Here is a 127755-nt window from a genome sequence, read left to right on the forward strand (position 1 = left end):
ATCTTAAAATCTCCATCATCACAATTTAGCCGTTAATAACTCGCATGTGATAATCTAAGAGTGTTATTTTAAACCTTTTATTCATTTTTTTAATATTTAATATAATCTTTTTTAATAAATGATTTTAAATAATGCATATTAAAATATAAATTATTAATTCTCCTACCCCCTTCCCTTGTCAAATAATAAATTAATGGTAGTTAAATTGAACATTTGTTACCGATCCCATAACATAGAAGGTTTAAAAATCACCTGAGAACATAATGAAAATGATAATTTTTAACTAAGAAATCGTTTGCTGTCGATATGATAAATTTGATTGGAATTCTTTCATTATATTTAATTAGAGATTAACGTATATATGAATAATATTACATTTTAGCGTACAAATTTTTTAGAATTAAAGATATAATGGCTTAATCTAAAATCGAATTAATAAAAATAATTTGTAAATTATACAGAATAAATTGATCAATTATTAATTATAGATTTCTTGTTGATATTAGTAGGCCTAAATTGATCTGTAATTATGATAGCACGTTATTTGTTTTTATTTTTTTAAAAGAAAGAGTCATGTTCAATTTATATGCTATATTTGAGCAATTTAATATTTAATATTTAGTTTATTTTGTAATGTAATTGTAATTTGTAATGCTTCCAGCAAGTAATGTTACATGGTTAATGGAAGGATGGCATACAATTTTATTTGCAGTGCTTTGGCCCTCGAGCATGAGGAGGGAGGGTGATTCATGTAACTGTCGGCCGGCGGTGAGACTCTTTGAATTGCGCTTAACACTTTCTTCAACACGAGTGAGGGCATCCGTGAATATGTAGAGGAGACAAATCATTAACTAAAAATCCAGCAGACACAACATCAGAGTCCATCCTTTAACTAAAAAAGGGGTGACAAATCACAGTTATGTGTTTATCAGTAATGAAAAGAACAGGATTCTTCACCATGCGCACTGGTTCTTCAGTTCTTATGCGTGCATTAGGAGAAGCAAGCGTGGGTTCAAAAGGGATTTCCAGGCCTTGCTTCTCTGAACTCCTCCCGTTCTTTGTGAGCAGGCATCCTAAATGTGTCTTGACCAGCTAGAGAATTGTTAATTTTGCAATCCATTGAGTTCAATTGCCAAAAACAAAATCAAGCCATTTAATTCAGCAATCAATATTAAAATCCAAAATCAATCAAGATCGGAATGTCACGACATACCATCACGAGTAACTTTGCAAAGAGTGCAGTTCCAACAAGATTGAGAAATATCATGGGCATAGTTGCAGTGTCAAGAAATGACATGGATTCTGGAATCTGGACAAAAATGTCGTTTTTTTTTTCAAGTTCTTCTTTGACCTCCTTATTTTCTCCAATTCCGTGATTCTTCGCTTCAATTTTTCTTTGGGACCATCACGGAACACTATTGTATGCAAGGTGTCTCCCAAATGACATAATTGCTTTCCTCAACCCTAAACCAATACCACCATACATTATTTTTCAAGACCAATCACGCACATGATTCAGCCCCAATTGAAAAGGAGAGAGAGAGAGAGAGGTGTGCCTTGCGTCATGTACAGACCTCCGTTGCCGTGAGCTCGAGGTTTTCTTTAGGGTTTTAATGATCTGAGAACGAGATGCAAGGGAAGGAGAAAGCTCTGATTTTTGTACTATTTAGCGGGCTGTATGCATATTTAATTGATCTAAATTTAACAAAACCTTATTTCATAAAATTTCAACTGATTCTAGTAATAGTGCTAGAAATGAAGACTCAATCGACTCATGCATCATGCATCAGAGCTGTCAACCAAAGACTTCAACTATCTCAGCCACCACCAGACCTTCCTACAACTTGTAATGAGGTTGGGGCTATGAAAGAAATTGGCCAGAAATTGGGTATTGAAATAGGAACAACTGGAGAGAGTATTGAAGTCATGATAAAAGAGGCCATTGACGCAGAGCAGGACCACTGGGACAGGTATGTCCAGTAGGCTATTATGCATCTGTGCATGGTTTTATATGCCTTTTATGATTCTTAGCTGGAATGTGTGCGGGTTGGGATCTAGTTCTAAAAGAAAGGCTATTAACAAATACATTAAAGATTTTAATGTTATTATATGTTTTATTATTGAAACTAAACTTTCATGCTCGAACTCTTTGGTCTATAGTTTGTGGCATGGCCAAAATATTAAATGGTTCAGCATAGAGGCTCAGGGTAGATCAGGTGGGTTGTTAGTCATGTGGGATGAGGATCTTTTCAGGGTGGATTCAATCGAATATGTTGAGAGCTGGATTAGCTTATATGGCTCCTTTGTTGATGATGCTTTTGATTGTGTGATTACTGGGTATTATGGAGCTGGCTTTAGAGCTGAAAGAGCAGCATCCTGGTTAGAACTTACTGAACTTAAACATGCATTTTCGGACTACCCTTGGTTTTTAATAGGTGACTTTAATGAGACCTTATCCAAAACAGATAGAAGTAGTGGTCTGCTAGAAAAGAGAGGGGCTGCAGAATTCCAAACTTTTATTGATGGCTATGAATTGGTAGAATACCCGATGGTGAATCATCGTTTTACCTGGTTTAGAGGTGGTTCTATGAGTAGGCTAGATAGAGCCTTTGCTCACACACAATGCATATCTCACTTTAGTTCAGTGAAGCTGATTAGACTAGATCATGGTCTTTCGGATCATTGTCCCCTGATTGTTGGTAAGGAACAAGTTAACTGGGGATGGAAGTCATTCAAATGTTTAGACTGTTGGTTCATGGCACCATCTTTCCAAAACACTCTGAAGGCCTTCTGACAGGAAATTGTGCATGATATCCCTGGTGACTTTCAGGTGATCAAACGAATTAGTGCTCTGCGTCTGAAGCTAGGCCAGTGGAATAAAACTGAGTTTGGGAATCAAGACTGGGCTCTGCAAAATATCCAGTCTTCTATTCGGGTCCTTGAGGATCAGGCTAAAAGTGGCAGGATTTCTGACTTAGAACAACAAAGGCTATATGAGCTAAAGGGAATGCAATGGAAACTCCGTAGATATGTTGAATCCATATGACGACAAAAGGCAAGACAGTCTTGGCTCAAGCTGGGGGACAGAAACACTCGGTTCTTTCACATTTCAGCAAAAGTTAGGGGATGCAAAAACTATATTCGTCAGCTCACATATAACGGGAAGATTCTCTCCAGTCCATATGAAATTAAAGAAGGAGCCAAAGCATATTTCTCAAACATCTACTCTGAATCTTTGACTACAAGACCCACGATGGGCAGTGCAGACTTTATGAAGCTCAGTGAAAACCAAGCAGCCTGGCTTGAAAGAGAGGTTACTATAGAAGAGGTTCATCTGGCCATATTCAGCAGTGAAGGCTCCAAAGCCCTAGGACCGGATGGGTTCAACTTCAATTTTTATAAGAAATTCTGAGAGCTAATGCAACATGACCTGTTCACAATGGTTCTTGAATTCTTCAGGAGAGGCTACCTTCCTAAAGGTATTAACACCAGTTATATTGCTTTAATTCCAAAAGTTACCGGCAGCTCCTTTTTTAATGACTACAGACCTATTAGTTTATTAAATGGGCTATATAAAATTATTGCTAAGATTCTTGCCACTAGACTAAAAGCAGTTATGCAGAGTGTGGTTAGTCCCTCCCAGTCAGCTTTCATTGCTGGCAAAAACATTCTGAACTTAGTCCTTATTGCCAATGAAATGCTGGATTCCATGAAATCTCGAAGCTGTCAAGGTTTCCTTCTTAAACTTGATTTCAGAAAAGCTTTTGATACTGTGTCCTGGTCCTATCTTAATGATGTTATGGGTTACATGAATTTTGGTGCTCGTTGGAGGAAATGGATTATGGCATGTGTCTCGTCTACAAGACTATCTGTTTTAATCAATGGTTCACCTACTTCTGAGTTTACAGCATCTTGTGGTCTGCGGCAGGGGGATCCCCTCTCCCCTTTTCTCTTTTGTTTGGCAGCTGAAGGCATATCAGTTCTCATCAGCAGGAGCCTGAAAATGGGTGCTTTGTATGGTGTGGAATCTGCAGGAACAACATATATTCATCATCTGCAATTTGCAAATGACACTCTTCTCTTCCTTCCGAATGATCTTCAATGTCTGCTAAATACCAAGAGAATGTTACGTTGGTTCAGTTTATGCTCAGGGCTTAATGTTAACTTCCATAAGAGTAATTTGGTGGGTGTAGGGGTGGATGGGATATATGCTGAAGGGATTGCTGGTGTTCTCAGGTGTAGATGTGATACTCTTCCTCTAGGTGCTAATCCCAAAAGGATTTCCACATGGAAACCTGTTCTCTCTCAAATTAGAGGACGGCTCAACTCTTGGAAGGGGAGGTTATTATCACTGGCTGGGAGAACAATTTTGATTAAAAGTGTAATCTCTGCCATTCCTCTCTATTACATGTCTATCTTCTGCATTCCAAAGATAGTGGCACGCAAGATCACAACCATGCAGGCTCGGTTTTTATGGGGTGGGAGTGTTGATAATAGGAAAATTCATCGGCTTGCTTGGGATATAGTGGCAAAAGAAAAGGAAAGGGGCGGTCTAGGCGTTGGGAATATATCAGCAAAGAACAAAGCTCTCCTCTTCAAGTGGATTTGGAAATTGGGAAGCAATGATAAAGCTAGTTGGACAGATTTTATTAAAGCAAAATACAGACCTCAGTTTATAAATGGGATGCCCACTTTCAAGAAAAAACTTTCAGGGATTTGGCGAGGAATCAGCTCTACTATTACCAGCTTGGATCTTGATATCTCTCTTATTTGAGCTGCTTGTAAACTTAAAATGGGTAATGGTAATCATGTTAAATTTTGGTTAGATACTTGGTTGACTGGCTTTTGCTTAGCTAATTCTTATACGGCCCTCTTCCACCTGTCCTCCTTAAAATCAGGGTTTGTTAGTCAGATGGGATACTGGTTAGAGGATACTTGGTATTGGAATCTGAAATGGAGAAGGCCCCTCAAAGCTAGTGAGACCCTGATGGTTCAAAGATTAATGTCTGATCTTAATCTTGCAGTTATTCATCGATTGAAAGAAGACAGGTTGATTTGGGAGTGGGGGAAAGACGGAGACTATACTGTCAACTCTTGTATGCTTGCCCTTGAAAGAATCAGGTATGCTGGTTCTACAACTTATGTCACAAATGTATGGAAATCCATTTGCCCTCCAAAAACATAAATGACTTTATGGCTGGCCTTAAATGAAGGCCTTTGCACAAGAGTCTTCCTGGTGAAGAGGCACGTTCTAAGCCCTCAGGAGGACATGTGTCCTTTTTGTGAGCAGCATTCAGAAACTGTATCCCACATCCTCTTGCATTGCCAAGTGGTTTGGAAACTATGGAACAAAATTGTAGCTTGGAGAGGTTTGAGCTGGGTAATGTCGTATGGCCTTGACGACCTTCAATGTCATTGGCTGGGTCTTTTGCAGGGCAACCACTGTAAGTTTGAAAGATCTGTTTGGGGGGGCTTTATGTTTAGCACTATCTGGACTATATGGAAAGCTAGGAACAACTTGATATTCGAGGATCAAAAGCCAATATGGGAAGATATCCTATGGCTTTTGTTTTACTTTGCTGCAGGATGGATCAGGAATCTCAACTCTTCTTTTTGGTATACTGGTGCTGATCTATACAGGAATCATGAATGTATTTCGGCATGGTCTGCTTAATTTCTGATTTAGTGTGGGTTTGTTTTTGCTTGGCTAAATAGTAGGGTTCTAGGTTTTCTTGTATTTATTTGTTGTAACTAGGCTGATGCCCTGGCTACAATCTATGTAGCTAAAGCTAAAGCTCTGCTCACACTGTTCATGCTTTCTCTTTTTTATATTTATCTATTCTCGACTTCAAAAAAAAAACTTTAAAATAATCAATAAAACCCTAATGCATCAAATCCATATCTAATTGAAGTAGTTATTTTCAATTCAATTGATATAATTTATATCTAATTAACATAATTTTACCTAATTGACTAAATCCTAGTATAATCACCTGAATTCTAATTCATCAAATCTCTGTTTAATTGAAGTAATATATCAACTTAATTGATGTAATTACTTTCACATTCAAGGGCATGGTACATGTTAATTTTTTTCTTAAAATATTTAATCTTTGCAAATGTTTTAAAGAAATAACTAAATTTAATAACTTGAGTTATAATTCTAAGTGGTTAATTAGCCCTGAAAAAGTTTAATCAAAACTCGTGATTTTTTTCTTAAAAAAAATGTTATTTTTAAATATTTATTAAAAACAAACTTGACCTAAATTAATTTATATCAACTCATTTAACTCGTGACCTAGGACTCGAATCAAGTTTGAAAAATATATGATAGATAACTTTTAAAACCAGTGATACAGGTCATTAGAACATAAGCATTATACAAAAAAAAAATCAAATTCTTAACAAATCAAATGTCAAATGATAAAACATAAAATATTACACAAAAGGATCTAGAAAAAACAATTAAAAGAATGAAGGTGAAAATCAAAATAAAAAAATAAATTAGAGGGAAAGAATAATTTTTTAATCAAATGGTTAAATTGAAAACAAAAATTAATATAATAAAAGGATTAAAAAAAAGAACAAGGACCAATTTATAGTCTCGACCAGGTTGAATAAGCCGGTTTTATTTTAATGAGACGATAAAAAATTAGAATGATGGTAAACATACATTTTCTTTTTAAAAAATGGGCGAGTCAACTCGAGTTAAACAACAAACCTATAGCCCAGGTAATAAATTTGGATAACCCAACAAATCACTTATTTAAAAACCGACCTGACAATTTGACACGTGACCCAGGTGATCCAAGGTCGAGGCCTAGCCTGGGCTGGTATCCAACAAAAATAGGGGGATGATTGATCTGGTATAATCCAGTAAAAAAAGGGTTGACCCGCGACCCAATTAGCTCTTGAGAAACCTATTTAAAATCATTTAACCTTTTTTATTTTATTTTTTTCAAAATGTTGTCATTTTTATATGTTTATAAAATAAAAAATGGGTTGACTTGGGTTATTCAACTTGACACAAGTCAACCCATTTGACCCGTGACTTACCTTGGGTCGTAGCTTGGGTCGGGTTTGAAAGTTATGTTATATATAACTTTTAAAACTTGTGACACGGGTCATTATACCGGAAGTACCATACATGAGAAAACCTAGACGTCCAATTCTCAACAAATCAAATGTCGAATGATAAAATTAAAAAAGAAAAACTCACACGAAAAAATTTAAAATAAAAAAATAGCAATTAAAATAATACGATTGAAAATCAAAACAAAAAACAAATTAGAGAGCAAGAACAATTCTTTGATTAAAGGGTTAAATTAAAAACAAAAAAAAACAAAAAATGACAAAAAAAAAATCAAAAGTATTAGAACCAAATAAAAAAAAATAAAACACAACAAACTAGGATTGAATGAAGAAATTAAAAACCATAAAAACCTTAACAAAAAAGCAAAGGAAAAAACTGAAATTAAAAGAAGAATGACAAAATTGAAAAGACAAATTAGAATTGAGGATTAAATTGAAAATAAACAAAAACTTCACAAAAGGATCAAGAAAAAAAAAGAGAAATCAAAACAATAAAGACTGAATCGAAAACGATAATATATGTCAAAGTGGAATTGAAAAACTAAATTCAAAACAAATAAAACTTTTATAAAAAGATCAAAAATAAAAGTTAAAAAAATAAGGACTGAAATTAAAATAGTAAACAAAAAGAGGACAAGCCTGTATCTTTTGGAGAGGGGAGAGAGAGAAAAAGAGAAGGCCAACAAGCAACAACACACGTTGCACCTAGTAGAAAGGACGTAACAATTCATCCAACAACAAGATAGAAGGGCTTGTTCGAACAACCTTGTATAATTATTAAATGATGAATAAGTCATGTAAAAAGATCAAAATACCCCTAAAACAAAGGCTTATGAATTTTTTTGAAAATATCAAAAGCATCATTACACTATATCGATGGATAGAAAAATGTGTCTGTGGCTACAAAAAGTTTATCTTTGTAATGTGTCGACTACAAAAAAAATTGCCTTTGTTTTAGAAATTTTTTATTTTCAATGAAAGATCGAAAAACAAAATTCATTTGTTGAAAACAAAATTGAAATTTTTCAACAAAAAAAGAAGAATAAATACATCAAGAATAAATTATTTTTCATAATAATCAAAACCATAATTTGTAATAGTCATCTTAATATTCTTATATTTGTGATAATCTAATTATAATATATTAACTTTATTTTATTAAAATTAAAAGTTATCATAAATAATTTATATTGCTAATTTAAAAAAATATTTATATTAGATTTATTATAAAAATTAAATTTATGAAACTAACTACATATGAAAATATAAAAAATATTCTTTATTAAATTCATGACACTAACTAAATATATTAAAAAAAACATTTTTTCTACATTTATAACAGTAAATAAATATAAAAATAAAAATAAAATATTTTTAGACGCTCAAAAGTGTTTCTCTATAAAAAAAAAATATTACTCCTGTTTTTTTTCATTTGAAAAGAAAACTGTGAAAAATTTTTATTGAAAAACTATATTAAAAAAAACCTTTAAATTGTGTTTTTCAAACTCAATATTTCTAATCTTTTAAATAGGAAACTATTGAAATTGAATATAAAATTATAGTTTTTCTTTTCTAACTTTAGTTTTTTTTTAACATACAGTATTAGTTTAGACAGTTTTTTAAAATTATAGTTTTTCTTTTTTTTTAAAGCAGAATTCGATAAATTAAAGAGAAACCGACTAAAAAAACAAAGAAAAACAGCATCCACTTTTGAGTGCTCATATTATATTATATTAAAGTCAACGCACGTTCTTGTAGAAAGGTATCTAGTTCTCTCTTTTTTCCGTCAGTTAACCCACTACAAATTTTATCGTTTCAAGATATAAGATTCCTAAAAACCTTTTAAATAATAATAAGAATGGCATTCCCTCAATGCATAAAAATCAAATACCAAATGCAATAATAAAATACCTTTTTTATCAAGAAAGAAATTTGTGAATTGTTGTCATTAAAAAATAAAATCAAATAAAAAACAAAATGGGAAGCCATTATACTATAATTACTATTTTGCCCTTTAAATAAAATTTGATAAATTCATTTTATCCCTAGACATAAATCACTATTCATCATAATAGTATAATTACTATTTTACCCTTTCAATAAAAAATTAATGAACTTGCTAGGGGTAATAAGATTTTTTCTACATGACACATTTGTCATTATGAGATTAATTGGAAATTATTTGATCTTTTGATATTTTAAAAATACAGTGAATAAAACTATATCATCCTTAAAAGCTAATTTATTAAAAGGTTGATTGGGGGCAAATTGATCTCTTATATTGTGAAAGCATAGTGTAAAAACTATTATACTCTTAAAAGCAAAAATCTTCAACTTGTAACTAGGAGCATTTTTATATTTTCAAAATGGTTTTTTAGTAATTAACAATTTGACTTAGGAGCAATTTAGTCTTTTCATAAATATAATTATTAATTTAAAAAGAATAGTGGTTGGTACATGTGATGCACACGTCATCAAATGGGCGACGCGTAAGGTGTTATCCCACATCTAATCATCATTGGAAGCCTCTTGTTTTAATCTTCTTAGTGATGTGGTGCGTGTACACAACATCATATTAATTGGGCTTTGGTGGACTATAACAACTCCAATTTTAGGAATAATATGGCATTTCAACAAAACATTTATTAATCACATAGGTGAAAAATAATAAATTATTATTATTATTATTATTCATATCTCAAGTTATCGACTAAACTTTTATAATTCCAAAAAACTTATTTTTCAAACATAATCCGATCACCCCGGATCAAAATCACCACATCTATAACACAAGTCATATATTTTCTCCAACTCTATTTTCCTTCTCTTATATTTACAAATTAAAAGTAAACAACAACCTGACCATATAAAAATTTATTCATAAGGTAAGAAGAACTTTATAGTAAAATAAAACAATCATTCAAGATTAAAACTTAAATAATTTCCTAAGAAATATTCCAAACATAGAAAACAAATACATTAACTAATATTGATTAATTGTACAAGAAGAGTAAAATTCATAATAAGTAAGAACAAAAGAATTAATATATCTAACCATAAGATATATAATATTTACCAAATTCAGTTAAAGAAGTCTAATTCATTACATAGTTTTTCAAAAGTTAAACATAGAAGCTTTAGTCAATAGTTACATCAAAAATTTACATAAACATGCATCTAGTTATCTATAACAAAATAGATATTTTCAGCTAAAATTACTATTCTTGTCGCAAGTGAGATATACCTATAAATCAAACATATAAATCTAAATTACTTCTCAAATGAAAATTATGAATCTTAAAAATTAAAATACAATGTTTTACTTTTTCATCACATTATTTTATATCCTTAAGATGATAGTTCTAATATCAACATAATCTAAGTTCATATTACTAGCATCTAAGTTTTCAGTAAGCAAATCAAGATCTTAATGATACCGATATCAACATAAACTTGTTGATATTTTTAGCTTCTATGATCCAAAATAAAAACACAAACACCAAGTAATGTTAATATCAACATAATTCATGCTGATATCATTAACCTCTAAGTTTCCAATAGGTTAATCAAGTTTTTATTAATACCGATATTAAAATAACCTTGTCGACATCATTAACTTTCATGATCTGGTAGAAATACACAAATACCAAGTAATGATAATATCAACATAATCCATGTTGAAATCATAAACCCCCAAGTTTCTAGTAGGCTAATTAAGTTCTTGTTTATAAGTTTTCTTTATATTCCTTTCTTTTACAACATAATCAAAATAATAATAATTCAAATATGTATCTACAACTTTCATAAAACATATACAAAGTATCTTTTTTTCTCAATTCTTATTATTGAGAATGAATTGAGGAGAAATTATACATGTTTGATGTGCTGATCATGAATCTCTCGCATCATGAGATCTAACCAGAGCAATAACTCTTGTCATCAACCAAAATGTTTTATTATCACCATTTTATATCGACTCTTGAACTTATATAACATGCTACTCAATTATTTTCACATAATTATTATTATATTTTTATGTTAAATATACCAATAAAATTTATTACATCATTCCCACGTTACAAATAGATTTCAACTAACCTTTACATAGAATCTTGAAAAAAAAAATCATTCAAAACATCCTTTAAAATATAATTATTTACTACGCATATATTTTGTGTGATAATACCTAATCAATTTTAAAATTACTCATTTATTCAATGACCTTTAGGCCGAGGTTTAAATGCCAAAAAAATAGTAGATTTCTAGTTATTTTTTCTTCGAGTTTTTGCATGAATTCATAATTGTAGGATGAAAACAAACTTACATGTCCTATAAATAATCAATTTGAAGAAGACATCCCTCCCCTTCCTTGGTGCCTCTAGGTCGGCACCAACACTAAAAAAAATCGGCAATTTGTTTTTTTTTAATTGCTTCAATTCTAACTTGTCCCATCAATTAAATATGCATGTTAACATGATTCCATAGTAAATTAAACAATCCAAGTAAGAATTTATCAAATCCCTAATTTCTTCCATACACAAAAATATTCATAAATTTAAAAATAAAATATATACATTAATTGAACCAAGACAAGAGTTTCTTACCTTTTAATATCAAGACTTAACGTGAAAAGAATGGAAGAATTGCTTGATTTTCTCCCCTCCTTTCTTTTTTCCTTGATTTCCCCAAATTCTTCTCCTTCTCGTAAGTTTAATTCCTCTCAATTTGTATAAATACCCTTCCTAAAACTTTCAATTCTCCTTTTTACTTCTTAATCTACTTATTATTATATCAAATTTAGTCCTTATTTTTTTTATTATAATTTCTTTTGTTTCATGGCTTTTTTATTATATCTTTTTTTTTTTCAATTTCATCCCTCAGCTTTTTGTTGATGTAAAATTTTACTTTTGTTATTTTTTAGGAATTTCTTTCTATAGGGTTAAACTTGGACTCATAACCAGAGTCACATGTTTCAAAAGTTAACATAAATTGACTTTAAATTTTTTTTTAGATTTATTTTTAAAAAAAAAATCAATTTCATCTTTGATTTATTGGGAATCAATTTTCATGTTTTTTTTTCAATTTTTTTTCAATGAAGTTATTTCAAGTGCACTCGAAATAATGTTAGCAGGTTAATCCAAGTTGACTCGGATTTTATCTTCATTTATTTTTTTAGTTAATTTTTTTTAATTTCATCTCTAAATATTAGATTATTTAATAATTAAACTTCATAATTTTATTTAGTTTTCTTTTAATAAGATTATTCCAGTATCACGATCAGGTCGCAGTCGCAGATATAATATGCTAACCCAAATAAACTCAGGTCAAGTTTTTTTAACATTTTCTATGCTGTTAATTTTTTATTTGTTTATTTATTATCATTGTATTTTTTTTATTTAAATTAATCAAACTTATTTTTTTATGTTCTTAGAAACACAATCATTGTCTTGGCATTATTTTTTTACATTAGAAAAAGAAAGTTAAATCAACCCACGACACTGCGCAAGCCCCCTAGGATATACACACTGCTTAAAGCCTTAAACTACAGCGATTCCCGCAAGACCAGCGCAGAGGGCTTTATATAGAAAACTGAAACACTCCATCAGAAATATAAAAGGTCAACAGACACCCACTAATAGGACTCCTTTTCTCCTCTGATCATTTCCAGAAACTCATTCCTCTTATACAAAAACAGATTTCTGATCACCTGTTTCCCGCTTCCCGCCCCAAATAAAGAGGGAAGGAATGATAAATACAGATAATCGTGTAATATCACTAGTCCACATCTACATTTATGAGAATTTCTACCAGCATACAAAAGTATTGCACCAGTGCTCCATACAGATTTCTTTGAACTAGTGCTTCATCTCAAGGACTATCCTGTTAACAGCATTTGTTGGTCGTGTATTTCACCCTCACGCCACCGCAGATTAAATCGGAGTACTGCAGTTCAGATTGGCACTAAATGTAATTCTGGGGCCAGCATCAGTGACCAGTTCAATGTTACATCTATTAGTATGTACACATAGATATTAAATAAGTATGGAAACAACATGGTTACAAGATTTTATCACTGTCGCAGAGGTACATGCCCATCCCTGGAAGCCATCTTAAATCACTGGCGTATGACAGGAACAAGGCTCTCAAAATCAATAGAGCAATGCACTTGAACATGTATTCTCAACTTCGCTTTCAATTGCTGATCCACCTTCGTTTTCGAGGAGGCCGCTCTGGTTTAATCTCTGAATCTGCAGGAGTCTCAGGTTTGACAGAAGGCACTGCCTCGCTCTCCATCTTTTTTACTGAGAAGGCATCTTTCTCACTTGGCATTGGAAGCTTGAACCTCTCACTCCGCTTCTTCAACTTCTCAACCGTGTCCAAGTGCCGGTCCTCCGATGGCTTTGTATCAGTATCCTTATTCTCTGCATCAGCAACATCTTTCTCTTCACCTGTGCAATGCTTCTCAACAGTCTCGATTTTTGCCTGCTTCTCAACAGTCTCAACTTTCTTAGGGGGTTCATCAGAAAGTTTACTGCCTTGTAAAGATCCACCATTGTTATTCCTATCAGTCTCTTTAAACTTCAAGGAAGCTGATGCCTTGCTGATATTGTAATCCCTCTCTTTATGGCTTGTCCAACGCTCCAATTTTGAGCGTCCTCTCCTGGAATCTTGTTGTTCATCATCCGAGGAAGCATTTTTCTTGAGTCTTTTGGAAGAGTTCAATTGCATCAAGATCTCAGCCTCTCTGCTTCCTGGCTCACGAGAGCGTTTTAAAACCTAGAAAAAGTAAAAGATGAACAGCACCAGCTCAGTTCAAGGCACTTTCTAAATTAATCAGCAAGTGGTCAACTAGTTGACAACCAAATGAGTTGCCAAGGGAAAGAGTACATGAATGAAAACTTGATTTTCAAATTAATGACCACACCCCATCTATGCTCTCGATGTAACTTCAAGAAATCTTAACAGTAAAAAAGTTTCCATAAAGAAAATCAAATCTGAATGTAGCCCACCATTGTGAACTAATTTCAAGAAATCTTAACAATCAAAATGGCTAGGCATTCCTAAGCATAACCCTAGGAATTTGCAGCACTGCCTGCCCAAGTACCTAGATCTCCACCGTACCTGTCATTGGTAGTATTAGATACTGAAGGTGAGAGACTATATAACACATATCTTAAAGTGAGCTCTGCATCATGTTGAATATCAGTTCAGATTTTATCAGACTTGCTTAAAGTGAGAAGACCTCACAAGGCTTTTATCTCCTTGAGCGGGTATGATGTACTTCAGTAACAGGAAGACTATACCTTTTTTTTTTGCATGGTTCTGTGGCATGGAGGGTGGAGTCATTCGGATCCACCTGAAGGGTTTAGGAAATGAAAGGATGAGAAAATGTTGTGGATGTGCGGTATCTATGGGGTAGTTTGGCAGTTGGAGATAAAGCAGATTAGAGAATTGGTAGCTATTCAGCAGCTGTTGTGCATTTTTAATTTCAGGGCTTTTCTGTTTGGATATCTCCCAGTTGCTTTCTGCTAGCTTAGTTTTGTCATTAGGAGGATGCATCCTTGTATTTATGTTCTGTTTTACCTTCCACTAATACAGTTTTCTTCTATCAAAGACAGTTTTATATGTTACTTCATTTATCAATTATCTGCCTTGAGGAGGGTATTCCTTAAGTTCTATTTTCTAGAGCTAAGCATGGAACTTACCGTTTCATCACTGTGACCATTCAGGTTGTCTTGGTTTCTTTTGGAAGGGCCCCAAGTGCCATGATCTCCACCATCAGATTCTTTATTCTTCCTTGGGTTTTCTTTATGCTTCTTCTCATGCACCCTTTGGCTAACAGAAGTATCTCCAGTGCGATCAACACGAGAGCTTGACCTTTCCTGCCTGGATCTTCTCTCTTCATTACTAAACTGATTTCCTCGTGCATAAACATCATCACGTCCCCTATGATGTGAAAGACTTTCATCCTCCATTCGGTCCCTTCTCTTCTGGTGTTCACTGATTCGAACTGTATCTTTAAGTTGGTACTCTTTATCAGAAACTTTATATTCATCTTTCCCCCAAGCATGGCCAGCCCATGCTTTGTCATCCACAACACGCCCACTCCTTGCAGATGCTCGTCCTTCTTCTCTCTCTCGTTTTGGTAAATTTTCTTCACTGGATTGTTTTACCCTATATAACTCCTCCCTCTCCCTCTCCCTCTCCCTCTCCCTCTGCCTCTCACCCCTCTCTCTTTGGAGCCAGACCTCGTCTTTATGCTTAACAGAGTGATAACCATCAAGATTGTCTCTAATCCTTTGCTGATCATCTCTTTCGTGCCTTCGTCGACTGGTATTTTCTCTGTGGCCATGCAGTATCTCCTCCTTATCAGCATATTCTCTTTTCACATATTCTTCATCTTTCCTCCTTTTGCTATGGTAGTCATCTACCATTTCAAACCTACTCTTCAAATTGTCATCTCTTTCCCTGTGCCGTGAACTGCCATCCTTATCATGATGGATCCTGTAGCTGCCATTCTCTAACTGTTTCCTTGAATGAAGATGTTCACCTTTGTCACTCCTCTCAGTCTCCTGAATCTTACCCCGGTGCCTTGATCCCATTTCATCTCCGTGTTCCCTCTTCCTGTCTTCAGTTCTATGTTTTCTGCTATGTGGATCTTCATCTCTTTGTTGCCAAGAGATATCTGGATTTTCATGCTCCTTTCGCTTATCATAGCTCTCATGCTTCGTATGCAAATGATGGGGCAAGCTAGGATCCAGGTCTCTATGAGGATAAGAATCCTCCCTCCCTCTTATCACACCACGATTTCTTTCCATCTCTCTTCTCACATCACGATCCTTTCTTTGAAAATTCTGTTCATTTTCATCAAGGTGCCGTCTGATGCTCCCTGAGCGTGTAGAACGTCTATCTTGAACAACTTCCTCCTCAACACCATCTTGCCATTTCTGATAATCTTTGCTACTGCCTGATCTTGCTTTGCTATTTTCACTGCTTCTTGCAGCCTTTGAGTCTTCCTCATCATCAAGCTGTTGCAATGCAGGCTGTTCGACATGAGAACTTACCTTTTGTTTCCTTGTAGAATGGTGCACATTTCCATCCTTATCATTAGTGGTTTCTTCATTCTCAGTCATTTCATCCCTTCCCAATCTAGAGCTTCCCTCAGCTTGCAAAGGCTCAACATCATCTTTTTCCTCAGAACTCAACTCTCTTGCATCTCGAACTGTGATAGGAGATGATATCCGTGGACTGAGTTTAGCGTCCATACTTTCAGTTGATTCTTCCTCCACATCATCAAGAAATTTCTTGTCTCGTGAGTTTTGACTAGGAGTTAAATGAGGAGAACTATCACATGATCTTCCCTGCATCCGCCTGTGAAGAAGAGGAAAGAGTTAGAATTTTTTCAGTAGTTCAGGTGCAGTTTTAACAAGTGAAGACTAAATCAATATCAAAACTAAAAGAAAACTACGACTAATGAATTCTTGATCCATCAAGCATTCACTATGGCAACAGCCTATGGCCTGCTAAACACAAGATTTACAGCTTAAAATAAATTCTCTAATAAACAAAAAAAACTATCTCATCACAATTTATAACTGAATAGGTTAAAGATGAAAATATCCATGGGTCCATTAAGTACTCCAAATTCAGGGGCGGACAAATGTGAGTTTTCAGATTGACAAGTAAAACACTATAGCCAGCAGTATCACACAAGAGTGTAATTATAACTGAACATAGAAATGTGCATACCTCTAGTTTCTCTCCTAAGAAATCATTAACTCAGTTTACAGTTATCCACAACTCAGTCTACATTTAATCTATAATTCACTATTTTGATGATCTTTTAGAATCCTCTGACCATGCTTCAGTGAAGCATATGAAAGGTGGCCAAATTTCACTCTTGTGAAAATTGATATACACATAAGAACCTCCGGAGGTTGTGCATCCCTACCCACTATTTATGGCATCCTAAGTATATTCTCTAGAATCTCCTCCTGTAAGGTGCTCATCAAGATTATCATCTCTTTCAGATGCTTTCAAATGTCAAATGCCTATCAATTGATATCTGAAATACAAAAAGATTCATAAAAAGAGAGAAAATAAGCAGATGCTGGCATATTAGCTCTATCCAAATTGAATAAAGCGGCACAGGAAGTATCAAGAGTATTTGGTTTAGTTAAAGGCATTTCTATAAGAATTCTCTCATTTTGTTTTGAACACTTATTCTTCTTCTCTAAATGTTGCATAATTATTCTACAGCCCCCAAAGTATCCTCCAGTAGCCACTATCAACCATTATGCCAGCACAGCCCTAATTTTCACTTTTTTACCCCAACTCTTTCTCAACTCAATACCCATTAAACCACTCAAAAGAAAACCTAAATCTTCAACATTTAACCACCATACTTATTCTTCTCCATTTTTTTTTTCAATTTGTCAACATTTTGTCACCAAACTTCATTGTTGTCCAACCACTTGCAAAACCTTAAAACAATTTATACATTCTGCATCAATCCGAAACCCTAAATTTCCCAATTTAACAACCCTAGCCCATCACAGAACAAACAAATGCATGTTCCTCGAACCTGTCCTGCATTGCCATAATAGCGTAATTGACTATGGTAAGCCTTATTTCATACCTTTCCTCATGAGCGGTGCCAGAGTCCCTACCACGGTAGGAAGGAGGGTGACCCCTAGAACCAGTCTGGTGGTATGGAGCTGGTGCTTTGGGATGGAAGGGCAAAACATCTCCCTCAGACATGTTGTGGGCAGAATTCATGTAAGGTGTTCTCCTCCCACCCTTTCGACCATTGTAGGCCTGTGGAAAACCAACAGCATATTCATTCTCTGTCTGTTCCATGTCATCTTCAGATGCATCGCTCACTTTAAAGTCATCTTTTTGAGTATCATTGTGTGCTCCATCCTGGACACCATCTCTTGGGGGGGAATCATCTAGAGAGCCCTGGCAGACAATCTATTCATCAAAGAAACTTTTAGTTAATCTACACTGCATATGTACTGCGCAGATATCAATCAAATGAATATGGCTATATCAGTGCAATTAAAGAAAAATGTTTATTTACCTCTATGATGGCATCAGAATCACGAAGTCGAGGAGCTCGACCTTCAATGGAGGGGATGCGTTCACCATAACCAGTTTCAACTTGTATTGCTCTTCCAGTTGGCTAAAAAGCAAATAAAGTAAACCATTGAGTCCTCAAAGCAACACGGAACCAATGATAAATGTAGAGAATCTGACATCTTTAAAACATTTTTATAGAAAACCGTGTTTTTTTGGTTCATTGGGAGGCCAATGGGCCTTGGACTACACAATAAGAGTAGCCCTCCTCCGATCCCTAAATCCACACTCCATGCCATCACTCCCAAGGTTTGAATCTGAGACCTCCTAGTGAAAATCCTAAGTCTTAACAGACAGAGTGTCCCACTAGGAAAAATAGAAAACCATGTTTGAATGATTTGGACAATAAGGAAGGGCCATTCCTGGCTATGCAACAAGAACGGATATGTTTAAGTTGCAGGCAGTAGATGAATTATACAAGAGAGCCTTCTCAAAAAGACATGGATTTTTGTCTCTGATTATGAAAAAATAATGGTCAAATTTTATGCTAAACATGTAGAAGAGAATGGAAGTCAAAGCATACTATTGGTGGCCGCATACGAGCAGATCCTTTAGCCAAATCACTCTGTCCAATGTCTGACTTTCCAGCATTTGAATTGTCAGCTGGAGCATGGAAACCTGTTGCCGCTGCTAGTTCTGGTGGCAAATCAGGATCGTATTCCTAAAGTGAATTCAATAGAAAATCAGAAACTTTCCTCTTCACCAAGTAAAAACTGAAATATTCGATTTATTTTACTGTATGAATATCCATAAACCATAGCATGCATGATGCCTAAGCATACAATTACCTGCTCTGCCCGCCCACTTTCATAAACACGAATTTTGCTTTGCATTGTAGTCTCCAGTCGATATTGTTCCTGCACAATTGAAATGATCCTCTTACATATTCATATATCTAATAGATAATACAATTTAAAATACAATATTCACCAGCTGTTTGCAATAATCTTTCCAGCTCTCCTCATTCAAACCAAAGTTGAAGTAGTCCGATATGTCCACGCCAGGATATTTCCATGGCTTTTCCTCAAAGCCATCAATGTCAAAATCAAATATGGTCCTGAAAATAATATTGAGGATTGATAATCATTCATCAGGAGTCAGGTCAAACCACATAGCTCAATTGGACAATGCATGGTAGTCCCATACTAAAATGGACAGCTCACAAATTAAAGACCAAACAAAAGGATTTATGTGACATGCAAACACAAAAGTTTGGGTATCACCTAACAACTATAGTTAATTTCAACTCACTAGATAAAGACATCAGCATGACAAGGCCTGGGATTAAACAGTGTATAAGGTGAAGATTGAAGAGCAGGATGATTGTGTAGTGATTATTCCATATAGGAGTTTATGCGATTATAAACCAAACAAACAGCTTGCTGAGGTAGAAGGTCAGATGGTACAGTACATGCACAGATGGCAATCAGAAGATGTCAAGTCTCAGAGGGGTGGGGTACATATTTCCCATTTCCAAGAAGCATCTGCTTTATAAATCTATCTAATTATTGAATATGGATTGACCAAAGTACAGATTTAAAATTAATATGTTACACAGATAATGGTATTCCACACAACACATAAATGTAGGAAAAGGGCTCATATATGCAACCTTAATGGAGCCGTACTAAAAAAAAAATTGCTTTTATTCATATAATTTTTAGGAAGGGCAACGTCAACAGCCTTTTAGGCTATGGAAACAGCACCTGCATTTTGTACCATCTCAACAGGCTCTGTGTCTCCTGCAAGGTGGTGGATCTCAAGTTCAATTTCCACCATATTTGAGAAATATCATCAGGATCATAGTTGATCCAGAAGAGAGCATGCAGGAAAAACTACAGGCTGTTTTGAAATGGAGAAGCTCCCCTTGATGGCTGATCCCATCCGCCACCCATGACAGGTCTCATATGAGAACCCTAAATCTATCTCATACTTTCATTTAATTCAGGAATGCCTTAGAGCTTGCTGCATCTCACCTTATTTAATGAACTTAAGGAAATGGAAAAGATTCTAAAATCAAATCATCTAAAGTACTCTTTTACAAAGGCTTTAAGAACACATACATCTAATCCAAACCCAAGGTAGAATCTATAGCATGAGGATGATTCAAGAAAATCAATGATGGTGTAACCCTAAATATTACCAAACATGGAATCATGTAAAGATGGAAGGTTTTGATCTATTGTTGATGAACTTGTCATTTATTACTCTTGTAACATGAGATTTTGAGCCTCTCTAGCAAATAGCAAGTCAGCCAGAACACCCAATGAAACATGGTAACAGACAATGAAGCAACAGCACATATATATGCTTCTCCTACTATAATGATTAGAGAGAAAAGAGAATTTCTACACACACACACACAGAGAGGGAGAGGGAGGGAGGGAGAGAAGATGAAAGAATTGATACCCCCAAAAAGATTAAGAGCAAGAAAGTTTCTTGGCTTAGCGCTTTTCTTTTGGCCATGGGTCCATAGCATTGCATGTGTTATCCACATATGCAGGTAAGAGAGAGAAAGATGCAGACAACAAAGATGAAAGAAAAGCATGAAACCCTAAGAATATACAGCTAAGATCTTGAACACCCAGCATAGTTTAGAAATTAAATTTCAACTCAACGGAGAGACAGTGAGCATCATATTCAAATATATTTGATTAAGTCAAATTCAGATGCTTGGAGCCTCAAACACACACACACACACACATAGTGTCAACAACTTTTATAGAATGTCACAGGACCATTGACCAAAAAAACTAGCTGTGACATTGTAAAAATCCAGCTAATGATGTAAATAATTTACAAACAACTTAAATGCAAGATAATTGATAAAAACAAAATAATGTAATGAAACTCAGTGAGAGAAAAAACCAGTTGATGAATTTAAGTGAAAATTACTTGTGGGAAGGAAGCGTGAATTCCATTCCACTGCCAAAACCCCTCCCTGCACCCCAAGCAGACCCCCCAAATCCTGGATGAAAGTTCTTTTGAGGGGCACCTTTTATTCCTACTGGTCGCCAGTCACCTCTACCTCGACCAGCTATAGCACCCATGTTCATAGGAGGACGGACTTGACCTGGAGTTCCTCCGGGACCAACACTAGTAGCTGCAGGCATCGGTGCTGCACCAGGTCTTACATACTGCATTCCAACAAAAAATAAGCCATAATGTTGACAGGGAGATGAAATGAAAATAAGAGGCTAGCCCATCAAATTAAAAAGTAAAAATAAATGAAAAGCCATTGGCACCAAATTAAAAACAAAAGTAAGCCAGTGGCACCGAACAATTGCAGGTGAAGAGAACTCTACATACACAATTAACTTGCAACAATGATTCTTATTTGCACGGAGAAACTACAAGCTGGCATAAGTTAAGCATGGCTCATCAAAATTAAGCTTCCAATTTAGGAACATGCATATCAAAATTAAGGCTACTTTTCATCATGCTAGCAACAAACAACAGAATTGGCCCAAATCAAAACATGGGAAAAGGTCAACCTATTCAGCTTTAGAATATATGAAGTTCAAGCCCAAGATAGAATCTGCAACAACAAAGAAGTTATAATTTTCCCTATGACGTGTTCCCTTGGCAAGAAAATGAAAAAAAAAAATTGCACAAAGAGACAGGCAAGATGGTGAGACTCAAGGTATGGAAAGGAACTTTACAGCTGGGTGCCAAGGAGGAAGTGAGCAATAAGAGCAAAGACAGTAAGGATAGTTTCAAAAAGACCAGGCCAGAAACCACATATCAATTTGACCACTGGGGCTATTACAAGTTTTCAACCAAAAGAAAAATTATTATGAAGGTTCAATGGAAAGGCATCTCAAACATATGGATTCCAATTCCAAAAAGTAACATGTCAATGGAATTAACTAGTTGTAGATTTTGAGTTGGACAATTCAATGAATGAAGAGGAATAAATGAGTTTAGCTCAGTATAGTTCATGGCTATCTGAAGCAAATAATACCAGGAGAAAGATAAGCATATCCTATGTCATTGTAGGGTGCATCAAATAATACTACTTACTACCTCTAATATACCAGGGAAGATGTTCACTTAAATAATTTTTTTGGGGACTATCAAGACATAAATAATGGGCTGCAGGCCATTTGTTTGCAAAATTACATGCACATCTTCTTGGCCATAAGAAAATGGAGCAAATTTTACCAAGCATCTCAAGCAATTATTTACCTTCTCGGCTGTTCCTACCACAGCATTACCCCTATTATACAAATGCAATAGGTCAACCCAGATAAAGATTACAACAACCATGAACTTAATTGACACATTTGAGCATGGAGAGACATGCCTAGCTATAACAGCTCCCCATGCATCAACAACAAAGATATCTTGATCGTCATTTTCATCCTCACAATATCCACCTATTTAAACTGATGATTGCAAAGGCCAAAGATTGTTATTGTGACCCACAGAGAAAAAATGCTGACTGCAGGGCATTCTGACATGGTGGAGCAAAGGAGCCCTTCATAATCAAAGGCTAAACTTGAGCAGGGGAGGTAAAATGACAATCACGAAATCTAAGAGGAACCAATGCCAAAGTTTGTTGGCATGCCAAAAAATTCCACAGGATGTAATCTTGGTGCTAGCATCGTTGTCCATTGCATCTGTTCCCGAGCAATAATGTCATTGCAGGAGAATCCAAGGAAAAGTACTTACAATTAGAAAAGCTTTTCAAATTTTCATATTTGCATAACAACTAGGAATCTACCCAAGTGCTTACTTTATGAAAATCCCACGGCTGTTTCACCCAAGAGAAACATGTTTAACAATTGACTAAAAAATTCTCCACAAATACATGCTTCCCAGACACCAAAGCTCGTTCGAGAAATATCAACAATTGAGGTGAATGAAATTTTGCAAACCAATTAATCCTCGGTGGCTTACAGTATTTAGGAAATTTTGAACCTTGAAGCCAGATAATGTATCTAGAAGAAGCAATACGATGAAAAAAGCACATAAAATTCATGAGCATAATCAAGGAAATTTAAGAATTTTCATTCAACTTTTTCAAGTAATCATACATTTATAAGAAAAGGAACTATAAAACCCACTCATATCATATGTACAATAGTTACAAAAGCCCTGACTTGCTTTTCTTTCTTTCTTTCTTTCTTTCTTTTAAAGCTCAACATAGAACATCAACAACTACAACACTGACCTTAAACTGAGAATGAAACGGATGATGATGATACACATGATTGCTATACCCAATCTTCGGTCCGACCACTGCATTTCCTTTCCCCACCGCTTCTCCTACTTCTTTCCTCTCGCCTTCTGCCCCACCTCCTGCAGCCGCAACCCCATCCTCACCGCCACCCCAATCCTGCTCCTCTATCGCTTGATTCGGTCCATCTCCATCAGCGACAATCACAAGCGGGTCCCCATCCTCGTCATCATCACCGATCTCTCTATCAATTCCCATGGTCCCGCCAGGATGAGTGTTATCATTCAACACTATTTGCAAATCATCCTCGCTATCACTCTCCTCCTCGTCTTGCCAATCGCCACCACCGCCACTGATCTCAGCAGAAGCTTCCCTCTTTCTAGAATCATCTTCCATCAATCCAGGGATAATCGGGCCCGAATCTTCAAGAATCCCAGTATTGACCTCCTCGATATCAAAACTGACCTCTGTGTCCTCGCCAATGGATCCTTTAATAGGCGATTCTGCATCTCCCAAAACCCTAATTCGAGGAGCTGAATAAGAGGTAATTTGAATAGAGTTTCGATTGGATGGATCAGGAGGATTGCCGTGGAGGATCTCGTCATCGTCGTCTTTGACGGCGTCGTTGATATCGATCGGACGGTGGAGAGAAGAGGGTGCAGAGAGAGGTTGTGTTGGTTGCGGAGTAGAGGATGAGGATGAAGAGAATGGACGTAAGACGTCAGTGTAGAGATCTCCAAATTCGTCGTCGTCTTCCATCGTAGAGAGAGAGAGTGATAGAGAGAGTTCTTGGTTTTTCAGAGAGAAGTAAAGAGAAGAAAGCTAGCGAGACAAAGGGTTTTGAGGTTCGGGGGACGTGTTTGTTTCGTGTTTTATTTGTGAAGTAATGAGAATGGCGAGAGGCGGTTGGTTTGGGTCGTAGTTACGAGCCCCGGCAGCTTCCTTTGGTTTGGGTCAGGCACTTAATGGATCAATTAGAGTTTTGATCAAGCCGAGTTATTGGAAAAATCTTTTTTTGTATTCAACATGGTAATCTTTGTTTAAAAGTTAAAGTCGGGTTGAGTTGATAGAAGTCAACTCCTAACCCAGATTCTAAGTTAACTCCTAACCTACAACTCAAGTTTTAAATGATCAGCTGTTAATAACTATAGTTTAGATTTGGGTTTGTTTTTTGTTTTAATTTTAGACATTTACCTAACAATCAATGGTTAACTTCTTGAATTAAATTGATTTGTTTTGATAATTAAAAATCTTTATTTGGAATAATTTTAAAAATATTAAATTTATTTGGTTTTAGCTATTAAAAAGATACAATTTACTTAGTCTGCTATTGTTAAGAAAAAAATCAAGCTTATGTGAGAAAGGAAGGAATAAGAGAATTGATGAATCAGTATTTTTTATTCGATATTTTGTAGCTTGGAAGAGTCCAGTGCAATGTAGATTTGGCAATAAACCAGATTTAATGTTCAACCAATATTTATTGGGTAGGATAAATTGCTAGAACCAATACACTTGAGTTCAATTTAATTGAATCTAATATAATATTAAATCTAAAGTAATATCGGTCTGACAAATCACTTTTTTTTATCTAAGTTTGGCTACATGACGGTCTAATTGATCTTAAAAATCTAGGACTATAAAGCTCATATTAATTACATAAATTGTTTATATCAAAGGTAATAATCTCCCTACATCTATAGATGAAAAATAAGTTTCTTAAGGGTTTACCATACTTAACAATTCATTAATGATATATGATAGATATTTATCTCTCATTAATAATATATAAGGGGTATTTTACCCTCATTAATGCTATTAAAATAATAAGACTTCCCCGTTCTTCTTTTTTCTCGAAGACGACTTTAGATAAAAGTGATCATTTTCGGTTCGGTTCGGTTTTTATCAAAAAAAGTAATTAAACCTGTTTTTTTTTAAAAAACCAAAATTAGTTCAAACCGACCGGTTTTGGTTTGGTTCGATTATTTTAGAACAAAAATCGGTTCGAACTGATCTGTTTCGGTTCGGTTTGGCTTGGTTTTTTCATGTTTGGCTCATTTTTTTCTTGTTTGGCTTGTTTTTTTCTATTTGGATTCGGATCGTTTTTTTTTAGGCTTATAAAACCAAAATCAAATCGAACTGGTCAATTTTTTAAAAATTCTAATCGATTGAATCGGGTTTTTTTCACGGTTTGTTTTTTTTATTATTTTTTTCTGGTTTTTTTTAATTTAATCAGTTTTTTTATTTTTTTGCTCACCCCTAACTTCAGGGATTATATATACCCTATGAACCATCCAGGTAAGAGAGTCAAAACTTTTTCAACTTTAAATAGCTTCCATATATTTCAGATTATTGATCATACTAAAATATAAAAACAAACACACTTATTTTTAGAATTTAAGGATTTTTTAAATCATTTATTATCTGTTCCATAAAGTTATTGACTTTATCATAAGATGATTTTTAAGTACTCTTGATTAAGACTATTTTTCCATGTAGTTAGGTTTTTATCATTAATTTGGTACTTCCCGAGCTAAGGAGAGGAAAATAATGTTATTGAACACATTGATTAACCACTATTATCGAAGACTTTATAATTAGAAGGTCTTTAAATACTCTTAAATGTGATTGTTTTTGCAAGTAATTAGATTTTTACCATTATTTTGGTACTTTCCGAAATAAGGAGAAGAAAATTGTGTTCTTAAACATATTGATTAATCACTATCCAAATATTAAATACCATATTACTTGAATATTTTGGATTTTAGAAAAATATTAGTGTTTGTGGAATGTTTTTTTCAAAAAGTCATAAATACAATTAGTTAATTCTTTTTTCTATTTATAATAATTAATAACAAATAATAAAGACACTTTTAAATGAGTTAGTAATCTCCCTACCATCACATATATTCTTGTGTGGCCAACCCTCCAACAACTTATTGACCAAATAATAACAAAAAATATTTGTGAAAAAATGGCCACTTAAGGCTAATTTCTTTTTTGCTTTTAATTGTATTTTAGTCATCTTGTTGTGCATTTTAATTTTTAATTTTTAATTTTTAATTTTTATACCTAGTCAAACACCAAATTTCTCCTCACTTGACATTATAATTATGTAAATATCATTGTGAAAATACCAAAGTATCATTTGACTATAGTTTTAATTGTTTTGATTATTTAGACGTTTTACTATGCGGTTAGAATATTTTTTTTTTTTAATTTGATAATGACCAATATATTTTTTTTTAAAAATTCAATACCCCAAATTGTAGTGTTAAATTTTTGATGTGAGGGGTAGAACTGTAAAAACACTGTTCAATGAACAATGTTTACACTTTAAAGGTGAATGGCAGTGGATAGATAGAAATAAATTTGATGGTGGTCCATGCAAATACCTCAACAGGCCCAGGCCCATAAAAGACCCGAGGTCCGCTGGCTCAATACAACCGAAACGGCAGCAACACAGAACAGAGCACAACCAATTACCACCCCTCCATGTTCCTGTAATTTCTCACCTTCCAAAAAATATTTCCCGTAGAAAGAAAGAAAATCAAACCCTAAAAAAACATGATCGGAGTAGGCAAGATCAAGCAATACTCTAACGTCCTCGAAAAACCTCTCAGCAAAGGCAAACAAGAGGTAACCTTCTTGTTCGAGTTTTCGATCTCTAACCTACTCAAGCCATTGGTGTGGTTTTCATTTGTTTCGAAGTCTTGAGCATTCAATTGATTGTTAGGGATTTTTTTTTTTTGCAGGTGAGTTTGAGTGCGTTTGCATTTTTGTTTTCGGAACTTGTCCAGTATAATCAAACACAGGTTGATAACATTGCTGAATTAGAGCGAAGGTGAACATCTTGTTTTTGCAATATTTTCTTACTTCAATTCCATTATGCTCGCAAATTGCTCGATTTTATATAGTTAAGAATGTGTAATTGATTATTTTGATGAAAAAAAACAGTTATTTTAATCTCATATTAGTATATAAATTAATAAATTTTAGTGTGGTTTTTGAAGTGAAAAAAAAGAAGGAATGGTTGAAACTAGTGTAATTAGAAGTGTTTACTCTAGACACCTGTAATTTAATTTCGTAACTGTTGTACGTGGCCTTCTATTTATATATTTTTTTTATATCAAGTATTCGGGGTGTTGTCACTTGTTATAATAATCTTTGTGAGAAACGGAGCAGGCTAGAGGATGCAGGATATGCTGTGGGGGCTCGAGTTCTGGAACTTCTTTGTCATAGGGACAAGGTATTCACATTGCTAAGGGTTCTCCTTGGAACTCCTGTCACAGTTAAAAATTTGTTGGTCATGCCTATATTAATGCAATTTCTTAGCCACGTTCTCTGAAACAATCACACACATGAGAAGTAGACAAGTTCGGTTAGAAACCTTTTAGTTATTTCTTTGGCAGTAAGCAGCAGGGGCATTATATATATTAATATCATCACCCCACCCCCAATATAGTGATTATGTTATCTGGATTTTTTTAATTTTTCTTTCAGAGGCAGCAGGAATATAGGCATTATACATCTGTATCTCTGATCAGAGTTTGTGGGCATGATTGTATATGACTGGGGTTTTGAATTGGGCGTGAGTAGCATGTGATATGAATTGCAGTTTGTGGGTTAGTTGTGAATAATGAATTACTTAATCAATGTTCCTGTGCTAGAATTACTGGGAGAGGAGTCACAGTCCATTTCAGTGCATGAAAGCATGCTTAGATTGCTGAAATTAGAGTAGCTATCTGTTATTTGATCTTCCACTCCACATTTGATGTCTTTAATGGCTCTACATTTTGCTGACTGGATACTTAGAATTTCATGCTGTCCACAGAATTGATACCTTATTTTATGCTGAATGGATTTACTTACGAAATAACTTTTAACATGTTATAGCTAGATCATGACATCAATCCAGAAAATTGCTTTGTTAGCTATCTTAACATCATCAACCTTTAGTTTTTGTCTGTGAAATCTGTGACTTGCTAAACTTTGAGCTTTGCATAGATGTTTATATTCAGTCAAATGCTATAAAGGCACTGTCCATACAGTGAGTCAATGGTGTGGTGTGGTCATTCACTGTAGTTTATTTGCATTTCTCCAAGGATCTCATTTTGCATTTCCCTCCTATCTTTCTCACCCTTGTGGCAACTAGTTTGTGGTTATACAAGGGGTGTGATTTAAGTTGTCTAGAGCTCTGGCTAGCTTGCCTCAGGAGGATTCTATTGAGTAAACTTGCGTGATGTATGATTTGACAAATATGATTTGGCTTCCCTCTGGAAATAGACCAATAGGTTTGCTTCATTGAACTTTAATTTGCATTGCATTTGGTTTCTACAAGTGCTATATCAATGCTTCTTTTGATGCTACAGGGCAACAGAAGGGAAACACGATTGTTGGGTATTTTGTCTTTTGTGCACAGCACTGTGTGGAAAGTGTTATTTGGAAAGGTAAGTTTATTTGCAGTATTTGAAAGTTCAATGACTCCGTAAGTTATATTTTATGTGAAAATGGAAAGTCATACCAGGGTGTTTTCTTTATTATTTTATTTCCATTTCTAACCTGCAATTCAGCATGTTTCACCCATTTTTGTCTTCTCAAAGCATTTATTTGTGTACCCTTTTCATTTTCTTTTCTATACATATGGTTGAAATATAGGTTCATGAAAAATTCGAAGTTGGACCTTACCTTCCTGCTATCATGTTAGGTAGCTGACTCCCTTGAGAAAGGCACTGAACATGAAGATGAATACATGATCAGCGAAAAGGAGCTCCTTGTCAACAGGTAGTAATTATATCCTTGCCCTTTTTTGTTCAATAATATGACAATTGCTGTCACAAGTAGCTGGATTTGAGGCTATAAGTTATGATCTAGGTGCTGAACTGTCTTTGTGCTGTAGATTCATTTCAATTCCAAAGGACATGGGGACATTTAACTGTGGGGCATTTGTTGCTGGAATAGTAAGGGTAAGTACTAAATTTAATTCATACGACCTTTTGGTTGGCGGAATCTCTTATGAGCTTTTTTCTCCCTTTTCCCTTTGTAGGGTGTTTTGGATAGTGCAGGTTTTCCAGCTATAGTTACAGCTCATTTTGTACCTATGGAGGGCCAGCAACGACCTAGGACGACCATTTTGATAAAATTTGCTGAAGAGGTAAGGATTACTTTGTTTCCTTTCCCATTCACTTTGGCAAATGGATCAACAAAGATTGATTTTGCTTTAAATTCTGCCTATTCTATTCCAGTTCTTGCAATATTCTTTCTCATCCCCTGTCTTGAATCCTTGTCATGTTATGTGAAGTTTTGGTTTGCTGCTTTTGAATTGGACTGAAGATTGCAGATAACCTGTTACGAAACTGGATTAACATTTGCATATTACTACTCCAAGGGTATGCATTAGGTGTTCAGTAGAACTGTCCATTTTGGTCAATCAATGAAATTTAAAATAAGTACTTACATAGGGACATTGCCTTTACTGGTTGCTCCACCCTTGCATTTTTTGGTTGCCGACATCTTTGTGCCCATCTGTTTTGTCCTTGTGAAGACCACTATGGTTTATCTGAGAGCTGCATGAGCCTTGCAGGCTGAGTTGGATGATTAGATCATATCTGATTAGAGATCACCTAGCAATGCCACTCATTTTATTACATATTCTTGTCCGGATTATGTTTTCCTTGTCTTCTGAAAAGGACCCTGAAGCTTCAACTTGTTTCAGTTTTACTTTTCTGCGTTATCTTGCCAAGTCTATATTTTTTTGTGACTGCTTGTAAGATTGGCGTGTAGTTTAGCTTGTTGTTCGTGGTCTCAAAAAAATTGCTCTGTTGAGTGGAGGGTGGACCCATGCTTGCGATATTTCTCACCTCACTCTGGTCACGGCTTTTTTCTCATTTCTTTATTTCAGGTACTAAGAAGAGAAGCAAGACTAGGTTGATGTCTGTACGAATATTTCATCATGTAACCTTCAGTCTTCTGCAACAACATGGTGACGAATAGTGAACTTTTCAGCTGGTTTGTCAACAAACGAGGATTTTCACCTGGCAATCCTGTCAGCTATACTTGTGACTCTATTCAATTTCTGTCTGATTTTTGTGTATGCTCTTCAAAGCACGGAAATTTTAATGATCTTGTAAATGCAATTATTGCCACTTCAGTTGATGTGAAGTAAACGATATCCTTTTTTCACTGCACATAAGATCTTAGTCATGACTGAATAGACATTTTGTTTTTTTATTTTATAAGTGTTTTTTTTTTATAAATATATATTTTTTTATAAATTAAATTTTTTTTTGGGTGTTTTTGTATGTTAATGTTAAAAATAATTTTAAAAATAAAAAAATATTATTTTTATATATTTTTAAACAAAATGTATTTTAAAAAAATAATAATTATTATATTTTCAAACACCTTTGACTTTACTTTGGAGTACAAATTGCGTTGAACTTTGTAACAAATTTAGTTTAGGTCAACCCAAGTTAAGATGATAGATATATAACTTCGTAATAAAGGGCAAGTTAACCTAGGTTAATGGTTATATTAGGTAATAAGATCATAATAGCACGATAAAAAAAAAGATTGAGAAAACTATAAATCTAATATTTTTTTAAAAAATAATGTTAGATGATAAAATAAAAAAAAACATACCAACTTCTCAAATTTGTAACTCGAGTCATTAGACTGGAAGTACTATACATGAAAAAACTATAAAATTTAATTCCTAACAAATTAAACAAAAAATAACAATTAAAAGAAAAAAAAATAAAAGGTAAACTACAAATTTTAAATTGAAAAGTGAAATAAAAAAATAAAAATAACTCTAAGAAAACAAAAGGAATAAATATCAAATTGAAAACAATAATATACTAATTTTTAAATAATACTTATTATATATTAAAATACAAATCTGTCCTTTAGCCCACCTATAAAAAAAAACCATAGAAAAATGACAAAAAAATAACTCTGATCAAAAGGTAAAGCTTCTATGATATTTTCTTGTTTAAAAAACTATAAAAGACCCTATTACCCCCGTTAGGCCAATTTTTTTTGGTTACGAGGGGGAAAATCGTAACTTAACTATTACAATCTACAATGCCACCAGGTATACAGCCAGAATAATTGGCGCTGTGGATTTTACCGTTCCGTTTTAGTTTATTTTGTTAGCCTCATTGCCTGTTACCTCTTCTTCTTTAGATCAAGAACTACCACCGTCCTCACCTCCATGGCAGAAAAAAAAGTACCCAATTCTTGCAAGACCATTACAGAAACACAAAAGGAAAGTCAGCGAAATACCAAATAGACATGACCAATCAACAATTCAAAACAATTTGACCAGGTCTGTCGCTACCTAATACTCCCTCCTACTTAGCACATCATATATCATATGTCTAGCGTCACCATAAATTTTCCAGGAATTCAATCAGCATATGAAGTGGGGGCAAAAGATGGTAAGCCACAATTGATGCAAGAATGTCTTCAATAAATAGCAAGATAATTAAGATTGATAAAGGTTCAAGAATAACAGGACGCAACATCAGAACTTACTTGGAGCAGAATCAAGCAACTAGAATGTGTCCAGAATTGAAAGGTCTGACTGCTTCATTTGTTATCAGAGTTAAAATGCCACATTATACTGAAAAACTCCCAGGAGATATGGAAATGCGGTTGGGAGAGTCTCCATGCAAGAATCCCAGTCCCAGAGAGTGGGACACTTAGAATATCAATATATCCTCTTCCAAACATGAGCCCCTCAAAGTTACAGAACCTATCATCTCATCACTACAAAGACTGATATGGAATGGTAATACCATCACTGAACGATAAATAAGCAGAAAAGGAAACATGCAAAACAAAGAAAATCAAGAACATATGTGCAGATTAACAAAAATGATTTTATTTCATATTTTTCTTTTGGTAACAAGTATTAAGCCTGTCAATTCTCAACACCAAGACCATACAAAACACCAGCATATCTCTCAGGGGAGCCACTAAAGAAAATCTCCTTCAATTTCATAAAAGTGCTACTGGTAAGCAAACTATCAGAACCTGCTTGGTGAGAAATACCAATCCTCTCCACACCCAACTGCTCAGCCAGCTTGTTCAACCCACCGTGAAGACCATTACAAAACTTCATCAAATGCTTAATATCATAAAGCACAGGGAAATATATCTTGATCAGCTCAAAAAAATCTGCTTGTGTATCAGGCAGTTTCTTGCCAGTAAGCATCTTAAGCAAGTACCCAAAATCATACCCACTATGAAATGTAACCCAATGAACATCATCATTCAAAACAATCCCAGACGTCATTAACAACTCAGTAAACCTCGTAGCATCAGCACCAACTTCTGCATTCTTCACAAAATCAATGCCACTTTGGGATAAAAGCTCGATAGAATCATTAGCATAGACATCTTCATTGGGGTTAAAATCACAAAAATTGAATTGCCAAACACAATACTTATCAGTTCCACAGGTTGGCAAGTTCCCTTTTTCATCGGATAATGTAAGGCCCAGTTGAATTAACTTCAAAAGATCAACATTTGCCTTAAGGGTTTGATAGTTGTAATCAGAGCCAGTCTTGACACTCCCCACCGGGCGTAAAACAATGCCAGGAAACTCAGTGTCCATTGCAATGTATGGGAAATCATCAACAATATTGAGGATCAATTTGAATTCTTTTTCAAGATTATAATTCCATACGTCCCTGATAACAACCAAATCTTTGTTATGCACAACCGACATTTTAGAGTTCAAGGCCAAACAAACCCTGAAAAGAAAAAGGAAACAAGAACCCGATTCAATATATGAAACAAGAAAAGAAACCCATTATTTACAAAAAAGAAATTAAATACAACAAAACCCAATTCAATAAATAATGAAACAAAGAAACGAAACCCACAAGTTAAGAACCCTAAACTTGAAGAAAGAGATGTTACCTTGAGAGATGAAAGACGATGTTCTTGGAGAGGGAAAACAGAGGGTTTTGTCAATGAGTTATAGGGTTCTATTTTTTTTATTTTTTATTTTAATGCTGAAGGCTCTTCCTTTTGCTTGGCTGCTTACATGCTGGGTGGCAGCATGCTCCAAGCGCTGCGATATGGATCAGAGAGACATGGAAAGAGACTTGAGACTGCGAGAGTTGTTACTCGTCTGTGTATATATATAGGCAGGATTTTTCTTTCTTTTCTTTTTCTATTTTTTTTAAGAAAAAACAAATATTCGGATTAAGCTATTTCTACATTTTTTTCTTAACTATGGGCTAAATGTTATTTTTTCATATAAGAGATATTTTAAATAAAAATAAAAATATATATTTTGTAATATTCATTACAAGTAGTATGACTTTATTATTTCTAAATTGAAAAGTTATATAACTTTATCATAAATAAGAAAAAAATTAAAAGGAGATATGTAGCAATAATTAAATTTGAAAGAGAGAAAATGTGTCACAAATCATTTCATAATCATTATAATAATGATTGAGATACCGATGCCTCGTAAATATCATAATGAGATAGTTTGATTTTTAAATATTCAAATCATTTAATTATTAAGAAAATATGAGTGACATGATGTTTATTCTTTTCTTTTCTTTTTATAATTTTGTATATTTTTTTTATTATTAGTGTTTATTTTTATATTTTAAAAGTATTTTTGAAAAAAATTAAATTTTTTATTTTACTTTTTTATATATTTTAAATTATTTTTTTTATTTTTAGATCGTTTTGATGTATTAATGTTAAAAATAAATTTAAAATAAATAAATATTATTTTGATATATTTTTAAATAAAAAAACACCTTAAAAATTAATTTCTATTATAATATGAGCTCTATATTAATCATATGTTTAGTAAGGATTATATTTATATTTTTAAATTTATTTTTAAAGAAACTTTCTGTATAATATATAAAAAATTAAAAAAATTAAAGTATTTCCATATACCCCTGTCTGTTATTGTGCTCCAAACGGGATTAGCTAAATTTTAAATTATATTTTTATTTTAAATTAATTTTTTTATATATTTAAATTATTTTTATATACTGATATAAAAAATAATTTTAAAAGAATAAAAAAATTATTTTGATATATTTCTAAGCAAAATAACACTTTAAAAAACAACCACTACTACATTCTCAAGTATTCTATGGATAAACAACCATATTTTGAACAAGTTTTTTTATTAATAAAGCTTTTTTTCTTTCCATTGTATCCATCCTGTAAATTTTATGGGAGTGTATTCTAATTGTACTTTTAAAAAATATATATTTTTTAATTTAATTTTTTTATGTTTTTAAATCGTTTAGAAATATTGATATCAAAAATAATTTTATAAAAATAAAAAAATAAAATTTTAAGTAAAAACACTTTAAAAACTCAATTATCCTTGCAAAAACCATCATATTAGGTCTTCGGCCACTTGACCCAACATGCTAAAGGGTATTTGAAAGTAAAATAAAAAAAAATATTATTTTAATATATTTCTAAAATTTTAAAAAATAAAACATTATTTTTGAATAATTAAATCACCGTAGAAATAACAATTTGGTAATTTACAACAACTCTTTGTTTTTGTTTTTATTTTTGTGTGTGCTTTTTCCCGGCCATTTATCTAATTTTTTGGGTTTTATACATGACCGCCATGTCTATCTTTCTTCTCTTCTCAAAACAACTAGAGTTTTCTTTTATTAATTAAAAAACACCTAGTAGCCCTTTTACAGTTTCAATTCAATTTCCTTTCTCTCTGGTTGATAGAGATGAAAAAACCAAAACCCCTTTTTTCTTATTCCAACATCTCTCTCTACTCATCTCTTTTTGAGAACAAGAAGACGATTGCAATTTGAGTTTTGTTGGCAGATAGATCAGACGATGGTAAGCTTGCGACCTTGAGGAGGAGGTGGCGGTGGCGGTCCCTGCCGCACCTGATTCTTCACCGCTTAATTTGACCATGCCTGTGCTTCTCTTTCTCAATATTTCTCTGTCTTTCAATATGCCAAAGAATGAGGTCTTTAATTCAATTGCCTTGAAGAGTAGTGGCAGGCTTGATGCACCATTTCTTAACAATCTCTCCCTTTTGACGCCCCCAGAACTACACATACAATACCAAACATGGGTTTTTGTCTTCAATATCTATCTCTATCTCCTTCAATCTTTCGAATTTACAAGTGATTTAAAGTTTTGATCCTTCTTCTGGCTTAAAAAAGATGTGAAATTAAGAGAGTCACAATTTGATTTTTGTTTTTGTTACAGGTTCACAATATTTTATTGGGGTCAAGGATGGTTGATTGAGTGGACGATAGCTTACCCCCACCACCAGTCTTCCTAATTTTCTTGGGAGCTTTGTCAAGCTCCTCGCCAGGTTTGCGCCTTTTTTTGGTTTATATTTAAAAAATGGAAGAAAGATGCACAACACATTAAACTCCTTGTATTGTTCTATTAGTGTTTTTATTTTATTTTATTCTTTATTCTTTTAATTATTTTTAATACTATAATTTTAATTCTCATAAATTGGCATCCAATTCAATACTGAGATTTCACTGAACTCCTTGTATTGTCAATAATATGAAAGAAGAAGAGAATATCAACACATTAAACTCCATAAACATCACTTGAAAGGATGGAATTGACAAAAAAGCAAAGTTCAAGGATTAAAATAAAAATTAAAAAAGGCAATGCTCAATGATTAGTGTTGACCACAGTGAAAGCAAAAAGCTTTGAGTTTTATATCCGTTTAGCAAGGGGGAGCTCTCGAGTTCGACTCCCAATAATACAAGAAAGGTCCTTTTCTTAGGGGAAAGTTAATTTTCTTTTTTATGAACAATATGAATTATCAAATAAAACTAAAGGCAGTTAAAACAAATATTCCTAAAAATTCTAATGATTTGAATTAAAAAGAAAAAAAATTAATCAAAAACTTCATTTTCTTATTCACATTTTGTTTTTGAAAAGATGTTTTTTTTATTTATTAGAAGCATTGTTTTTTAAATAAAAAATTATTATAATCGTTAAATGAAGTTAAAAAAAAAACATGAACCGATCATTTCTATATAAATAAATCTAATAATAACATATTTAGAAAAAAATCATATAAAAAAATAAAATAAATATTCTATTCTTAGTGAATATAATGATCAAAACTTTCAAAAAATTATATATATTAGAGTAATATATAATTGATCATAAAGTCATTATACCATAAAAAGTTCTAATGCTATAGAAAACTATTGCATGATTGAATAATTATTTAAAATAGATTTTTAACCGGCACTATGTTGTGGGCTAACCAAAAAACTTTTCAATGTATAAAAAGAATGCTAAGACAAAAAATTAAGACCTGAGTTATTGGTTCAATTGATAATTTAAATTATATAAATAAAAAATTCAACAAAAAAAAATAAATTGATAAAAAAAAAACTTGACCTAAATCCATCTAGATTATTAAATAACCAAACGTTGAAAGGTAAAATTAAAAAAAAAATTAAAAACAAAACAAATGCCTGAGTTAAACAAGGTTAACTAAAAAATTTCACAACTATGGGTATAAGATTGAGAGAATCTCATACAAAGAAAAGCAGGAAAAAATTCGATGACCAATTCCTAGTAAATCAAATGAGAACATGATAACTTCATATAAAAAAAAACTGAAGTTCAATCTCTGGCATATAAAATGTTAAAAAAAGAAAATTAAAAAAAAAACATAATTAAAAAAAGGTTGAAAAAACTCGATCCGAGCTTCACTGAGTCAAGATTCAAAATCTCTAACCCAGTTATGATACCAAGTTAACTCCATTCAAAAGCAAATTGAATAAAATTATGAAACTTAATTATCGAATAATCTAATGTAGAAGGAAGAAAATGAAAAAAAGAACTTTAATTAAAAAAGCAACAGAAAAAAATATGAATCAACCTGAGTTAACTCGTTAACCCTATGATCATGAACACACGATCTGGATAACCTAATAGAAATGAAAGAGAAAACATTACGAAGATCAATTAACAATAAATCAAATGTTGAAAGACAGAATTGAAATATATTAATTTTAAAAAAGAACAAAAAAAAAAACAAAAGTCAACATGTGTTAACCTTTGAAATCGGTGACCCTAATCATGGACCCGAGACTAACTCCATTGAGGGCAAACCATAAAAAAATAACAAAGCAAAACTCTAAACAAATAAGAAAACATGAGCTTAAAAAAACAAAATAATAATAATAATTAAGCAAACTAGGGTAATCCTTTTAAACCTGATCTAATTTCTAAAACTCGTTATCCATAAAATATTAGATTTGAATTCAATCAAGAAGTTTCATTTCCAACCAATTTAATTTTAAAGAATAAAATTGTGAAAAACATTATCAATATAAAAAACTTGCCAATGCTAAAAAGTTAGCAATAAAAAGATTGAAGATCAAATTCGATTTAAAAAAAACCCAAGGAGGATGAAATTGTAAAAAAATCTAAAAAATGATCCCAAACAAAACAAATAGCAATCAAAGGAATAAGTATCAAATTTGAAAGATTAAAAAAAATGATAGGGGGTGCAATTGAAAAACATTTGTGATTTGATAGATTATTTATAGATTAAAGATGGTAGGGGTGCAATTGAAAAATATTTATAATTTTATAAATTATTGAAAATTAAAAAATAATAATTAAAAGAACAATGACCAAATAAAAAGAAAAAATAAATTGTAGGGGCCGGTTTGGATTCTTCAAGGGACTAGCGCTAGATTTGATGAAGAGAGAGAGAGAGAAAGAAAAAAAAAATGATTGCAATGCCAAACTAGAGGTGCGCTCATTGACGCGTCGTCCCATCACATAGGAGGTGTCGAAACTTTTCAAACCCCATTGTATAGGAGGCGTCCCATTTGTGAGAGAGTTATACTAAAATGTGCCCGATCGACCTCTTTTTCTCTTTTTTATTTTTTTGATGACTTTCTTTGTTCTCTTTCAATGTTCATAAACATCAAGGACCAACTATAGTATAAACTAAGAATTCAGGGAATAAAATGTAGTTTTATGTACCTTTTCAACATTCAGCTCTGTTTTATTTTTTTTTGTTTATTTTGATTTTTATTATTTTTATTTATTTTTTTAATTACAATTGAAAATTATATTTTATAAAATTAATCTTTAATATAATATCAAAAATTCCTTGATCCTTTGCACATGTGAGAGTATACAAGAAAAAAAAAAAAACTTTGACACATAAAACTACGCAAATATAACTTTGTAGAACGAAGAAAGTCATCCCTAATGTTATGTTATTTAAGGGAGTAAACAGTGCAGCACTGTTCTGTTTTTATAGTTGCTGTAATTTCAAAGGACATGCTCAAAGGAATTTTACATCCATGACTCATGTAAACATGCCTGTTGAGTAGGAAACATGATAATCAACAAGATTACAATTCTGGAGTAATTATATCTCAGACTTATTCGTCTAACTTATCGGACAACTTCCAATGACTGTCTTAGCTTCTTCCAATTCTGCTGGATGTGGACTATTACTGCTAGCACAACCATTATTATTACAACTGCAGACTTTCTAAACTCAGAAGTACTCTCCGGGCTCACAAATTCTGAATCTTGGAATTTGGAGTCTAGAAAAGGATTGCTGATATAGTCGTAAAGATGCAGAACAAGCCTAATCAAGGTAAGCCCAATGTAGTGTGCTTTGTGCAGTGATTTAACATTTGTGTGCAACAAGAAGTTGCTGATAATCTGAGGAAGTAGAAAGAAATCTTGAACAACTCCTGCAAAATCTTTTAGGATGCTCATCCAAATTTGTTGCACATGAATAGCTCCTGTTTTATAACCATTTTCAGGATGAAACAGCATGTCTCGATGCCCATTTACAGATAACCATATAAGAACACCTGTGTGTACAGCCGAAGTACTTAGAAGGACCAGTTTATTGTGAGGAACCCAAAGATGTTTCATCTTGGAAGTACAAAGTGGTTTGTTCTGATATTTGTACACCATCAGGAAAATCCTTGAAGTGAGAAGCAAAGAAACCAAAACAAGAAATCTTCCAGCATAGTCGAGGACTTTTGGCAACAGCCCATACCAATCAAGATCATAAGACGAAGATATGAAGAGAATTTCAGCACTACTGAGCAATGGAAGGCTATAACCAAGAACCTGAAGAGCAAGCATGACAAGAGATACATAAGGAATAACATTTGTTTGTTTCTTCACATAGTGGAGTTGGATCCATGTCATTGCAATTACCCCACTAAGCAACAGAATTCGAAGAATCCCTTCAAATGTTCTTCGAAAGGCCACAGTCAATGTATGGTTTTGATAATGAGGCAAGCTTACAGGGCCAAAATATAAGGGGTGATCTTCACCCATTCGATAGAGTGAGTGGTCTTGACAAGGAGTCTTGTTAGTCAGCAAGCTAACAGGGCCAAAATATAGGGGATCATCTCGACCCCTTTGGCTGGTGATGGTGATTTTGGTATGTTCCATGTTTTCAGAGGGATACTGAATTTCAACTTCAATCAAACAATCTAGGCCCCGTTCTACACCAGTGCCTCCGACTGCAACCTTTCTGCAGCCAATAAGATGCATCTCACCAATAACTGGATCATATATACCTTCCAAGAACACCTGTGAGATATTCCTGTAAGATATCATGGTAAATTCCCGAGTTTCTTCTTTCAATTCTCTGAAAATAAGATGTGTTGAGACATTCAGAAGCTGTCTGTTGGTGAAGGTGACATTAGCTGTTGTATTGACTGCAACCTCCCTTGAACCATCTTCGTGGAAGTGTTCAATTAGTGGACCTAGCGAAAGTACCTCCATACGAATGGAGATACGTGTACCAAGACCATCAGGTAGCTGATCAGGGGCAATACAGCCATCAACGAGGAGCTCATAGGAGAAAGAATCAAGCTGAGCTCGTGATTCTGCTCCTTTTAGAGCGGGATACCTCGACAGAGAATGGCTGAGGGTAGTGAAACGCTGAGCTCGCTTTTTAAAGGAACTAGCCAGACTAAGCTTTGAGTAATTGTATGACAAGTAACGGGTATTATACGAATAGAATGGGTTCCTCAAATATGAAGGTTGCATCACTAAATCAAAAAGAAGATGATAGTTTGAGCTTACTCCATCTCTTATGTTAGATATGCTTCCGAACACTAAACTCCTCTGCTTGATCGACAATGCTCGAGGAAAATAGAGTGATATCCGTAAAGTGCATCGTTTGAGTTCTGAATCATCTCCAGTACGACAACCAAGCATGCAAAGTTTCCCGCTTGAAGGATTCCACCTCCCCTCAGCATTGAAAACCAAGCCTGAAAGACCGGTCAATGTTCGTGCTAAATTTGGATCCATTTCTGCAGGAATTACTCTCAGCACCGCTGAAACTTCTGCACCATGACTGTCATTTGAAGTTGCTTGACTGCATTGGACATGTTGCAATATGAGCTTAATATGTTTGTAACTCAAATTCATGTGCCCAATGTCCTTCCCAAATAAGACGGCTGTCAATTTTCTGTCCTCTACATAACTTCCACCAAGTTTATAATCTGGAAAAACACTGAGAGCTTCCCACGAAACCTGATCGAGAATAGTACAGAACTCTGACCTAGTAAACTTTTGGACTCCATCTTCCATCACCTCATCATGAAAATATGGATATGGCTCACAAGTTGGTGACGCCTGCACCGTTGAGCTAAATTGATACATCGATTGATGGCCCAACTGAGAGGATATGTATACTGTATCAAAGTACTTAGGACTCGCCTTTTCATTTAAGCTATGCATTTCTCCATGGATTTCTCTATTTCGCAGACTGAAGGTCATAGGATAGCGAAGGACAAGTGAGATTTGATCAGTTTCTAGACCAAAGCGATTCGCGAAATCTGAAGGAACATAAATCCCGATGCCGCTAGTGACTGTTGACTTTCCCAGCAAACACAAGTTGCGTTCCCCTCCATTCTGTTCATTCTCGGTATAAAGCCCCTCAAAGGCAAATGTAAGGGCAGATGTACCAGGTCTAATGAAATTTGGCGCTGGGTTAAAACCATGAACAAACGAGCTCTCTCTGGATATGCCGATTACCAAATATCCTCCAACACTAACCGTGTTTTGAAAATGCTGGACCTCGCGAACATCTTTGACTTCAAATGACACCAAATTCAAGGCAGTGGGGAGAGAAGTAGAGCTGGTTGGCAAGCCACTGTCAAAAAATGGCATCAATGGCACCCCACCAGTTTTCTGCTCCCAATCTCCGTTGCTGAAAGAGAGCCCTCCCATAAGTCTAAACTTTGTGTCTTCATCAGTTTTCAGTTCAGAAGCTGACGACAGGAGAGAGCGGCACTGCTTTTCAACTTCAGATAATCTGCTGTAAGTGAAAGTAACCGAAGGATCACTCAATGTACGGTACACGTCTTCATCAGGAAGTGCGAAGCTAGCGATCATGAAAAACTCTAACAGGGCCGAAAGAAACAAAAGCAAATTCTGGATCTTCATCTACAAAGAAAAGAAAACACAGCAGAAATCCGGTTGCAGATAAATTAAATAGCAACCATGACCGATCTAGAAATCATTCGAAAGTAAATAACAAAATCCCAAGAAAAAAGAAACGAAAATCACAAATAACCTCAGTTTCACTTGATCTTAAACTGCAGAATATGGTAATGGGACAATCGCAGTATGAAGGATATGTTTATTGAGGAAGTCAAAAGATAAAGCAACCGGTTGTAGCCAGTAGCAATGGTTGACTTTGCAAAATGGCTTGCAAATACTTTTATCTTCTTCCAGATAAACAGCCTTAAAGAAAGCATTGGGATGCAGAGCCAAATCTTTTGTTACTAGGGACTCAGGATCCTTTGCAGTCAATGATCAAGCATAATTATTAGCATTGCAGATACCACTCCGGGATTTTGCCTCCAAGGAAAAATCAAACTTGATAATATGTTTCATGCTCTGGCTGCACTGAGTAAAAATAATATTTTTTATTTATTTTTAATATCAGTATATTAAAACTATTTAAAAATATCAAAAATACTTTGAAAACAAACATGTTTTCAAACGGTTTCTAAATTTGTAGTGGAAGTTATTAATATAAATCAGTATCCAAAATTAACGATCAATTAGATTTAATAATAATAATAATAATATGATCCATTAATTATGGATAACTAAAATTACATTGCAATATGTTTTTGAGAACAGACTCCCAACTCCAAAATCATCTTTGATAACAGGGAACAGTGAGTGAAATTATTACCCATGATGTCCTTTGCTTTTTATTGCTAACCGAGAAATGGATGCAAGCAAGCTTTCATAGCTCAGTTGGTTAGAGCACCCGTTTAGTAAGCGGGAGGTCTTGAGTTCGACTCTCAATGAAAGCAGAAAGCACTGCCTTTATTTTTTCTATTTTAATGTGAAACATGTTTCACTTTGCAATTCTACTAATGGGTAATGATGAAGCTACCTCTCGAATGGACAATTTGGGAGAGAACACAAGCAGCTGAAATTCTCGTCAGATGCCTACAAAATGAGTGAACAAGAGGGTATGCAAATGGTTTTTTTTTCTACAACTTCAAGCGACTAAATTAGTAAAACTTCTTATTTATTATTCGAATGTCATCCATCAAATAAATATGACACAAATCAAATATGACCAAAGTTAGCAGATTTCAAAAACTGCAGCAAATCCCATTTGTGGCACAGCCTTCTCTCCCCCTAATTACAATAAGTTGCTGGGTTATGACCTCGAATGAAGAGGTTCAAGTGTGCTTGGGGCATACTCTCCTTCCTCGCTAAAAGGCATCAAGTGTTCACACAAGGTCACTCTCAACATAAAACGAAATTCAATGCAAGACAAAAACACACGAAGAGAGTGAACTCACAACCATAATTTCTTCATGTGGCAGATGAATCCTAAGAAGGTTTCGACTAGAAATATGTTAAAACTTAAAACTACATAATATTAGCATAGTTGGAGGGAAAAGGAACTAGTGAGTCCAAGGAATTAACTACTTGAGGTTAAAAAATCTAGAACTATCTGGTTACCATACTGTACTAATAATAGGTTTGTTATCCACCCACACAGATAGCTGTGCTTTCACTTCATGTTTCTCTTCTTTTTAACTTTGCCTTGAGGCATTTCATTTAAACTGCAGTTTACCAGATATATTTCAAATCATACAGTTTTTATAATGTCGGAATGTTAATATCAAGTCCTCCCAGACTAGTCCGCACCAGTCTAAAAAGCTTTGCCATACCCATCCTTGGCAGACTTCAGCCTATCAAAGTTATCACTACCAAACTTATCCCAGATACTCAATACGTTACAAACCATAACTTACTCTCACAAAGGCATCATCTCCCCCATAAGAAACTGATCCTTGACCTTTAATTTTATGGGGAGGGCGATGGTAAAAGACGAAATTTTATTGAGGAAGGAAGGGTGCAAAGCTACAGAGCTTTTCAATCGCTTAGCGCATCTGCTCAAGAGACATCTCTAAAAACAGCTGTGGCAAAACACCATAAGAAGCCAGAATAAAATGCCAGCTGCTTGTCCTGAAATATTCTAGAGTTCCTCTCACACCACACATGCCAAATCATCGGCAAAAAAATTATACATCTCCACAAAGCTTTTACCTCAGAATTTACAAAACCCTCAAACCTGATCAGAATAAACTCCAAGTTTTGTGCAAAACTAAACCCTAAAAGAGACAGAAATGAAAGCTTGCAAAATATTTGAACTACAGGAAAGGAATGCACAACCAGTAGCTCAGAGGTGTCGGCCTAAGCAACCATGATTTGGATGAATTTCCAACAAAAGCAGGCTATTTTATGGGGGAAGTTTAGGATGCCAGCGTAAGAGCACACACAAAGACAACCAGGCACAAACAATATTCTCACATTTAAGTAAAGCCCAAGCATAAAAGCAATCCATGAACCCCACATGAATGTCAGAATAAAGAAGGTGTCTGTGGGAAACATTGAATAACTCTTCCCAAATAACTACATGTTGAAAAAATGAAGCTACAATTTATCATCCAGTTTTAAGAAACTGGCACTTTAAATTAATATATTTTTGCCAAAGTTAATTTAATAAAATTATTTTATAATCCTGGCTGATCAAGAAGAAAAGGTAGCACGTTGCAAGAATGAAGAACGAACAAAGACACCGAGGAGCGACTGATAAGGAGCAGTTCCACTTGTTTCGTACATAGGCATATAGGCAGCTAACCTTCCAATGGCAGTATATCAGTCAAGGGTGATCTCAGTCATGGGATGAAGGCCAAGAAAGATGGAGGTTCAATGGGATCCATTCTCTTTGATTGCCCTTATTTGTCTATTGACTTGATGCTCTTCATCTCAAACAAAAGAGTTCACTATTATTAAACATAATTATAAAGGCAAAGTAAGATAAAAATTACAGAAATCTTGCTCAATGTTTTAATGTTGACTTGGTAAATGTTTTATTAATCCAACTTTCTATCGTCGCTCCCATCTGAATCTATGTAACTGATTTTGGCTCTCTGAACTCAGAAATAAAAAGAACTAATTTAAGAAATGATGAAATCAAAATAGCCTGGGATCTACCAACAGCACTTGTAAGAATAGGTAGTGAAACACTTAATGATAAAAAAATAGAACATGCATAGAAATGTTGATTTGGGGGCTTGCAATCAAGTGAATACAAGGGTATATTAGTCCCAACATATCAATAGTCTATTAACCAACCTTTTGTCTAGGTTGCACCAATGACCTTAGTAAATTTCAGCCCAGTAACGGTATAACTATTAATACATCCGGATCATCAATAAACTACAAACCATGAACAGAAATCTGCCAACAACACTTGTGTTATGTAGCACATTATAATGAAAAACACAATGTACAGAGCAAGTTTGATTTAACATCAAACAATCAAGGTAAATACAAGAAAATACCAGTCAACATATCAATACTTTATGTTCACAACAATGAACTGTAAGCAAATTAATTAGGAAGAACAAAGAATCACCTCATAAAGGAGGTCCTATGCCCTCATAAGCATTCAACAATTAGTTCCTACCAAGCGGAAGGGATCTGCAACTATATGTCTCCTTGAATTTTTTCTTCTGTGATGAAGTAAATATGGATGCATATACCTCCTTAGTGGCATTAGCTGGTACCATATCTGCCGCCTTAAACCGCTTCGAACCACCATGACTAACCCCTTTCACATTATCAACCTTTCCATTTCCTTTCACTTTCCCAGCCACCTTATCCACTCCCTTAACATCAACAATCCCATGCTTTTGACCACTCAACTGGGAAGACACCACGCCATGACCTGCAAACTCCTCCCCATTATCCTCCACTTCCCCATTCTTCACCTTCCTTTTCTTCTCCTTCACCTTCACCTTCATTCTATCCCCCTCCATTCTCTCCCTTAAAACCTCCACCTCTTCCTCACTCCCATTTATCACAATCTTATCACACTCCTCAAACTCCTTATAACAAACCAAACATGCTGACGACTTCACCTCCTTCAATGCCTTAGCACTCAAAACATGCCCACAATTCTTTAAACAAAAAAACTTATACTTCCCATTAAACTCTAACCCCGTTACTGGACATTGAAATCGGGCATTACCCAACCCCTCACCTGGAACCACCTCTAACTGTATGTTAATCATATCTTTCAAACCTTTTATATAACCAAACTCTTTAGGCAATTTTTTCCCAATCAAAGCCTCAACTAAAGCTTCCTTATTAAACATATTACCGAGGCGATCAATTACGCAAGGTTGCGTCAAGGGCTCATTTGAAAGTGAGCAATTAAGCCATTTCGATAGGCGTTGCTCATGTGGATCTACTTTATCAGGCTTTTTTTCAGCATACATGTTGAGATAGCAGTCCCTGGACTCTGCCCCCGTGGCACCGCCATCGCCACCGCCGCCAGAGAGCCGGGTTTGTAAAATTAGCGTGGAGAGGGGGGTGATTTGGGGATTTGGTAAAACGGAGGAGTCTTTCAAAGGTTTTCCATTAAGGGTGAAGTAGAAAGAAGAGGGGTTTCGGTTGTTGGGTAAAAGAGAGAGCTTGAGATTGTGGAGGGTTAGGGTTTGAGTTGGGTCCAGAGTCAGGGTTTGGGTTTTGCATTGGGGATTTTGGGATTGGATGAAAATTTGATGGCTTTTTGTGTGCATTTTGGGAGATGAGGTGACTAAGGATTTTGGGATTTCTAGGGTTTTTATTTTGATGATTTTGGGAAGAGAGCGAGGGAGAATTGATCGAGAGAAAGGTCAAACGGGGATTTTATTCGACAATCGGAGTCACCGACAAGATTGTCGTCGAGCAACTTAATGACATGTCGTTTAAAAAACTGCTGTCTTCCGGTTAGATTTGATGGGCTGCCATTCATTGGGCCTACGGTTTTCTTTTCTGGGTAGTTACTGGACTTATTTGGTTTGTTCACAATGGGCTTTCTAGCTTCTTTTTATCCTGCTCCAAAGTACTCCATGATCTTAAATTGGGCCAATCCCATGCTATGGACTGCTTGATTCCCTTGACTTTTGAAACATCTGATAAATAAATAAAAACTTAAAAAAATTTATTCGAAGAAATTGAAATATTTTCTTGTTTATATGGTTATATTGCATTTTACCTATAAAACTATTTATGTTGGAAGATTTTGTTTAATTATGAATTTATAACTAATTGACTCATGAAAAATTATTTTTTTCGGACATGTTTTGTCTAATCCAGCTCATTAATATTAGAACCTTAACAGCCTTTTTCAGAGATATTTTATGCAAGTCTAAACAATTTTTTTAGCTAAAAAAAATAAATTTATAGCCCAAACATTCCAGTTTAATTAATGATTTATATTGACTAATTTTATTTTTATTTTTAATATTTTTATTTTTATTTTAAATTTGATTTCCTTCTAAAATTTATTCAATGATTCCTCTCATTAGAGCTAGAAAATAGTTTTCATACGTATATATAGAGATTCACAAGGTTTCCTAATTTCGTGAGATAAATGCTTGGAATTATAAAGGGTAGATGCCTAGATTTCACATTCTGCAGTACAAAAAAACCGAATGATATTTTCCCCGTGTTGATATTATACCAAATTTACATGGCTGCAGCAATTTGTTATAAAGCATGCTTCCATGTCCAAAAAGACAGAAAAAATGAGCATAATTGCTGTAAAAATTTCATAAGGATAAAAGAATTAAAAAAAAATTAGCACCATAAATTAAAAATATTAATAGATTAGCATAATATAAAAAAATTTGATGAAATAATATTTTTTGTTCATGTCACGGTTGAGAAACATGACACTTATAATTTGTCACTATTCAAAATAACAACTTCTACAATAATATTAAGAAAAATCACCAACGATGACCAAATAAACATCACTTGTCATCAAAGTCAAGTGAGCCACCCACAATCTTCGGGTGACAAGTATGATCTATTCAGATCATCGTTGTTGACCTTTTTTTTATATTGTAGATCTCTCTTATGATACTAATGGTGTTATAATTAGAATTTTGATGTGGCTCTGAGATTTTTTTTCTCTCCTTTTTCTTGCCCATTTTATATTTCTTTATTTATAAAAAAACTACTATTTTAAATAACAATAAGCTATAAATATCATATTTTTTAATTATAACGCCTATAAACTATGTTATTTTTTTAAAAAAAAATTATTCTATATTATTTCATTAATGTTTTTTTAAAATGCTGATGATCCAAAATAACAATAAAATAATGGATGAAAAGTGTGGTCTGAGGAAGACATGGAACCTCACAAATAATTCCATCTTTATGGTAGCTGGGGCGGGGACAGGCAGCCTCTCAACTGTCCGTCCTCGGCGTTTAAGGAATGGGACCAAGATATGACATTGCTTTTGTTTCCCGAGGCAGGCCTGGTGGAGGAATACAAATTTCTATGTTTCAAAATTGGGGAGGCAGGCCTGGTCCTCCGATTAATTTTCAAATTTCTTATGTTTCAAAATATATTGACCATCTACCACCCTTCCAGGAAGAGATGACGGCCATCTACCACCCTCCCAAGTCCCAACCATCCTTTTAATAAGAGATGACGGCCATCTGCCACCCTTCCAACAAGTGAAGACAACGTCTTCCTCTATCAACTTCATGTTAGATAATAATATAAATCATATCTTAAAACTTTATCTAATAACTTAAGCTAGTGGGTTGAGATGGTTCTTTGACATGGTATCAGAGCCTTAATGACCAAGCGGTCACGAGTTCGAATCTCACCATCCTCATTTATTTGATAAAAATTAAGCACAAGGTAAAATGAGCTTGTGCAAGTTTTAAGTCCAAATGGCTTTTACTTGAGGGGGTGTGTTAGAGAATAATATAAATCATATCTTGAAACCTTACTTAATAACTTAAGCTAGTGGGTTGAGATGGTTCTTTGACACCCCATACCATGCAGGCTTCAACTAACCTTCCTTAATTTTCTGGTCTGGACTCAAGCTACTGTCTTTGTTTTCACTCCTTTTTTCTTTCCAATTTCAAAAATATCTTGGATCAAGGAAACTATGCAGCAGCTATTTGCTAAACTGAAGCTTTTTTTTTTTTTTTTTCTAGAAGCATAGTAAGATCAGTTTTCTTATTAAAAAAAAGAAATTGATGTTTTGTTTTCGAACGGAGTGCTTAAGTTACGGATATAGTTATAAAAACCGACTTGGCTTAAAAATGGATGTAATTTCATAGCTTATTAAAAATAAAAAAAATAATAATTAAAAGGTTAAGAACGAGGAAATAATAACATGTTCTTTTTTTATTTATATTTAATAAATTTAATTTACAACAATGCTCCTAGTACCATTGAAACTTATAACCAATGTAAAATAATAAAAAAATCATTGAGTGATAGTTTTATTAGTTTTGTCTTCAAAAACGTCAAAATAATTACACTATTTCAAAAACAAAATTAAAAACACAAAAATATCCCTAAGTAGTAGTAATTAGATTATTTTATTCTATGGTTAAATTAATTTTTTTTTACTATACAAAAAAGATGAAATTGCCAATATAATTTGTAAAAAATAATTGTGTCATGGTAAAAAAACTATTTTATTCAATATCTAATTCTTTTTTATTTTTTCACTGATAATTTTATAATTACATTATTATAATAAATAGTAATATGAGTGAACAATAACTTTTTTAGGAGAATTTTTTTTTTTAATTTAATGATACAAAGTCATCTCCAGCACCATGCATCCTGTCTTAAAGGAACACATTAATATATAAAAGTAAAGAAGTTAACAATTTGTGAAGATCTGTGATGATATGGAGATGGAAATTCCGCACGATTTGTTTATTTACAGCAAAATTTACCATTGATCAATATCTCATCAATGGTAGGCTAATTTAGGCTAATTTGCTAGGGAAAGATGATAATGAAAGGAGGGAACCAAAATGAAAAGGATGGGAATAGGCGCCTTTTTATTTTTTTGTGAAATATCTATTTTGCCATTAAAAAACCAATTTATTGGGAGTAATTTAGGACTTTTATAATGGTTTATTTGTCATTCTAAAATTTAAAAGGGGGCAATTATTTTCTTTTGTTTAATAATATACAATGAAAAAACTCTTGTACAGTAGACTCATTTCTTTTAAAGATAATGTTAAGAGATATTTTTATTTTTTTTTGTTTTTAATGAACAATTAAATGACTCACACGCCCTTGAGAGATGATTTTAAATGCCTTACATTCAAGAGTTTTTTTGTATTTATACTCATGTACTTTTTAAATTATAGGATTGGCTTAAGGGCAATTGTATAATTTAGTATATACAAAAATTATTAAAAAAAATTGTTGTCGTGTGGATAGCCCTCATGCCTTTAGGGCAACGCGTGCGGGGCTCTTCAGTTGTCAAACGTCGCCTTCTGCAGCAGTGTTTGAATTATCTTAACGTCGCCTCCTTAGATAAGTGACGTGTGTGGTCAAAGGCCATCGAGTTTGGCTCTAACGGCCATTTCTTTCTTCTTCTTTCCTCTCCCCTCCCTCGAAATTCATGTTTGTTATTTAAAATTCAAGGTAGTCTTTTTAGATGGGGATATTTGAGTATCAATCTTCATTTTTTTGATTTATAATTTTTATCCTTGGCTCTTTTGTGAGTTTTTGATTTATTTTCAATTTTATCCTTCAATATTTTTTTTTCAAATTTGGTCCCGATTTTTTTCTTCATTTTTCTTCTTGTCTCTTTTGTAAACTTCTCATTTGTTTTTAATTTTATCCTTTATTAAAAAAAATTTATTTGTTATTTTTTAACATTTGAGCTCTTTTGTTAAATTGATGCGCGAAGGCGTGCTATCGAGAACATTGTTGGGATCTCGACAACATGCATAGGTAGTAGCAACATGTGTAGGTAGAGGTAGATTCAGCAGCAATACATAACAGGTGTGTGCGAACATTGGGTGCATATTCAACACAACTTCAAACTTGGATAGAGGGTTGTCCAAGATGTGCAGAAATACAACTAAGCTGGCAGAAAGGGTTTAGCTGACTGGCTTGATGGTCCATGAGGTGACAAACCAAGAGAAGTTACAACATGGGTGGTGGGTAGTTGAAGATAATTTTTTGCAGTTATTGTTTTTAGCCAAACTGTCCAATTTGGATAGACTTGTCTAAGGGGCAGTTTTCTATGTAACTTCTGTATTTTTTTGTAATAAAAGAAGGCCAAAATTACATAGCATATAGGAGAATTGTGCATGGCACACACAAATAGTTTTGTGTGTCCTTTGTTTTGGTATTAATAAAGGTTGAGAGCCTTTTCCTATAAATTGTGTTTATGATTTTGATTTATGATACTTGTGTTGTTGCTATTTGTCTATTACTTGAAAGATTTTGGGGAAAATGTTTTAAGTGTGTGAAACACCTTAGTATATAGGCTAAACACGAGTTGAAATTGTGAGGTGGGTTGAGTCTAGTGTGAGACTAGATTGCTACGTTTAGAGTAAGATTGTGTCGAGAAATTTATCCTTGTGTCTAGTGGTATTAGAGCACGGTCCGTTCTTTTTGAGAAAATTATTGGCTTGAGGATTAATGCCATTAGGTATGGAGACAATTCAAGAGAGCCTCACTCATCTAAAAAATGTTCTGGGTCTCATGGCTGAAAACAAAGACCAATCTATAAATGAAAGGCTTGTGTACGTAATAAAAATGATAGAAAGGGCTGCTAGGCAGTATGTGGATCTTGCAGCTAATGTAAGTTGTAAAATGCAAGTTCTTGAAGATGAGATTGTTGTTCTAAAAAAGGCAATAGTAAACATCCCTGGGGTGGTGGCTCGTCCAAATCAAAATTGCCAGAGCCAAAGTCATTTGGTGGTACAAGAAGTTCGAAGGAATTGGAAAATTTCCTTGAGGACATGGAACAATACTTTGATGTGGTGAAAATTGGGGCTGATGAACAAGTGAACATCACAACAATGTACTTGTCAGGTGATGTGAAGTTGTGGTGAAGAACTTGGATAAAAAAAGATCTAAACATAAGGATTGAGATTTTGGATCATTTGAAACAAGAATTGAAGGAACAATTCTTACCGAAGAACTTATCTTGGCTAATGAGAAAGGATTTGAATAAGCTAAAGCAAGACCGATCGTTGAGGGATTACATCAAAGAATTTAGTTCTTTGATCTTGGACATAAAGAACATATTTGAAGAAGATAGGTTATTCAAATTTATGTTAGGTTTGTAATCTTGGGCTCAAGCTGAATTGCAAAGGTAGAAAGTTAAAGACTTGTCTTCTGATATTGTTGTCGCAGATAGTTTGGTTGATTTTAAGACAATGACAAGAGATGAGACTATTCTTGTCCCTTTGAGATTTAAAACCAAGGATAAGAGGGTTGGAAAAAGTAAGAAAAATAAGCTTGGTAGGGGTAGATTCAAGCTTTTGATTGACAAGAGGGCATCAAAGTATTTCTGGCAATAGCAATAGGTGAGGATTTTGGACATAGTATACAAGTGTCGAATGTCATTTCTAGAGTATTGAAGGAGTATGAAGATGTTATACCACCTGATTTGCCAAAGAAGCCTCCATCAAGAAGGGTTGTTGATCACTGAATTGACCTTGTGCTTGGGGCGACACCACCGTCGCAACCCCCATATCGTATGTCTCTTAGAGATTTTGATGAATTGAGAAGACAACTAGAGGAATTAATAGACATCGGGTTTGTTCAGTTGTTTAAAGCTCCGTATGGTGCTCCTGTCTTATTTCAAAAGAAGGTTGATGGCAGTCTTCGAATGTGTGTAGATTATCGTGCACTAAACAAGGTGATGATAACGAACAAGTATCTGGTGCCGCTGGTACAGGACTTGATGGAAAACTGAGTAAGGCTTCTATATTCATGAAACTGGATTTGATGTCTGATTATTGGCAAGTTAGAATTGCCGAGGAGGATGAGCATAAGATGACTTGTGTGATAATGTATGAATCATATGCATTTTTTTTATGCCATTTGGCTTAACCAATGCTCTAGCTACGTTTTGTAACTTGATGAACGATGTGCTAGATGAGTTTCTGGATGACTTTGTTGTCGTGTATTTAGATGACATTGTAGTGTTTAGTAGAAGCATAGATGATTATGTGGTGCATCTATCTAAGGTTCTATCTCGACTAAGGGAGCATGAGTTGTTCATTAATAAGGAAAAATATGAGTTCGCAAGTGCTGAAATTATGTTCCTAGGACATATGGTAAGTATGGACTAAGTTAGGATGAATCCGAAAAAGATACAAGCTATATTGGAATGGGCAACTCCTATGACGGTGTTTGATTTACAATCCTTTTTAGGATTGGCACTATCGTCGATTTATAGCAAAGTGACCGCCTCTTTTTCTGACTTGTTGAAGAAGAATTGGAAGTGAGATTGGTCTAATGGATGCCAACATGCATTCAAAAAGCTGAAGAGGGATGTTACATCAATGCTGATGTTAAAGTTGCCTAATTTTAAGAGGCTATTTTTTATTGTTTTATATTTCTGAATTTTTTTCTTTCACTTTCATCTTTCAATATTTTATTAGTTGAATATTGACTTTTAAGATTTTTAAAATTTATTACTTCTACGCAAATAAATTGGGTCACGAGCTTAATAAATTAACATGAATTATCATTGTTTTCTTAGTTTTTTTTCATCATTTTTTTTTCATTCAAATTTAGATTTTTTTTCTTTAAAACATGATTATATCACATGAACATTATTTGTTTTAACTCAATTTTTTTTATTCAACCCGCGGTGACATAGCTTGTTTTGGATTATGCCATGTTGCATGACTACTAACCAACTCAATCTATTGCAAAAACGACTCTGAATTTTTCTTTTTGATATGTTCGTGTTATGGTTTTCGTGATAAAGACATTTTCCTTACAAATAATAATAAATAAATTTTATTTTATTAATATTTAGGGCATCCATATGCCAAGTAAGAAATTTTTTATTAATTTTCTTCGCAGATAAAAAATTTCAACACTGAAAACAGAAATTGTCATAGTAATGGCAAAGTTGTAAATTAAATGCCCACATGGCACTCTTTGAACCATCTAATCAACCTCTTTTGTATCGAGTAGCTACCATGCCAAAACGTGGCTGCCCTTCTTATATGTACACCGTCAAAACCAAGCCACACATTCATCACTCTCTTACCTTCATCGCTCTTTCTGCAGAGGAAGAGACTGGAGCTGGATTAGTTACCAGCTACTATACTTTCATTTTTTTGTTGTTGTTGTGGTTGTGGTTGTTGGAGTAAAAAATAATGGCCGGGACTGGAATGTTTTCTGAAATATTGGATGGTGATGTGTACAAGTACTACTCTGATGGAGAATGGAAGAAGTCTTCTTCTGGCAAAACTGTAGCTATTGTCAACCCAACTACAAGAAAGACTCAGTACAAGGTTCAAGGTATAGTTGATTAGATTTAGATCACTCCCATTTCGCTGTTCTTTGGACAATATGCATGATCAGTTCTTTTTTTGAGAAATGTTCCCAGGAGTAATTCCTTAGTGCTTGAAAGAATGTGCATGAATGACACTACTCCACCGTAGTCATGCCTAATAATTATTTGGGGATAGAGAGATTCCTTAATGATGAAGCATGTTTTATATTCATGCAATTACCTCTATTTATGAACTGAGAGTATGAAAAAAAAAAATCAATTTTATATATGTAAGAAACTTGTTCAAGCAAGAGATGTATAGTTAAGAATTAGGAAATTTGATCTTGGGAGTGTTGATTTTTCTTTTGGCATAGTTTGAAATGATGGGGAGAGGGGAGAACTGCATAATTTTTTTTTTCCTGATCCACCTGAAAAATTTAGTTTACGTATAAAATTTGTTATGGTTCTGAAACAGCTTGTACACAGGAAGAGGTTAACAAAGTGATGGAATCAGCCAAAAGCGCACAAAAAGCATGGGCTAAAACTCCACTATGGAAGAGAGCAGAGCTTCTTCACAAGGCAGCTGCTATCCTGAAAGAGCACAAAGCCCCAATTGCTGAGTGCTTGATAAAAGAAATTGCAAAACCAGCTAAAGATTCAGTAACTGAGGTATATAATTAGTTTTCTCCATTTTCACATTTGAACTTGACCATGCAAATTAATGATAGAAGGGAATGATTTATCTGATTTTCTTATTTGATTCGTTGAAGGTTGTGAGGTCAGGAGATCTTATTTCCTACACTGCTGAAGAAGGGGTTAGAATTCTAGGAGAGGGAAAATTCTTGGTCTCTGACAGTTTTCCTGGGAATGACAGAACCAAGTACTGCCTGACTTCTAAGGTATAATTCTCAGCTCACATATCTTCTTTTCTTACTACCTGTATAATTTATGATTATTACTTGTGAGGATGAGTATATAAGGACCAAGAAAAGGTAAAAGAAAGTTGACTCCCATATCTTTTAATAGTATTTATATCATTGGTGAACAGAAAATGCAGGGGAAAAGTTTGTTTGATGATGTCAACATAACTAACATTTTGATTAAAATCTTATAAGGTGAAGAAGAGTTCAAGTGTAATTAGGAACAGAAATTGTCATAAATGATTATGATGTAAGAATATCTGCATGAACACAACATTACTCACCGGAATTAGAACCTGATGGATCAATCCATATGTATTTGGGAGTAGCCACAGTTAGGGAGTTCGTTTAGATAGATATTGGTGTCATTTGTCTGCTACTGTTACATTAAAGAGATAATGGGTGGGAGAAATTAACTAAAAGCCAATAGTTTGGAACTGTATTCTAAAAGTTGTAACAGATATGGTTCTCATTGTTTTTTTCTTCACTAAAATATTGTTTGTCTTTGTTCTCTTGCTGCTAATGCTAGTTTTCTGTGTCTTTTTTCATTTTATTACTCTGTCATCATTGATTTATCTGTCACCACTAGCATTATCGACTCTTAAGGTTCTATCGATTATCCTATTCTATATACCTAATAAACTTCTTCAGATTCTACTTCGATATAGATTAACCAATGGCATCATGATAGGCTGAAGGTGAAGGGGGCAGCTGTTGACTGTTGTAGTTCACTCTCCATCCATTCAATCATTTTTCATGGAAATGAATGAAAATAGTAGATAATAATTAGAATTCTTAAAATAACTTTCCACGGCATAGTTAAATGAGATACACGAAGGACAGGGAACCAGATGGTATCAATATTTTTAAATTCATTGCTGTTGGATGTGTTATAACCAATGTATGATGCCCCATTCCGGATCCATATATAGCAATCCAACTTTCTTTTCATGACCAGTAAGAAACTTTTTTCCTGAAGAGTATATGCGTGAAAGAAGTCTTTTCATAACTTTCACTAGTATATTTGTCTTCAAACTTATTCATATTGGTTAGCTAATTCGATAACACTAAAATCACAGATTCCCCTCGGAGTGGTTCTAGCCATTCCACCCTTTAACTATCCTGTCAACTTAGCTGTCTCAAAGATTGGTCCTGCATTGATTGCTGGAAACTCCCTCGTGCTCAAGCCTCCAACTCAGGTACATGAATGTCTCCTTTATCTTACTCATTATAATGTTTTCCATCAATGGGCAATGTATCGAAAATTTAAGGATCCTTATGTTGGTTGACTTGAGGTTGTGCCTAAAAATAATGATTCAATTGTACGCATTTGGAGGACCTGCTTTTTTAGAGGGTTTTACATAAGGACATAAAACATAAACTCTTTTCAAACACCGGAAAAGTAAAGCAAATATGCATCTAATATTTCCTCTTATTTTAATCATAGAGGAAGGGTTGATCCTCTTAGTCTCACCTTTGAGTTTTCTTTCAGGGTGCTGTCTCTTGCCTGCATATGGTACACTGTTTTCACTTGGCTGGTTTTCCCAAAGGCCTAATCAGCTGTGTCACCGGGAAAGGGTCTGAGATTGGTGACTTTCTTACTATGCATCCTGGTGTGAACTGTATAAGGTAATCTTTCATTTATCTTCTTCTGAAACTTCATTAGCTCCTTCCTTGTACTTGTTTGATGCATAACGTGGTGTGTAAATCCCAAGTTGCATTATTTTTCCTCAGCTTCACTGGTGGAGACACGGGCATCGCAATTTCAAAGAAGGCAGGCATGATTCCTCTTCAGATGGAATTGGGAGGAAAAGATGCCTGCATAGTGCTTGAAGATGCTGACCTAGATTTGGTAGCAGCAAACATAATAAAAGGAGGCTTTTCTTACAGGCATGAGAATTTTCTATAAATCTCATTAAGGTTGCATTTAGCATGGGGATGATGAAAATGTAGATATTGTCATTTTGTTTCGTAAAGCCAAAAATGGATGTGTGTGTCGATGTGTTACACTTCTCTAAGATAGTGAAAATATCTTCTATCTACATTTGATGAGGAAATTTCTGTGTCAATAGGCTGGCTAGAGATAGATAGATACATATAAATCATGCTAATTATTTTCTTTAACGAGGATAAACTGGAAGCATATCAAAGATGTTGGTGAGAATTCGTTGAGATAACTTCACTGCCAATTTTTTGAAGGAACACAATGCAATAACGGTGGCTAGAATTTCACTATATTTGAAGCCAGTTTCTGGACTCTGGCCAATGAAATCATTTCCTTCATTTTGCTATGAACACATTACATAGACATCTTATTATATGACATGTTGATTTACATGTGATCTAGATATAATTAACACAACTCAAACCACACTTTAGTAGGCCATCTTAAGTAATCTATCTGTTTCTGTCTCCATCCTTGTTTTGTTATTAAATATAATGTGTATATCTTTTCTGCCACATATATAACAGTGGTCAAAGATGCACTGCAATTAAGGTTGTCTTGGTGATGGAATCCGTTGCTGATGCTCTGGTTGAAAAGGTGAAAGCAAGAGTTGCAAAATTAAGAGTTGGGCCACCAGAGAATGACTGTGATATCACCCCTGTAGTCACAGAGTCATCGGCCAATTTCATCGAAGGACTGGTAATGGACGCCAAAGAAAAGGGAGCAACTTTCTGCCAGCAGTACAAGAGAGAGGGTAACCTCATCTGGCCCTTGTTGTTAGATAATGTGAGGCCTGATATGAGGATTGCATGGGAAGAACCATTTGGACCAATTTTGCCAGTAGTAAGGATCAATTCTGTGGAAGAAGGAATTCACCATTGCAATGCTAGCAATTTCGGACTCCAGGTATAGCTCATCTTCGTTCACAACATTTCTGTTTGAGTTAAAGCTGAAGCCTCTCAATTGGATTAACTTCCACCACCCTCTCCATATTTGATATCAATGCTTGTTTCCGATTCACAGGGTTGCGTATTTACAAAGGACATCAACAGAGCCATGTTGATCAGCGATGCAATGGAAACTGGGACAGTTCAGATCAACTCGGCACCAGCTCGTGGACCAGATCATTTCCCTTTCCAGGTGAACCAAAATTTTCTGAAAATGCTACAGATTATGTTACTTAATTACTTAGATTTTGCTTCGTGGCATTACCCTGAGGACTAACAACTGCATTGTTGACAGGGTTTGAAGGATAGCGGTATTGGATCACAAGGCATCACCAATAGCATTAACATGATGACCAAAGTCAAGACCACAGTTATCAACTTACCAAGCCCTTCTTACACCATGGGTTAGTGTTATCTACAAGGGAACCAATAATCACTACTACATCCTTAGCTGATTAGTAATATTCGAGGAAGAGTTATCTTTTTCTACTACATCCTTATTAATTCACATCTAAGAGCATGACGCGGAATAAAGATGCATAAATCAACTGCACAATTGTGTGCTGCCAGATTGCTAGTCGTTGTGCGGCTGTTGTAAAACGTGGGCTCTATCACTGTGCTCCTACTTTCCGATTTCGCTGAAAATGTTTCAACGAGACTTGATAAATAGACGAATGAGAGTTGTATTTGTTGCTATCATATTTATTTGAAGCATGGTAGTGTTTAACAATTGCATATGAACTGGTTTGCACTAGCTTGTTAATTTCTGAACTCATTGTGAAGCGATTGAGAGGAACAGTGTTCTGTTGTGAACATGAACACAAGCTGCTAATTAAGCTGAAACAAGCGCATAAGGTTGGCCTTGTAAGCTGCCTGGAATTGAGAAGAATGTTTGTTGTTCGGGAGCCCGTTAGCCTACTCGTCTCCCGAATGAAGATGCTTGTGTTGATCATTTTGTTCTCCACCTGGTCTTCCTCATGTTTGGCCGGATCCTTTAGACATTTTTTGTTTCTTCAAGCTCTTCAGGATCCTCCATTAGAAGTAGAATCTGAAGAGTAAAAGCAAAGAGAGGCAAGGGAACTGCGGCTGCAAGGAATTTTTAATAAATCACATGATGCAGATGAAAGCATCCGAATTACGATTCCCTGCTTGTTCCTCATTGTTTAATGCCACATTACAACCTTGAGGATTAGTCTAAGCCTTCGATCGAACCAGAAAGATGGAGTCGATATAAACTGGTTCGAGAATATTACTTGATCGTTAAAATCACAAGAAAAAATCACGCCATGCATACATGCATGGGATGCCAATCTAACAACAGCAAGCACAAACCTTTATTTCTTGAATGGTTCTCTTCCGGTAAAGATTTCTGCAACCCTTTAAAAGAAAATATAAATTCTCAATGCGTATTCCATTTAAATTCTGAATTGTTCTCAACTTTTGAAATTAATAAGATAAATTATATCATTATTTGTTGCATAAATTGATGAATCTAAACATGCCAATGCAAATCTATTCATAAACATTTTCACACATCTATCCACCATTGAATAAAAATATATTCATAAACATTTTCATACATCTATCCACCTAAACACATCTATTCAACATAATTAAATATTTATACAAGAGCTTATTGAATAATCTTCAAAAACAATATTCTAAAATAAATATGAAAATTCTAGATGCACTTCCAATTTAAATTTTTAAATTATGATTAATTTTTGGAAGCAATAATATAAAATATATTACTTGATTTCGTTACTTTTTTTAAATAATAACTCAATTAAAACTAATGAAGATATAACTGATACATAATTCAAACCATAAATCAATCAGGTTGTATAACTAGATGAACACAAAAAAAAAGGCATTCCCAATATAGATATGGAATATGTAGTCAAATAGGGCATAATAATAAAAAAAACATATGAATATAGACAACATATGCATCTAATTATTACAAAGTTAACATGCTACGTTTTTATTTATTATTGTTTCAAATGTGATGTGATGTATCAAATCTTATTTTGTATTTTATTATGGTGATGTTAAAAAATATTTGTTTTATAGGTACACTTGGTTAGAATATAACATACACGAGTTGCTTTCTCATATGCATGTAGATGTAAAATTTCTCAGAACATGAATCTCGATTCGGTTGACCCTTCTAGATTGTAGAAGTTGCATAAATAAAAAATCATATAGAATAAGAATGTTAGTTTGTTTTTATATCATAAAAAATAAAAATATTATGTTAATTATAATAAAATATTCACCATATATCCTATAAATCATGTTAATACATTTAATATTTTTTTTTGGTTTTTTGGTTTTAGGTAAGATGTATTTTTAATTCCATAAGTTGATATCGTTTCTAGATTTTGTGATCCCACTCATTATGCAAATGAGTTTTTATTGCATTTCCTGTTTAAAATGTATCAACATGGATTATGACTTGCTCAATGCACTTATTAAAAGATGGAGATGAGAGACTCATACATTCCATCTTCGAGTAGGTAAGAGGACACTTATATTGTAGGGTGTTGTTTTTCTACCTGGTTTGCTTATAGATGGTCAAGAACTTATTGTTATGGATATTTAAAATAAGGTTGTTTTATATGAGCGTGCATTCAGATGAGCACCCCCTCCTAAGATGTTCTAGGGAAATACTTTATATATGAGATGACTTTAGGATAATTTCTCTAAATTACTTGTTCATGTTGATGACAAGATCCTATGATGGTATGTTAATACAGACTAATAGTGCAATTAATATATTAATTGATCTAATATGGATTTTAAGTTTTTTTTTGTTGTGTAGGTATGTTAGAGTATACATACTTCATATATTTAACAACAAACTTTTCATGGACTTCAGCGGAATGTGTGTGCCATTGTTATACCTACCATTGTTGAATGACTTCGACTTCATTCCACCGTATGGTTGGGGCTTAGACATCCTTTTATATTTGTATATGCAACTACATCAAGTAAGCTTGGAAAAAACAAAGCAAGTTGGATGATGTTTGCTATTTTTACAAGTTAAACGATGTACAAGGTTTTTGTATTAGTATTTTTCAAGCAATATTTGAGTTGATTACTAATCATTGTTTCCCCTTATATAACTATGGTCATGCCAACATCTCCACTTGGAGTGTCCCCCGAATTAAGTCGAAACCTGATATGTTTGTTCAGGTTTTGGAGGTAGAGCTACGACTTCCATTAGCATACAAGTAATATGTTGTTAATAATGCAATCTTTAAACTAAGAATAATTTTTATTTTAACATTATTTAATAAGTTGATTGGTTCTTTATTAACAAATGGTGTGATAGTAGGTACTTTGAAAATAATCCAACACATGTTTTGTTATTTTATCATAATGAGTTAGATAAACATTAGTCTAACCAAGTATGTTATATTAAATTGCAATGTTGATGTTAAAATTAGTTGATGTTGGAAATTATTTGGGATAAATTGCATTATTGAAGTTGGAAAATTTTGAGAACTGCATTGTTTATATTTAAAAATGTTAGGATAAATTGCATTATTGATGTTGAAAAATATGACAATAAATTGCATTGTTGATGTTGAAATGGGTTGTGTGGAATTCTTATCCAGTAGATGATCTATTAGTTGCATTGTTGATGTTGAGAAATTTCAGGAAATAATTGCATTTTTTTTATGATGGATAATGTTTGGATAAATTGCATTGTTGATGTTGAAATAGGTTGTGTGGAATCCTTATTTAGAAGATGATCTGTTAGTTGCTCATGTTATATGTATAATGACCAATGACTTATGAATAATAATGGTTCTCCTTATATTTTTTGAGCTTGTTGAGATTTATTGCTTGAATTGTGTGATAAGACAATTTAACTTCTAGCAATACATTCCATATGACATAGATATCAGTGATAAATTGCATATCATTAGTCGTTCGGGTATGTACATTGATTATAATTGGATGATCCATCATATACAGTACATATCAATGTAGAAAGGATAAAGAGATGTGATTTTTAGAGAGGTGTATTTTGTAATTTTCAAGGAGAAATACATAAACTAGTACTTGGGTATAACACGTTGAGTCATTGCATCAAACTTAGCTCATATTTCTCCACACGAGAAGATGGAGTATGAGCCACATGTATGTTGGATTCAAAATATTATAGGCATATGTTACTTTTTATATGTAATATGTTATAACCAAAATGTTTTACTTATGAATTAATAAATGTATTTGCTTAGTATTAGGTTGGTTTTTTGTTATATGATGATTGACATATCATGGTAAATCTTCATGATTTTGAAGATAATGATGAACTTGCTTATTATTATGTATTTTTTTGGCTCAAGACATGTCACATTATACTTTAGTTGTTAAGAGAGATATTAAATCTTAATGATGTTGTCTCAAAGGATAAGACCACATAGACAAGTGTAAGCCATGCTATTGATAAAACTGACCCAACTACTCGTCATCGTAAATATAGATAGACTCATATATTTGTTGAGAGAACATTTATATTGTGTTATTTTCTTTAGTTATGAAGTTTTTTTTATTACTTTTGTAAAGTTATTTTGGCCAGTTATTAAATTGATTTTAATATTGTCTTATATTTTATGAATTTTCATAATTATTTTGGATAAATAGAATTTAAAATTTTTAATTTACAATTGAACATGTGAAAATCACAAACATGTTTTTTATAATTTCAAATAAGATATTTACATGTTAAAAAAGACACATTGTTTTATTACAAAAAAAAAATATCATACAAATTACCATTATAATTACAAAAAATTCAATGTTAAAATATCACAATTATAATTAACAAATAAAAACAACATTAATAATTAGATTTTTTATTGGACTTTCTCCTACTTCCTTTGCTTTTTTCACCACCATGTTGAAATATTGATTTTGAGTTTTGGATTACACTCATGGATTTAAGTTCAGAGTTTATGAAATTGAAGTTTGAATGTAAAAAATTAGGGTTTTAAAATTTAGGATTGTTAGAGATTATGGAATTGGTTTCGGGGTTATTGATTTTCCAACAACACAACGTGCTTCTTCGCGAACAATTTTTTTTTTTATAAATAATCCGCTTAACAAGCCACCGTACAACGCTTCTTTAAACTATAAAGAAGCTTTATTATTACAGGCACTGTTTCTTTATCTTTCTTCTCTTGTTTTCTTTCAGTAACCCTTTTCTAGGCAATCAGAAAAGGCGATAGGAGAAATGGAAAGAGAGGAAAAAGAGCTGGAAGATGAAATCAAGTTGGCTGGATATGCACTTCTTTCATCTCCATCTTCCGTTTCACAACTCGTTCTTTTGCTTGAGGTAATTATTTTTTCTTTTATCATCTCTCCACTTTACTCTTTCTCTACTGTAATTTTTTTTTTTTGGAATAATAAAGGGTGTGTTTTAGGGTTTCTGTTTTCTAAGTAATTGAGCTTTTTTATTAAATTAAATTTTCTGTTTCTGCCAACATTTTTTTATGTGGGTGGGAAATAAATTACAACTTCTTGAATCGGCTAGAGTCTGCTCTTTTTTAGGAGGTGTTTTTTTTTTTTTTTTAAGTTTGTTTAATGAAACTTGGGTGTGACTATATCAGATTAATTTGGTTCGACTTCAATGTGCGGGTGCATCTTCTTGTAAGCTTTGGTTTGGTTGATATTATAAAATTTTCTTTTCCAATTTTGCACTGCATTTCTTTTAAAGTTACAAGGGTGTTCCGAGGTTGATGTTGCATGTACACTTTAATTTTGGGTTTTGAGTCCAACTTGAAGTAAAATAAAGTTCTTGAAATGGAATTGGTTGAAGTTTGTCCTGCTGTGGTTATGCCAATAATCAGTTTGAATGCAATCTAGAATGCGTTTTGGACTTCTTTTGGTTATTTGACTGTCAATAATTTTGATCAACCTGAGGTTCCTAGTAATCTTGTTGATTATCCGACTTGTACTGGGAAATGTCACACAATACTTAAAAGTTAAATGTCTCAACCTCCGAGGTGAAGATGTCGGTTGGAGTGTTTTATCTATTACCCTCTATTTACTATCTGTTAAGCTCAGTTCTTCTTGTCTCTCTCTGTTTAAATGCAGATGCAAATGCATTGTCTCATTCATTTTCCTTTTGTTTTCTTTTCCTTTTTCTTAGAAACTTGAGGCTTGTTTAAAGAGAGTGAATCAGTCTCCTTCCAAGTCAATGCAAAGGGCAGTAGAGCTTGCAATGAAGGCACTTATGGCCAAAGAACTTTTGAATCATTCGGATGTGGATGTGAAAGTTTCTGTTGCATCATGCTTCAATCATATTTTAATAATAACAGCACAAACTTTTTCATATGATGATGAACAAATGAAGGTACCTACCCCTTTATGTGTCTCATGTTTCTATTTCCAAAGGGACTAAGAATTTATTTGGTGCATGATTGTAATTGCATAGTCATGTGTGTACGCCAAGATACTTTAGACTGACTGTGTTTTCAATTTTCATAGTCTTGTGTATGTGTATCTTGCTTTTACGTGTTTTATCTAACATTGGATTGTTTTACAGGAAATTTTACAGCTGATTGTAGCTTCATTTGAAAATATATCTGACACCTCAAGCCCTTCATACCATAAAAGGGTTTTGATTCTAGAAAAGTTTGCAAATGTCAGATCATGCGTTTTGATGGTGGATCTTCAATGTTATTCCTTGATCATGGAGATGTTTAAACATTTTTTGACAAATATAAGGTGAGATTGACCGAGTGCAAATTTTTTCTTTTTCAGTCAACTTGTCTCAGCTAATTCTCGAGTAAATTAGTTTTGTTACTTTTTCAGCTTTTGTTCAGGTGGTCTTCGATCTTTAATATTTTGCCACATATAGTTGGTTTTAAATAATTAGGACTCGAATGCTATTTTTTTTTCCATCTGTTTTTGGAACACACTAAGTAATCCACTCATGAAGCATAGCTTGTTGGCAATGATTCATATTGCAATGCTTTTTTTTGGTCACTCTTCATGCTTCTGTTACTTAAGAATTGTATCCTTTATTATAAACCTTCTGGTCCGTCTTTCAGTTGTACTATGCTTGCTGAACCAAAAAAGGCAGATATGCAGATTTCCAAAAGTATCAATGAGTTCTTCCCCCTTCTATGGGAAATAATGTATCAGTTGCATGTGCTTGATTTTATTTAAGTATGATAGTATGCCAATAAATCTGAGTGTTTCATGGAAAAGATTGTAACTCACAAGTGTATAATGCATTTCTTTTTCATAGCATGGATTATAATTGTTAAACTGAATGTGCACATTTTTTAGGGAACACCATCCTGACATTGTATATTCATCTATGGGGCTAATTATGATTATAATCTTGGACGAAATTAAAGAGATCCCATTGGAGATTGTCAACCTCCTTTTGGACTGTATAAGAAACAGAAACCAGGTGAATATATAATCAACTTTTCTTTTTCTTCTTTTTTTTTTCTTTTTTCCTGTCAAACTCGTATAGATGCTTTATTATTAAATGATCAGGTATTTTTTTCTTCTTTTTTCACCAGGATGTTTTGCCTATTGCACAAAAGCTTGGAGAGAGAATATTTGAAAATTGTGGATCAAAGCTTGCTCCCTACATGCCTCAGGCAAATTATTGTGGCCAGACACATATTAGGGGCAAGCTGCAGGATTCAGGAAGTCATACTGAGGTTGTTGTATTTATCTCATTTCACATGAAAATAGGATCACTTTAATCAGTAGGATTCACAATACATTCTCCTTGCAGCTAGTTGTCAAGGATAACAGTGATAGAGGAGAAGGCTGTGGATACCAGGTTTTTGAGAAGGAGGGGAATAGAGAGGAAAGCAGAAAGATCAAAGAAAAGGATTTCAAAGAGAAGACACTTAAAGAGGAAGGTGAGATTTTCCTAAGGGAGTTTATGAAACAGAAGAGAAGTAGAAAAGGGGTCAAAACGAAGCAGAAGGTTAGCGTTCCACAATTTTTTCCTTGCTTCTTTGTAAATCTAAATTTTGTAACGTGACCATTGTCATAGTTGCTGGGAAGAGTTTTTCTGGCTGCGTGATTTTTCTGTTAAATTACTTTATAAGTGTGAAGCAAGGCATTTGAGTTTTACAGTCCAGTTGGATTTACAATACATTTGCTTCACAGCCAGTTGTGAAGGAGAAGAATGATGGAGAAGAAGGCAGCGAAAAGCAGGTTTTTGGAGAGGAGAATATCAAGGAAGACAGAAAGGAGAAAATCAATAGAGAAGAAGGTTGTAAAGAGCAGGGTTTTCAAGAGTACCATAGTGAGGAAGGCAAGAAGGCCAAAAAGAAGGTTTTCAAAGAGAAGAAAAGTCAAAAGGAAGGTGTACATTTCCTAAGGGAGCGTGTGAGAAGTAGAGAAAGGGTAAGAAAAGACCAGATGCTTAGTATTCCAATTGATGTTGCCTTCTTCGCCTCTTGGTTGATTGTATTTTGTAATGAGATTTCTCTTGCCTCATGATTTACTGGAGCAGTTCTTTGTTGCTGATATTCTTGTTTAATAAAGTTTTTCCTTTTCTTTTTGCAGGGTAAACGAGAACTTAAGTTTGAGGGAAAACAAGCCATGGACACGAGGTGCAGTCAGCGGAAAATGTATGAGTTTCTTTCAAACTTAAAGGGGAAGAAGAGAAGCATAATTGAAAATTCAATCTTCTCTGCCTTCCTTGATATTCCTAGATGCCCCATTAATCGCAATCTGGCAGCAGCTCTTATTGAATGCTATGATTCTGAAAAGGATGCATTTATTGTAGCAGGCCAGCCACTCAAGTTTTGTGGCAAAGAAATTGAGAAATGCATTGGACTCAGCTTTGAAGGGAAAAGGGTGGACATGAATATTTTGGGAGGGCATATTGATCCTCAAATTATATGGAAGTACTTTGAAATAGTGAATGGAAATGCAAGAATCAAAGAGAAGTCAACAGATGCCAGTAACGAAAAGGATGATGGAGAAATCAAAAGTTCCTTTTTGATACCTGAAAGTTTGCTTCTGCAAAAACTAAACCTGATGAGTGTCGGTGGAAAAGAGGAAGCTGAGGACTTCCTTCGTCTATCCATTGTATACATGTTCAATATATATTTCTTTCCATCCGCTTCCAAATATATATATTGGTGGCCGCTCAAATTCCTGGAAAATCTACATGATTTTGGCTCATATGCTTGGGGACGGGCTGCATATGACTATTTACATATATCTCTAGAAAAAGCAGCAAGCAAGTTGGCATGTCAGAACAAATTCTACGTGTCCTTGAATGCATGTGTTCCATTGTTGCAGGTATAATGGTATTATTGACTAAAAGTTAGGCTTAATTGTTATTTTTTGGATTTCACATGTGTCTTTTGAATTTCTCTTAGACACTGGCAACGGAACGGATCAGCAAGTTGCGAGTCCTAGCTCCTCCAACAAACCTAAATCCCTCTGTGCTCAATTATACTAAGAATGAGAGTAGGTCATTCGATGCAATCCAAAAGGTGTTGGCCAAGCTGCAACCTGATGAGGTAATATGGCAGCAAAAGCAATAATGATTTGTCAAAACTAGTCATAATATTCAATTTCAACCACTTCTCTTTTATATAATTGCTCAAAATAATGTCACTATAGTTACGTCTTGCATTCTCTTTTCAATTTACCATGTAAAGAAAATCAAAGTTTTAATTGTTTCTTGCTGAGATACATAGATCAAGAAATGCAAGGATTGTGAAGGTGTCAAGAACAGTACTCGGTTGCAAGGAGGAGCCGATGTGAAGAGCACAAAAAGGCAGAAAACTCAAAATGAAGAGGAGGATGGGTTGGTAATTACGATATAGCTCTTGTAGTTCATGATCTGCAGCAAAATGAAATAGTCTAACTGTACTGTGTTAGTAGGGAGAGATAACATGGGCATTGTTATTTATACTCACTTTTGTTTATTATTGTCATATATTAATATATTTCTTTTTTCTTTTTTATGTCTGAAAGATACGAACATTTTACCATTCGTTTTTTTCTTTTTTGGAAGACCATTTGGCATTAGCCAAAATTAGCATTACATTAAAATTACAATTACAAAAAAAAAAAAAACCTAAAACAGAACCTAGATGACACTTTATCTATATCAGTGGTTTTTTGTCATCACTTTTTTTTTTTTTGTTGCTATTTCATCCTTGCACTTGCTTGATGTTTGTATCGATTTATATATTATTTTCTGCTTTTATTTGCGTTTTATTGTAAGAACGAGGTTCTTAGGAGCATAGTTTTTAAACCCGATCTGATAATCAATCTAGTATAATGATCAGGTTATGGGTCAGATGGGTTGATAAAAAAAAAAATCCATATTATATTTATCATATTATATTCACCTAATTAACAATAAAACAAGCATATAGTTTTGTTAAAATATTGGTTAACAATAGCCCTTAAGAAATGCTAACATAACAAGATTACAAAGCAATGTCTTTTACTCAGTGCGTAAGTGATGCATATTATAATTGTCATTAATTAATTTCATGCTATACAAAACACCAACATTCTCTTTGCTGTCATGCTTGATACCGAGGTCTCTGCTCTTTTTTCCATCTCTTACTCTCCCCATTAATTACTCCTATCATTAACCTTAATTTTTTTTATTTTTTTTATTGCTGCTAATCTTAATCATTGTAATTCTTCTTTTTTTCTATCCATCCACCCATCCATCCACCACTCTCTGCCTACCTTTCTAATTTGTGTTATACACAATTGATAATGCATTTTTCCTTGTTAATTAGGCATCTACAATCACATCAGTTTTATTACTTGGTTTTCATTGATTAACCCACTTGGATCTACTTATCAACTGATTATAATCATAGATAATTAGATTATCTCAATCTGTTGTTAACAAGAACATGAACAAGGCAAGAAATAGAGCCTAGATTCAAGCAAAACACAGGCAAGGAACAAAAAAGGATTGACATATAAACTGGGTAGAAACAGGGTAAGGAACAAAAATCTATCTTACATAAATGAAAAGCAAGTAAATTAAACAACTTATCTTATATCCATGAAGAGAAATGAAACCAATGAAGAACATAAATCTAAGAGAGAAGAAAACCGAAGCGAAACAAAAAACTATCTTATATCAAACCAGTGCTTTCATAAACAAAAAACTAAAGAGAAACAAGTAATAACAACTTCATCTAACATTGATTTGTAGATCTTAACTAAAGAGAGCCAAATCAAGAAAAGAACACGAACACCCTGCAAAAACAAATTTAGAGTTTGCTGAGGGCCTCTTCTTGTTATTCTAACCAAAAGAGAGACGGGGACTTACCTAGTATGGCTTGCGTGTAGCTTAAATTCCTCTGCAACTGATATGGCTATGAGCTTTGAAGATGGAGATTATGTTTTCTAATTCTGTGAATTGTGATTCTGTATATCTTCACGTTGCAATGCAAACGGTTTGGTTAATTGATAGTAAAAAGCCAAAGCCAAAAACAACGTCGTTTTACTTATATATATATATAAAGCCGGGTTTACCCGAGTGGACCGGGTTCAGGGTCAACCTGTCGGGTCAACTGGATTTCACCGGGCCAACTCCCAAGCGAGTTTTCATCTCCACCCGGACCGGTTCGAGGTGTGTGTGTGTGTAAACAGACGGGTTTACCCGGGTGGATTGGGTCCCGGGTCAACCTGTCGGGTCGACTGGGTTTCACCGGGCCAACTCCCAAGCGAGTTTTTATCTCCACCCGGACCGGTCCCAGGCCCGGGTCGACACGCCTGGCCGGTCCGGGTTTTAAAACTGTGCTTAGGAGTGTTCTATCATTTAATTAAAGACCAATTTTATATAAAATAAAAATTACCAATTTTATATAAAATAAAATTAATTTATTGCTGAGAAAAAAATTAAAAGAACAAAGATAAAAATTAAAAAAATAGATGATTTATTTTTACTGTTCAAGAGATGCGTTAAACTATAGTTTTGATCTTTGATGTTTTAAAATTTCACATTTTTATATTTTATCTTTATTGTTTAAAATTTTTATGTCTAGGTCCTAAATTTTATTTTATTGTGCTTTGATCCTTTTATATTGAGAGATAAGATAAATGGTCACTGAAAAAGGAAAAGAAAAGAAAAAGTTTTGTTGTCCACATTCTAATAATAAAAAAACTAATTTTGAAAGCAATAAATTCAAAATTAGGTTAAAACTTTTATCTTACAAAAAAAAAAAATTCAAGCTTGGAATTTTTTTTTCTTGAATCGGTCTGATTTTGTTGTGTTTTATGTTAAAAAATTGCATGAAAGACACATTGTACGCTCATTAAAAAAGAAAGAAAGAAAGTGCATGGCCTTTTTTATATTACCATTCATTTTTTCTTTTCCTTTTTTATATTGGGAATCAAATTTACTATGAATAAAATAATTAAAATAATATTTAAAATATTATCTAATTTTACCATAGTTTTAAGTTAATTTTCTTTATTCATGATATTTTTCTATATCTTTTTGAACCATAATTTTCAAATCATAAAAAGTTTATATTTGAAAAGTAATGATTCATGTGATCAAAACAATAAGAAACAAATGAACAAGGAAAAAGAGTTTTTGATTAAAGACATATTTTTTCATCTTAATTCAAATTATATATTTTAATGATATTCAGTTTTTAATTAAAACAAATGATGCTCATAAAAAGGTGTTTTGTAAAAATAAAAAAATACATTAATAAGAAAATAAAAATTCATATAATAAAAAATATATATTCCTTTTAGATTTATTTTTTTCTTACAAATATATAATTTCTATGTAAAGTCCAGCCCAACGAAGCCCAGATTCCTAGCGGAAAACATAAAAATAAAACAAGAATAGAAGTGGCATTAACATAATTGATAACACCGATCAACTCCTTTTGGCATCACCGGTTTTACTGTACTACAGCATGACTCTTGTTAATGCATGGAGGTAGAGTTCGAGTCAATAGATAGAATTGGGAAAACCTCTCTCCCTTTTTTCGGCGATACAGTCTGGTTAACGAGAAGCTTTGAACAAAGTAAAGGGCAGAAGGGGTCAGGCAAGGGTTTCAGGGAAAAAAAATGTTGCAGAAAATGAAAAAAGGCGAACTTTTAGTGGTGCGATGCCAGAGAAGCTGTTCTTACTGACCACCTTGAGCGTAGGGTTCGCTACTCATGTCATTCTGCGGAACTTTCTCAAAATTCTAGAGTTCCTTTGGCTCGGACGAAGGAGACTGATTCAAGAGAAGAGGCTTCGATTGAACCCATGACCTTTCTTGATCTAGAAAACCATGGACAACGGGGACTGATACAGGTGGTCGGCTTTAGCTTTGCTGAAGGCAGTTGGAGAAAAGTCCGTTTTCCGGGGAATGCCAATGAAATTCCACTCATAAGTATGATCTATGTTTCGTTTCAGTTCAGGACACTGGTAGTTAAAGACTCGTATTCTTCTCCTTTCAACCTGACTTGCGGTTATGAAATAATTCAATAGCTCCGGGCCACTCACTGCATTCCGGGCAAGCCCCCATTACATCCTATATATTATTCTTTAATTTGAGGTTCCTAATAGATTTTAGCAAAAAGAATTATATGAACATTGTGTTGCTATGCCCCGCTCTTTGGTTTAGGATGGATCCGAACTTGATTAAGCCTGAAGATATTATTGTAGACCGGAAGCGAAAACATCATCCAAATTAATGGCGTCTTTCTTTGTCTCCGTTGGAAGATCTCTTATGCTTTGTCAGTAAAAAAAAACCTAAAAAGTAATATTTTACGGTGCTATTCATAAACCCTGTGATACTCCAATTTTTCTGATAAAAAAATAGAGTAAAAAAAAGAAAAACTGGAACTTTATCTTCAAATACAGTATTTCTCAATCCAGAAATTTGTAATGAGTTTGGAAAACACATTTTAGTTGGTAATTTTCAATGGAATTGATGAAAAAGTAAACAAATAAAACAATTAATAAAAACTTCATCTGTAATTTCATCAAAAAGTTGACACGTCATTATTTATTGAAGAAATTGCTGACAAAATTATTTCGTGATAAATGTAATTAAGTTATAACTAACAATTCCCTCCTCCTCCTTTCTCCTGCTAAAAAATATACTATCAGCTCTCTCATTTTCTCATAAATTCAACCATCCTAACTTGTCGGTGTTGATCTACATCTATCAGTAGTGTTAACATCTATTGTTAATTTTTTTGTGAAGTTTCGATACACAAAATAAGAAAATCTACCTATTGTTTTTGCAATCTATTTATGTTTTAAGTTAGTTTATTGAATTTTTTAAAAATATTTGTAGTTTTCTTATATATTTTATAAGTGTTTTACAGTGTTTTTCTAAAGAATTTTGTATTCAAGTATAATTTGTATGTTAGGGTTTATTTGAGACTTAACATAAATTGAATTTTGATGTCATTTAATGAAATTAAATTTGATTTTTTAACTTAGATATGTTATAATTGAAAATATGATGGGTTATTTTAATGGGCACCAAAAACATTTTATAAATATTATTAAGTTAGAAATTTAGGGAAAATTGATTTTTTTATGGAATTGATAAAATCAATATTATTCTATATACATTTCATAAGGAATAAATGATTATTTTTAGATGTATCGAGATTTACCTGAAAGGTTGTATACGCAAGATTATCTTCAAAGAGTTGAGATTTTTATTAATTTTGTACTTTCTAATATGAAAAATATTAGTGCAAATAAAATTAGATGTCCATGTGTGAAGTATGAGAATAATAAATTCCACCATAAAGATGTTGTGATGATGCATATACTTAAAAAGGATTCATCAAGAAATACTTATGTTGATTTGCACACAAAGAACTCTGTAAAACCCCATGCTTTTATTGTAAGAAGTATAATACAATATAAATAGTATTTTTATAGAGGGTCTAAAATAAAAGGAAAGAAAGACTGAAATTGTTAAAGAAAAGAGGATTAGGGTCGCATGTTAGAGATGGAAATTAAAATGGGGAGTAAAATGAATTTAAGAAAAATAAGAGACAAAATAATAAAAATAATAATAGAATAAAAAAAAGTAATGACCTCTCTTGTAAAGAGAGAAACGGTCACCTTAAATAAAAGGGAGAAGGGGAAGGGAGAATTTTTTGTGACTTTTTAATTCTAAGAGCGAACAAATCAGAAAAGGAAATTGAGAGAAACATAGAGAGAGATTAGTAGTAAAAACATTACGTAAGCAGGAATTCAAAGAAATTAAAGAAAAGTAGGAAGAATTGGAGAAGAAGGGAAATAAATCAAGAAAGTGATCTTTTATATTTAAGATTCATTGGTAAAGTGTCTTCACATTCTTATTCTCTTATTTTTCTTAAACTTAAAGAGAAAGAGAAAAGCCCCAATTTGTTTTAAAAAATTAGGGTCCATGTAGATTGGAAAAACCTTAGTGATTTGGTAAAGATTTCGTGAAATAATATTGTAATAAGAAGTATTTAAAAGAAATAAACAACAAATTAAAGAAAAATTCAAGGGTAGAAACCCTAATTAGGTTTGGCCAATTAGGGAAAACTTTGTGTAATCTTTACTTGAATTTATGCATGATTATTGTGGTACAAACATCAAGGATGTGATAAACTTAAGTTTAGGTATGAAACTAGATGGAAAAATGAGTTGAATTCTTTAATTCTAAAGTTTTGAATAATATTGGAGAAAATCATGTTTCCATAAGAAACAATAAAATTTTATGATTATGGAATAGAATTAAGGGTAATCTTGTGGAAGAATTGAGAAGAAACCTTTAGGGAGGAAGATGAGAGGTTTTGGCCATAATGAGTTTTGCAAGGGAAAGAGGGATTTGTAGTATTTGAGTGTATGTCCTTTAAGAATTCATCATTTGGTGTGTTAAGTATGTAACTTGAATGAGTATGAAATGATCTTGAAAGGAAAACTCAAGAATTTTAAGGATGAAGGTTTTAGCTAGAGAAAGAAAGAAGAAAAAATCTTCTAGAAATGAGCCATTTTGAGAAATGGCTAGACTGTTTTGGCTATTGTCTAATTTTAGTTGGTTTTGTGTTTTGTTTTGTTCTTTTAGATTTGTTTAAAAGAGATGTAAATTATTTGATTTAATTTAATATAATAAGTGTGCTTAATGATGATGACTGAAACACTTAATCTGAAGTAATGTATACACATATAGCTTAATAAGGACTGTTATAATAGCTTAAATTTTGTCAATTGATGGCTGTATTGGCACCCGAAGTTAGTAAAAACAAGGGCTGAAGTAGCAGCATTGATTGAGAAAGACTTTAAAAACTCCTTAATGGTAAACAAAACTCTAATATAGGGCTATCGTGATAGCCCTATTACGGGAGGTAAGGGGGGTTATTTTGGGCATCCCAAAACTTAATTATCTTGGAAAGGATGAGTGATTTTTATGTGAAAAAGAAAACATAATATGTGTGTGCATGGAATTAGCCTACATGATAATATTTCTTATGTTGAAAAGTTAAGTATTGGAAATCTAAAGCTTAATATGTAATACTGTAAGGGCATAAGTATTAATGAGTAATAAGTATTCAAATTGTTAAAATATTAAGAAGTAAATTGTTAATATTTAAGGACTAAATTTGATGTAAGACCTTATGTGAGGCATTAGTTGCGGGACCCTAGACTAGCGGGTCAAGACTAGTAAGAGGATGTGAAAACCTGGCTAAATGTTTTCTAAAAAAAAAAAAAATTTATTTTTAACCGAGAAATAAATTGGATTAAGTCAGATGAAATAAAATTAGATAAATGAAGAGGCAAAATTGGATAAAAGAAAACGTCACGAAGCATAAAGTAATTAGAGTTAAATGAGGTGGAACAAAAGAGAAATTAAATATAAATGGGGGGTCAATGTGTAATTAATGAAAAATTAAGGTATAAGTACCCATTCTTTCTCCACCTGGTCGACAATTTAAATGAGAAAAGGGGGGGATTGTGATATTTTCTTCCAAATTCTTGCAAAACTCAACCAAAAAAAGAGATATTAGGGTGTTTAAAGCTCAGCTAAGAAATTAAAAAGGGGAGATTAAAGGTTTTGGGTGAGCTTTGAAGAGTAAATTAAGGGTTGGGGTTTTGGAAAAAAAAAGAGGGAAAAAAGGGAATTGAAGGGGGCTTGATTTCCTAAGCTTCCAACACTTGAGAAATCATCCATTTAAGGTAAGAAATATCTTCAAATAGATTAATTGCATTGGATTTGAGTTTTTGTTAATGAATTTTGAATGTTATGCTTTTGTGAGGATGAAATTGTATTGATTATGTAATGAATGAATGTTATTGAGATTAGTTAATGATTATTGGCATGAATTAAAAATAGGTAATGGTTTAACGTAAATAAATAAATAAGTTGAAAGGATAAATGCCCCTTATATTGGCTTAGTTTCAGCAAGGGAGAAAAAAAATTAAGTGATTGGAAATTTTAATAAAATTAATTAAGATTGATGGAGATTTTAGGTTAGGTGAATATTGATGAATAGGAAAAGAGAGAAAATTTTAAAAAATATTAGTCAAGAAGAAACAAGAGGAAAAATTATTTTGATTATAGAAAAGGAAACCGGTTAACTTCATGAAGAAAAAAAATGGAAATGATTAAAAGAAAGGAAATGGACATCGTATATGACTATAATGTGAATACTTGATACAACGTAAATGAGAATTCAAGATTTATATGAAAAAAAGGAATTGAGTGATATGATGGATGAATATCCAATGATATGTTGATTTTATTAATACAGGAGAGGCTGTGGGACCTAATCAGCAGCATGGACCAGCTCGTGTGTACAGATGTTAGGTAGGTGTTCGACACCTTATAAGAAATTAGTTAGTTTCTGAACAATGGTTTTATTCTATTGAATCTTTATCTAGAGTTGTGAATGGAAAGAAAAAGAAATTTTAGAAAACGAACTCTCTAGTAAATGAGATTATTGCCTTATTTAATGGGCAATTTGAGAAAAATAAATCCTTGTTAATGGGATTAGTGCCTTGTTTAATGGGCGATTTAAAAAAACTAACTCTTGGTTAATGAGATTAGTACCCTGGTTAGTGGGCGATTAATAAAATTTACTTCCCTGGAGAATGTGATTGATGCCCTGGTTAATGGGAAATTGAACAAACTAATCTCTTAGATAATGAAAATTAGTATCCAAATGAATGGAGAATTAGGAATCACAATTTGGATATTGGTGATAAAGAAAAAAAAAGGGGTGGGGGGAGGGGGTTAGGCAAAAAGTAAACATAATACGTTCATAGTGTTGGGCATAACAATTTGATTACAAAATTATATTACAACAAAATATAGCATTCTCAGGTTACATCGATTTAATTATACAAAATATGCATCATAATAAATCTACTTCTTTATTCAATGTTAGGAAGAACATGAAAATTAGTTATAATGATCGTTATCAGCTTTTTAATTAATAATTATTTATCATTACTTTTCATATCTAATGTGATTATATATATATATATATATTGATAATATTTTTGATTTTTTGTATTTTTTGAACAGAGAAAAAATATGAATCAGGGAATAACCTAAAAATAGGTTATGACAGTTGCCCCTCTCTTTACAATGCTTACGACTGAAATCTCTCAAAAGGTTTTAGATAATAAGCTTTGTAAAGAAGAAGAAAAAAAGAAAATGAACACATTATCTTGGGCAACCTGTCCCGTTTGAAGAAAATTGGTCTGTTTTCACGGGTGACTTGCCCACACACTCACACTTACCTTGGTCAACTTTCATGGGTGACTTGCCCCAAGTACTCAAAGTGGTCTATTTTCAGGGGTAACCAGCCCACACACTTACGCTTACCCTGGTCTCTTTTCAGGGGCGACCTGCCCAAGTAGAAAAAAAAGAGTGGTCTCATTGTAATGGGTGACCTACCTAGGTGAAAGAATGGTCTCATTGTAATGAGTGGCCTACCCAAATAAAAAAAACATGAAGAATGGTTGAATTGTAATGGGTGACCTACCCAAAAATGGGAAAAGGAAAGAGCGGTCTCATTGTAATGGGTGACCTACCCAGGTGAAGGAATGGTCTCATCATAATGGGTGACCTACCCAGATAAAAACATGGAGAATTGGTCGAATTGTAATTGATGACCTACCTAAAAAAAGGATGGCGACGACTCAAAGGCGCACTCGAAAGGAGTTATGGTTAGAAAAGGCACTACCTGTGAGGTGAGGGCTCCAAGACACACTCAAAAGGAAGCGAGGGCTCAACGGCGCACTTGAAAAGGAGGTATGGTTAGAAAACGCACTACCCAAGTGGTAAGGGCTCAAAGGTGTATTTAAAAGGAGGTAGGGTTAGAAAATGCACTACCTAAGTGGCGAGGACTCAAATGTGCACTCAAAAGGGAGTGAGGGCTCAAAAGTGCACTTGAAAAGGAGGTAGGGTTAGAAAACACACTAACCAAGTGGCGAGGGCTTAAATGCGCACTCAAAAGGGAGTGAGGGCTCAAAGGCGCATAAAAAGAAAGTAGGGTTAGAATACGCACCACCTAAAAGTTGATGGTGAAACACTGATTTGTCAATGTTGAAAGCAAATGAATTATGATTGATATGCATGTATACTTACCTGAGAAACATAGGTCCTCATTTCTTTATGGAGTCTTTCTTTTGTCAAAAGTGGAATGTTGATAGTAAACTTCGATGGCCTTTTCACTTTTGCTTACTCAAGTCACATCTTGTGATTTTGACCCTTAGAAAGGGTTTGATATCATCATACTTCTTTGTCCTCCACCCTTTGACTCAAGGGTTACCAATTTTGCCCAACATTTTCCTTAGAAAAGGAATCATGGAGCCAGCCCTACCAGGTGGTTTTTTTTACTGCCCCTCAGCTTGATCATGCCCTCAAGTGTTTTAATTTGGGTTTTTTTTGGTGATGAGGCTATATGAAAGAAGGTTTGAGTTATTTATAAGGAGTTGTTTTCATGTAGAATTTTTGGAATTTCAAAGCTATTCCAAACATAAAAATTATTTTGACATCGATTCAAGACAAACTCAATTTGAAGAAATTCAAGTGATTCCTATAGAGAGATTTTCAAAAGTAATGAAAACTTTTTGTTTTGCTTTTGGTGAAAAACATGAAATGACATTTAGTTGGTCATAAAAGGTTTAAATTTTAATTTGAGGGTTATTGAGAACCGAATCGGTTCAAAGCATTTATTTTATTTGCATAAATAATGATTTAACCCGCATGAAAAAGCACTGCCTACAGATCCAGATTACTTGCTTTTGATCAGAAAGGGCTTGATTAGGTACGTAATGTAGGCTTTGGCTAATGGTTACGAAGAAAAAGAATATTTTGCAGGCTCAAAAGGTGTTTAAGGGATTTTAAGATTAAGGATCACTTGTGCTTGTTTCCTGACTTTTTCCTTTGAATTTCTTTCCAAAATGGTTTGTCATGCCCCCTAGTGTCGGGTTTGGGCTCTTTCTCTTTGTTTTCTTCATTTTGTTTGATTGAGCATAATTACCTCAGTTGTTTTTATGAGAAGCTCAAATCTTTTGGATCCTTTGGATTTTCTTTATCATGCCCTAACTTTGCGTCGACAACTTTGATTATTGAGTTTTTTTCACACTTGCCCCCTAGTGAGGGGTGTTATCCTAGTCAAGGTTATGTTAAAAAAATGTAATAGGCTCAAAATGAGATTGCAAATGATATATTTTAGCCTTGTGAAATGATTACCAAAGATGGCCTTTCCTCATCTCAAATGCATGCATTTAGGAGCGGTAAGCCTTGCTTTCATGTAAGTATGCAAAGTGATTATTCATTCAAATAAAACTCAGCTTTGGAGTCACCTCATGGTGTTTTTTTGTTTTTATTTTTTTTTCTTGTTTTTCAAGTTTTCTAGGTGTATGGTTACCCTTATAAGGAATCACTTGAATTTCCAGAATTCGTTTGTTTTGGACAAACATTAATATGATTTCTGTTTTTTTGTACTCGCTTTGGAGGTCCCAAAAAAATATCCTTGGAAACATATGAGATTATGTATGGTTTTGGAAGAAAGGAAAACACCGAAGGATTCTTCGTGTTATAGTTTTGTGAGCAAAAATTATGCTCAAAATGGTATAACAATAAAAAGAAGTGTGATATGAACACAGGAAAGCACATGATCTTATTTAACAAGAAAAGCTCATTTGACAAAGAAAGTCTTGTGGCATTACGAACCAAATTACCATCAAGATTGAAATAGACATGATTAAAAGCATTAAACAAAAAGCAATAATAGGGAAGGCTTCATTGGCGAAAATGCTCTTATGCTAGCCTTCTTTCAAAAGTTCTGTGTAGAGGACTCAAAGACAATGTAGAACAACACTACGGTCAAAATTTGAGTTCTTTAAAATTCATGCTATCATTTCCGCACCCATGCTGGACCATTAATGCTTTCCAATTCCCCAAACATTCCATCCTACTATGCTTCAAGCAGGATTAGGCAACGAGTTCGTGTTCATATTAGGGGTGTCTTCCAATTCTATCCACCCAACTTTAATTAATTGTAGAAGCTTTCTCTTGAAGGCGTTGCAGGTATGGATGTTATGCCCAATAATACCAGCATGATATTCACAATTGAGTTCTGGCTTGTACCAATTAGGATAAGGTGGCTGCACAGGTGTCAAAGATTCTGGAGCTACATGCCTAATGCTTAATAACTTCTAGTACATCTTATTCTGGGGTAGCGGTAAGGGAGGTAGTTGTTCTTAGACCTTTGGCAATTTCTAATTTGGCTTTTAGCTTGAACATTTTGGGGCCTAGGTTTTTTTATGCTAGCAATGTGGGATGGAGTGTGGTAGTTTTGGGATGAGTTTTTCCTACCCCTGTAGCCATCTTCAATACGATGAACCTCTTTTCTTTCGAAGCCTCTTTTCTCGGAGGGTGTAGAAATTCTACCACTCTTGACACCTTGCTCTATGCGTTCACACACTACAATAACATCAGTGAATTGCTGGGCTGAACTACCCATCACATGTTCGTAATATGGTGCTTGGAGTGTGTTGGCAAATAAAGAGACCATCTCTTTGTCCAGAAGTGGAGGATGTACTTGAGCAGCTGATTCTCGCCATCTTTAAGCGTATTCGTTTATGCTTTCTTTGTCCTTTTTCTCTAGATTGGACAAGCTGGTTCTGTTGGGAGCGATGCCTATATTGTACTTGTACTGCTTGACAAAGGCATCCACCAGATCTTTCCATCTCTGGATTTTTGTGTTGTCCAATCTTATGTACCAACTCAATGTTGCCCCATTTAAGCTATCCTGAAAAAAGTGCATCAATAGTTTTTCATCATGTACTACCTCTGCCATTTTATTGCAGTAGGACTTGAGATGAGTCATGGGGCATTGTGTTCCACTGTATTTGATGAATTCAGGAACGCGAAACCTCTTCGGGACAACCACATTTGGGACTAGACACATCTCTGCTGTCCTTACTGGATCATATAAGTCTACCCTTTCAATGACTTTGAGTTTGGCTTCAAGCGCCTCTATCTTATCTTGATCAATGCTATCAGATGACTTAGCCTCGTGGGACTCGTTAGCAGATGCCTCCATGATTGTCGGGGCTGGTGCAGGTGTCGCTAACTGCACAAATGTTGGATTTTGCTGAGGCTCTTGACCATGTTTGCTCATTCTTTCTTCAGGCTGTACTGTAGTAGGAGCCTGATTAAAGGTGATCGGTTAGTTAGAAGGACCTTCACCAGAGGTATTTTTCAGTGTTTCTCGAGTAAGCTAGTGAGGCGAGCCACACTTGTTTTTAGAGACTCCAACTCTTCTTGAAAATGGGTATCAAAGCGAGCACGCTCTTCATCTTCCATGTTTCTTGCTCGAAGTCGGGTGACTATTTGGGGACCTATACTTCAACCTGGGGCGTGCATGTTCTTTACAATGAATTGATGTATGTGTATGGATGCTGCAAATGTATGAGTATGTTTTATATGAAGAACTCACCCTTCGAGGGGTGACATATGGTCGTGACTTTTGTATGATGAAACAAAAATCTTGATTCTTGCCCAAACTCTACAATGGAATTTTCCCGAGTAACGACCATTGTGTTACCTGCAAGTCTTGATTTCAAGATGCTTCAAGAAAGGCTTGTTTTGATGCAAAACAAAGCGTATGGAGCATACACCCTAAAGGCAAGTTCTAATTCTTTTATGCTTGAAAATGGTAAGTTGGTTATTCAGTCTCTAAAAGGATCTCTTGCTGTCCCAGTGATCACCCTTGTAAAGGCAATATAGGGGCTCGGTAGGTAATGAGATGACATATGGACCAATCATTACCAGTCTAAGCACTCAGCGAAGAGTTGGGGTTTACACAAACTTCAACCTTGACTAAAAGTCGTAAGGTAAGCTGTTAGTCTCCCACTTAAGCTAGAGTTTTCAATGTAACTCGTACAAAAGTGCAAATGATGCATGAAGAAATTTTATGTGTGTGGCGTCGCAGCGATCGTCCACCCTCTCAAGGTGGAAAATGTAAAGGTTTATCTGGAAAATATGAAGAGACAAGGAATTCTTGTCTCTTATTAGTGGAAAATTTGAATGGGAGTCGCCACCTAGTATTTTGGTCACTAGGAACCCTTATTGGTCTCAAAGATCGGGTACGGAGACTGGTTGCGTAAAGGGAAGGTATTAACACCCTAACTACGCTCTATCTAAAGTAAGCTACACTGTTTTGTTGTCTGATAAAATCTAAGGTCTTGTTATGCTTTCTAATTGTTGGTTTGTCTAAGGTTCAAGAAAAGCCCTCCTTAATAAGGAGATTCTTTTCTTAAGGGGGTTAAAACCTAACTGTTCTAGCATCTGAAAAAAATAAATTTAATATCCGGAATACATATTACGTGTAATGTCGTACCCCAGATACTAAGACAAACAAAATAAAATTTTTGTTGTTTTTGAAATTTTGGTCAATTTCTCTTGACTTTAATAAACTGGTTATTAAAGTCAAAATGCATGCTAAAACACAATATGATTTTTTTAGCTTTGAGACACTTGGTTATATGCACAAAAACATGTTTTTTTTTTTTTAAATTGTTTTTTGTATTTTGGAAGTTTTGACGAAAACCAGGTACTTGAATGCCGAATTTGTATTTTTTTGGTGTAAAAATACCAACCAAATACTAAGCAAAATTTTCGAATAGGAAATTTTTTTTGAATTGGGTCGGCGCTGCCAGCCCATTAAACAGTGTGCTTCTCCACTATTCATATGCAACGTGAACAGTGGAGAAGAAGACGCAGAAGAAGAAGAAGGAGATGGAGGAGGATAGGGAAGAGGGTTGACCTCACGGTGCTGCTGGCGATGGTGAAGGTGGCAGGACGCAGCTGCTGGCGACGGTGGAGGTGTCGGCGTTGACGGTTCTCACCGTTTCTACCCCTGTTTTTTTTTTTCTTGTTTTTTCTTCTCTTTTTTTTCCTCTCTTAGTTCTCTCCTCTCTATCCCTATTCTGTTCCTCTCTTCTTTCTCTCTATTCCTCTTTTCTGCTCTCTCCCCTTTTGCTCTCTCTTCCCTGCTCTGTTGTTCTCTCCTCTCTACTCTCACTTGTGCTCCTTCTCTCGTTCTTTTTTTTTTTGCTCTCTCTTCCCTTGTTTTTATAGGCAAAAAACAGGGGAGAGAGAGACCGAGGCTACCACTGTGCTGCCGCCCCTCCACTGTCCCTCCAATATGTGGAAAGCTTTGGGCAAGTGAGGGGGTCCTTGGTTGGCGTCTTTTTGGGTCATCGGGGGAAGAGAAGGCGGTGAGAACAGGGGAAGAAAAAATTTTCTTCTTCCCCTGCTTTGTGCGTTCAAGGGAAGAAGAAAACCCACAGTGACGTCAAAACGGCACCATTTCGAGCCCTTTTTTTTTAATGAACAGTGGATGAAATGGCGCCGTTTTGGACAAAACACGCCGTTTCATTTTAAAAAATAGGCGGCAAAAATGTGTCAAAGTCCAAATCAATCTTCAATTTGTGATTTGTTCAATCAAGTCCATAATTGCAATTTTGATTTTAAATATCAATTCAATTGCATCCCTGCCAAATTTAATTCTCGGCCCTGAAGTTGGCCGCCTTTTCTAAATAGATCTTTAGTCTCTGATTTATGCAATTTGATCCTCAATTGATCAATAAACTTCTAATTTCTTCAATTTAGCCCCTGATTCGGTTTTAATTAAAACCACTTTATTGACGCGCCTTTTTCAGTTTGGTCCTTGGTTTCAGATTTCTTCAATTAAGTCCTTAATTGGCCATCAAACTTCAATATTTATGCAATTAAGCCCTTGATTTGACCAACTTAACTCTCAAAAATTATAATTTGACCCCAGAACCTTAATTTCTTCCAATTAAAGCCCAAATTAACTCCAAAATCAATTTTTATTGCAATTAAACCCTCCATAAATTCAATTAAACCTTCAATAAAATTTAATTGAGTTCATAAACATCTGATTTTGGACTTTTCTTTCTTAAATTAAATTTTCTTTGTCAACAGGGCTCTCATCAGTCAACAAAATACCGTCAAATTTTAATCTTAATATTTTTGAACCTCCTGAACCAATTTTTGATCATTTTCTGAATGTTTTGGCATCCTCTTTTCACTGTTATATTTTTTGATAATATTTTTGATTTTTTTTGTATTTTTTAAAGAGAGAAAAAATGTGAATCGGAGAATAAAGACACTAATATTGCACGTTTCTTTAATTATATAATTTAAATGCTATATAAACTAAACTTTGTGATCTCTAGTCAAATCTATAGCTAGCGGTAAACACTTTCAAGTTCGAATCCTACAGGCATCCTCATGAAGTTAAATACACGGGCTTTCCTTTAGACAGTGATGGTAAAAATGTTGATCTTAATTATATGTTGGAAAGAATCTGAGGCTGTGGAGTGCATTGTTCTTATTTCTCAAGGCAACACTCCTGGGAAATGCCTGGCATGCATCTTTGCAGTGTTGCGCAAGTATGCATTTCTGAGTTAACAAATATGTCAGCTTGTTGCTTCCACTTGATTCCCCTGTTAAGGCATTCAGTTGGCTGCCACACACAAATTCATCTGCTACTTGTTTTTCTCCAATAATAATAATAAAAAAAAAATATTGTTGAGTTCTTTGAGTTTTCCTCCTTCCCATGATGATAAACGTTCTAGCAGCTCATTTATAGTTCCACAAATACTTGTAGAACCTCTTTTAAAGAAAGTATCGAGGATTTCGTAGCTTATAGCCGTGGATAAAATGTTCAAGGCAAACTTGTACTGACTTTTACATTTTCTATCTCCTTCTATGTGTACTACCACTACCACCACAACAATTTACATCTCTTGTTTAGGAGACTTCTTTTTTCTTTTTGATGAATGATTTCTGACAATATTAATTCAAGCCAGCCTACCACTCTGAAGCCCATCATGCTGCTTTTTTTTGTTCAAATTCGTCTAAACCAAACCCATTCCTTTTGCTCTCTTACAAAAGAAAAAAGATAAAAAAAAAACTAATAGGGTTGGAGAAATATTGTTCATGCTTGCTTATAGTTATTGTTTATTTAAACAATGGAATAATGAATTTATATCATTTTTTTTTTTAAAAAAAAACTTGAACTAGCTATTGAGGAAATAACGTTCATTGCACAAGACTTATTTAATCATTATCATATTGTTTAGGGTAAATTGATCATTTTGTGTTTTAGAATTATAGTGAAAGGAATAAAATACCCTTAGATGCATGCAAAATTTTTAAAGAGGGAGTCTAAAGACATTTTCACTTTTCATAGTATTTTTTTTTTAATAATCATGTTGGGTAAGATTTAGTTTTTGAATAAATATAAAATATATTAAAAAAATAAAAGTGGTTAGTGTATGTGTTGTAAGCGGGAGGCACCCACACTCTTCAGGCGGCAAGGGCGATGCCTCCCAGAGAATAAAAACCAACTTTTATCATATTATTGGAAGCATCACATCGTTCTTTTCCTGTTGAGGTGGTGCAAGGTGGTGTTGGGTTAACGGAGTGATATCGATGGTCTTTTTTTCTTATCCTCCCAGTTTTCTCTCTCCTCACCTTAAAAATTGCGTTGTCCATGAAAGAATCCATAATTATCCTCTGATTTATGGAGATGTCAACTTTGATCCTTATTCTTTTGATTCTTAATTTTTGTTCTTGGTTCTTTAGTAAAATTTTAAATTAGTTTCAATTATATCGTCCAACTCTAATTTGTGATATGTTATTTTGTCCAATTTAGTCCTTATTTTTTTATTGTTTTTTTAACTTTTTGTTAAATTGATTGTTCTTTTCAATTTCACCCTTTTAACAAAAATTTGTTTTTATTTTTTATTTTATTTTGATTCTCAGTAGTTTGATTGTTTTTTTTTTGTTCCGTTTGTTCAATTAATTTTTCTTTTCAATTTCACCTTTTAATAAAAAATAAAATTTATTTTGCATTTTAATTTTGAACCCTATTATTTTAATTGTCATCTTTTTGTTTTGGATCCTTTTGCGTAATTAATATTCCTTTTCCAAGTTAATCCTTTAATATTTAATTGGTTGAGAATTGAACTTTGTGGTTTTTCTAGATAGGGTGCTTCTAGTTTAAAGCCCCGGGTCACGAGTTTGAAAAGTTAACGTTGGTTGATATCGTTTTTTTAAACTTAATTTCTTTTTCAACTTTGTGATTTTGTACTATTTTTTTATTGGGTTATCATGATCTTATAACCTGAATTGCAAGTTAATCGATGTTGGGTCACCTCTTATTCATCGAGTTACAGGTTTGTTTCGTTAGCTCGGATTATCCTGAGCCCAATTTTTTTATCTTTTTATTTATTCAATTTTATCCTTTATATTTAATGGGTTGAGAATTAAGTTACATTGTTTGTCTTTCTCAGGTTCTCGTTTCCATTTTCATTTTTTAATGTAATCCATTTGCTATTTTTTTCATCATCAATTTATTTAACTCAGTCAGTTTTATAACTTGAATCATAATTTTTTTTAATAAAAAAACATATTTGTGTTACCTAAATATTATTTTTAACTCAAAAAATAAAATTCACCGGCATGGTGCGGTTCCACTGCTAAAAATATTGTTTTCTCCATATTTACAGTATTATCATATCTTTAAATGGGTTCGTTTTCAACTATTAAAGTACCCAATTTATTATTTTAAAAAAATTATCGAAAACTTGTCAGATCCCAACTTTTTTTTAGATTACATTATCTTTTAACTCCTTCAGTGTCTTGGTTGCAACTTGCACAGAAGGAGCTCATTGTTTATCGCAAGTCAAATTTGTGGAGCCCAAAGCAAAGTTTGTAGATGATTTTCTTATTAATTACCCGTCCATTTGAATCCAAAGCTCCTTTCTCTGAAGGCCCCCTCGAGTTAGTATAATTCATTTCATTATATTATATAATAATATATTTTGTTTAATCATTTCCCAACCGTCCGATGATATTCTTAACTTTATCTTTTACTTTCCGAGTGTTTTATTCTCTGATATAGTATAATATATATATAGAAATATGATTATGTGGAATATTATATAAGATTGAGATGATCTTTAGCCCCACAGCGACTATTAACCGGGGCTTTAGTCACAAGGTTGTGTGCTTTATGTAATAAGCTGCTGGTCTACTTAAAATTCCTCGCTCATTCTCTTTCTTTTCTAATCACTCATAGGAAAAAAATAAAATTAAAGTCTATAGTTGACTAATACATACTGCCACTACATAACTTTTTTTTTTTTTATAACCCGGGGTGTCCGGGCCAGTTTACACGCTCCACGACTAATCCCCGAATCCACTGAATACCCTGCAAACCCAATAGGCAAGTAAGACACCGCAGGATGGCAGACATGTACGCTGAGGTTTGAACCCAGGATGCGAAGGCAAGGAAATCTTGCGAAGACCGCTGGGCCACAAGCCTCGGTGGAACATACATAACTTATTTTAGTGGTAAAAGAGTTGGCTAAATCTTAGTTTTTCTATTCATTTCTTTTTGTATGCTTTTTAACACCTTTATATTGTTCAAGTATGAACTCGAAAGCTGGCAGACATGCATGCAGTCATCTCAAAGAATTCTGTCGTTGATAACGTAAAATCAATAGCCAGCAAACGGCTGTTCTTTAGAGATGCAAGTTAACATGGAGCACGAAAAAGGAGGCTGCCTTAGCTTAGCATATATGTTTGATTAGAGATGAAAATCTGATACTCAATTCTGATTCTGCCTTTGCCTTGTTTGGATTTGGCATAAAATTGCTTCTTTCTGTGTGATTGATCGATTGACTCAAATGGAATTGGATTTTAAGATTCGACTTTATATATATATATATATATATATATATATATATATATATATATGTTAAATCATGATTAATTTAATTAGTAACTTATTTTTCATAATAATCTCTTGTGATAATTAAAGAAAGATAATCAAAATCTTTTGTCGTAAATAATGTTAATTAAGCACTCTTTGTTACTGCAGAGCTCAAAATCAAATAAGTTTATGAAAAAGGTGGTGTGATAACTAACATCTTGACTACGCATTATCGCTTAAAATAATACAGTGGTAGTGTAACGAATAGCTCGTGGTTGACAACTTGTATTGATTTGAATGATTAAAGCTGGATTCTGTGTCAATTTATAAGTGGCCTAACATTGCTTGTTCGTTCTGCGGATAACTTCGTCTTTTGTTTTTTGTTTTTTGTTTTTTTCTATATAAGCAACTTTAGGTGTAGATTATATATGATGTCAATTTCAATATATCCAAAGTACCTAGGCATGGTCCGATAAAGAAAAAATAAAGTACCTAGCTAGGCTAGGCATGTGCTTGCTAGGAATAGGATGTCACTAGATCATCGCAGGTGTTTGGTTGATTTTTTAAAAAAACATCAACATAGCAAAAATATTAAATTTAAATTTTTTAAAAAAATTTCAAATATCTCATTAAAAAGATCTAAAGTTATTTAAGGTTTATACAAAGATTAATTGAAGATCATATATTCTTTTTGGTTTTGAACCCTTGTTTCAAGAAAGGGTTACCGTAAACCACAAGTCATCCAACAGTTCAATCTCTAACAACAATCCATAAAATCTTGTAAATCCTTTTAGGAGAGAAGGATTACTATACCTTTAAGTGCTAACTCTTTTTGTGTGTTTCATGTGTTTACGTAATTAACGTAGTTTTTTTTTCTATGCAAAACATTCTACTTGTTGTCACCCATTTTTTGGTTCCCACACAAAAATGAAAATATACCAAATATATATATATATAAAAGAAATTAAAAAAAAAATAGGAGCGAGAAAAGAATGTTGACATGCCCATAAAATGACTAGAAATTGGTTGAGAAGGTTCAAAAATACAAGAATTGAAATTTAACAATATATTTTTTTACTAATAAGAGCTCTATTAATAAGGAAAATTCAATTTGAGGAAGAAAAGTCCAAAATCAGATGTTTATGGACTCGGTTAAATTTTACCTAAGGTTTAATTGAATTTATGAAGGGTTTGATTGTAAGAAAAATTATTTTTTAAGTCAATTTGGGCTTTTATTGGAAGAAATTAAAGTTCTGGGGTCCAATTATAATTTTGAAGAGTTGATTTAGTTAAATCAGGGGCTTAATTGTATAATTATTGAAGTTTAATGGCTAATTAGGGACTTGATTGAAACAATCTGAAACCAATGACCAAACCGAAAAAGGCGCTAAAATCAAGGGATCCAATTATAATTTATTCAGGGGCTTGATTACGAAATTGTAAAAATATCCAAGGACCAAATTAGAAATATTCATTTTGAATTAGAAAACGATGTTGTTTCAACTGTTCATCATCTTCTTCATCTGTAATGGTTTCTACAGTAAAGGCAATGCAGGCATTAGTAGTGAAGCTGCTTCATTCAGGGAGCACGTCTCGCGGCTGACATCTCTCGTTACCGTGATGCACGCTGGCCGTTACCAAGAAACGCTTGCGTCCTCTGGCTATAAAAGCCAGAGGAGGAACCGAACCAGGGAGGGGAGAAAAGAGAGGAGAGAAAGCAACGAGAGAAGAAAGAAAAAAAACAAAGGGAGAGAGGAACATAAGGAAAAGAAAACAGAGGGAGGAAAAGCTTAAGAAACTAAAGAGAAAAAAGCAAAGAGGGGAGAATAGAGGAGAGCAGACGGGAAAAGAGAGAGAGAGAGAGAGAGAGAGAGAGAGAGAGAGAGAGAGTGAACGAAAAAACAAAGGGATACACAGCAACCTGAAGTAGAGATTGCAGAAGAAGAAGTTAGCATCATCATCGTCTTCATCTCTCTAGCACCAAGTACGTTCAAGTTCCTTCCATAGTCCCTGTAATAAAAAGGTAGTTTACTTACCTTCGCACTGTTCATGCACGCGTAAAATTTTACGCCTACATGGCCTAATTGGGTCACTGGCTTGGGCTAGTGACCAGGCTAGGTTGGCTGGGTCCAGCTCAGCCACATGGGACGAGATGCAAACATGACAAGACCTTAAATTTTATCAGACAATAAAACAATGCAGCCTACCTTAGGTAATAAGTATTTAGGGTGCTAATACTTTTTCTTTATGTAACCAATCCCCGTACCCGATCTCTGAGACCAGTTAGAATTCCTAGTGACCAAAATACTAGGTGGTGACTCTCATTCTATTTTTTTCACTAATAAAAGACAAGAATTCCTTGTCTCCATATATTTGCCACATTAAACATAGATTAAATAACATTTTTATGGGTGGATGTTTTCGTCGTGACGCCGCACACGTGCAACACTACTTATAAAAAAAAACCTAAAAACCCTAAAAATAACAAAATATTAATTTATCCCTTAAATAATATTACATATATTATTTCGAGATAATTTTTGAAATTTATTCAATCAAGTCTGTAATTTCTAAAACTTATTTACAATCAAGTCAAACTTGATTAATCATTCTATTTTAATTTATGACTATTGGTTCTTATGTATGTTACCCAATAAGTTCTATAATAAGTTGGCTCAAATATAAATTATAATCCAAAATAAATTAAATTAAACAATTTAATTTATTATCAATTCAACTATTGATGGACTTATATTTGAAAATCAAGTATAATGTCTAGCAACCTGTCATGATTACTCAAATATTAGAAAAGTCATAAGTGGTTTAACTTAACTCTTTAGTGACTAGTTTCTTAGTGTAATTATTATTCATTCATCAACAATATTCTGATTTAGCCATTATAACATGAAATATATCTACTTTGTTAAATTATTTTTTGTTCTCAACACTATAGTCATTGATTCTTTAAATAATATTTGAAACTCTTTTCAAATCTTATTCCATCTTGACCAAGGATTTCACGATCAATACTATTTGAAAATAAATAAAACATTTTCTTGAATTAACCTAAAATGATGAATTCTCTTCTAATTACTCAAACACCTTTGTATAGTTTATGTTATACCCAATATTTGCTCTTTTGTTACCCTTAATTAGAAAAACATGTAGTAAGGATCAAAACATAACACTTCGTATATAAGATAACTTAGTAATCTCAAGTTTAAAGATCACTTACACAATTATCACATGAGCTTTTCCATAGACATAAGTGATCTATCCATAAGGAATTCTCATGTGGGTCAGTTTAGTGTACATGTCATCTAACAAAACACCTATATATTAGTTCCAAGTATCTCTCATACCTCGACTTATAAGAGTAGTTATTTCCTATCATAAACAAAGAAACATAATATGCATAAGTTTTAACAGCTCTAATTAATGTCTAGTGTTAATAGAGTATGACCAGAAACATTTAGGAACAATGCTTTGATGCAATAAGAATCTCATAATTATAACAACTTTATAATTTTCTTTGCAAGACATTTTTGTCCCATGAACTTTATGTTTACTCTAGATTCATTAATCAAATATAAATGAATAGTAAAGAGAAAATAGCCTTCATTAATAATACATATTTTTTACATAAATAAAATAAGTGTTATGTTTAACCAATTGATTAACTACATGAGATATTCACTAACAATTTCTCACTTAAATTAAAGTCAATCACTCATGTATCTAATACCATATCTCTCTATATGGTGATCATGTTTCTGCTGGGATAACGCCTTTATGAAAGGATCTACAAGTGTTGGGATAGTGCCATAGTGAGAGGATCTAGAGGATGCTCTTTAATGGGTACTCACTCTATCTTTATGTCTTTCTTTTCTATGATTTCTTTAATCAAATGAAATGATCTTAGTACGTGCTTGGATATTTGATGAGACCTTGGTTCCTTTGCTTGTGCAATGATTATTGTTATCATAATACAGGGCTACTAGATCAACAATGTTAGGAACCATATCTAATTTAGTGATGAACTTCTTGATCTAACTAGCCTTTTTTACCGTATCAAATGCATAGATGTATTCAACTTCAATTATAAAATTTGATATGGTCTCTTGTTTGTAACTTTTCCAACTAACAACATCGCCATTTAGAATAAAAACATATATTAATTAAGATTTACTATAATTAATATCTAATTAAAAAATAGAATCAAAATAATCATGACCTTCTATTTCATGTGCTCCATAGACCATAAAGATATTTTTAGTTTCTCTAGAGTATTTAAGAATATTTTTAACTATCATTTAGTGACTCTCACTTAGATTAGATTGATATCTATTCATTATGCTCAAAGCATAAGATACCTTTGATCTTTATATAGCATCACATACATAATAGATCTCATAATCAAAGCATAGAAAATCCTTTCCATCCTATATCTCATAATTTGTGTTTTATGACACATATCTTTGGAGAGACGTATTCTTTATGAAATAAGTAAGTATTAATTCTTGGATTTTTCCATGCCAAACTGTTTTAGCATCTTATTTATATATGTGGATTGGGACAATCCAAGCAACTTTCTAAATCTATCTCTGTAGAACTTTTTTCCTAATATATAGGCTGCTTCTCACATATCCTTTATAGAGAAATTCTTGAACAACTAGATCTTTACTAAATAGAGTAAAGGAACATTATTTCTTTTTAAAATATTGATTTGATGATATATTGGATGACATTGTTTTTTAAATATTAAGATAATAACATATTGGATCGACCCAAGTTATCATGTAAAATATATGACCCAAGTCATGAAATTGTGATAACCATATAGAAAGGAAATCAAAATAAGTCATGAGGGTCAATTCTCAATCAACTCAATGTTGAAAGATAAAATTAGAAATGTTTTTTTATTAAACTACCCAAGTCACCCCTGGTAAACTTTTCAAAGCTGCAACCCGAGTCATGAGAATGGGATACCTCTATAGAAAAAAATAAAAAAATAATTATGAAGTTTAATTTTCAATTAACCTAATGTTGAAGGATGAAATAAAAAAAATCAATTAAAAAAAGGACTAAGAAAAACAACCCAAGTTAACCAGGCTAACATGTTAAACTGACGACCTAAGTCATGAGACAAGGAAAATTATATATAAAAAAACAAATAAAAAAATTAGGAAGCTTTATTTCCAACAGATCTAATGTTGAAGGTTCAAATTGAGAGAGAAAAAACTAAATCCATGAGACCAATATAACTTCACAAAAAGCAAATTATGAAGCTCAATTTCCAAACAACCTAAAAAACAAAATAAAAAAAAAGATTGAGATGTTGGAGGGATTGAAAAAAATAATAATTAAAAAAGGACTACAAAAATAAATCAAACCTAGATTAACTTGTCAAACCCATAACACAGGTCATAATATTAAAATGACCCTATATAAAGCAAATAAAAAAAATTACAAAACTCAATTAGAAAATACTCAATTAAAAAAGGATCCAAAAAATAACCATAATTAACTCATGTCAACTTGCTAATCCCGCAACCCAAATCATGAGATCAAGATAACCTTAAAGAAAAAAATTTAAAACAATTATGAAGCTCAATTTTCAATCAACCTAATATTGAATGATGAAATAAAAAAAGTAATCAATTAGAAAAAATGGCCTAGAAAATGATCATAGTCAAACCAGGTTAACCTGTTAAATCCTCAATTTGGATAATGATATTGGAATAAATTCATAGAAATGAAATGGAAAAAACAATAATGAAGTTTCATTTCCAACATATCTAATGTTGAAGGATAAATCGAGAAAAAAATTCAAATTTATAAAACTGATATATAATTCAATAATTCAATAAAAAAATACGAAGCATAATTCTTAAAATAATTCAATATTAAAGGATATAAAAGAAAGATTATTAAAGGGTAAAATTAAAAAAAAATACAAAACACAAGACTATTAACAGTATTTTATAGATGTTGCTACAATGATTTATTGTTTTTGTTAAATAAAGGCACAGTAAAATAACTTAGCTATAAATTAGAATACCTCTAAATAAACAAACGAGATAATCATGTTTAAGTCTTGATTAATGGGTTGCCGAGGCATATCTGTAGCGTCATGGGTGGGTGGGTGGGTTGAGGTGTAAAGAGAGCCTAGATATCACCTGAATAAAAAAAAAGAAAGAAAGGTGGGATTGTGATTGGTACAAACAAGACAAGGACATGTTCCTACAATTAGTCTTTTGGCCTTGCTAAAGCTATTTCTAGTCATAGTAAAACATTTTTTCTACTTAGATTATGTGTGATTTTGGTTTTAAAAAGTATTATTGAAAAATTATCAATTTTTTTTATTTTTTTCTTCAAATTAATATTTTTTTTTTGTTCTTCTCAGATATTTTTATGTGCTAATGTTAAAAATAATTTTTAACAAATAAAAAATATATCATTCTAATGCATTTCTGAACGAAACTTTAAAAAGCAATCTCTACTGCACTTTTAAATACCGTATAATTTCAAAGTTGATTTTGTTCTAAGATGGACAGGAATATAAACCATATAGTGTAACCCATCTAAGCCACATTTTAACATGTTGACTCTACTATGTCTTGACAGAAATAATGCTAATGGTCCTACTTACAACCTAAATATCCTTCTCTCTTTATGGCGCACACGATTCTGATACCGCAAAGCGAATCATCATGTACTGTCGAAGGTGATAAGGAACTTAACTAGCATCTCACATATTATTACAAAATTCAGGAATTTTTTTTTTTCTGATCGAAATCATGTGTTGGCAAAAGTGCAAAATCATATGCTTCTGTAGCTTTGTCATAATAAATATTTTATTGACTTTAATTAGGTCGAACACAAAATTATATTCTTACCGTTAGCCTTTTTTTTTTCTTCAATAGTCGAATTGTTTAGTGTAGTAAGATAAACCTTCTTACTTTACTGTGCTCCTTCCCAAAATCAAAATATAATCCTGATAAAAAATAATAAATCTTGTTTAAACTTAGAGAATGTTAAAAAAATTATTTTAATTTAAAAGTTTAAACTGTTAAATGAGATTTCAAGATATGATTTATATTATTTTATAATACAAAATATTTCAGAGTTTGTAGAAATGTTTGTTAGGAAATAGAAAATTTTTGTGGAAGAGAATTTACTAATTGCTATTGTTTTGGAACAAGTGCTTGTCATTTTCTGAACAAGAAGAAACATTAATTTCTCTACTTTAGATTCACTTTAAACGTTGTTTGAAATTAGACTGAAATATTATTAATTGGCAATATGTTTTTTTAAGAAATAATTCTTAGATTGAAAACATAAAATGACTTATCAAAATAAGTTTTAGGGGGAACCCCAATTCAATTCCTTGACTATATTGTAAATCTCTAAATATTCAAATACCTTTTAATAATACTGGTGTTGCAGATTTTTCACAGAAAAATCAAAATTCCTTCAAGAATTTTTTTTAGTTCGCTATGCTGTACACATAAAACTAGTTTATAGAACCACTCTATATTACAATTTAAATTCTTGGAAGCATTACTAATGTGTTTTCTATTTGTAATTTTTTTTTATTATGAACTAAAATTAATGTAACCAAAGTATATTTTATTTCAATTATCAAGATGATGATATCCTCAGTCAAATCAGGCTAACTTAGGCTATCATACCAAACTCATGACTCAACCTGAACTATCAAGCCAATAATGTAGCTTTTTTTTATCTATACTCTGAGACCAGTTAACGTTTCTAGTCATTAAAATACTAGGTGATGATTGTATCTCTTTTTTATTGAGAAAGATAAGAATCCCTTGTCCTTTCCACCTAAACCATGAAAATCTAAATCTAAAAGGATCGTTGCAGTGAAGCCACATATGTGCGACAAATACAATACAATTAACACTATAAAATAAGTAAAACACTTAAATATACATATAAACTACAAATTCAACAAACAAATTTTGAATAAATTAACTTTAAACACAATTGAGTGTTACAACAAAAATGAATGGGTTTTCTTACATGATGGAGCTTGACAAGAAATGAAACAAAAAAAGAGAGGTTATCTCAAGGCCGACAGGTTAGGTAGTTGAATTTTAAAGGGGGTTGTCAAAAATTTAAAGAAATTAGGGTTAGGTTTTGAATTGAACTAAAGAAGACGAGGGGGGGAGGGGGTTGAAGATAGGACTGTTGATTTTTAATTCCTTTTAAAATTATCTATGAAAATTTCATTGGCAATTTGAAATGTTAGAAATGTCGATGAAATTGCCAAAGATTTTTTTTTTAATTTCTTCACTGTTTCCACCAGAAATTTCTAATAAAAATTGTGTGTCACAATTTTTATTGATAAAAAATGATTATATTTTTTTTATCAACAATTTTTTTTTCCTTTTTCCAATTTTTTAGTAGCGGATAAATTCAAATGGAGAGGTTATTCCAAAACCCATAAATGAGTGGGATAATAAACAAAAGAAAAGGCATAGTCATAATGCTAAGGCTATGAATGCATTCTTTTATGCTCTTAATCTTGTTGGGTTCACTAAGGTTAAGAATTGTAAAACGACCTTCGAAGCTTTTAGAAATTACTCATGAGGGAACGAGTGAAGTAAAGGTTTCTAGATTGATGACCTTTACTATAAAATTTGAGAAATATAGCCAAATGAAAGTATTTGAGAAATGCATACTAGGTTCATCACTACTTTTATTAGTGAATTTTTTAGCCTAACGAAAAAGATCACAAATGAAGAAATGGTTGGTTAAATTTTGAAATATTTTCCTAGAGCATGGAAACCTAAAGTCATAATTATAAAAGAAGCCATGAATCTTAAGACATATGACTTTGATGAGTTCATTGGATCATTAATAGCTCATAAATGAATGATTAAGAAACTTGTAGTGGAAGATAGTAGTATCAAGAATAGATATTTTAACTCTAAATTTCATGAATGATAATAAGGTGAAAAAATATAATGGTGAAGAAGAAGATGATGAGATAGTCATGTTAATTGGACATTTCACTAAATTATTTAGGTATGATAAGTTTGGTGGAAATCAAAGAAATTTTAGAAGAAAGAAAGTTGATAAGGAAGAATCAAGCAATATGGATGCCATCATATGCTATGAATGTAAGAAACTAGATCATGTGAAGTATGATTGCTAAAATGTAAAAAAAAAAAAGGATCAAAGTTTAAAAATAAGAAAAATAGATGAAAGGCATCTACTTGGGATGATAAGAATGATATTGCAACCTCTTCAAGTGATAATGATGATTTGAAATTGAAGAAATTAGTCAATCTATGTTTGATGGCTAATATTAACATAACCAAAGAAGAGATTTACTTAATGGGAAATAGTAACTTGATATTGATGAGGTAAATAAACTTGAATCTCAAATTACTTTTGATGAATTGCAAGATGTATTTGATAATATTTTTAATAAATATAAAAGGGTGCATAAGAAAAATGTTTTACTTCAAAGAAAAGTTGATAGTATTTCAAAAGACTCTGATGTTTTGCAAAAAGAAAAGGATGCATTGTTAACAATGAACATTGGTTTTAAAAGGCCATTGAATTCCTTTATTTGAAAAATAGATCTAATACATCGAATGAAAACTTTAAGCAAAAAATAAATCTAATAAATCTAATACATGTTAAAGAAAATGAGATTTTAAAAACTCAAGTTATTGATTTAAATTCAACTTTAACTAAATTTATAAAAGGAAAGGAAAACACCTAGATAGACTTTTAGGTAATCAAAGATGCATGTTTAAGAAAAAAGGTTTGGGATATAAACCAATGAAAAATGACAAACTTTACTCAAACTTCTTTGTTAAAGCATGAATATCTTTAAGCATATATAATTCTTATGGATAAGATGGTTTACATGAAATACATTGCATGCTCAAGATTATCTAAACTAAAACAAAATATATTTGGGTGCCAAAAGACACATTTACTAACCATAGTGGACCAAAACCAACATGTTATTCAATTTCCAATGTAGAAAAATGTTAAGATTATGAGTACCAAAACCAGCATGTTAAGATCTTTTCTTGTAGAAAAATAAGGACAATTAGTGTTTGGATAACGGATGTTCAAGATATATGATGGGTGATAAATCCAAATTCACCTCTTTCAAATAGAGGAATGTCGAACATGTGATATTCAGAGATGATGCCACAAAAAAGATAAAAGGTATCGGTAATATTGAACATGTTTTACCTATTGATTATTTCAAGTATAACTTTCTTAGTATTAGTCATTTATGTATAGGGGTAATAGAGTTATTTTAAAGTCATTACATTGCGTGGTAATTCTAATTATTGATAACAAAATAATTTTCATAAGTAAAAAACTTAGAAACACTTATGTGATTCATTTAAATGATAATAATTATAATGTTAAGTGTTTTAGTGTTTTGGTGGACTAACCTTATATTTGACATAGAAAACTTGCACATGCTAGAATAAAATTAATTCAAAAGCCATCTAAGAAAAATCTTGTAAGAGGACTTTCTTAACTTGAGTAGAAAAGAAAGTGATTTGTGATGCTTGCCAATATGGAAAGCAAGTCAAAATCCCATTCAAAGCAAATAATCAAGTCTTTATAAATCGAGAACTACAACTTTTTTGTATGGACCTTTTGGTCCTACGCATATTTCAAGTCTTGGTGGTAAAAGAATTGCATTTGTCATAATAAATGATTATACTAGGTTTACATAGCTTTTATTTCTTGTATAAAAAAATGACACTCTTCAAGCTTTTTAAAATTTTTACAAAAAAATTCAAAATGAAAAAGGTTGTTTGATTTTTAGAATTAGAAGTCATGATGGAGAATTTGAAAATCATGCATTTGAAATTTTTTTTGAAGAAAATGGTTTTAAGCATGAATTGTTAACTTCTAGAACTCCACAACAAAACAAAGTTATTAAAAGGAAAAATCATTCACTTTAAAAAATAGAAAAAGCTATGCTAAAAAGGAGAGGAAAATAGGTTTATATGGGTTGATTGACTGGACAATAGAGTGAGTAGTGTATAGTAGGGAAAATGTTAGACAAGAAGAGGAGAGAGTCACGAGTGGTGGCTACTTTTGGTCTTTGTTCCAGTAGTGGTTCAAAGTTGAGAATGATGAAGGGGAGGGCTGATTCATGTGTGGTTGGAAATCGCTAGTGGCCAATGAGTTGTTGGTGTGAAGGTTGATATTGTGGTTTTGTTAGGGAAGATCAAGGGTTGAAGATGATAGCCTATTTTTGTACGGTTGATGGCTCCTTTTGTCAAGATAGGATTACGGTGTTTGTTAATGTTGGTTGACGACATGGTTTAGATATACTGAGAGCTAGATTTTTATGTATGTGTGTGGAGGGGGGGTAGATGGCTGCTGGGTTTTTTTTGTTATTTTATTTTTTTGTGTGTATAACCACTTATTTATAAGTAAAAAGATTTATCTTTTTCTCCTCAATTGCTTGGTTCCCAAGCAATCTAAATTTTCTTTGGTTCCTCATTTTCTTCATCTTCACTTTTAGTCCCTTTATCCATATATTTTTATTTTTCTTATTTTTTTATATTTTGTTTTTTAAAGAGGTAACATCAACGCCGTCTCAATGAGAAAAACCAATAATTTTAAAAATGATGTGTTAAATGCTGAACGTGTTCAAAAGAAATTTGAAATTTGAATCTTTTTAAGACGATGCTGAAAATGCTGCAAATAACGCAAATACATCAAGAACATATTTTTGATTTTTTGCATGTAGAAAATATTTAAAAAAATAAAGAGGTCATAAATTGGGTTACAGCATGATGAGTCTAACCCTTTTAATCCTAAAAATTCTAAAGATGTTGGTGTAGATGTTATCTTTAATAGGTTAAAACAGTTAAGGTTGATAAAAAGAAGATCTTAGAGTGATGACTCAACATAATCAACATGGCAAGGGAGACCTTCACAAAGTCTTCCCAAAGTTATTTAATGACAAAAAAAACTTCTTCAAAATGCTATAATTGGTGATCTAAAGAGTGAAGTAAGACCAAGAACCTCTATGATTAATCAAGTTAGTAATATTGTTTTTATCTTTAAACTTAAACCTAATAATGATGAAATCTTGAGTGATGAGTGTTAGATACTCTCAATACAAGAAACTCTTAATCAATTTAAAAGAAATCAAAAATGGAAATTAGTTCCTAGGCTCAAAGGTTATTCCATTATTGGAACCAAATAGGTATTGCATAATAAACTTGGAGAAGTTATCTGAAATGAAGCTTATTTGGTTAGTAAAGGCTATAACCATGAAAAAGACATGGATTATGATGAGACATATGCCCTATAGCTAAAATGGAAATAATTTGTATATTGCTTGCGTTTGCATGTTTTACAATTTTCAAACCTTTTCAAATGGATATAAAAGGTGTATTTTTAAATGGACACATTTAACAAGAAGTTTATGTTGAGCAACTTTCTGATTTTGAAAGCATTAATTTTTCAAATCATGTTTTTAAACTTATAAAGGATTTGTATGGTTTTAAGCAAGCTATTAAATCTTGGAATGAGAGATTAAATTTTTTTTTTCAAAAGGTTATAACAAGGGAAAAATTTATTCAAAATTATTTATAAAATACGGAGAACATGATTTCATCTTTGTGCAAATTTATATTGATGATATTCTATTTGGTGCTACTTACAAATCTTTGTCTAAGGAATTTAAAAAGTTATGCTTAAAGAATTTGAGATGAGCATGATAAGAGAGATGACCTTTTTTCCTCAGAATATAAATCATGTACAATATAGATTGTATTTTTATAAATCAAACCAAATATACCAATGAGTTATGCAAGAAATTTGATTTGAATTTTGCAAGTTTAAGTCCTACACCGATGAGCATGACTACCAAACTCGACCATGATGAAATGAAAGATGGTGGACATTAAGAAATATCAAGGTGTGGTTAGCTATACGGAATTCCCGGTTTGAATTCAATCCTAACATTAAAAAAGTTCTTCAGGAAAGTGACAATAACAAGGAAGAAAATGAAAAGGAAGCATCCTCACTTACCACATAAAGTGATTCTTTTGACTATTAAGCATGTTTTCATCCCTTTGTGCAATTATCTTATGTATGCTCTAACTTACCTTCATGTTATGTAATATGTATATGTGGATTGTTATCTGGCTATTTGTAAACTTTATTTATGGATCTATTTGCTTTTGGTTATGATTTATTATGGGTCCTTATTTTCCTCCCTTTTTGATATGATAAAGGAGGAGAAAATTGTAATATTATGATGATGTGCAAAAAAAAGAGAAGATTATGATTCATTATTGCATGCCCGTGATTCGTGATCGATGCAAATGTGGTTTAATATATGCATGGTTCATTAAATACAAAGACAGAGAATATGCATGTTATATTGGTGGCTTATGTAGCATGCCTTATGTTTAAATCATATGACTTATAGTGGCATGTTGTATTTTTGGTATATGGTAAAACATGCACATTAGTAGGGGTCTTTAAGTATTAAGGATGTATATTAATAATATAATGCTTATGATAGAAGGAGCATTATATAATTTGTTATCTTTATCTTCTTATTGCACAAATTATTTGTCATCATCAAAAAGGAAAATATTGTTAATTCAAAGGTCTTTAATCACTTATGACTTATTTTTTTATGATAACAACAATTAATGGATTTAACATGTTTGTTAAAAACCTCAAAGCTATAGGAATTTCTACACATCAATTTAAAGCTATATAGACTCATTGGATGTAATATGAACTTAAAGATGCATTATAAAATGAATTTTATCCAAAATATTGTTATTGCCAAAATTCATCTTCCACAATATTTTCATTGCCAAAACTTGTATATATAGTGATAAATATATGATGAAAAATCATTTTATCATATATTTTAGTATTATCATTCAATTTATTTTAAAATGAAGAGTAAGGATTTTTATCAATTCTTAGCTAAAATAACTCATCACATGTGTTATTACACTTTTATCTATTTCTAGCTAATTTAACAAACTTGTAATTTTAGAAGAAGTGTGCTCAATACTCGAGTTGTCTTTACAACAACTATTTTTCTCTCAAAATTATAGATATAGTTGTTTCTAACATTTAGAAGAACACTTGACACTTGAATGAGTAAAAATTCTTTACCCTTATCTTTTTCTTTGCAAGTAACGACCAAAATGGGTTTTCTCCTATAAATACCCTCTTGATCTTATGAGAAAATTCTCTCAACATTTTTATGCTCTTACTCTTCTACTATATTACTCTCGATGCTTTAATTCTTCAAAAGTTTTTATTCCTCATTTTATTCTCTTAAAGCTTTAATCCCTAAATTGCATCAATTTGTCTTTCATATTCTTGAGTTAGATTATAATTCTATAAATACTTAAACTTAATCCTTTGTAATCTTTTCTTGTGAAGTGAGATAACTCTTATGAGAGTTATAATTATAATAACAGTGTAAGTGGTAGTTAAACCACTTGGGTAATTTTTGGTTGAGAGTCATTGAGTGATAGGTTTCATCTTGAAACTTGAAAAAGATTGTAATAAGTTTTAATCTTGATCCTTGAAAAAAGATTATGTATCATTTTCTAATATTGATCCTGGAAAAAAATTAGTGTAATAGGTAAGGTTTCACTCGCTAAGATGATCGTTGATTGATAGTGAGTGCTTAAATAGAGGTTCAATGAGTGGAGTAGGTTGTTGTCCGAATTATTGTAAAAATCGGTGTGTCTCTCCTCTTAGTACCTATCTCATTGTATTGTATTTGTTTATTGATTATTTGTGTATTTTTGTTGTCAAAAATTGAGGTGGTGATTTTATTAAAGTTAGTGAAGTTTGATTTTTTTTTCTAATTCACTCCCTCTTAGATTATTTTAGTCTTTCAAAAACACTCCTAAATCACTTCAAAATACAAAATCAAACATTATAAAATATAATATCTGTTGAATCTGACCTATATTTTCAAGTAATAAGAAGGCCTAAAAACACCACTAATAAATTCTTTTCATCAAATAGAACTCTTTGACAATAAACTTGGCTATTTGGTTGCTATAATTGTGAAAACTAACATCTTTCTCTCTCCTCTCTCAAATTCAGGGACCAAAAAATAAACAAAATTAATTTGTGTATCAAAATGAAAATTATCATGAATTTTAAGTTAGCCATATATTTTCTACTTGTTTTAGATTTTAGTCTTCTATCCTTTAATTTTTTTTTATTTTAATCATAATCTGAAGCCTAATTTTATCCCATTGTATTGTAAAAGGATCTAATTGAAAGAAGAAAAAAATTGAAGAGTGTTTTTTGAAAAAAACAGTGAAGCTCCATCAAGTTATCTAACTGTTTTAGTTGTAGTAATGAACATACGGATAGGGGGTTTAATTAATAAGAGTTCTTGAAATTTTTTTAATAAAAAATATAGTTTAATTAAAACTCAAAACAAGTATAAATATATTATAACTTTCACAAGACACATAATATTGTTTTTTTTTTAATCCTTAGAAACTTAAAAAAATCAATCTAGAAACAAATTTCTTTAGAAACTAAATTCAAATTGAGATATGAGTTATCGATTGAAGATTAATTTTATGGATTAAACTAATTATTACTTTCATTTTTGTTAGTTACCTTGAGAACAAGACATTCAGTGCTTTGGTTAGTTAACTCATATCTAAATATTTAAGTTATTACTTCCTTATTTCTAGCAAGAATCCCCTTATAATACTTAATATATCTTTCGAACCATGCGATTTATTATCCCCCCCTGTGTTTAAATTATTGATGGATGAAATTAAAAAAAAATCTTAGACTTCTCTTGATGCATGTTTGAGTTTACATGCTTAATCGTGTACATATAATCTATTAGAATGATGATTGTAGATGACAAGTTTTTTTAAGAATATGACACCATATCCATGTCCTTAGAATATAGAAGAAACAATCAGTCACTACATCTTACCAAATCGACCCTCTCAAAAGTCAAGATTATATGGAATGTATCTTTTCATATTTGTACCACTACTACAAAGAACAAGATCACAGCTCATATATCCCTCTCATTCTTTTATGTTAGAAGATCTGTTTTTTAGTTACAAGAATCACCACTAGAAAATCTATGAATACAAATAGAAAATTGTTAGATTTTTTTCATTGGTACTTTACAATAATCTTTATTAACTAAATTTTTTTCATCGTTAACTTCATCAACAAACACCGACGAAAATATATTATCGGTATATACTGAAAGAATCTCAGTCGGAATAGAAATATAAAAATCAAACAATATGATGAGGTGTAAGTTTTAATAGATATAATTTTTAATGGAATTACAATAAAATTCAAATAAGTAAATCATTCAATGACATATTATATAAACCAACAGAATTACTATAGGACTGAATAATTCAAATTTGCAAGCATTAGAAAAGCGTCTCATGATGCTAAATATTGTCCGTACATATTAAATAGAAGTAACCTTGCTTTAAAAGATTATCTTTCGATTCAACAGAGAGCCAAGTCGCCAACCCCGAACCATGCCTTTAATTACCACCTGATAATGGGCTACGTACCATGCCGCGTGCCATCAATCCTAACCATTCGAACAATATAAGGGATAAAAATATTCTCAAAAAAAAAAAAAAAAAAAACAACGATAACATGGTACCCAAAGCTATATATTGGTCCTTATTGAGAACAAAGCATTCTAAATTATACACAATGTATGACACGATCGATGTAAATACTTTATTTTTTAAGCAAACAAACGATGCTCACCATGATCTTAAATAATGCCTTTTATATGCTTGTGTGGCCATGTTCATGAAACGAAGAATATCCCATATGCTCAACCATGTCGGAAACTTACAAACAAGCTCACCACTCACCTCATCAGTGCATGATAGAGAATCCATCAATGATTGCACAAAATATTGCACTTTAAAGTACTTTTGTGATTAACAGTGAGTTGTTAGGGTTTGATAAATTTGAGAGAATATTGAAAAAGATTTTTCTTGGAAACTTCTCAAGGGCATGCAATTAACGATGAATGATTAATATATATAATAGCAAGTCTTTCTAATTCCCATTTAGTTTGTTTGAGATGAGCTTATGTACTTTGTTCGTGATGTAATCAATTCTTTTGGAGCTTTTTCATTATTTTCAGGGATTTCCCTGCCTTGTAATCCAAGATATGATGCAATGAACATAGGTTCTGAACAACTAAAATCCCATGAAAATTGGAACTAATAACATAGTACGTAGGAGGAGTCCTGAATTAGATCTTTTTTGTGATCTTGAACCCTCCAACAATCTAATCACAATTATACTTCTTTTGGTTTGGTCGTATTTTCACCAAACAAATTAATTCAAGCATGTGCATGCAGTTGTAATAATATATATATTTGTAGTTTTTTTTTCCAGTGTTTAGTTAATTATATTACATATGCATGGCTACCGTCTAATGAAGTACATAGATGAAGATATTTACATTGGAAATTGAAGAAATTATTATATTTAATTAATTTGGGCAAATGGAAAGGATGAAGATCAATATTCATGATTTCCAAAGTACACGATGGACTGGAATTCTTTTTGTGCTGATCTCTTTTCTGCTTATGGAAACCAAGCGCACGAAGCACTTGGTTATGATATAATATACTATGTATAATTAATGCCTACACTTGAATATGAGATTGAGAGATATTTAATTAATCTCTTAATTATATAGTAATTAATTGCATGTGTCTAGCTGAATGCTTGGAGGAGTTGGAACATTGGGAATTGTTTTGCGTTCAAGTTGCCATAAGAAATTATGACAACTAATTACACGGACAACTTCGTCCATATATATGACCAAGCTAATCTTGATTTTTTATAGTAGACGTAGTGTTATTACAAATTGTAGGTTCCATGAATATTCCATTACACCATTAAACTAAAGTTATTATGGCTTAACAGACTACATTAATTTTATTATTGTTAATTATAGAAAGAGTAAAGTATTTTTTGTTATTAACTCAAGTGCATGAAGTGAATTGATCATTAAATAGAAAGCTCGTCTTTCGGCATTACTATATGCTTTCCCGTATACTAATCATATCATTAAGTTAGTTAGCAGTACATTTTGATAATTCAAGTGCATAATCATGTGTTGGGAGCATTGGCACAATTCCACAGTTTAATTACTGCTGCTACTGTAGTCAAACATTATATTAATAAAAACAAAAACTAAGAGTGCAGGCTATGAAATCTTTTACCGTGAACCAATTTGAGAATGAAAATAAATAAAGAGTTGGTTTAAAAGTGTAAGAAAACTATATTTTAGGTGTTTATTTGTTTCACATAGAGATAACATTTTTAAAATACAATTATGCCCTCTAAACCCCTGAAAGAATAAGAAGAAAATACAAAGAAAAGAAAATATGTATTTTTATGTATGTTCTCTATGTAGTAACAGGTTTATATAGACTTAAAACACTATGAATGTTAATATTATTATTGTTAATGAAACAATTGAATTTTGAATTAAACTGAATAGTTACTATTTAGTTTTATCCTAACATTCATAAATGTCAAAATTAATTATGAATATTAAAAGAAATAAATTCAAAAAAGAATTAATATCAATGACATATTAAGTTCCAAGTGCCATATTTTGATGTTAAAAATATCTATATAATAGCATAAGAAAGCTCACTATGAGAGTCTATCCATCATAACTTTCACTTAATTTATTACACAATAGAAACCTATATTTATAAACACTTATGAGGGAGTATTTCTTTCCAATATAGGATAAATATATTTTCCTTTTTTATTTATTTACAAACTATACCAACAGAATCGACATGGTATTTTTCTTTAGTTTCTCATCTTTCTTTTCGCAAAAAATACTGGTGTTTTGTACTCTCTATTTTCTTCATGTATGCAGTTTTTTTCCCTACCATATCTCCTTCTCTTTTTTTAACTGTTTTGCAATTAACATCAGATCTTTCAATTCACCCATCTTTTTTTATGAACCAGGCTAATAGAAGAGAGAGGAAAAACATAAAACAAATAGAAGATATAGAAGATATAGAAGAGAAGGCAGACACATTAGGGAAGATAAAGTTACAAAGAGAAGAGGTTGTTGGTGGTGTCCACTTCTCCTTTTTTTTCTTCTAAACTAGACTAATGAAAGAAAGAGGAGGGGAGGAACTTCATCTTCCTCGTGTTTAAGTCTTTCAATCTTAACAGTAACATATTCATCTTCTTATGATTCAGGTACTGCAGGCAGATTCAAATCAAGAAGATGGTAAATTTTAGTGAAGTAAGTAAGAACACCATCTTATCCATCCACCTTGTGTAATTTATACCATCAAAACAATCCACTTAAATTTTGACACCGTTAGCAACCCTAATGCTTGAATTCATATTTGTCTCTATTAAGTAAACATTATCTTTAAGGTGTTTATTTGTCTCTTATAGAGACAACACCTCTAGGATATAACTAACATTTTAAATTTCTAAAAGAATAAGAAGAATGACAAAGGAAAGAAAATATTTTTTTTTGTATGTATGTTATATGTGTAGTAACAGGTTTATAGACTTGAAATATTATGATTGTTAATGAAACTATATGACTATTAATGAAACAATTATATTTTGAATTAAACTGAATAACTGTTATTCAAATTTATCTCAACAATCATAAATGTTAAAATTAATTATAAAAAATAAAAGAAATAAATTCAAAAAAGAATTAGTATTACTAACATATTAAGTTTCAAGTTTCAAGTTTCAAGTGCGCAAGTGTCAAATGTCATGTTTTGATATTATAAATATCCATATAATAAAATTAGAAAGCCCACTAGGAAAGCCCATCCATCATAGTTTTTATTTAATTTACTACACAATAGAAACTCACACTTATACACACTTAGGAGGGAATATTTCTTTTTAATATGGGTTAAACATTTGTTTCTTCATTATTCATTTATAAACTACAACAACAATTCCTCACTAGTTTATAATTAATGTATTTTCATTTGATAGAATTATACTTATAAGAAGATATTTTACAATTTAAATCTTCGATTAGTGTTAGAACTTGAATCCTATAAAAGTTAATGGTGTCCACAGATTAAACCAAAACATCTTTTTAGAATCAAAGATATTACACACATAATATTATTCAAACTTTTAAAGAGGTTTACAACTGTTTAAAACTTATTTATGGCAATGTGCTAAAATCTCATTTTCATGAATATTTACAAGAGAAAACCCTAACCCTTGTAGAAAACGACACCATTTTTATATTCATATAGGTAGAATTAGACATGTCTCTATTAAATTAAACATGAACTTTTAAATTCCATTAAGAGTCTACGCTCATTCTTCTTTACATAATAGAACACATTGAATACTATTAGAATAGGGTCCAAGACTAATTATTAGTGTTCAACATATACTAAATAGTAACTTGTTATTACCTATTAAAGTTAGAGATAAGCTTCTTACTAATTCGAAGTTGGGTTCCCAAAACCAGTATCCATAATAACAAGTTTCAACCTTATTCCACTAGCTGTTTTCCTTACAATGTTTCTAGATAATCCTTTTGTGAGCGGGTCTGCTAAATTATTTACACACTTCACATAGACAATGATGATTAACTCATTGTTAATCAACTCTCGAATATATTCATATTGAATACTTATATTTCTTAACTTACCATTGTAAATATTACTATAAGCTCGAGATATAGTTATTTCATTATCACAACATAAAGAAATAGCTAACATAGGTTATGGCCATAACTTAATATCTAACAAATGTTTTAGTCATTTTGCTTCTATACTTACAACAATCATAGTAATAAGTTCTAATTCCATGGTAGAATAAGAGATCTATGTTTTTTTTTCTTAGATGCCCAAGATATTGCACCTCCCTCAAGTGAAAAACTCCATCTTGATATGGACTTAATATCATTTGAACTAGTTATCCAACTTGCATCACAATATCCTTCCAAATCAGAATAAAATAAGCCCAAATCAATCATTTTTTTTTTAGATAATCAAAGACTCGTATAATAGCCTTCCAATGACTATATTTAGCTTACTTGTATATATTGATAACTTGCATGTAGCAAAAGCTATATTTAATCTTGTACAATGCATAACATACATAAGACTTTTAATGGAACTAACATATTCTAGTTGTGCTACCATTTTATCACAATAATCATTTTACTTCATACTAGAGTCAAATAGGGTATTAGTCTTCTTTATATTGAGATGGTTAAACTTATCAAGCATTTTTTCAATATAATATGACCAATTAAATGCATAGCCACTACTATGTTTCTTAATTTTGATGCCTAAAATTATACCCACTTCACTAAGATCTTTCATTTTAAAAATAAAAGTGAGATATTTTTTGATTTCAACTATTCTAATCATATTAGTGCTAAGGATTAACATCTCATCTTTGTAGAGACAATAAATCACACCAAAATCATTTGTAAATTTAGAATACATATACTTATCAACATCATTATGATGAAAATAATTTAACAAAATAGCTTTGTCAAACTTCTCGTACTATTGTTTTAGAGCTTGCTTTAAATCATATAAAGACTTTACTAATTTACAAACTTTTTTTTTTCATTTTCAGGAAGTATAAAACCCTCAGGTTGCTCTATATACACTTCCTCCTTTAAATCTCCATTTAAGAAAGCCATCTTAACATCCATTTGATGAACTTACAATTTATAAATTGATACTAATACAAATAAAACTCTAATGGATGTAATTCTTGCTACTAGAGAATAAGTATCAAAATAATCAAAACCTTTTTTTAAGTAAAGCCTTTGACAAGTAATCTTGCCTTGAAGATTTGTATAGAACCATTGGTGTTATATTTTTTTTTTCTAAACATTCATTTACATCCTATTGGCTTAGAACCTAGAGCTATATCTACTAGAACCCAAGTATCGTTAGACAATATTAAATCCATTTCATCATTTACCACTTTTTTCCATGAGACAACATCCCTTAAAGACATAGATTCATATAATGTCTTTAAATCATCTTCCATATTTAGGATCATAGGTATCCTTTTCAATACTGTTTTTCTATCATCTTTTACTAGAAATACAATTGAATCAGTATAAATAATATGTTTTCCCTTTCTAACTCCTTGACTCTTTCTAAGTTCACTTGAACCTATTACTTCTATTTTTTATGTTTTTCACTAAAAGTTAAGCTACAAGTCATTATTGTTAGATTTGGTTCTTCCATATTTGAATCCCTTATGAATTTATTTTTAATAAATTAAACATGTACAGATTCAACTATCACATTAGTTTCTAAATCCAAAAACCTATAAGCTTTTGAATTTTGTGCATAACCAATAAAACACTCTTAAGACCTTTAGTTCCTAATTTTGTTCTTTAGGGATAAAAAACTTTATAAAAATCTACACACACCCGTACTTTAAAATAATTCAGATTTGGTTTTCTACCATTCCATACTTCATAAGAAGAAACATTTAATTTCTTAGATGATACTCTATTATGAATGTAACATGTAGCAAGTAAAGTTTCACCCCATAAACAATTTGGAAACTTAGCATTCAAAAGCATGGTATTGACCATATCCACTAAGGTCTTATTCTTCTTTTCAGTAAGTCCATTATATTGTGGTGTATATGTTGTATCCATTTGATGAAATATTCTATTTTCCTCACAAAATATAGAAAACTCCCTATAAAAGTATTATCCACCTTTATCACTTCTAAGAGTTTTAATTTCCTTTTACTTTTGATGTTATATTATTTTCTAGAATTCTTTGAATTTTTCAAATGCTTCATCCTTAGTTCTTAACAAGTAAATATAGGTAAAATGCGAATAATTATCAATAAAAGTTATGAAATATATTTTCTCACCCATTGTTAACATACAATTTATTTCACATACATTAGAATAGACTAACTCAAGCAATTAAGAATTTATCTCAACTTTAGGAAAATGCTTTTTTGTCATATTTGCTTTAATACATATTTCACATTTGTTATTATTACCATTTTGATATGAAATATAACCATGTTTACACATATACTTCAAAAAACTATAATTTAGATGTACTAATCTAACATGCCAAAGAAAAGAAGTAGATTCAACCATATAAGTCGAAATAAGATTGATTTTATTAATATTGAACTTAAACATGACATCACAAGAATAAACATTTCCCACAAACATCTTACTTTTAGTTACAATAACCTTATCAAACTTTAAAACAACCTTGAACCCTTTTTTGCTCAAAAAATTAGCAGATATAAGGTTTTTTTTCTAATTTTAGGAATATGAAATACATTAACTAAAGACATTTTTTGTCTAGAAGTAAAGCACAATTCAATAGTTCTTTTTACCAAAACATTGGCATAATTATGGTTGCCCATCAAGACTTCTTTAGGTTTCTTCAAATCATCATAATTCTTGAACAATGCTTTGTTATTGTAGACATGAACCGTTACACTAAAATCCAACAACCAATATGAAGTCTTCAAAACACTAGTTTTCATATTTAATTCAGTAATCATTCCAGTTTGAATGTTTAAAATTATAGCAACAAACTTCTTGACTTTGTCTTTTTCAACCATATTCACTTTGTTAAAACTACAATTCTTGTTGAAATTATTGAATCTTCAATTTTTTATGTTGTGCCCTTTATTTCCATAATGGAAACAAATTATATGCTTCTTATTAGTATTTTATTTCTTCTTGAATTTGTTTCTTTTCTTTTGCACTTTTAGATTTTTTTGAGTCATTTTCAAACTAGTTTTAGTAACCAAACTCACTTTATAATTTAGCTTTTGCAATTCACACATATGAGATTGAATCTTAATTTGCAAGTGTGTTCAAAATTATTCAAATGTATAATTGTTTGTTAAATGCAACATCTTCTTCCTATATTCATTCCATGATAGAGGAAGTTTTGATAAAAACAACCCCTATTTAAAGGGAATTAGGAACTTTGATATCTATATCACTGAGTTTTGATACTAGTATCTAAATTTCATGGACTTAATCCATGATTGGCTTGTTGTCAGTAATCTCTGACTCAAAAAAATTTAAAGCAAGAAAATGATTTTTCCTACTTGGGGTGTGTCTTCATGACTACCTAAATTAATACCATGATCACTGGCATCATGAACACTACTGCTAGTTAAACTAGTAGTGCTAATAGCGATGTAACACAAGTTAATTTTCAATTTCAATGTAATAAACTCATAACCAAACCAAACCAAAACAAGCCAAACTAAAATCTCTATTTTGAACAAAAAGAATTCTATCACAAACCAAAACATTTTAAAAAAGAACCCACCATATTGTATTTCATTCACCAAATGGTATAGAGAGTAAGTAGAATTCCTGACTTTCACTTCTAAAGTACCATTATACTTTTAGATATGCATACTGAACTAACACATATTAAACATATGTTCCAAAAAAATTTCACAATTTAAATTTAAAATCTTTAGCTCATTCCTTATAATTAGGTACTTCAAAACTTAAATAGAAAGGCCATAAAACATTACAAAAACCAACAAATGATATGCCATTCTATTAAATTTCAAACGCATAGTAAAACAAAGTACCAAATTTCAAAACCAAAGCAAGATCTCCTTCAAAACAAACTATCTCTTTAATTTCAAGAGCTTTAAATAATCATACAATTACCCTTAAAAAACACTTAAAATCAAACAAAACACTCTCCAAGAAGAACCACTACCAGAAAACCGACAAATACAAACGGAAATACCGAGGAAATATTTCCGTCGGTAAATTTCGGAGGGATTTTACTGATGGACATATTCCCTCGGTATATACCAAGGGAATTATGGAGGGACAAAAAAATTAAAACAAAGCAAAAAAAATGATGACGTGTCAGGATTTACCAACAGAATTACCGACGAAATAAATTCCATCGATAAAATCCGTCGGTAAATCCGTTGGTAAACTTGTTTACACTGTTCATCGTGTCAATTACAAAGGAAATCACCGATGGACAAAATCCGTCGGTATTTTCCATAGAGCTCCAGAACTGTTCGCTTTCCAATTGCACTGTTAATTGTTGTTCTTTACGGACAAAATCACCGATGGATTGAAAAGTCGTCGGTGTTTTTTGGCGGTTTTCTGAAAAAATTCAATTGATTTAAAATTTTCATTTAAATATTACAGACGGAATCACCGACGGATTGAAAAATCATCGGTAATTGTTGGCGATTTTTGAAAACTTTTTACGAAATTAAAAATTTAAATTAAATATTACTGACGGAATTACTGATGGAATAATTAAAAAATATTAATATTCAATTATCCGTCGGTAAATCCGTCGCTAACGCGCCCCAATAAAAAGCCCGAATCCCTTATTTCACAAGAGACAGACTTATTTCGTCTTCTTCTACTTCTTCTTCTTATTCTTCTACTTCTACTTCTACTTCTTCTTCTTCTTCTTCTTCTTCTTCTTCTTCACTATATGTAAAAAATATCAATATCTATTTCTTTCTCTTGTTTTCTCTCCTCTCCTCATCTCCTTCTCTTTTTCTCCATGCTCGGGTATGTCTTCTTCTTCTTTCTTCTTTTATCCTCTTAGTTTTTTTTAATTAATATGCTTTACGAAAAAAATTTCTCTCCTTAGCTTCACTTGCAACTACATTAAGGTAAGAATTTTCTTCTTTTTCATATTTTTTAACCCTTTATATTTATTTTTTATTTTATTTTTAATTGTTTTTGTTCTTAATAATTGTATAAATGTTGTTATGAGATTTGTTTTTTCATATGAGATTAATTTTTAGTTGATTTATTTATAGGATTTTTAAATTTTTAGCAATTGCAACTTCATTTTTTTCATATGAATTTTTTTAGTTGAATTTATTTTTTCATTTTATTTATTTGTTGCAAATTTGTTTGAGTTGATTTTTTTATTTTTTTTTCAAGCATTTTGAGTATATATTATACAGTGTTGAATTATGTTAATTTAATTCTTTTATAATTTTATAAAATGAATTTTTTTAAAATTCTTTTAAATAATTACCGATGGAAATTCCATCGGTAAATCCGTTGGTAATAAATAATATTATTACCAAGGGATATACCGACGAAATGAAACGGGTAATTTTATTTTTTTATTTCCGACGGATAAAAAATTACCGATGAAGGATTCACCGACGGAGCATTTCTGTCGGTGATGTCGTCGGTAAATTAATTACAAACGGAATGCGTGTCTTACGCCGACGGAAAAATTCCGTCGGTAAAACTATTAAATCTTGCAATGAACAAGAATTTAAAACTCAATAAGAAGTTCATAAAAATCACACATGTGAAAGAAACAAATATTAAAGAACACATGATATTTTTTTCTAAAATCTAAGAACTCATGGAATTCTCAATATCAAGCTTTCAATTCCAAGAACTTTCAACATCTAAAAGTCTAAACTTAAAAATTTAAAAACACAAATTAAATCTGAATTCAATCTTTAAACATCACAAAACTAAAACCCACAATGAGATTAAAAAAAGAATTAAAAAATCCACATACCTTTAAGTCCTCAAAAGCCATCTATATAGTTGAGTTATGAATTATTAAATACTTACATATATTTTAAACCATATGACAGATTGTTCACCTAGCCATTGGATAATTTTAGCTTCAATAGCATTTGAATTTTGGGATAACAATAATTAATAATGTTGTCTATATATAAGTAAGTTACTGAATTAAGTCTATATGAGAATATAAGAAAAAATATTTTAAAACTATATAATTGTAAAATTGACTTTTTTAAAAAAAAATCGCAATTCATCACATTTGAATAGCATATAATTATGTATTTGTCTGAATTCAATATATGTCAAATATCTACTCCTCACTGCATTTTTTAATAATGATCATCACGAATGATAAAATATTGATAAATTCTCACTCTAAGATAGTTCACCATCATCATCATATTTTAGAACACAATTGATTATTATTTTCAAGTAAGACTCAAAATAATAAGAGGTAAATGTTAAAATCTCTTCAATAATATAAGCCTTGTATATCCATGCCTCAATATGCACTTTATTTTTAACCTTTTTATTAAGGTTGAACAAATATCTACATGTAAATAATTAAGGATGAATAATTGTGCATCTATAGCGTGCCAAGGAAATCCATAATCTTCAACTTAACAATAAAATTGATAAAATATGATTGATACCCATTAAAATAACTCATCAATCTTCAATTATGACACAATAAGTTACTAAATCGAAGTCAATTTCATAAAAGGACAAAATATAATTCATTTTTTTCAAATCCTAAACAAGCCCTAACATACAAATCATACATTAATACAACAAATTTCTTTAGAGAAATTTATAAAATACTTAAATAAACAACCAAACTACAAATACTAAAAAAATAATTCAATAGATTAACCTAAAAAACAATGGGTTACAAATGGTTGCTTACTTTGTGTATTGAAACATCATAAAAAAACTCAAAGATGGATGTTGACACTATTAATAGGTGTAGATTAATGCCAGATGGTAGATGGTTTATGGTGGCTGAATTTATGATAAACAGGGGGGTTGCTAGTAATTTTTGGCGAGAGGAAGCATGAGAAGAAGAAAAGGGGGGGTATTGGTTATAACTTTTTTACATTTACTAATGTAATTATTCCATCGATAATTTTATCGGTAAATAATAAGCATGAGAAGAAGAAAAGGGGGGGTATTGGTTATAACTTTTTTACATTTACTAATGTAATTATTCCATCGATAATTTTATCGGTAAATAATAATATGTTAACTTTTCGATGGAATTGCTGATATGTTTTTTATAGATTTTTTATTTTTTTACTCCATCAGTAATTTCATAAAAAATTACCAACATAATGTACTCTATTGTTAAATTCATTGGAAATTATTGATGAAAATTATCCATTGCTATTTTCATTGAAAATTAGTGAAAAAAATTTATCCATCGGTGTTTTCATATTTATTTTCTATTTTTCTAGTAGTGTGAATTTCCTATATACAAGTGTTCACCAACCACTTATTTATAAGTGGAAAACATACATTTCTTGGTACATAAATGTTTTGTTGCACTTATGTCAACCAATCACTACTCAAGTTTTTTAATCAAGTTTACTTCAGAAACAACAACAATCATATTTATTTCCAAACTTCATCTACGAGATGATAAACCTCATTAATATTGGTTTTAGCAGTCATTTCCTTTTTTGTGTTACTTTGTTGAGCTTTAAATCTGTAACCAAATATAATATTTTTTATTAAACATTTTGGTAATATTTTTTCCTTTCATAATTTTTTTTTTTAGACAATACTAGAAGAGTTAGCTTTTCTTTCAAGCAACTTATTGTCTTTTTATAGTCTTAGCCTGATATGGTCTTTAACTCTTATTTCCATGCTTTTATACTTATGGTAATTATTGAATTCTTTTCAAAATAGTGGTGATTTTTCAATAATTACAACCACTTGAAAATGTTCACTTTTAACCATATCTTGAAGTTGAAACTCTTAAACTTGCTCATAATGATCCTTGGATAAACCATCTAAAAATCTAAAATTTATTGACTATGATTTTTCACACAAACAACTTCAACCTTGAACTGTTTGCCTAAAGTTTTTCAAAGTGTCTTTGCAGACTTGATTGAACTATGCATATCATATTGCGTATTGCTAAATCTATTTAAGATGTAGTTCTTGCACATGAAATAACTATGATTTCACACATCCAAAGCTATAATAATAATAAAATTGAGTTCATTATTTGACAACTTTGGCGCCTTTTCCAACAGGAACGTTTCTAAATTTAAGATGGTCAAATCAAATAACATGTTTTGTTACCACCTCTCAAAGTTTAGTCCGTTAAACCTTTTAAATTTCTCACTATTCATCATAAAAGATGATGGTGGAATCCTCATTACCAAAGTAATACTTGACAAAGTAATATTGGTTGAAATAACTAATTCTCAATTTGAAGTCATGATAAATGTTATGTAAAAGAATAGCCAATATTATATAAATAAGTTGGCTTCTTGAAGCATATATAAAAAAACAATCACAAAATTTTAACAAACTACTAAAGTTTGATAAAAAAAAAAACCTTTTAACAATTATAAGAAAAGCTTAGAAAATAAATATTCTCAATTAAGCAAGATCATTTTAAAATATTATCGAATTAACATGCATCATACCATTTTAATCTTGTTTAAACAAATTGCATACGAGTATAAATTTGAATGAACAAATTAAACAATTAGCATACCATACAAGATTGTAAATTTGCATATACAAGTTAAACAAATAACTAGAAAAAATTAAAAAATATATATATTGTAGATACAAACAAGTTTTTTATTGTTTCGTTCATAAGGATATATTATATGTATCAATCTAAAAAACATGTACATAAACAACTAGATAAAATAATAACAAAGATACTAATATCCTTTTTAACTATTCATCTAGTTATAACAAAGAATTATAAACTAAACAAAGATACTAATATCCTTTTTAACTATTCATCTAGTTATAACAAAGAATTATAAACTAAACAAAGACTAATATTATATATTAAAGCCTTACGATTGTTGTCTAAATATTCACATATAAGAAGATAAGTTGGCATATATGTTTAGTATATAATCATGCAATTTATTAGATAATTATAAAATTGCAATCATAACAAAGACTAATAAGATAATTATAAAATTGCAATCATAACAAAGACTAGTATACATACTAAGAAAATATTTTTTTTTCATAAAAGATTAAAATACAATAATAGCATGCATACTAATCATTTATGGAATTATGTATAATAGAATGAAAATAGCTCCTAGCTTACATTATATGCTTATATTGAAAATATACTTAAACAAATCCAATAAAAAATACTTACTTGTTGAAGAACTTAGCTCATAAACAACTTGAAATATGTTGTTGTTCTCGTCGTCAATGTTTAATTACTTGTCATTAAGCTTTTATTGATCCTCACTTGGTGTAAAATATTTGATTTTAATAAGCCTTACAAGATTCCAATAACACCACCATGTTTAGGTGTACTCCTAAACAAGATCCAATGAAATTAGACTCAAAATCTCTCAACAAAAACTGATCTTAAGCTTCAAATTTTGGAGAAAAATTTTGAACAAAAAAGACTTTAAGAAACCAAAATCAAAAGGAATGAAAAAAAATAGGTGAACAAGAGTTACAAATCTCTATCCAAAATAATGTAGAAAAACAACCTTCAACACTTTTCTCCAACCATCTTTTGTAGGGAGTTTTAAGGACAAAAAGTTGATGGAATTTTCCTCTAAGAGTTTTGATTACCCATCATAAAACCTGAATATTTTTGGATTAAATCAAATGTCTTTTTAGCTATAAAAAAACTGTTCAAGTTTGAAGAAAATCTTTTTGGAAGCAAATTGATCAGATTCTATCATTCATGGGCTGGATTGAACAATACAATAGGCTAGAGGAAATAATTATTCATGGACCAAACCCAAGCTAAAATTTAAGTTGGAAAAAAATAATCTTCGTTAGTCAAAAAAATTATTTTTACAATAAACCCAAATCCACACCAAAGCCCGAGCATGAGCCTAAAAAAATATAAAATTGATGTTTTAGGTGTGTTTTGATAATTTTAATGTGCTAATATTAAAAATAAAAAGAATATAAAAAAATATTATTTTAATTTAAAAAATGCACTCCATCACATTATCAATAAGAAACTAATTAGCAAACTCGCCTTATTTGATAGACACTTCTTCAGCGTTGTTGTATTTTTATGGTTGGAAAGTGCTCTCGTAAAAGCTTGAGATTTTTTTTTTCAAATGATTTTTTAAATGTTTTTATATTGTTTTGATATACTAATATCAAAAATAAATTTTAAAAAATATATTATTTTAATTTAATTATAAAAAAATATTTTAAAAAATAAATGATATTTCTCTACCACACAAGCTTTTAGAGGTCGTTTGTTTACGCGGTTGCGGTTTCTTTTAAAGCAAACCGCGTAAACTAGGTGTTTGGTAATATGAAAAAAGCAATTTACTATTTGGTGGGACCCATAAATTTTTTCCTTAAACCGTGGTTTCGCAAACAGCAGCTGGGAGCTGCTTCTTGTGTAATTGATGCCAGGTGAATTATAAATCATCTGGCAATGCGAGAAGCATTCACTTGCCACGTGAACAGTGCCAGTGAACAGTGTTCATTAGACCGCATCCGACCCGGTAAAAAAATTTTAATTTTTTTAAAATTGAGTTTTACTAAAAAAACAATTGTTTAATATTATTTAATAACATTACATAAATTAGAAAAACATCACATGATGACGTAACATTTGTGAAATTTGATCGCAATTTCAATTTTGTTTCTGATGATATTTTATCTGATTTTGTTGCACACTCAAAAAACTATAGAAACTATAGTCCTTATCAAATGAATTTCATACGTGATGAAATTGTAGATAAGTTAATGGAATAATAAAAAATATTTGATATAAAATATTATTTATTTAATGGTGTAATAATAGTAGTTAAATCTATAATATTTAAATTAAAATCCATCAATATTAATATATATCTTTTTTAGTTATTTTATAACCTCAATTTGAAAAGTATATTTAACCAAATACATTAAACTACTTTTTATTCAATCTCAATTTCAATTATAATTTTAACCAAATATATATAAATACTAAAATACCTTTAACTAAAAAATTTTTTTATAAAAATAATTTATATTAAACAACAACAATGACAACAATACCAACAGACTCTTAAACACAGACACAACTTTTGCTTTTGCATGATTAGAGATGAGCAGTAGATAGTAGTTAATGCTTATGAGTTGTTTTATAGGTGTCATTATGATATTGATTAGCAGTAATTAGTCGCGTGTTGTGTCACATTATCCATCAATGACATAAGGGTAAGATTAATTAGCATCCAGAAACGCGGTTCAAAGCAAATCGATGGACTTGCCGACCACGCGGGCATGAGGAAGTGATTGTGCCAACGCCACTCCACGCGAGGAATGAGAGCATGGAAACCACTTACAATACTAATAATAATAACTAATTTTTGTTTATTTTTCAATAATTATTAGTTCAGTTTTTTAAGGATTTCTAAAGATTTATATAATTATTAATTTTAAAATTTATAAAATTAGTTGAGATATATATAAACTAACCCGATTATCCACTTTAATATAAAAAAAATAACTAGCCTTTTTCTTCTTGCTCTTTATTTTTTCCTTCTTCTTCTTATCAAATAAAGCTTCTTCTTCTTATCAAATAATTAGCTTTAAGTATTAATCTTAATTGATATGATGATTGGTACGAATACAATTGAGGTTTAACATAAAAAAAATATCGCTCATATTATGTATTTTATAAAACTCGTGTTAATAAGTTGTGAGTTATCCTCTAGCTAGAACTTATATTCATAAAAAAAATATTTAAGTGAGATTAGTTAACAAATAATTGTCTTAATTTTCATAATTTGTGAAAAGATATAGCATGTAATATGAATTTTCATAATAATATGAATTTTAATTGAGAATTAATTTAATTTTAAAAAATACCACTTTCTTCCATGTTTATGTGTGCTTCTGACTTTAAAATGCTAATGCAGTAGCTAAAACACCCAATATGTTTACCATAGGCCTCCCAAAAATAATGTACACTCACATATTATTACAAGCAATTAATATCATATGCAACCCTTAAATATGTCAACATTTCTAAATAAAATGTTGAGATATAGTTTTTTTTTTGGTAATTAAAGAAAGAATATCAAGAAATTGATGTTTATACTATCTAAACCTTTCTAACTCGCAATTAATAAAGATTTTAAAATCTTTTAACTGATGATCCAAAACAAAGTGATAAAGTGTCTTAAATTATAAAAATATGTTTTTTCAAGAATTATTAGAAATCACAATCATTCTATATATTTAATCATTAATAATCAACACGCATGGATGAAACAACACAAATGAGATAATAACCTAAGTTCCTAACACCACCTTTTCTTCTCCGGTTGTGATGAAAAAAGGTCTCTCTTTTATGTAACTATATATATAAAAAAACAAAAACAAAAAAAAAAAGGAAAAAGAAATGGTCCTGGCCTCTAATAAAGAGAGTGGAAGTCACGCGTCATCATCGACTTTGGCCATTGAACAAATGATTAAGTCCTCAGTTAACCCTACTGGACTAACACACTAACCCATACGAGGATGGATTGGATGTAGAGAAACAAAAGATAGGTCAACTTTTGCTATTTAACACCCCAACCCCAGAATCCAAACATAGAAGAAGAAGAAGAAGAGGGAGGAAGGGAGGAAGAAATAACGAATTCACCTCCTCATTTTCCATCTTTATAATCCCAAATGCCTTCATCCCTCTTGCCTTCTCATTTTCCATCTCCTTGAAGAAAACCCAAACTCAAAACCCAATCTTCAACTCTCCCTCTCCCTATTTCGTTTCGTTTCAAAAAGATGCGGCCTTGTAGTAGAGAAATGCAAGGGATGAACTCGCTCTTAAACCCATCATCACAAATCCCTCTACAAGACCTTCAAAACCAGCAGATCCAAAACTCTCACTTTGATCCCAATTCATCATCAAATGATGATTTTCTTGAACAAATGCTGTCTGCAATCCCTTCTTGTTCATGGGCTGACCCTAAGTCGCCTTGGGACCTTAACCCCCCGACAAACCTCCCTTTTCCCACAAATAACAACTCCTCTTCAGCCAAACCCAGAGACTTGTTTAATGAAACCCCACCATCTAATACTGACAATAATAATGTTGGGTTTCATGATAACTTTGACGAGTCTGTAATTTTGGCTTCTAAGCTGAGACAACACCAGATCAGTGGTGGTAGTGGTGGTAGTGGTGCTGCGGCAGCCGCTAAAATGATGCTACAACAGCAGCTTCTGATGGCTGCTGCTAGAGGCGGGCTCTCTCAAAACGATGACATTGATGTCTCTCCTACTCAGGTGATTTTCATCTTCACTATTAAATATTCTGTTTGTGGTTGTTGCTACGAATCAGAGCAATTTTTATAAATTTCCTAGTTGTTATTCTACTTAATTAGTTTTTTTCTTTTCTTTCCACTTGCAGGGAGGAGACGGTTCAATGCAAGGATTGTTTAATGGGTTTCGTGCTGGATCTATGAACGGAACTGGCCGGGCATCGAATCAGTCCATGCAACATTTTAACCATCCTCAGGCATGTTTTTAGGTTTTGTATTCATATTTTGCACACATTAATTTATTTTGTGCAACTGTACCTGAAAGGATTGTTGTGTTACAGGGAGGAGCTATGCAGTCACCGAATTTGGGGGCTCAGGCGGCAGCCACCACAGCTGTGATGAACCAACCTCAAGCAAGTGGCTCAAATGGTGGTGCACCAGCTCAACCTAGACAAAGGGTTAGGGCTAGAAGAGGTCAAGCCACTGACCCACATAGCATCGCTGAAAGGGTACTGTTCTTATTAATCTCTTATCCCTCCTAGTTACTATTACATATTATAATGATTAATAAACATTACAGTGCCTCTTGGAGCTTTTATGTTGTGCTAATTTTTTTTTTTTTTTTTTGTGGACAGTTACGAAGGGAGAGAATTGCAGAAAGAATGAAAGCTCTGCAAGAGTTAGTACCTAATGCCAACAAGGTAAAAGAAGCTACTTCACAATTTGATTGACCGAGGAACCAAAACAAAAACTGAACTGATTTATCTTCTAGTAACTGCCTGTCAGATTTTTCTCAGTTTCTTCTTCTCGTACCTGCCAGTGTATTTCTTGAAATTTTGGGTGGGCAGGTGTCGGTAGTTTACTGGGTTGTTTCTTAATTAGGTGTCTATGCTGTGCGTTTTGGAGTTTTCTTACTCTCTTTTGCCCCCCTTTGTGTACTTGGAGAGAAATGAAGTCATAGTTAGTTTGCTGGTCCCCGAATTGTTCTCTATTCAACACCCGCAATGGATGGCGAATGGACCGGGATATTTAATCTGCTAATTAATTTGAATTTGAAGGCGATAATCATAATCAATTAAATTATGGATTAATAATTCTGTACTGAAGGGGTTTTGTGGAATGACAGACAGACAAGGCTTCAATGCTTGATGAAATCATTGACTATGTTAAATTCCTCCAGCTCCAAGTCAAGGTTCTCATCTTTCTCTAACTGAAACTTCATTTTTTTTATTTTCAAGTCTCAATTTTATAATTTATAATTTATAATAATTCAATCGATTCCCATGCTTGGCTGACATATTTTTTCTTAAGATATAATTTTCAAATCTGCTTTTATGATATGTATCTACTTAAGGCTAATATTCCATTACTCATTGTCTACTTTTTTATGATCATTGAATTCATTAATAATAACAATAAAGTGTTTTCGCTGCCTGATTATTGTCTCTCTTGCTCTCTTGCTTCTGGGGTACACACAGGTCTTGAGCATGAGCAGATTGGGCGGTGCAGCTGCTGTTGCCCCCCTTGTTGCTGACATGTCCTCTGAGGTAATATCTTAAACATCCATGGATGATTTCTCAGATTCAAGATTTCGAGCCCATGCACCAACTTTTTTTATAGAATACATGTGGAAAAACGTAAGCATCATTAGAAACCGAAGACCAACAAAGTTTTTCTCTGTAGTAAAAAAAACCCAGAAAAACCCTAAAAATCCCAACCACACCCACATCTATCACCACCCCACAAGTCCAATCCAAGGTCCCCAAAATCCCTCAATCACCACAACACGACAAAAACAAAAGTAGCACGCGTGCTCTCTTTTTCTCAGACTCCTCATAAAAAAACCATCATAAACAACGTTTGCTGTTTCTTTGTAGGCTGGTGGTGACTGCATCCAAGCCAATGCCAATGGTGGGTCCATCGCACGTACCACTAACGGCAACCAAACGGCCTCAACTAACGACAGCAGCTTAACTGTGACGGAGCACCAGGTGGCGAAGTTGATGGAAGAAGATATGGGCTCGGCCATGCAGTATTTACAAGGCAAAGGGCTTTGTCTCATGCCCATCTCACTTGCAACTGCCATTTCAACGGCCACGTGTCACAACAGGACTTCTGGGATCATCAACAGTCACAACCCGTTACTCCAATCCAACGGTGAAGGGCCAACCTCACCTAGTATGTCTGTTTTGACCGTCCAGTCAGCGACAATAGGTAACGGTGCCGGCGATGGTGTTGCTAAAGATGCTGCCTCCGTTTCGAAACCTTGATTTTTAACAGCGTTGACTAACCTCGGGGATTCTTACTACTAGAGTAAAATAATAAAAAAGTTGAGGGGGGGAAAGTCAAAGGAGAAAAGAGATGGAGACTGTGACGTTGGATTCAACTGCCGTTTCAAAGTCTACGAAAATAGGGGTCTAAAGCATGAGTGGTTGACACGACGCCGTATTTGCGTAGACTTTGGGTAAGCTGACTTCAACTACACCACCAAGTACCAACAACAAGAACAAAGTAACAAGATAGTCCAGATCCCAAGAACATCCTACTACTGTTGTTTATGTTTTAAAAAAGGGGTTAGGTTTTGTTACGTTTTTCATTTGCCACTTTAATATATTTTTTTTAATTTCAATTTGGATCTCTCATGATGTCACAAGTACTATTTTAAATTGTTATTGTTGGAATTATCTTTTTTCTATGAATAATTATGTTATGGATCTCTGTGAGGGGAAGAAGAAGGGAAAAAAAATATGAAGAAGGCAATGGCGATGGCAGCTTGATTATGACTTTTTTATTTTCTTGTTCAAAGCTTTTGCTTTAGTTGGACTTTTCGTTAAAGATTAAAGGATAATGTGAATTTACATTTAATGTCAACGGCTGTGGCTTTTGGCTTTTGTTTCTAATCATTACAATAAGCATAATATATTGGAAAAAAAAAAAAACCCCTCCCAGAGAGGCAGAGATGGGAAACTTCTTGTTGAAGGGAACCAGCAAAAAGACGCCACCGTTTACACAATAGCCTTAAATCAAGAATTTTATTATTATTATTATTATTTGTCTTAGTTATCTTATGAAAACATCAAATTTATTTTCCCTCTGGGTTTTTTCTTCTGGATACTATATATATGGGATTTTCAAGTTATTGGATTTTTAGAGTGTGTTTGTTTTTTAGGTAGCTTTTATGGTTGTAGTTTTAAAAAAATAAGTTTTAAAAAAATATAATTCATTAGATTTAGGTACGTATTTGATAAAAATTATGGTTAAGATTTATGTACAGCAAAAAATATATATAAAATATTTGGTTATGGTTGCTTTTTAAAAGTGCAATACTTGGAAATGCATTAAAATATTTTTTATTTTTAAAAAATTATTTTTGATATCAGCTCATCATCAAAATGATCTGAAAATACAGAAAAAAAATTAATTTGAAATAAAGAAAATAAAAAAAATTCAAATTTTAAAAAAAATGCTTTTAAAACATAAAAACAAATGAAATTTTACGAAACTCAGTTAAAAAAACATATAAAAACTACTTTATAAAAACTGCATTTAAAACTTAATTTTTTAATAAGTCCCACGATATATTATAATTAGTTTAGTGTTTTATTAAACACCAAACTGTGTTTTTTACACTGTAAATATAAAAATAGGTGCAAAACAAACGCTTAGTAGTCAATCATCTTCATCTTGAACACTACTTTGACCACCCCCGTGACGTCTAATCAACATGTTAATATTGTATATGCTCCCATTGTTTACAGATTAGACTACTTGCCTTGCGGCTAAGTATTCTTATAAAAGAGTGCGAGTGTGGTGTTAGTTCTTGTCGGACACGAAGGTGGGAGAACATACCTTTAACTTCTTCTTGATGATTTTTGTTAAAAGAATTCCTTAATTAAACCAAAAAAAAAAAAAAAAAAGATTGTGCAGCCCACTAGAACACTGATCTGCAAGTGTGCTATATATAACAATATTGTTGTTAGGTCCGAAAGCATCATGGCCATAACTTCCTCGAACTAGAAGACCACAAAGAAGTGGGCAGCGACTAAGGATCAATTGAAATGACGACGTCACTTCTTCTTCTTTCCACGTGTGGAGTGTGTGCCTGTGCGTATTATGGATATCCTTGGCAGTTGGCACGCCATTGATGCGCAGTTTGCCTAAAACCAGAACAAGGGACCCAGAAAAAAAAAAAAAAAAACAACATTTACATCATTGAGAGGATAGATCAAGAGCATTTGTTCACGTAGTTACTGTATATATTTTCCAAGTTATTTTTCGATTTGAATTCAAGAACGAATTGATTTTTCTTCTTATCTTTGGATATAAATAACATTCTCTAGTTTACAAAAAAAAAAAACCTATGGTTTGTTTTGCGGTGTTTTTAAAAAAGAAATAAATTTTTTTTTTCAAAATAAATTTTTTATATTTCTGAACTATTTTAACATTCTAATATTAAAAATAAATTTTAAAAATTAAAAAATATATCATTCTAATATATTTTTAAATAAAAAATATTTTAAAACACAACCCCTAATACAATTTATAAAAAACTAAAAAGGAAAGGTTAGTTAGCCTCAAAAGATCTAGTCATGAAACAGGCTATCAAGATTATCTTCAAATTGAGCTTTAACACAAAATTAAATTAATACGAGGAGAGAGAGAGATGCATGCCAATCCTCAGCGGTACAATGAATTGGAAAATTCAAACGTTGGAACTGAAACTAAACAGAGATCTAATGATATCAAATATAATCATCACTGTTCATTGAAATACAGGGCACATGCAGGTATTAAGAGACTGGTAGCTCACTGCTTATCATCATCAATAAACAACAGTTTTCCCCATACAATATATTGTAATGCTGGCTAGGGCAGTCAAAGTAATATTGCTCAGATCAGAAGAATTAAACAAAGAAGTTAGTCTAGTCTTCTGATCATTCAGTGATCTGCTGCCCTGGATTGTATCCCAAATCTTAAATAACATAGTAATATATTCTGGCTATTATATACTTGATGATAGTACTCTCAGTGGTTGGCGATGGATCTTCTTCCTAAGAGAGATTTCATTTCTTTTTTTTGTTACAGAGAGATTTCATTTCTTACTGTGCTGAAAGCCTGCTGAAAGCCCCCCTTCCATAAAAAAACTACTTTCAAGCTGTCATTTCATCTATGACAACAGCTCCTCCCTCATTTTCTCAACCTTTCTTCTTCTTTCTTTCTGTTTTTTCAATAATCTCAGATCTTGTTACAGATCTGATATTTTAAGTTGTCCAACTAATTATAGATTTGGATATATATAATCTATAACATATGTAGGTTACTTCAAGAGTTCATGTTGAATTACAGTATAGATTTATAATTTGAAATGGATTTCAAGTGGTGAAGCTGTAAGTTTTGATACCTTATCATAATTTTGTTTCTTTCGTCAATGGAGCATGCGCTATTGTAGTGATGCCTGTTACACCCATTGATAATTAAGTGGTGGTAGGATATTATTGGGATACATGACACATTAAAAAAAAAGGTTTTATTATGGACAATCCAAGAGGGGAATCTCAGAGAACTCATTTAGAACTTCAAAAAATGGACAGGACAAGATGCTACTTCAAGTTCAATGGTTATTGTCATAGTTATTGAGTTTTTTTCCTTTGATTAGATTTAAAATTCGTATTTGTTGTAATAACTTATTTTTTTATTATTCCCTACAAATTTCCCTTTTTGTTGTAAAAATAAATAAATAAAAAAACAAAAGCAATAATAACAAGAAATCAGTGTGCAAAGTTGGCAAAAAAACCAGTCTTCTCCCTAGTTTTTCTGCAATATTGTTTTTCTTCTTCTTTGCCGCCACGACTTCAGCTTCTACAACCATCAACCACCTCACCGTCAGCTTCTCCACCAACAGCTCCACCACGAGTCGCCAACACAACCACCAACCAGCCAGCCACCCCCACGTCAGGAATAGCCACGACAAGCTCCTTCCTCTTTGCCGCAAACCTTTGTTCCAGAACCACCACCAACCCTCTGCATTACCGTACCACTAGTTCCTCCAACAGCAAGCACCAAACCTTCACCACCATGGCCAGCCAGAACGCCCCAACCAACTCAGGTGAACTTCTTCTTCCTCTTGTATGCCCCCCGTGGCCATTGCATACAGAATTCATTCTGCATGCAATGACTAAAATAATTAACATAGTCGCTGGGTTGGGCCAACAACCATGTCAACCATGTGGGCCTGAGTTAGACCCATTTCAGCCCAACCTAGATGGTTGGGCTAAGTCCAACCCAATATTAACAAAAAAATATTGAGTCGTTAGCCAACCCAACCCAATTT

General features: G+C 32.5%; 8 protein-coding genes, 1 long non-coding RNA gene and 1 other non-coding gene across 13 annotated transcripts; 6 read left to right on the forward strand and 4 right to left on the reverse strand.

Annotated features, from left to right (window-relative positions):
• Positions 1-12753: 12753 nt before the first annotated feature.
• Positions 12754-24306, reverse strand: LOC133690155 (FIP1[V]-like protein). The gene is made up of 9 exons (XM_062110371.1): positions 23408-24306; positions 21127-21368; positions 19162-19288; positions 19020-19088; positions 18755-18892; positions 18176-18277; positions 17732-18066; positions 14799-16464; positions 12754-13869 (listed from the first exon to the last, which is right to left on the reverse strand). The coding sequence occupies exons 1-9, from the start codon at positions 24170-24172 to the stop codon at positions 13285-13287; spliced, it is 4029 nt and encodes a 1342-aa protein (XP_061966355.1). The 5' UTR covers positions 24173-24306; the 3' UTR covers positions 12754-13284.
• Positions 24307-26862: 2556 nt separating this feature from the next.
• Positions 26863-30602, forward strand: LOC133688502 (uncharacterized). The gene is made up of 8 exons (XM_062107997.1): positions 26863-27049; positions 27166-27254; positions 27596-27659; positions 28783-28860; positions 29118-29194; positions 29310-29376; positions 29457-29564; positions 30312-30602. The coding sequence occupies exons 1-8, from the start codon at positions 26978-26980 to the stop codon at positions 30339-30341; spliced, it is 585 nt and encodes a 194-aa protein (XP_061963981.1). The 5' UTR covers positions 26863-26977; the 3' UTR covers positions 30342-30602.
• Positions 30603-32275: 1673 nt separating this feature from the next.
• On the reverse strand, positions 32276-33542 carry LOC133688970 (probable CCR4-associated factor 1 homolog 7). The gene is made up of 2 exons (XM_062108646.1): positions 33341-33542; positions 32276-33171 (listed from the first exon to the last, which is right to left on the reverse strand). Exon 2 carries the CDS (start codon positions 33144-33146, stop codon positions 32337-32339), a length of 810 nt encoding a protein of 269 aa, XP_061964630.1. The 5' UTR covers positions 33147-33171; positions 33341-33542; the 3' UTR covers positions 32276-32336.
• A 1491-nt stretch (positions 33543-35033) lies between these two features.
• Positions 35034-40916, forward strand: LOC133687964 (uncharacterized). Its single transcript, XR_009841069.1, has 3 exons — positions 35034-35275; positions 35654-39056; positions 39229-40916. It is a non-coding gene; the product is annotated as an uncharacterized LOC133687964 (long non-coding RNA).
• Positions 38629-42324, reverse strand: LOC133687963 (uncharacterized). Its single transcript, XM_062107318.1, has 2 exons — positions 42012-42324; positions 38629-41881 (listed from the first exon to the last, which is right to left on the reverse strand). Exon 2 carries the CDS (start codon positions 41879-41881, stop codon positions 38849-38851), a length of 3033 nt encoding a protein of 1010 aa, XP_061963302.1. The 5' UTR covers positions 42012-42324; the 3' UTR covers positions 38629-38848.
• Positions 42325-42691: 367 nt separating this feature from the next.
• TRNAT-AGU (transfer RNA threonine (anticodon AGU)) lies at positions 42692-42765 on the forward strand. The gene has a single exon. It is a non-coding gene; the product is annotated as a tRNA-Thr (tRNA).
• A 1498-nt stretch (positions 42766-44263) lies between these two features.
• On the reverse strand, positions 44264-46670 carry LOC133690015 (uncharacterized). 3 transcript variants are annotated; one of them, XM_062110158.1, is made up of 2 exons: positions 45396-46670; positions 44264-44736 (listed from the first exon to the last, which is right to left on the reverse strand). In XM_062110158.1, exon 1 carries the CDS (start codon positions 46561-46563, stop codon positions 45436-45438), a length of 1128 nt encoding a protein of 375 aa, XP_061966142.1. In that variant the 5' UTR covers positions 46564-46670; the 3' UTR covers positions 44264-44736; positions 45396-45435. The 3 variants fall into 3 exon arrangements, with proteins under 3 accessions (XP_061966142.1, XP_061966144.1, XP_061966143.1); XM_062110160.1 differs by having other exon boundaries at positions 44264-44760; XM_062110159.1 differs by lacking the exon at positions 44264-44736 and adding an exon at positions 45079-45217.
• A 7327-nt stretch (positions 46671-53997) lies between these two features.
• Positions 53998-58826, forward strand: LOC133687783 (NADP-dependent glyceraldehyde-3-phosphate dehydrogenase). 2 transcript variants are annotated; one of them, XM_062107104.1, is made up of 9 exons: positions 53998-54305; positions 54755-54948; positions 55050-55178; positions 56279-56398; positions 56692-56828; positions 56934-57089; positions 57672-58050; positions 58168-58284; positions 58387-58826. In XM_062107104.1, exons 1-9 carry the CDS (start codon positions 54161-54163, stop codon positions 58498-58500), a joined length of 1491 nt encoding a protein of 496 aa, XP_061963088.1. In that variant the 5' UTR covers positions 53998-54160; the 3' UTR covers positions 58501-58826. The 2 variants fall into 2 exon arrangements, with proteins under 2 accessions (XP_061963088.1, XP_061963089.1); XM_062107105.1 differs by having other exon boundaries at positions 54165-54305; positions 54766-54948.
• A 4406-nt stretch (positions 58827-63232) lies between these two features.
• Positions 63233-68068, forward strand: LOC133689875 (uncharacterized). The gene is made up of 10 exons (XM_062109962.1): positions 63233-63441; positions 64258-64461; positions 64654-64835; positions 65403-65529; positions 65645-65788; positions 65866-66063; positions 66249-66488; positions 66651-67394; positions 67475-67618; positions 67799-68068. Exons 1-10 carry the CDS (start codon positions 63340-63342, stop codon positions 67925-67927), a joined length of 2214 nt encoding a protein of 737 aa, XP_061965946.1. The 5' UTR covers positions 63233-63339; the 3' UTR covers positions 67928-68068.
• Positions 68069-120671: 52603 nt separating this feature from the next.
• Positions 120672-124053, forward strand: LOC133689917 (bHLH transcription factor RHL1-like). Its single transcript, XM_062110022.1, has 7 exons — positions 120672-121449; positions 121574-121681; positions 121766-121933; positions 122060-122125; positions 122551-122616; positions 122903-122971; positions 123302-124053. The coding sequence occupies exons 1-7, from the start codon at positions 120949-120951 to the stop codon at positions 123692-123694; spliced, it is 1371 nt and encodes a 456-aa protein (XP_061966006.1). The 5' UTR covers positions 120672-120948; the 3' UTR covers positions 123695-124053.
• Positions 124054-127755: the final 3702 nt, after the last annotated feature.

The sequence above is a fragment of the Populus nigra genome, chromosome 3 (genome assembly GCF_951802175.1).
Source record: "Populus nigra chromosome 3, ddPopNigr1.1, whole genome shotgun sequence".
Lineage (NCBI taxonomy): Eukaryota > Viridiplantae > Streptophyta > Magnoliopsida > Malpighiales > Salicaceae > Populus > Populus nigra.

Excerpts from the sequence above, each read along its gene's own strand:
- LOC133690015 (XM_062110158.1), bottom strand. The coding sequence starts at position 46,563 with ATGCACACAAAAAGCCATCAAATTTTCATCCAATCCCAAAATCCCCAA.
- LOC133687963 (XM_062107318.1), bottom strand. The coding sequence starts at position 41,881 with ATGAAGATCCAGAATTTGCTTTTGTTTCTTTCGGCCCTGTTAGAGTTT.
- LOC133688970 (XM_062108646.1), bottom strand. The coding sequence starts at position 33,146 with ATGTCGGTTGTGCATAACAAAGATTTGGTTGTTATCAGGGACGTATGG.
- LOC133687783 (XM_062107104.1), top strand. The coding sequence starts at position 54,161 with ATGGCCGGGACTGGAATGTTTTCTGAAATATTGGATGGTGATGTGTAC. Across the intron at positions 55,179-56,278 it reads AGTACTGCCTGACTTCTAAG|ATTCCCCTCGGAGTGGTTCT; the intron begins GTATAATTCTCA and ends CTAAAATCACAG. Across the intron at positions 58,285-58,386 it reads CAGATCATTTCCCTTTCCAG|GGTTTGAAGGATAGCGGTAT; the intron begins GTGAACCAAAAT and ends CATTGTTGACAG.
- LOC133689875 (XM_062109962.1), top strand. The coding sequence starts at position 63,340 with ATGGAAAGAGAGGAAAAAGAGCTGGAAGATGAAATCAAGTTGGCTGGA. Across the intron at positions 65,530-65,644 it reads GTATAAGAAACAGAAACCAG|GATGTTTTGCCTATTGCACA; the intron begins GTGAATATATAA and ends TTTTTTCACCAG. Across the intron at positions 66,064-66,248 it reads GGGTCAAAACGAAGCAGAAG|CCAGTTGTGAAGGAGAAGAA; the intron begins GTTAGCGTTCCA and ends TTTGCTTCACAG.
- LOC133688502 (XM_062107997.1), top strand. The coding sequence starts at position 26,978 with ATGATCGGAGTAGGCAAGATCAAGCAATACTCTAACGTCCTCGAAAAA. Across the intron at positions 27,660-28,782 it reads TTCTTTGTCATAGGGACAAG|GGCAACAGAAGGGAAACACG; the intron begins GTATTCACATTG and ends TTGATGCTACAG. Across the intron at positions 29,377-29,456 it reads TTGTTGCTGGAATAGTAAGG|GGTGTTTTGGATAGTGCAGG; the intron begins GTAAGTACTAAA and ends TTCCCTTTGTAG.
- LOC133689917 (XM_062110022.1), top strand. The coding sequence starts at position 120,949 with ATGCGGCCTTGTAGTAGAGAAATGCAAGGGATGAACTCGCTCTTAAAC. Across the intron at positions 121,450-121,573 it reads TTGATGTCTCTCCTACTCAG|GGAGGAGACGGTTCAATGCA; the intron begins GTGATTTTCATC and ends TTCCACTTGCAG. Across the intron at positions 121,934-122,059 it reads CACATAGCATCGCTGAAAGG|TTACGAAGGGAGAGAATTGC; the intron begins GTACTGTTCTTA and ends TTTTGTGGACAG.
- LOC133690155 (XM_062110371.1), bottom strand. The coding sequence starts at position 24,172 with ATGGAAGACGACGACGAATTTGGAGATCTCTACACTGACGTCTTACGT. Across the intron at positions 19,289-21,126 it reads TTCACGCTTCCTTCCCACAA|GACCATATTTGATTTTGACA; the intron begins GTAATTTTCACT and ends TATTATTTTCAG. Across the intron at positions 18,893-19,019 it reads AAAGTGGGCGGGCAGAGCAG|GAATACGATCCTGATTTGCC; the intron begins GTAATTGTATGC and ends AATTCACTTTAG.